Raw genomic sequence first — 144,179 nt, forward strand, 5'->3', positions numbered from 1 at the left:
TTAACAAACCAGGTACGTTTGAAATAGTTTTCTGGCATGTTTTTTGTATTTTACAAAGTTCTCGTATTTAACAAAGTTCAATACACAATTTCAAAAAAGTACTCCTATTATAAATCCGGGATATTAGAAATTATACTGATTTCCGTCCGTAACTATTTTCTTTCTGCACAAAACTCGTTCTTTTCACAATGACTGCCAACTGTCGTTTTTTACTTATTATTATTATTTTTTTCATCTGACGTTTCTCGTCACTTACTCTGTTCTTCACTCTTGTAGCGAGATCTGAACTGAGTGGAGCGCCGGTGACGTCATCTGCCCGCTGGTATTCGTGACATTCGAAATAAATTTCGAGTGCCGCGAATCCTGCCGCGCCACATCACTCCGCCCCCAGATGAAACCGAGGGGTTTCAGCGACCGAATCCGGAACTGTGTTCTCCATCAGTCCTTCAAGCGAACGCGCCGTTGTTTAGGGTTGTACACGGGCTTCAGCCTGGACAGGGAGATCGCCTTTTTGTGTCGACCGATCTCGAGCTGGAAGGAATGTTCTCCCCGCGGTACGGGCCTTCGTAAGGAGGCTGCAGCGGCTTCCGGACGGCATCCGTCCTGACCAGGACGTGCGTACACGTGTCCAGTTCCTTAGGCGCACAGACAGGTGCGGACGAGTGTTGGGAGGAACGAATGGCCTTGATGCGTCGGAGATTGTCCCTCAGCAGACGCACCAACCCCGATTCTGTGAGACCCGATCTTTTGTCGAAGACCGGATCACTTGGAAGTCTCGGGTTCTCCCCGTATACCAGCTCCGCGGGGCTGGCAGCAAATTCCTCTCGGCGGGTTGTACGTAGGCCGAGTAGGACGAGAGGCAAGACTTGGGTCCAGGAAGGATCATCGCGTGCCATAATGGCGGCTTTCAGCGTCCGGTGCCAACGTTCTAGCATCCCATTGGATTGCGGGTGGTATGCAGTAGTCCGCTGGCGTTTAAACCCTAGGAGTTTGCCTAACTCCGAGAAAAGGGTGGACTCAAATTGCATTCCCTGGTCAGTGATGACCACTGCAGGGAGGCCAAAGTGAGGTATCCACTCTCGACAGAGGGCTTCGGCACATGATTGCGTCGTAATGTCTCTCAGAGGTATTGCCTCAGGCCACCGCGTAAACCTGTCGACGATTGTGAGACAATACCTATAATCGTGGGAGTCTCGCAAAGGCCCTACTATGTCGGGGTGTATTGTGTGAAACCGCTGGGTAGTGCGGGGGAATGAGCCCACTTCTTTCGTTACATGCCTGGAGACTTTATACTTCTGGCATGCGATGCACTCGCTGGCCCAGGAATTGACATCCTTGCTCATGGAGGGCCAGAAGTATTTCTCGGTGACTAACTGATTTGTTGTCCTGATGCCTGGATGCGCCAAGTCGTGAACTACGTGGAACATTTCGTTGCGAAATGTGGCCGGAATGTATGGCCGAGGTCCCTTTTCCGAGTCTTCGCAGCAGAGAGAGAGGTTTGAGCCGAAGATGGGCAACTCCCGAAATTTGTATTTGGGTTGGATTTGAGGCTCTGAAGTGCTGCGTCATCCTCCTGCGCCTTGGCAATAGCCGAGAAATCGAGTGAGGCGGGGATGTTAACCTCGGAGACATTAGACAAAGCGTCAGCGACTATGTTGTCCTTGCCGGACACGTGCTGGATGTCTGACGTAAACTGGCTTATAAAAATCAGGTGTCGAAGCTGACGAGGGGACGCTTTGTCGGGCGTCTGTTTCAAAGCATACGTGAGAGGCTTATGGTCCGTGAACACTGTGAACGGCCTGCTTTCTAGGGAGAAACGGAAGTATTTGATGCTCAAGTACGCGGCGAGCAGATCGCGATCGTAAGTACCGTAGTTCCGTTGAGCGGAATTCAACTGCTTCGAGAAGAAGCTCAACGGCTGCCAAACTTGATCCACCTTTTGGTGAAGGGCAGCACCTGCTGCGATGCCAGAGGCATCAACAAAAACGGCTAGGGGTGCATCTTGCAGAGGGAATGACAAGAGTATAGCGTCGGCCAGTTGTTGACGGGGTTTGTCAAACGCGCGGATAGTCTCTTCAGACAACACGATCTCTCGTGTGTCCTTAGTTTTGGGGCCAGACATGTGCGCGTGCAAAATGGACTGGTGATGGGCGGCCTTGGGCAGGAAACGACGGTAGAAGTTTAACATACCCAAGAACCTCCTCAACTCCTTCACTGTCTTTGGACGCGGGAAGCTTGTTATCGCTTGCACCCTTGTCTGGGTCGGGGTGTATTCCTTCAGGGGAAATGAAATGGCCGAGAAATCTCATCTGTTTTTGAAGGAACTTGCATTTCTCAACGTTTAGGACTAAACCGGCCTCAAGGAGACGTTGAAAAATGCACTCGAGATGGGCTAAGTGCTCAGACTCAGTGGAAGAAGCGACCAAAACATCATCCAAATACACGAAACTGAAATCGAGGTTTCGTTGGACTGAGTGAATGAACCTTTAAAAGGTTTGCGCCGCATTGCACAATCCGAAAGTCATTCGGGTGAACTCGAAGAGTCCAAAGGGTGTGCATATTGCCGTCTTTGGAATGTCTTCAGGAGCTACTGGGATTTGGTGATAAGCCTTGGTTAAGTCCAAGGTCGAAAAGATGCGACAATTCGCGAGGTGATGCGCAAAGTCGTGGATGAGTGGAATTGGATATCGGTCAGGAACAGTCTGTGCATTTAGCCTTCTGTAGTCCCTACACGGGCGCCATTCGCCATTTGGCTTAGGGACAATATGCAGTGGAGAAGACCAACAGCTGTTTGAGGGCCTGCAGATACCCTGTTGAACGAGTTGTTCAAACTCTTTCCGTGCAATTGCCAGTTTCTGAGATGGTAGAGGACGCACCTTCGAGAAGATCGGGGAACCAGTAGTGATAATGTGGTGCTGCACATTGTGCTTCACTGGTTTGGAGAGACTACACTCGGTAGTAATCTGGCTGAATTTTTGGTAAGGTCTTTTAGTAATAGTCTTTTTCCGCACTTGTAGGAGACTGACCGATGGAGCCCTGAAACTCTTCAAACTTTTATCAAACAGAATTTTTCACACTTCACGAGGCGGAATCGAAAATTGTCCGTTCGCACGACAAGCTCGCTCTTGTGAGATGCCCGGGGAATTTTCATTGTAACTTTCGGGTGTCGAGGACAGTAAATAGAAAAGTCGAGATCGGAGCGAAAGCAAAGGAAAGGTTGGACTTGTAATGATTTGACTTGATTTATTTTCACTATTTAACTCTTACTTTTGGTTATAATATTTTTTAATGATCGCGCTGAAGTGTTCCGTGTCGCGGTTGGGAACAGAAGAGACCGACTTATTTCCATGCGGTCCTTACTGTCCCAACCAACGGCACTTTTTTACCGCTGGCTCTCCACTTCCCCGGTGCGTTCTGAAAACGCGTGAGTGGAGAGTTTCCACGTTCAGCGCCATCTACCCGTCCGCATCCGCAACATCCGAAATAAATTTCGAATGCTGCAGATCCTGCCGCGCCACATCACTCCGCCCCCAGACGAAACCTAGGGGGTTTCGGCGACGGATCCCCGAACTTCGTTCGCCGTTAATCCACAAAGCGGACACGACGTTGCTTCGGGGCGCACACGGGTTTCACCCTGGCCAAAGAGACCGCCTTTTTGTGACCACCGATCTCGAGCTGGAAGAAATGTTCTCCCCTCTCGAGGACGCGGTACGGGCCCTCATATGGAGGCTGCAGCGGCTTCCGGACGGCATCCGTCCTGATCAGCACGTGCGTGCACGTGTCCAGTTCCTTGGGCGAACAAGCAGGTATGGACGAGTGTCGAGTGGGCGGTGGCGCTTTGATGCGTCGGAGATTGTCCCTCAGCAGACGCACCAACCCCGACTCCGTGAGACCCGATCTCTTGTCGAAGACCGGATCGCTTGGGAATCTTGGGTTCTCCCCGTAAACCAGCTCCGCGGGGCTGGCAGCAAATTCCTCTCGGCGGGTTGTTCGAAGGCCGAGTAGGACGAGAGGCAAGACTTGAGTCCAGGACGGGTCGTCGCGTGCCATAATGGCGGCTTTCAGCGTCCGGTGCCAACGTTCTAGCATCCCATTGGACTGCGGGTGGTATGCAGTAGTCCGCTGGCGTTTAAAACCCAGGAGTTTGCCTAACTCGGAGAAAAGGGTGGACTCAAATTGCATTCCCTGGTCAGTGATGATCACTGCAGGGACGCCAAAGCGAGGTATCCACTCTCGGCAGAGGGCTTCGGCACAAGATTGCGCCGTAATGTCTTTCAGAGGTATTGCCTCAGGCCACCGCGTGAACCTGTCGATGATTGTGAGGCAATACTTGTAACCGTGCGAGTCTCGCAAAGGCCCTATTATGTCGAGGTGTATTGTGTGGAAACGCTTGGTAGTGCGGGGGAATGAGCCCACTTCTTTCCTTACATGCCTGGAGACTTTACGCTTCTGGCATGCGATGCACTCTCTGGCCCAGGAATTGATATCCTTGTTCATGGAGGGCCAGAAGTATTTTCCGGTGACTAACCGGTTTGTTGTCCTGATGCCGGGATGCGCCAAGTCGTGAACTGCGTGGAACACTTCCTTGCGAAATGTGGCCGGAATGTATGGCCGAGGTCCCTTTTCCGAGTCTTCGCAGCAGAGCGAGAGGTTTGAGCCGAAGATGGGCAACTCCCGAAATTTGTATTTGGGGTTGGACTTGAGGCTCTGAAGTGCTGCGTCATCCACTTGCGCCTTGGCAATAGCCGAGAAATCGAGTGAGGCGGGGATGTTAACTTCGGAGACACGAGACAAAGCGTCAGCAACAATGTTGTCCTTCCCGGACACGTGCTGGATGTCTGACGTGAACTGGCTTATGAAGCTCAGGTGTCGAAGCTGACGAGGGGACGCTTTGTCGGGCTTCTGTTTCAAAGCGAACGTGAGAGGCTTATGGTCCGTGAACACTGTGAACGGCCTGCCTTCTAGGGAGAAACGGAAGTATTTAATGGACAGGTATGCGGCGAGCAGTTCGCGATCGTAGGTGCTGTAGTTCCGTTGAGCGGAATTCAACTGCTTCGAGAAGAAGCTCAACGGCTGCCAAACTTGGTCCACCTTTTGGTGAAGGGCAGCACCTACTGCGATGTCAGAGGCATCAACAAAAACGGCTAGGGGTGCATCTTGATGAGGAAATGCCAAAAGTGTAGCATCAGCCAGTTGCTGTCTGGATTTATTGAACGCGCAGACAGCCTCTTCAGACCACACAATCTCTCGTGTGTCTTTTGTTTTGGGGCCAGACAAGTACGCGTTCAAAACGGACTGGTGATGGGCGGCCTTGGGCAGGAAACGACGGTAAAAGTTTAGCATGCCCAAGAACCTCCTCAACTCCCGCACTGTTTTTGGACGCGGGAAGCTTGTTATTGCTTGCACCTTGTCTGAGTCGGGCTGTATTCCTTCAGAGGAAATGGAGTGGCCGAGGAATCTCACCTGTTTTTGAAGGAATTTGCACTTCTCAACGTTTAAGACTAAACCGGCCTCAAGGAGACGTTGAAAAATGCACTCGAGATGGGCTAAGTGCTCAGACTCAGTAGAAGAAGCGACCAAAACATCATCCAAATAGACGAAACAGAAATCGAGGTTTCGCAGGACTGAGTGAATGAACCTTTGAAAGGTTTGCGCCGCATTGCACAATCCGAAAGTCATTCGGGTGAACTCGAAGAGTCCAAAGGGTGTGCATATTGCCGTCTTTGGAATGTCTTCAGGAGCTACTGGGATTTGGTGGTATGCCTTGGCTAAGTCCAAGGTCGAAAAGATGCGGCAATTCGCGAGGTAATGCGCAAAGTCGTGGATGAGTGGAATCGGATATCGGTCAGGAACAGTCTGTGCGTTTAGCCTTCTGTAATCCCCACAGGGACGCCATTCGCCATTTGGCTTAGGGACCATATGTAAAGGGGAAGACCAACAGCTGTTTGAGGGCCTGCAGATACCCTGTTGAACAAGTTGTTCAAATTCTTTCCGCGCGATAGCGAGTTTCTGGGGTGGTAGAGGACGCACCTTTGAGAAAATCGGGGAACCAGTAGTATTTATGTGGTGCTGCACATTGTGCTTTACTGGTTTCGAGAGACTACATTCGGTAGTTATCTGGCTGAACTTTTGGAGGAGTGTCCGAACACGAGAGTCGGAGATGTCTTCCAAAAGAACGGAAAGGTTATTGTCAGCGTGAGATACCATTTGGCCCGACGAATTTAGTTTGGTTGTGGGGTCTATAAGGGACTTATGTTGCAAGTCCACCAGCAACCCATAGTGACACAAGAAGTCTGCGCCTAATATGGGGAAGCTGACATCCGCCAGGATGAAACGCCACGGAAACGTCCTACGCAAGCCAAGACTCACGTCCACTTGCCTGTACCCGTATGTATTGATGCGGGATGAATTTGCTGCCGCCAGTTTGAGGGGTTGTGGATATAGTCGATGATGCTGGGGTACGGGAAGAACCGAAACCTCCGCACCCGTGTCGACGAGGTAGTTGCGCCTGCTGAGGGGGTCGAAAATAGTTAGGCGACGTGGCGCTGCGCTCTGGGTGGCCGTCGCCAAGACCCCCCGCGGACCTAGTTTTTTGTGGTAGGCGCGAATTTGCAAAGTAGCGTACATCTTGTCGCTTTATCTCCGAAGTTACGATGATACCAGCAAATACCCTGGTCCGCAGGCTGTCTTGACGACCTGCTACCCGAACGCCCTTTTCGTGTGGCAGACCGTGAGCGAGCTCGCGGCCTGGCACTCGAACGCTGAGCGTCCAACGTCGCCCGCATCTCGGCCACGCTGGCAGTTAAGGCCGCGATCTCGCGCCGTAAGTCGCCGACCTCATCCGACGGTGATTGAACGGCCGCTATGGTTGGGCGAACGTACACCTCCTGTACTTGATCGGCCGTTGCTGCTAGTTCCTCCAAGGAACCGGAGACGCAGGCTAGGATCGCCTGGGTGCCCTCCGGGAGCCGACGCAGCCAGAGCGACTTGATCAGGTCGTCGCCGATCTTGCTCCCACCCAATTGCCTCATTTCACGAAGCAATTGGCTGGGAGTTCGATCACCCAACGTTAAACCCGCCAGCAAGTGGTCTAATTTTGCCGACTCGCTTGCCGACAGGCGCCTGATCAACTCGCTCTTGAGCTGAGCGTACGATGCCGACTTCACCACGTCGGACACCAGAAGTATGGACTCTTCGTCCAAGCCGACCACCGCGTAGTTGAAACGGGTCGCGTCCGATGTGATACCGGACATTTGGAACTGTGCTTCCAAATGCACGAACCACAGCTCGGGGTTCCGACGCCAAAACGGAGGAACGCGTACGGCGAGGGCGGTCACTTGTGGGTCCGATGGGCCTGCCGCGTCTTTATTGTCAAACGACATTTTCCTACCGAGAAGTACGAGATTGTGATGCAGACGCGGTGAGTTTATACTGAAACGCGGTGAAATTTACACCGACACGGCAGGCCGTACCCACAAATGCACGCACGAAACGAGAAAAAAGAAAACGACGACCGAAGCGGACGCTCTCCAGCGCAGACCAAAAACACCGGGAAAACAGAGAACTTGCGACTTGAAACACCTCAACGCCGTCTCTTGCAGCGGCTTTAATTTTATTGATTTCCGTTTTTTTTTTTTTATTTACAATATTTAAATTAATTTGTTGTAACAATGTATGCACGAAATCACTTAATTTTGCAAATAGTAGTAAATGTAGTATAGTAGTAAATAGTAATTTAGTAAATGACCTAATTGTCCGCTGTGGTAGCGGTGGCTACGGCGTCTGCAGCGGCTACGACGTCTGCGGTGGCAACGATGGTGGCTATGTCTGAAGAGACGAGGACGACGATGATGATGATGATGAAAGTGTTGGCGGTCAGGTTGTTAGAGATGTCGATGCTGATGATGTAGAACTCTGCTGCTCTAGATACTTCGGCGGCTTCCAACAGTGTAGTTCCTGGGGACGTCCGTTTGCTGCACAATGACGACGGCAATGACGCGGCCACTGACGGCGAGGAGACCGGGCGGTTGTTCAACTTATCCTTTCCGAACGCTGCAGCGCCCAATTGCTCTGAACCTGATCGCGGGCTGGGCACAGACTCGGAACAGCTGCGAGCGACACAGCCACAATTCAAAGCGATAAGCAAAAATGTCTGGCGTTTACAGGAATTCAATGTGGAGATCTCGTCGACACTTTCTTTTTGTTGACGAACGTCGTCAGATTTTTACGCCCTTAATCCGCACACACACATTGGGAACACTTCTGAAGCGCGGATAGTATTTCCTGCAAAGATTGTCGGAATCTCGTGGCAATGATGGCTGGTCCGGTGTGTGAAAGGCGTTTGAAAGTTCTATTTCTGCCGTGTTGCTCGGACGAATTTTGTCGTCAATAGAACTTCACCAATGGCGGCGATGGCGGATAATTTGTTACTTGTTCTTTATCGGGGTCACCACTTTAGTAATAGTCTTTTTCCGCACTTGTAGGAGACTGACCGATGGAGCCCTGAAACTCTTCAAACTTTTATCAAACAGAATTTTTCACACTTCACGAGGCGGAATCGAAAATTGTCCGTTCGCACGACAAGCTCGCTCTTGTGAGATGCCCGGGGAATTTTCATTGTAACTTTCGGGTGTCGAGGACAGTAAATAGAAAAGTCGAGATCGGAGCGAAAGCAAAGGAAAGGTTGGACTTGTAATGATTTGACTTGATTTATTTTCACTATTTAACTCTTACTTTTGGTTATAATATTTTTTAATGATCGCGCTGAAGTGTTCCGTGTCGCGGTTGGGAACAGAAGAGACCGACTTATTTCCATGCGGTCCTTACTGTCCCAACCAACGGCACTTTTTTACCGCTGGCTCTCCACTTCCCCGGTGCGTTCTGAAAACGCGTGAGTGGAGAGTTTCCACGTTCAGCGCCATCTACCCGTCCGCATCCGCAACATCCGAAATAAATTTCGAATGCTGCAGATCCTGCCGCGCCACAGTCTTCTAAAAGAACGGAAAGATTATTGCCTGGGTGCGATACCATTTGTCCCGACGAATTAAGGTTGGTCGTGGTATCTATTAGAGACTTGTTTTGCAAGTCTACCAGCAATCCATCGTGACACAGGAAGTCTGCGCCTAGTGTGGGGAAGCTAACATCCGCCAGGATGAAACGAAACGAAAACGTCCTACGCAAGCCAAGACTCATGTCCACTTGCCTATACCCGTATGTGTTTATGCGGGAGGAATTTGCTGCCGCGGTACGGGAAAAACCGAAACCTCCGCACCAGTATCGATGAGGTAGTTTCGCCTGCTCAGAGAGTCGTAAATTGTTAGTCGACGCGGCGCTGCGTTCTGGGGACGGCCACCCAGGACCCCCGCGGACCTAGTTTTTTGTGGTAGGCGTGAATTTACAAGGGATTGTACACTTGGTGGCTTTATCGCCGAATCTGTAGTGGTACCAGCAAATCCCTCGGTCAGTGGACTGTCCTGACGACTTGCTACCTGATCGTCCTTTTCGGGTGGCAGACCGCGAGTGAGCTCGTGATCTGGCGCCCGAACGCTGAGCGTCCCGCATCTCAGCCACACTGGCTGTTAAGGCGGCTATTTCGCGCCTTAAGTCGTCCACCTCGTCCACCTCGTCCGATGGCTGTTGAACGGCTGCTATGGTCGGGCGTACGTGCACCTCGTGCACTTTGTCGGCCGCAGCTGCCAGTGCCTCCAAGGAACCTGAGACACACGCGAGGACCGCCTGGGTGCCTTCCGGGAGCCGACGCAGCCAAAGGGACTTCATCAACTCGTCGTCGATCTGATTCCCACCCAATTGCTTCATTTCGCGCAGCAATTGGCTGGGAGTCCGATCTACCAACGTTAGGTCTGCGAGCAAGTGATCCAGTTTTGCTGACTCACTTACTGACAGGCGCCTGACTAATTCAGTCTTGAGCAGTGAATATGAAGCCGATTTCACTACGTCAGACACGAGGACGATGGACTCCTCGTCCAGGCCGACCACCGCGTGATTAAAACGGGTCGCGCCCGCTGTGATCCCGGACATCTAGAACTGTGCTTCCAAATGCGCGAACCACAGTTCGGGGTTCCGCCGTCAAAATGGAGGGACGCGCACGGCGAGGGCGATCACTTGCGGGTCCGATGGGCCTGCCGCGTCTTTGTTGTCGATCGACATCTTGACTAATAAAAAGAAAACGTCTTTTCGACGCGAGTGTTAAAGCGAAGACGCGGTGAAACTGATCTAGTCGACACGGCAGACCGAACCCACAAATGCACGCAGGAACGAAAAAAAATAAAGCGACACCAACGACGCACCCAAAAGCAAAAACTCGCTAAAAGAGCGGAGAGCAAGCGAAAACATGCCGATGCAAATGCCTCGACGCCGTCTCTTGCGGCGATTTTGTTTTATTCTTACCACTTTTTTTAAAACAACAAAATTTTAATAAAATTATAAATAATAATAACGCGGCGGTGTCTGCCTTGTTGATGGTTGTGGCGGCGGCTACGGCGTTGACGCTGGTCTTGACGGCGGGGGCTGCAGTGACGGCGGCGGCTTCGAACCCTGCGGCGATGGTACTGGTCTTGAGGGCGGGGGCTGCAGTGACGGCGGCGGCTTCGAATCCTGCAGCGAAGACGCTGGTCTTGACGGCGGGGGCTGCAGTGACGGCGGCGAAAGTGGCTGCGGCAATGATGGTGTCTAGTGCTTCGGTGATGGCGTCTGGGGCTGCGGTGTCTGTGACGACAGCGGTGGCAGCTGCTGCGTCCGTAACAACAGATGTGGTGGCGACGGCGACAGCGGGGCTGCCGTGACGACGGCGACGAATCTATTTTAAAACGGCAGCGATAAAATGCACATCACACACTCAGGATTTGCATCACGGAATCTTGCTGGCAGCACGAAAGGCTTCTCAAGATCTCCTCAATTTTCCCGATTATTCTGTGGTACAGTGGCTGAGCTGGTGCTTTGACTCCTGGGGCGATGTTCGCTCCGGGGTCACCAATTTAGGAGCTTGTATTCTTTTCCAAGTTGAACCGATGTTTATCCCTTCACTTTAATGAAAGCTTAATAATATCTAGACAATTCGTCCGGAATTCCAGGTAAAATTAGTAAACCAGGTACGTTTGAAATAGTTTTCTGGCATGTTTTTTGTATTTTACAAAGTTCTCGTATTTAACAAAGTTCAATACACAATTTCAAAAAAGTACTCCTATTATAAATCCGGGATATTAGAAATTATACTGATTTCCGTCCGTAACTATTTTCTTTCTGCACAAAACTCGTTCTTTTCACAATGACTGCCAACTGTCTTTTTTTACTTATTATTATTATTTTTTTCATTTGACGTTTCTCGTCACCTACTCTGTTCTTCAGTCTTGTAGCGAGGTCTGAACTGAGTGGAGCGCGGGTGACGTCATCTGTCCGCTGGTATTCGCGACATTCGAAATAAATTTCGAGTGCCGCGAATCCTGCCGCGCCACAGGCCAGTAGTTGGGTGGACTGGAAGAGGATCGTACCTCTTGCATTTACCTCATCATCACAGATCACTTTCTCGAGGGCCAGGTTAAAAAGGACGCATGATAGTGCATCCCCTTGTGGTAGACCGTTGTTGATGTCGAATGGTCTTGAGAGTGATCCTGCTGCTTTTATCTGGCCTCGCACATTGGTCAGGGTCAGCCTAGTCATTCTTATTAATTTTGTCGGGATACCAAATTCTCTCATGGCCGTGTACAGTTTTACCCTGGCTATGCTATCATAGGCGGCTTTAAATTCGATGAACAGATGGTGCAACTGTTGTCCATATTCCAACAGTTTTTTTATCGCTTGCCGCAGAGAGAAAATCTGATCTGTTGCTGATTTGCCTGGAGTGAAGCCTCTTTGGTATGGGCCAATGATGTTCTGGGCATATGGGGTTATCCGGCCTAGCAAGATAGTGAAGAATATCTTATAGATGGTACTCAGCAACGTGATACCTCTATAATTACTGCACTGTATGATATCTCCCTTTTACATCAAAATACCAATGATAGCAAACTGCGGATTATTGAAAAGATATTCTGGAGATGAAGCATCAACAAAGATCTTCACAACCACCTGAAGAACGTTATCATTGATACGGCCACAAATATACTTGGCCCCAGTCTGAAGGAAAGTCGGAACGGCTGGTTTGACGATGAATGTACGCTAGCAATGCAATGGAAGAATGCTGCATACCGAGTAATGTTGCATTCTCAAAGAAAGTGGGCACCGCAATGACCTACCAAGAACTCTGTCGAGCGGAGAAGGTACTTCGCAGATGGAAAAAGGAAACCTGGGAGAAGCAACAGGTCTGTGAACTCGAAAAGCTCAGGGAGCAACCGCACCAGCCGCAGAAGTTTTACTAGCAAGTCAGCAGATGAAGCCTTACACACATTGATATTTGGTATGGGTGTGCGAAATAAATGCTCAATATTCTACAATGGATTAAATTACACTTAACTGTAACGTAGGCCCAACGGCATGCAACTGGCCTCCAACGCCTATTTTGTTAAAACTAGCCGGTCTTATGAGCAAATTGACGCTGCCAGTATCCACTAATCCACTATCGCACTAATTAAAAACGTTTTCTTTTTAATTAGTTTAGATATGAAACAATGTATTTAATTTAGATAAGGCACCGACTGTGTGCCTTCTCACCGACGGCTGGAGCAGAAGAGACCGGTTGGTTTTCCAGGTAAGACAGAGGGACCCTTTGTCTCCAACCTACGGAACTTTTTCACGGAGCCACGGAGAGCGCTGGTGGCGTCCTCTATCCGCTCGCATTAACAGCATTCGAAATAAATGTTGTTAATCCTGCTGCACCACACCACTCCATCCCCAAATGAAACCTAGAGGTTTCAGCGAGAGAACCCGGAACTGCGTTCTCCATCATTACGCGAAGTGAACGCGATGTTGTTTTGGAGCGCACACGGGCTTCAGCCTAGGTAGGGAGATCGCCTTTTTGTGTCCTCCGATCTCGAGCTGGAAGAAATGCTCTCCCCGCTCGAGAACACGGTACAGGCCTTCATATGGAGGCTGCAGCGACTTTTGGCCGGCATCCGTCCTGACCAGGACGTGCGTACACGTGTGCAGCTTCTTGGGCACACAGACAGGTGGGGACGAGTGCCGGGTGGGAGGTGTGGCTTTGATGCGTCGAAGATTGTCCCTCAGCAGACGCAGCAATCCCGACTCTGTGAGACCCGATTGCTTGTCGGAGACCGGATCACCTGAGAGCCCTGGGTCGTCCCCGTATACCAGTTCCCTGTATACCTCTCGGCGGGTAGGAATTTGCTGCCAGCGGTGAAAAAGTTCCGCTGGTTGAAGGCAGAAAAGACCGGTTGGTTTTCCACGCGGTCCCTCTGTCTCCAGCCAACGGAACTTTCTGAGCTCTGGCTCTCCAATCTCGTCGCGAGTTTTAAAAAGCCACGGAGAGCGCCGGCGGCGTCCTCTATCCAGTCGAATTAACAATTGTTAATCCTGCTACGCCACAGATACTCATCCTGCCGAGACAAAGAGAGAAATCCGATTTCCGACAGAATGGACTGGACTGGACTGGATTAGAGCGATGGGTTGATTATTGCAATCCACCGTCTTAAAAGCCATAAGTCGCCAAGACCCGATGAAAATACAATCGAATTGGTTAAATATGGAGGCGAATAATTACACCAAGTGGTTTATCAACTTTTACTCAAGGTGTGGGACAGCGAATCAATGCCTGACGACTGGCAACGAGGCGTTATCTGCCTCATACATAAAAAGGAGATATTATGCCGTGCATCAATTAAAGAGGTATTACATTGCTAAGTACCATCCATAAGATATTCCCCGCTATCTTGCTAGGTCGGATATCTCCATATGCACAGAACGCCATTGGCTCATACCAAAGAGGCTTCACTCCAGGCAAATCAGCAACAGATCAGATTTTTTTCTGCGGCAAGCGATGGAAAAACTGTTGGAATATGGACATCAGTTCGACCATCTCTCTCTTCAATCAGGAGTTTCCTGAGTATATGCTGGCTAGTGGTGTAATTACTATAAGGATAAGTGAGCAAACACCTTATTTGTCAGCCTTAAAACTAACTTAGAACTAGATAAAAACCGACGAAGAAAAGATTAAGATTAAGCTACTTAGGGAACACGTTTACTAGGAAAGAAGGCTATATGCTATAGGATCGTTGAACCTATTGCTTTACTGGTGAGAGTAGATGAAAGTTTGGCTATTGTCTCTTGAATTATTGCAATATTGGCAATTTAATGAAGGTGGCTTGTGGAGTGACGCCAGGGTTTGCTTAGAATTAATTTTGGGCAATTTGAAGCTTTGCAAGATGGTAATTAGTGCAATGATGACGCACTGGGGCAGCATAGGTAATTATTGTGTAATGACAAGATGCGATTGCGATGGTCGATCGACCTAAGTAGCCGGAGATAACCAGGAGAGGAGAGTTATTTCATCAACCTAAACAGATGACGAACTTGATGGTAAATGTCCGACACGTGCTTGCACGCCTCTGTGCGGATGTTTTTGTTAAGTAGAGTTTTGCGGGGTTAATAAGGAATAGAAAAAGAGGAAGTTTTGAAATTAAGAAAAATTTAGCTCGAATTCATTTCTTTATAATTAATTCTTAAACTGCAAAGCAGTAGTACAACAGAATCCAAAACAGAATAATAATTCCCAAACAAAAATAAATAATGAAATATTAAATTATAAATAAAATAAAGAAAGAAACTTATATAAAAGAAAAACGTAAGAATGAGTTTAGCCAAACCAAGATATGAACAAACCGGGAAACCGGAAGCTTTACGGTCCTGAGTCTTGGCCGACTATAAAAGACAATGAACGACGTCTTGCCATAATTGAGACGAAGGTGTTACGTTGGACTAGTGCCGTGGCACGTTTTGATCACATCCGAAATGAGGATATCTGCGATCGATATGGGGTTGAACTGATCGTGGAAAAACTGCGAGAGAGGCGTCTTCGATGGTATGGTCACTAATTCGTGCAGATTGGTCTGAAAATCGAAGTCGATGGTGAGCGACCAAAAGGCCGACCGAAACAACGGTGGCTTGATACGCTAGTTGGGAATTGAAAAGCCTCGCGAATACATCAAAATCAGGCATTTGATAAAATAAAATGACGAAACCGATCATGTCGAGCCGACTCCGCTTATGAACCGGACAAAGGCTGAAGGAAAAAAAGAAGATGTGAGGAGCGATGAGTGCCTGACAATTCCGTGTTACACACACTATCGGCCTCTATTTCTAGAAAGCGATTTAAATAAATCATTTAATGGAAAGCATTGTATTGATAATAGTCAACCTCATACGTTTCATACTCGGAATTTAATATTATTAGCAAATGTGAAGAGCTTAACCTACATCAGATACAAACAAGTCGAGAAATCGGAAGCTGGACACTTCAGCTACAAAAGGTTTTGTGTATTTCTTAGTACGTAGCACGTAATAAATGCAGATACAATATTATGTAAGAGTATCCACTTTCGGGCGATATTGACATTCATAGTATTGAATTTGCAACGAAGCAACAAAGAAGCAAAAACCTAGTATGAACTTAAAGGGGGTTTTGATGTCAATTTCTAAAAATTATAGTAATATACTGTTATTGACTTTATTTGAGCAGGTATCGTTGTAGAAGGTATTTCGGTGCCCAGGCACCATATAGCGGCAGCCTCTTGACTTTTTTCAGATTTTTCGGTTAGGTAGTTTCTGAGAATGGCCCCCCTAAAAAATGATCACTTTCAACCCCCCGCATTCCGCACCTTTCCAACAAATGTCAAAACTAAGAGCATAGTTTAATTTGATACCCCACATGACTATATTTGATGAAAAAAAATGTACACCCCCCTTTTGCATGTATGTTCCGCTTTAATTTCGTCCGGATTGGTTCAGCCGTTTTGGAGAAAACTGCATGTAACAGACAGACAAGGAATCGATTTTAGTAAGGTTTTGTTTTACACAAAATCTTTGTTTTACACAAAACCTTAAAAACACATAAAAATAATAAAATAAGAAGAGTTGCAGCAAAATAGACACAAGTCGGAAACCGGAAGCTCGGCGCTTAAGGTATCAAAGGTTTTGTCTGTTTCCTATGTGAGTATGCTTCAGTGTAAAACTATCCCATTTGTTGCATACAAATATATATGCGCTTAGCATGTCAAACTGCTTATTTTCGGGTTGCGATAAATTTACACGGAAAAGACAACTATGAGCTACTGTAACTCTATCAGTAATGGTATGACTTTGATCAAACTTGGGAATGTCATGCTATATACTATCATTTATATTACTGCAATTTTCATAATTCTAGGATAAACCTAAGGAGGATTTCTATTCAGTTTCCTTAAAATATATTATGATAATATGCTATTATTAACTTCATCTGAGTAGATATCGATAATTTAAGGTCTGGACATCGTATAGAGACAGCCTGAAGATTTTTTCAAATTTTTGGGTTGAGTAGTTTCTGAGCAAGGATCTGTTAAAGAAGTAATCAATTTCGACTCCTCGTTCTACCCGCCTTGTTAACAAATGTTAAAACTAAGATTGACATCCAAAACACACATCGGGGCCTTTCATGACTATATTTGGTGGACAAAACTTTTACTCCCTCTTTTTGCATGTATGAGGACCCCCCCTCCCGCTCCTTCAAGTAGGGTTTAGATTCCCACCTTTTCACAGAATTTCGTGTCAATCGCCTTAGCCATTTCTGAGAAAAGTGCATGTAGCGGATAGACAGGGAGGCAGACAAACATTGAATTGATTTTAATAAGCTTTGATTCTACAAACAATATCTAAAAAAATATAAATGTTGGAAAATATTCTTAATGGTCGCCAAGAATTTATTGATAGAAAACAGTCCCCCTTGTAAGTTTTTGCTGAAGGTAAAATAGGTGACAGCGCCCTCTGCGTGCACTTCAATGAGCACATGAGTAACGTAGACCACATAAACCAAGAACGAATTTTAAACTAGGTGGGTGTGCCGATGTCCTTCCTTGGTATTGATTTTTGCACGAACTTTTCATTAACTTTTCCCAAGAAACAAATCTGGAGCATCCTCTTCAATGGAAAAGTGATTCGAATCCCTAAGAGCGTACAGCCAAACATAATACATCCATAATAAAATGGAAAGCGACATATCTCATTCTGGGAAATTCATCAGGCTCAGATCGCATCAGGTCGCATAATACGTTACGTACACATATTCCGCTCCTTCGACTCTGTCCAAGCAATTTCTGAAATTAATTTCGAGCACTTGTAACTGCCATCATTCCTTCTCCAAGCATCCATAAATTAAATTCCCTTTGTTCGAGTTACACCTGATATTAATGCTCTCCCCGCGTTAGGTAGAAAGCATGTGTCATAGGAATGTTTTGTGTACATATTACAATACACAGGGCTTAGAACGGCTTGCTTGCTGCCACTGCTGCAAAAACAACCCTGGAAGGCATACTTAGGATTTTTCTTTGCCATCTTCCTGCGCTCTTTACTGTTTACATTTGAATTATGAGCTTTGGCCTTGGCGGTATCGGGCGGGATGGAAGCGGCTGCATGGAATTCAGCCCCTCAAATTGGTCTAAACAATGGGAAAACAAGCAAAGCTACTGTACGGTGTGTAGCGTACCCTCTTGGCGTCAAGGTGGAAGGAAGCCAAGATTAGTCGTGATTTTATTTATTTATTTCTTCCTGTTTAGTTTATCTTTTTCGTTGAGAGACGGGACGAGGTGAAGGTGTAGGTGAATGAATTTCCGAGTATTTTATTAGCTTTGAATGGAGAATTCGTATCTCTCCAAAAATATTTTCGGATATTTTCCGGTAGATTTAAAGGATGATTTATGGTTGACATCATGTTTAAAGTATTTCATTTTAGGGAATTTGATTATGTTTCCGTTTAAAGTTGGTATTTGATGGAAGGGTTTTAGGCCAGGAAGTTGCGGAAGTACGGGAGGAAAAAATAAGCGTTGTAATGTAGTTTATCACCAATAACGGAAAGTCGTTAGTTCCGCCAAAAAGCCCAGTCTGAAAATGGGAGGAAAAGTACTACCTTTAGAACAGGCAGATGCTAATCGTAATCGACGTAATCGACAATGAATCAAATCTAGGAACGACTTTAGGATCTTCGGAAGTTCTCCTGTAACTGTTGAATTTTTGTTCTTTAAGGGGGTCATCACGTGTGGAGGCTTCTATTTTTTTGCCTTTTTTAGAATTTTTTTTGTGACGAACTGAATAAAGACACAAATATGAATTTTTCAGCATAGATTTAGTAATATCTTGAGCGTGCATAGTAATTTTTTCAGCCCGATCGCATAGTTCATTATTGAAATACAGAGCAATTTATGTACTCATCTCCAAAAAAGGTGTTTTTCTGCTGCCACGCTAGAGGGCGCTGCGATCATCTTAAAAACAAAAGTAAATTTGGGTGAATTTGGGTGTTTTTTCCTGGCTTCTTCAATGAATAAAAAAAACTATTGAATGAATTGCAATTATCCTAGTTTGTGGACCGTAGAAATATGTTCTGAATAAGTCTTGAAAACTTCAAAGAATTTCGTTGGATAGATTTTGGGCTACAGTGGCAGCCGATTTTCAACATGCAGTTTCGAGAAAAACACATTTAAAAAGTAGAATGCGATTTTTAGCCATAAAACCTTAATTGACCATTAATCTGCTATACCTAGTCCATAAACCTTAGGTGTCTTCTAGAAACCCATGTACCCATGTGCCTTGGCTTCAATTCTTGTCCTTTTAGTGAACTCACTCGAATGTCATTCATTCATATATGAGCTTTATTACTGCGATCGACATAAATCTGGCATGTGACTCACCACGTGTTTAATACTATAATTTCCGAACCGCTCCGAATATCAAAAAATCACTTTGCCCATATATTCTACACTATATCTAGATACAATTGATGTCAAAAAAAAATTCGATTCTGCGAATCCGACACACGGGATGAGCCCCTTAATGCTGACAGATGTGGTCAGGGTTCTTTCCCTGCAACGCAGGAGTAACTGCAACACGTATCGCATAAATGAGGAAAAAAGATACTTAATCAAATACTGCGGTTAGACTTTCACCAATACAACAAAGTGGAAAAACAACAGCCCGACTCAGATATGGAAGATTTTTGTATTCCTTATGTTAGAATATTTGACCGTACATTTGCGCCTGGGTCGTAACTTCGATGTATTTAGTATATCAAATTATTTAGTCCTAGATTGCAGTAAATTTGCCCAAAACCGACAATTTTGACCTATTATAACTTTGTTAGTAATAGCGCGATTCTAAAATAAATTTAGCAGGGGAGGGGGTTGCAGCCAATTTCTAAGTAAATATAATGTGCTATTATTAACTTTATTTAAACCGATATCGGCATAGAGGGTATTTCGTGGCTTCGACACCATATAGTGACAGCTTCCTGTTTTTTTCTGATTTTTCGGTTTAGTATTATGGTTCCTGAAAACCGGTCCCTGAGAGAAATTATCAGACCCAAGTCCATGCCCTACCCTTCTTGCATCAAATTTCAAACTTTGGAAAGTGCTAATCGAGACCTGTCATTCGATACTCCAAATTACTACATTTGATGAAAAAAAAATGTAATATTCTTTTGCATTAATGGGACCCTCCTTAAACTCAACCTTGAACGATTTGCTCACTACATACAAGGGGATCCAATGATCTACCTTCCCGCTAAATTTCATATCAATAGAAATAACCATTTCTGAAAAAAATGGGTGAGACAGATAAACAGGCACTAAATGGATTGTAATAAGGTTTTCTTTCACAAAAAACCATAAAACCGTTCATGAGTGGGTTGCACCATGCTGATCAGAGGGATAATGCATCCAGCGCTATGGCAGGTGAAGGTGGCCAGTTTTCTTACGGCCGGATGTAAGATTTTCAAGGAAGGTTTCTCATCTAGCAATACGGCTAATTTAGAAAGTAGGGTGCACATAAACGCCTGATCATAACATCCTTCCATCCTAACCTTCTGGCTTTCGGCTGGATCAGACTAGAAACAGGACACTGTTCTTGTTTCAAAGAAGGCTTGCCTGAGTCTAACTGGAACAATGAGGACATGCCAGATGGTACCCTTGGAACCCTTTCCGGAATTTACCCCTCTTTATCTGTACTTATAGATGCTGACAAAGAATATTGGGGAATATGAGCGAAGAGGAGGAAGATTCGTATTCTATTTAGGCGGATTAGCATGCCAGGAAATAACCATATGAGGAAGATGAACACAAGCGCCCACAAGATTGTCTAAATCTCGCCAAGATGAACCTTTGCATCATAGCAGGAATAGTCACTCATCCCTTCAAGCTAAATTGCCACCTGGGCCAGCTAGAGGCTGCTGCGGACGCTGCCTACAGATTCAGTGAGAAGAGTGGTGAAACCAACATACAAATTTTGGGACAAAGTTCAGAACTGGTATAGTGGGTTACCTCACCTGGGAGAATACTTAGCATCTTTCCTCGAGCAGGGTTCGGAAACCGAGCTACCCTGCAGTATCCGTGGGTTCAGCACGATATGATGGGAAGGTTAATTTGCATATTTTTATTTTTCCTTTTTCTTTTATCTATCATCTTTTAGCACCCCCATTAATTTTCTTCCTCCTCATATCGACATTATATCATTTTCAATATTTATTTACAACTGATTACCTATCACCTACATATAATAATAAAGAATTTTTCGAATATTCGAAAACTATTACATTATCAATGCTTTCCTTCTGTTGTTTTCTCCATGCATTGCATGGTTTTTTCATGTACATGCCATGCCGTGCATTAGAAAATGCATTTTTAAGGTTTTGTGTGAAACAAAACCTTATTAGAATCGATTCGATGTCTATCTGTCCGTCTGTCTGTCTATCTGGTTGTCTGTCCGTCTGTCCGTCTGTCCGTCTGTTCGTCTGTCTGTCTGTCTGTCTGTCACACCCAATTTATTCGGAAACGGCTGGACCGATTGTCACGAAAATTAGTAAGAGTATGTGATCTACCGTTCCCTTTACATGCAGTAACTGGAGCCATTTTGCCTTAAGTTTAAGGGGGGCTCCCCATACAGGTGAAAGGAGGCTGCAAAATTTTTTTTCACAAAATGTGGCCATGTGGGGTATCAAATGAAAGGTCTCAATTAGTACTTTTCGAAACTGATTCAATATTTGATATTGGGTGAAATATAGGGGAGTGAGGGACCAAAATATGACCATCAAAAAGTGTAACAGGTCTCGTTCTCAGAACCTGTCCAACCGAAAAATCCGAAAAAAATCACAGTGATGCATCTCTACGAAATCTAGGCCTCAAAATATATCCGGTTCTGATATCTGCACAAATAAAGTTAATAATAGTATATTTCTACATTTTAGAAATTTACCCGGCACCCCCCTTATGTTGTACAAAAGTATGAAGTACAAAATTTAGCATAGGTGTAATGAAGAATATGGTGCATAATTCAATCAAGTTTGAAGAAAATCCAACTATTATTAACAAAGTTATAGGGGGTGAAATTTTACAATTTTTTGTGAATTTCGTGCACTCTACAACCTGCTTGACGTCATCATCACATATCAATTCGTCAATACCACAACGAAGTTAGTTCGCATGAATTGGGTGGAAAAGGATTATTTTGTTTTAGTTTTTTATTCATTTGTATGTGAATATCAATTATTCCAACGGGACATGTGTGTATGTAGGTATATAGTATATGCGTGCTAATGGACTTTGCGGGTAGTGCCTAATTCAGATAGATATAAGAAGTAAATCGGAAATATGGGTACGATCAATCTATATACGTGCCTATATGTGTACAGTATTCGAATATAGGCAGTTTGTTTGTTTAAGGTGAACGTAACATCTACGGCTGAAATATGTACGTATGTCTCGTAGTTTTGTAGCTGTATACGGATAGAAAAATGTGAGTTGAAATTTCTTAGATAAGATGAACACAAAACCTTTAGACCCGAAGCGCGAGCTTCCGGTATTCCGACTTGTTAGCGTTTGGCTTGAGCGAATGTGAATTGTTTATGTATATGTAACTATTGCTACCAAAACAGCCGATATTGCTGGGATTTTCATTATGGGTATGTTGAGGCTCGTGTTCAGAAAATATGGTTGGGCCTATTTCTTGGTTCTTGTGCAGGAATGCGGTATTGGATGAAATGGGAAACAGTTTCGAGATGGGGATTGCACTGTCAAATATTGAGAAGTGAGGAACCTGCAGTTGGAGATGGACTTGTCATATATGTTTTTCTGTTTAAATTTAAAAAAAAACACAAATTTTAGGAAATTTGCTAATTTGAATTTGATCCAAAGTTAAAAACCACGATTATACAAACCCAATTTGGAAATCATTTGCCTGATATAATGGCGAGGAGCAAGATTCACAAACCGTGCTAAACATCAATAGGGAAAACTTGAATGACTCTTCCTCTTCTTCTGTCGTTCTATCTTGTTTGACCTAAATTATTACCGGAAGTTATTGCATACTCACCGGTAGTTTTTCACTCATTTGGTAAGGATGATACTCCACCGAAAAAAGAGCCGACTGAGCAAATCAGACATCCCTCTGCTCGCAGACAAGTCACTGTCAATCTCTCGTGTATATAATGTTTTAGATGAAGAAACCGAAATTTCATTCTGCGGTCTCAGGTAAGAATTAGTTGTCGTTTCAGGTGTTTATAAAGCCTTTAGGTCTGTTTAAGTTTTATCATGCAAGAAGTTACATCAAATTACCGTGCCTGCCTCAACGTCGATGAAACGCTAAGTTTAAGCATTCCAACTCGTTGTCAGACTCATTGAACTATGTCCTACGAACTGGAAACCCCGTGATTAGTCCATCGTTGAGGATATCAGCAAATAGAAGACTATTTTAGATCTGTTAAGTAAAGAATAATGAATATTTATATTATATTTCTCTTCGCTGTCAGTTTTTGATGAATTTTCAAATAATAATAATCGAACAGAATAGAACTTCCGAAAACACGTTTATAGTATTATTTCCTAGACAAGATATTTGTGCGGGCAGTGAATAGATCCTTGGGCAGTGTTATCGGATTTAATTCGTTTCTTTCTTAAGATTTTTTAATATTTACCATTTCTTCATTTACAATTCTTTATTTTATTTCGTACCCATTTTTCAAATTTTCTTTGTCGAATTTTCTTTGTTTTTCTTCTCTATCTTTCCTTCTTTTCAAGACAACCGGAAATTGTCTAGATTTATTACTAAATTTTCGTTACATATAGCAATGAAGCGGAGTCGAAGTCTCCGATTTGAGGACGCTATCTTTCCTTTTCCAGCGAACTCACACCAAAACCTTCGGGCATGCAAAATTTGTATGAACCGAGGATGTCAAGGAATGTACGGAATTCCAAATAGCGCGCCTCTTGAGGATTTGATGCTAGGAAAACATCGTAGATTTTTTTCTCTCGATCGCGGCACATGGGTAATGAATTTTTTGGCTACACGTGCGGTCGAGCCCGTATTTGTTTAAATTTTACTTTCAAATTTAGTTGTGCTCGTTTTTAAGGTTTTGTGCAACAAAAGGTTTTGTGGCAAAACTGTCTGTTTGTCATACGTATTTTTCTCGGAAACGGTTATAGTGATTGACACTAAATCTGGTGGAAAGGTGGAAACTGTGACCACCCACGAAAACAGTGAGTTACATCATTCTATGTCGAATTTAACGGGGGTCCCCATGCATGCAAATAGAGGGTGTACATTTATTTTTCATCAAATATCGTTTATTTCACGGACTCATTCTCAGAAACAGAAAAAAAAAGACAGGTTGCCACAATATGGTGCCTAGACTCCGAAATATCTTCCATACTAATATCTTTTCAAATAAAGTTAATAATATTAGACTACTAAAATTGTTAATAATTTTCTGTAAAATTCCCCTTAAGTTCATCTTAGAATCATACAATTTTGCAGTGATGTAGGTTATAATATAGAGCATCGACCGAGTTGGTGGAAATCACAGTGACAGGCCCCGCGACAGGTCGACCAAGAAAATGCATAGAATGTCGTTACAAACATGATGATCGGATTAAGTCACAGGCCTCGGAGAAATGCTAGGACGTCCACCTCAGTCGACGCGGCAGGACGGGCCCCGGTCCTGTCGAGAAATGGGCAAGGGTTCTTGACGCATGGACGGCGTCAGGACGTAAGCAAGTTAGTCCGCACACAACGAACAAAACAAATACGTGTCTGCACGCTAAATGTTGGTACCCTAACTGGCAAGACCGAGGAACTCGCAAGAGCCGTTCGGAAAAGGTGCATTGACACCTGCGCTCTGCAAGAAACCCGATGGTCTGGTTCCAAAAGCTGCGACATTGAACGCGAACGCGGTAAAAATGGCTACAAACTTCTCTATTTTGGTAACCCACACACTCAATATGGTGTTGGCATTGCCATCTCAAAGGGTTTCCGTGATGCCATTAAAGAAGTCGTACGATTTGATGATCGGCTGATGAAGCTCACCATTATATCAGCTGATCGCACTATTCACTTCTTCACCGCGTATGCACCACAGACAGGCCGACCTGATGCCGAGAAAGATGCCTTCTGGCAACTTCTCGATGAAAAGACTTGTCACGTGCCTGCTGACGATTACATAATCATTGCCGGCGACCTTAATGGTCATGTGGGTAAAAAGGCAGACGGTAACAGGTGCCATGGGGGAAAAGGGTTCGGAGCGCGCAATGAAGGTGGCGAGCGTATAATCGATTTTGCGGACACCTATGACCTTGTACTTATGAATACATGGTTCGTCAAACGATTGTCTCATCTTCCCACATTTTATAGTGGGAACAATAAAACGCAAATCGACTATATTCTCATAAGACGTCAACATTTTACCACTGTCACTGATTGCAAAGTCGTTCCCTATGAGACCATCGCACCTCAACATCGGCCGTCTCACTCATACGATTGCCAACCAATACGAATGTGGAAGAATCATGGAACCAAATGAAAGACACGATCCACAAAGCGGCCTCTGCAACCCTCGGGGTCACCAAGCCGGGTAAGCGGTACATCAACCGAGATACTTGGCTTTGGAATGATGATGTTGAAATGAAGGTCCGTGAAAAGAAACGCCTCTACCACAAATTTCTCGACGATAAAACGCCTGCTAATTGGCAAATTTATAAGAATGCCAACCGGGAAGCAAAGAAAGCGGTCGCTGTCACCCGAGCGAACCATTTCAAAAATCTTTACGATAAACTGGACACTCGGGATGGCGAGAGAGATTTGTATCGACTTGCTAAAAGCCGTGATGAACGCCCACAGGATATCGAACATTTCTGTTGTGTTAATGACAAGAACGGTTCTTTGCTTACCAACCGTCGAGCCGCAACGGATAGATGGCGAGAATACTTCGAGCATCCTCCACTTCCACAATCATTCCCGACATTTGGAGCAGTTCCACCAGTCAGCGCAACTGAAATCGAGGAGGCAATAAAACAAATGAAATCGGGGAAAGCAACAGGACCTGACGACATCGTATCTGAGCTCTGGAAAGCGAAGAGCTGGGACCCAACACTGTGGCTCAGTGAATTCTTTAACCGGGTTATTCAGGAAGGAAGAACACTTCTGACTGGCAAGAAAGTACCACTGTCCCAATATGGAAAAAGAAAGGTAGCCCAGCAGAATGTTCAAATTACCGTCCGATCCGGTTACTTTCCCATACCATGAAGATTTTTGAACGCATTACTGACAACCGTATTCGCGAAATCGATGAAATAACCGTGAATCAAGCCGGATATGTCAAAAACCGCCGAACTACTGACGCAATACACGCTGCGCGGTTACTCATGGAGAAAAACCGTGAGAAGTATCGCCCTTTTCATATTTCATTTCTGGATCTGGATAAAGCATTTGACCGTGTGCCACACAAACTCATCTGGTATGCTTTACGACAACACTTCGTGCCAGAAGAACTCGTGCGCTGGGTTCAATTGCCTTACCATGATCCGAAAAGTAAAGTTCGAAGTATGGCGGGTGTATCAAAACCGCTTCGTGTCTCTGTTGGAGTTCATCAAGGAAGTGCCCTCTCACCACTCCTCTTTGTCCTTGTTATGGACACCGTCACACGGGATATCCAACGTCCAGCGCCCTACACACTGCTTTATGCAGATTATGTTTTCCTAGCATCTGATAGCAAAAATGATGTCGAGCAACTTGTTCAAAAATGGAATGAGCGCCTCATGCAACATGGTCTCAGATTGAATTTAAACAAAACTGAATTTTTGACGACGGATCCGATCCCCATGAAACAGGCACAATCACTGTCAGCGGCAGTGATCTGCCCAGAACTGAGCGATTTAAATACCTCGGGTCAACGCTATCAGCCAATGGAGAACTGCGTTATGAAATTGCTTCACGCATTAACGCAACCTGGATGAAGTGGCGTTCCACAACTGGTGTCCTTTGTGATCGACGTATCAACGAACGTCTCAAATCTAAAATTTACCGCAATGTCGTCCGTCCAGTCGCTCTCTATGGTTCTGAGTGTTGGCCGACCATAAAAGACAATGAACGTCGTCTTGCGGTAATGGAGACGAAGATGCTACGTTGGACTAGTGGCGTCACACGTTTAGATCACATCCGAAATGAGGATATCCGCGATCGTTATGGGGTTGCACCGATCGTGGAAAAGTTGCGAGAGAGGCGTCTTCGATGGTATGGTCACGCAATTCGTGCAAACGAGAATTCACTTGCCAAGATTGGTCTGAACATTGAAGTCGATGGTAAACGACCAAAAGACAGACCTAAGCAACGGTGGCTTGATACGCTGGATGGGGCTTTGAAAGCCTCGAGATTGCACCCAGATCAGGCATTCGATAGAGCCAAATGGCGAAGCCGATCACGACGAGCCGACCCCGCCTGTGAACGGGACAAAGGCTGAAGAAAAAGAAGATTAACAAAGTTATAATAGGTCAAAGTTGATCTCTCGATGATAACAGAGCTCTTTTTTTCTGGCCTCGCATAGTGGTTAGAGTCAACCAATCAGTCTTATTAATTTGGTGGAAGCGGCGAATTCTTTCATGGTCGCGTTTGGTTTTAGTCTCGCTATCCTTAGTGCTATGCAGCTTTGAAATCGATGCAGAGATGGCAACTGATCGCCATACTCAAAGAGTTGTTCCATCGCTTACTGTCGAGAGGAAATCCGATCTGTTGCTTATTTGGTATTAGCTGAAGAGCCTATCCGGTCTAGGAGGATAAAGGAATATCTTACCGATGGCATCATTATGCTTCTATAACCACTACACCATATGATATTCTCTTTTTCGCATGGGATGGGCATTACCACCTTGTCAGTCATCATGACAAAATTTACTGGCTTAAATCTCGAGCATAAAGTGATAAACGATTCGATTCGCCTCCCTATTTGACCAATACTGCTGTAATTCTATCGTTTGATAGCGACTTTGGATTTTTAAACAGGTGAATTGCTTGAATGATTTTTTAATTTTTTTTTGAATAATTGGTGGTTCTACCAGGCTTGCTTTTTCTGTCTGTAAAGACAGAGAGTTTTTAGTGTACCTACGATATGCAGCATTCTTCCATCTCGTTGCTTACAATCATCATTATTGTGAACCAGCCGGTCCGACTTTTTTGCGACTGGGGCCAAGTGTGTTTTTGGCAGTACCAATGATAACGTGCTTCAGATGGCTGTGAAAATCATTTGGAGAACAATCTCTAGAATGTCTAATAACTGCAGTGATTTCGGCACCTATAAGGTGTTACCTAGGACTATGTTATATATGACTTCAGTATTTACTCTCGTCTGATTGTCAGAAGAGGCACGAGCTGGTGTTTGTTATTCGAGCTCGGAGCGCCATATCAACAAAACAATCATTCGGGTCTATATTGGTCCCCTATATGTTCTTATATTTATCAAGACTGAGAGGTTGCAACGTTTCTTTAGAACGTGGTCAACCTGGTTGAAGGTATTCCCGCCTTTTTGTAAAAATTAGGCAATTCTAGCGATATTATTAGTCGGATAATCCGCATTCCGTTGTCGCTGGTAATTTTGCTCAAGTTATGTGAGATGGCAGCTTCAATACTTGACTCTTGAAATCTGCAAGTGTGATTTCTTTAGAGGCGCCTTGGGAAGTATAGAGTAATTCTCCTATATTGTCAAAACCTTTAATAGCAGAGTTCAATGTTTTCTGACTAGGAGGGGTCCGAGTCCATCCTTTCGTCCTTTTCCATCAGCATATTTTTATTAAGAAAGAGTTTATAACAATCAACTCGTGTTGGTGAAAATAAATTTGGTTGCAGAACAGTTGATGTTGTCTCACCAGGTGTTTCCCAAGGTTTTGTTCTCCATCATAGGTCTTTCTTCTGAAGAAATCCTATTTGTTCCTGCCTGATTATCGTGATATAAACCACATATTTTGAGTGACAGCGTGGAATTTTGATCCTATGGGTTGGGACTTAACAATATACTCAAAATCTTCCATGCTTGTCATAAAAGCGGACTAAATAGGATAGGAATTCGGGAGTTTGCAAACTGCAAATTTGGAAATTTTACTTCTACTGAGCTCACGCTATCGAAAGCGCCTTCTGCTTCGTTTTTGGAATATACGCTCGAGTGGGAATTCCAACGATACAATCTGGAAGCAAAGTAACATGGTGGGATTCTGGCGAGTACTCCTCCTCCGCTTGCTACAATAACAGCAATGTGCTTTTATTTTCTGGAAGCTGAGTGGTAGCACATGTAAATTCGGAGTCAGGTTATTTGTGACCGCCGCCGCAAGGCTCGCTGTGTTGACCTGGAAGCCGGTTTCTGAGAATATTATGACTGCGAGATTTTGGTCCAGGTTAAGGAGCATTACGATTGTATAGTGTTATATACCAAAGGAGACTTCCAATATTGTGGAGAGAGATGTTTTCTACGAACAATTGCACGCAGTCCAGGACAGGTTTCTTCAAAGTGACATTGTGATCGTGTTAAGTGATTTGAAAGCCAAGGTAGATTCTGACTCTAGGGAAACATGGTTTAGATGACCGTAACAAATATGGTTGAAGAAAGGGTTTCAACTGGCCAACACCATACGAGCAATCAGATTAATCATTTTGCAATCAGCAGTAAATTAAGGGGTTGTATTCTAGATGTGCCTAACAAGAGGGTACTGGTATGGTACTGTAAAGGACTTAAACGATTGACTCGTCATCCACGATGACGAGCAGCTGAGGAGGTGAAAGGAGCACTACACCAAGGACTTTATCTATATCACATCTGGTGACCTCCCGCCTTTTTTGGACGAAATGGCTAGCCACAACATGATGTGGATACAAACTATTAATTCAAACAGAAGGGAAATCATCTCAACTATCAATGCATTCAAACGGAGTAAAGCCGCTGGGCCCTCACAGTCTCGCCCTCAGAGTTGTTTAACGTTGCAACTGTTCTTTTTGTAGATCTGCTAATTGTACTTAATGGAAATCCTGGAATCCGTGAAATTTCCTAGGGAGTGAAGAAGAGGGTGGTCGTTAATATTCTAAATAAAAGCACCCCTTTTGAATATGACAATTTGAGGGGTATGTGCGTGCGAATCATTTTGGAGCAGCGTGCGGAGTCCGATTTCTAGAAGGCTTTCAACAGCGTGTTTCTGCTTCTCTGCGCAGGAGGGGTATTCCGAAAAATCAATAGCCCATATGGTGACGCAAAATACCATGTGATGCACCGATATAAAATCTCAGAGGATTTCCAGGTCCAAAGCGGAGTCCACCAGGGTTGCTTCTTGTCACTGAGTAAAAATTGGACTACAGATAAACGCCAGCAAACCCAAGGTTCCCAGTTTAGACGGATATCGCACTCCCCGAATTCGCGTTAATGGGCAAAGCACTAAAGATTTGTATATCTGGGAAGCGTGGTTTCTGCCAACAGTGGCATCGAACTGAATGTAACTCGATGTATTAGGAGATTATATCCGCTTCCTCTGCCTTCTCTAAAATGTGGAAACGGAAAGACCAAGTGAAGTCTGTTCTGTGTTAATATTCTTTCTCTGTGCTATACGCCATTCCGCTTTCAAAGTACAGATAGAACTGTACATGTGCATAATTAAACGTTGGCCAATCAATTAAATTGCAACTGTTTTATCTCCTGGAATGCAGAATTGGGGATATTGTTCCCCAGTGACACTGAAACGATCATCTGACGAGTAGGAAAAGGAGCCTTGAATATGCGAGCCCGAAAAATTAGCAACGCCGGCTCAAGGATTGCAGAAACAAGCATCATCTCTTAACCGACGTATAGTTAAATGTTACTACGCCATATTATTGTATTGTAATCTGGAGAGAATCCCACTTCCAAGTCTTTGACTAGATTCATTCCACTCATCGGGAAAAATGTCCAGGTGCCCTCGGATATTACTATACATATTTAATAAAAGTATCTTATGAAATAGGGTTTGAATGGGTTCAGCTACACAGCGTTGGTGCTACGGATTCTGGGGAGGAACTTTTATTGCATTGGATAGGCCCTTTTTGTGGGAGTTCGAAGGCTACAAGATCACCACCATCTATCAAAAACGTATCCCAAATAACAAAATAAGTTCACGAACACCAAAGGAGGGAAAACCGAAAACTACAAAACCAATTAGTAATGTACCGAAAACACCTCAGCAAATGACAAATATGTAAATTGACCGATATCGCTTATATAATAAGACAACTGAAAAGGGTAAACCCAAACAACTTCCTAACACAGAGGATACCTAAAGGTACAAGCCACTGAGAATAGTCAGTTCCTCAGCGAAGCCAGCCAAACTGCTCGGCTGGGCCACAGGGTTCTCTCCCAATTAAAACGAAACTTTGGATATTTAGCAAAGTAAGGGAAAGTTAATTTTAGTGGGAAAAAAGCCCATACTCTCAAGGATAGTGAACCCTCAGGTAACTTTTTGAAAATTTCCACCTCTTAAAAAAACCTCGAATCACGATTTCCAAACAGCTAGTCGATACCCTGTCCCAATATAGAGCCGATGTAACAGCGTTGCAGGAAATGCGTTGGACAGGGACCGGTTTTCTGGAGAAGAGCCACTATACCATATATTATAGCGGACATCAAGTAAACCATGTGCTCGGAGTAGATTTCTTAGTCAGCCAAAACACGAAACCAGCTGTTATCGAGTTTGAAAACATTAGCGAATGGCTATACACTCTGCGCTTGCGAGGTAAATTTACAAACATAAGCCTTATTAACGTTCACGCCCCTACAGAGGAGACCGCAGAGTCGGACAAGGATACCTTGTATGAGGAGGTAGAACAAACCTTCGAAGCCTGTCCCAGATATGATATCAAAATCACACTTGGGGATTTTAAGAGACAAGTAGGGGCGAAGCCCACATTCAGGAGATACGTCGGCTCCCATAGCTTACATAGGGATACCAATGATAACAGACTGCGGATTATTCAGTTAGCAGTATCGGACAAAATGACTGTTGGAAGTATATGGCTTACGCGGAAATCGGTTCGCAAACATACGTGAGCCTCTCCAGATGGGAGCACTTTCAACCAAATTGACCACGTGTTGATCGAACCCCATACCTCTTAGCCCTCATGTATGTCAGAACGTTGGTGTGGTGCTCGGAACTCAAAAACCAATACCACCCAAAATCCCCTTTGACAATCAGGTGAGAGTTAACACTGAAGCCATTCACAACACAACCCTCCGTAACACCTATAAGGGGGAAATGGATGCCACAATAACCGTAGCTAACAAATGTCCTGGAGATGAAGCATCAACAAATGATCTTCACAACCACGTTCTTATCATTGATACGGCCAGAAAGATACTTGGCTCCAGCCGCGAAAAGAGTCAGAACGGCTGGTTTGATGATGAATGTAAGCTAGCAACGGAACGGAAGGATGTTGCATTTCGAGCAATATTGCATTCCCAAGGAACGCGGGCATGCTCAGAGGCCTACCAGGGACTCTGTGAAACGGAGAAGCGACTTTGCAGACTGAAGAAGGAAGCCCGGGAGAACCAACAGGTCTATGAGCTTAAAAAGTACAGGGAGCACCAGGCGCGAGTTTTGCCATTAAGTCAGCAGGATCAAGCCTAATACATCTCGATATTCATCCTGACGGGACAAAGAGGGAGATATGATTTCCGACAAATTGGGCGCTTTGGAGCGATGGCTTGAGCACTTTGATGAACTACTGAACAACCAGAACATCGGCCAGTTGAATGTTCCGCCAACTGAAGACGACGGACAAATACTGCGACCACAGAGTATAGAAGAAACAGTCCGTTTGAAGCTTAAAAATCATAAGTTACCAGGAACCGATGGGATTACAGCCGAATTGGTTAAATATGGAGGCGACCGACTACACCAAGTAGTTCATCAACTAATACTGAAGGCGTGTGACAGCGAATCAATGCCTGACGACTGGCAACGAGGCATATGTTCCATACATAAAAAGGGGGATATCATGCAGTGCAACAATTATAGAGGTATCACGTTGCTGAGCACCATCTATTAGATATTCTCCGCTATTTTGCTAGGTCGGATAGCCCTGGAGGCTTCACTCCAGGCAAATCAACAACCGATTACATTTTCTCTGTACGGCAAACGATCCAAAAACTGCTGGAATATGGACATCAGTTACACCATCTTTTCATCGACATTAAAGCCGCGTATGATAGCATAGCCAGGACAAAACTGTACACGGCCATGAGAGAATTCGGTATCCCGGCGAAATTGATAAGACTGACTACAAGGTCAGATTAAAGTAACAGGATTACTCTCAAGACCATTCGATATCAACAACGGAGGGGGATGCCCTATAATGAATCCTCTTTAACCTGGTCTACGAGAAAATGATCCGTGATGCTGAGGTCAACGCGGGGGGTACGATCCTCTTCAAGTTCACCCAGCTACTGGTCTATATTGACCATGTCGACACCATAGGAAGAAGGACCCGAGACGTATATACTGCCTTCACTCAGATCGAGCAGGCGGCGCGAAATATTAGGCTGCATATCAATGAAGACAAGACAAAATATATGGTGGCAACGCCTTCACCTAAAACCAACCAACCAACAACATCAAACCACACTGGTCAAACGGGAAGAATAAAGATAGGAGATTACAACTTTTGAAGCCGTTGAAAATTTCACCTATATAAGGTCGGATACCACAACCGATAACAGCTATGACGATGAAATCAACGCACTTTTGTTGGCTGTTCAGCTTACAAAAACTGTTTCGCTTGAAACGTCTCACCATAGACTCAAAGCTCTTACTGCACAAAACCTTCTTACCAGTGCTTATGTGTACCTCGGAAACCTGGGTACTTAGTAAAAAAAATTATGACAACTAGTCGCGTTCGAGAGAAGAATCCTCCGGGGAATTTTTGGTTCCTTACATGAGGATGGACGATTCCGTAGCCTACATAACGACGAAATTTATGAGCGATGGCATGACCGTCAGGTTGTGGATAAAATCCGGCTCAATAAGTTACGGTGGGCGGGTAATTTAATCCGTATGGATGAGGATGATCCAGCCCGGAAAGTCTATAAGGGCAATATCTATGGTAGAATAAGAAGACGAGACAGACTCTGCCTGTGATGGCGTAGGTCAGGACGTCAGACAGCTTTTAGGGATATCGAATTGGTGGACCTCGGCGCAAAACTGGGGTGTCTAGAGTTCCTTATTAACAGGCAGGCTTACCGGTTGTTACGCCGGATACCGGTTGTTACGCCGTTTATGATGATGAAAAAACACCTTGAAATTCTCATAAATAGTAAATTTCTTGCAAAGGACATATCTAGAGAATTTCAATTAATTCGAGAATCAGAGTTACTCAACTTGGACGTGAAATTGTGCACTTTAGCACTACGCGCCTATGAAACAGCAAATATCTAAGAGTAAAATAGTCGAGAATGCCAAGAACATCACTTCCGCATCTCATCATGTAAACGTGACCGATCCTATCAATTCAATATTATGAATTTTCGACAAATCGTGTCAACTGCGCTAATGAAGTGTACATGCGGGTCAGACAAAAACTTGAATGTGTGGTGCCTAAGCATGATGACGTACTTTACATCGCCCAGGGGCATGCAGCAATATAAGTCGCAGATACACCTCCAATATTCATTGTTTGTGATTCCTTTCACATGTAAGCAAAAATTTGCTGATGACTGGAATAACTATTATATTTGTGAATTAACTTTCATTGTAATCCTGACGCCCTGCAATTCTAACCATGCACTTGGTGAGGGTGAAACCACATTTTTTATAAGCATTTTATACATTCCTGAACATTACCCATGACAACATAATTCCGACATTCATTTTTCTGTTCTCTCCTAAGTGAGGAGTCATTTAGTGAAAGTAAGGGATGAGATTAACAGTGAAAGGATATCTTTACCACGTTTTCACCAAAATTAACACTGCTTCCAACTATGTATATATAAAGCCGAATGAACACAATGACTCTTCCGTCATATATTTTCGCGCAAATACGTTACCTCTAGTTATTTGGATGCTAGAAGGGGGGCTGGGGAGGAATATGTATGTTCACGGGGTATATAAACATAACGTCCTGTACTACCTATGTACATATATGTATTCATACAAGCATATATCATAACGACAGAGCACTGAAGTACCTATTTTATAAGAGCGCTAATAATGAAGCGATGCCAGGTCTATGCAGAATAAAATTAAATCTAGGAAGGAATACTTTGTGTTCTGTGTATTTGGAGTTTTGCAGAATGTGCACATAGTAGGACGCTTTCTCCGATCCAGGTATCAGAGAAAGAGGAGAATATTTTTTTGACTCCTTTGAATATTTAGGTACAATAAATTTATATTGTCTACTGTTTTATCCTATGAGTATGCTCGTACTGTGACTTCCGTAGTTTTCACTCTCATCTTCAGGCAAGTAGGCCAACGAGAAATTCAACAAAAGAAAACTATTCAGATTGCTGTGTAGCCAGTAATACAGAACAGAACAATCAAAAAGTACCGGTCAGTTTAGCATATAGAAGCGGCCGGTGATTGACTGAAAAACGATTCTGTCATCCGCCTGACTTGAAAAGAGGGAGGCCGTCTACGTAGTAAGCGTTCGTTCATCAAATTAATTTTATGTCCACTTTATGTTCAACTGCTAGTACTGTCCGGGTTACCGATACATGTATGCAGTTTTGAGTTAAATGCCTGATATACTATTTGGGAGTAACTGACAGGGTCTCGCGGAACGTGAGGGCTGCCGTTATTTTCCGCGAAGCGGCAATGCTGCAGATATGATGTCATGTTAGTAATTTTAATCAATATCACTCGCTATGGTTGGTACGCTAGACAGCTTACAACGATACCATTGCAAACACGATTGGTCGACTAACTTCTTTTAAACTTTCGCTTTTCGACTGGGGCATCCAGAGTCCCCAGAATGCTTGCTTTGCCAAACTTGAATGAAAGTTCCATTAGATGGTAGATTTCAATATCATTGTACCGCACACCAATGGAGATTTTCAATTCAGAAGAAAAGGACATTTTTTGTTAGCAATTGAATGTAATCTTGGAGAGGTTTCCTTAAATGTGACATTGTGATGTTGATGGACGATTTGAATCATAAGGTGAGCTCTGACAAAACATTACTCGGGCAATCCGATGTGGAAACAAGAGGTTGGTCATGGGAATGATAATGGAGAAGGGGAGTTGTACATTGCCGTACATTGTTCGGACACTGTGTTTTCCATAAGATCGGTTAGCTTTCAACTAACCGAAAACATACCACCAATCAGAATGAATTCAAAAGAGGCGCTGACATCGGCCTCGAAAGGGATCATGTAATCGATACTTGGCTTCGATTGCTCAACAGTGAGAGTACTATCCTGCAGATCGTAGGACGTAGGCATTGCATAATCCCTCTGAAAAATATTGATTATGAGAAGTCGAAGAGGTGGATCGAACACTTCACTGGGGAGCTGCTACTTCTACTTATAGAGAAATCCTGTGAATCCGAGGTCGATCTTAGAGAGTGGAGAAAAGGGATGACCATTTCAATTTCGTAAAGGGCAACCATCTTTAGTGGGACAATCTGTATACTCCCTTGTAGAAGCTGGCAGAACCCCGGAACCCGTCCACGAAACATCTGAAAACTTGTTGGAGACAGAGCACAGGCAGAACCGCTCTGGTTCCTCTCTGAACACCGCACCAATATCTTATGGATCTGTGCTGAACCTGTGTGCGTTCGTTGTTTTTAAGGTAGTCCGCCCTTCGCCCACTCTGGAACTTGGGTTCGTTTGCCATTTCAATTTATCAGAGTGCACCGATGAGACTTTCGATCTGTTACTACCCTATAACAGCCAAGCGAGGACATTAACGTGAAATAACTTCAAATTGTCGTTGGTGTTAAGGTATCTGTATTCTCAAAGTTGTGACAAAACAGCGAAGATAAATCTAGTACCATTAATAAATCTGGAGACACCAAGCTCAATATTCTGCCCGTTAATAGAGACAAGAAGAGTACGATGATCCGTCAGAATCTTGCTTTGTGTTTATCTCCAGCCCGATTTGACTTTCTTTTCTTTCCAAACCATTTGACTTGAAGAGGGAACAGGCAGATGTTAGCAGGATAGTCGAGGCATTTGGGAGAAGATGTCATAGTGTATCGAAGGAATAGTATCGGCGACAAGATGCAATCTTTCTGGACAATACCTTTTAAATCATCAGCGTGGATGGGGAGTCTACCACCAATGCCCCCCATAGGACCGTGATGAAATTGTAATTATTTCCGGCAGTTTCTCCTTCCTTAATAACACAATATCAAATTCCCTTTTCCCGTGGAGTACGCTACTTTTCATTTCCCGTGCTGTAATAATTTACTATTGCACTAAAAGTGTCCAAAAATACACGAAGATAAAAACAATGGATTGTAACTCTTCACGTGGTAAGGGGTCACAGACTTCCAATGCACCTGCGATTTTAAGAAATTAGGTCATGGCGGACATATGGATTTTGCAGGCTCCACTAGAATCAACCTCTCCTACCAAAAAGATCTTTAGAAGACAGGTTTCCCACTTTAGTCAGTGACACCGTTGCCTAACTCTTTCAGAAAACGAACGAGGAAGGCTCGGCGAAATGAAACTTCAGCCGTAAAGAGAAGGGACTACAGGCTTGTGGGTCAGAACCGTTTCCTCCACCTCTACTAGGAAAAGCGGAAGAAAGGCAAGTTGGTGATATGGTTGCAACTGGTCTTATTCCAGTATGTGGAAACAGATCCATGCAGTCCGGACACGGTGAACCTTGGGCGGCTTCCAGCCAACGACAACGGGACGCACTGCGAAAGAAGACAAAGTTTCTTTGGAAGGAGAGCGTGGGCGTTGCTACACCACCAAGTGTAGTGACATCGAGAGAAATCGGACGCAAGAAAGTTGGACTTTCGGAGGAAGGTGAGGACAGCCTAGTAACCCCGACTAAACCCACACTGGATACAGCAGAATCTTCCACTAGTTTTCACGTTAGACTACACTTACGTATACAAACATTGAGGCTAGACGAATTAACCTGCAGGATGCCAAAATCGCTGGGGGGACTAGGATTTTTTTCGATGGGACATCTTCGAAAACAAGAGTTTGCGTTTGTATGTCAAAATTGTTAGAGGCAAACATACTGAGACAATTCTGATCCCAGCACCTAGTTGCGGTAAACTTACAATATCAGGTTAATGGCAAGAGAATAAAAGTCAACGTTACATCTGCTTACTTAATAATAATAATAATCGTTGGCGCAACAATCCATATTGGATCAGGGCCTTGAAGTGTGTTAGAGCACTTCATTCAAGACTTACTTACCCTATGATTTGTGTTCCCTTTGATACAAGAACTAAGGGATCTGGTTGCATCTGCGGAATCAAGTGGCCTTAAGCTATTAATAGGTTGTGATGCGAAAGTTCACAATATTTGTTCCGAAGGTAGCATGTGCAGGAGTAGGGGAGTAGGAAGTATGCAATCCTAGAGAGGAGCTTGATTTGATAATTTTAGCTGGTCTGATAAAAGCAAACATAGCATATGTTCCTACGTTCACGTGGCCAAAAAGAAGTGAAGCAATTGCGTTAGCAATCTACACTACAAAATTGTTAGAGTTAATTAGAGACTGGCGAGTAGTAGATGAAGTCTCACTCTCAAATCACGATTACTTAAAATTTAATTTGGCTATTTGCGGCGAACAGTTTATAATCCTAGGAAAAGGGAATCGACGGAGTTCAATAAACTTCTTGGTTACAAAGGGGAGCATTCTCTGAGGAACTGGAAGGAGAAAGGGAAACCAAGTTGGATTGTCTTGGAAAAACAATAGCACTTTCGCGAGCTCCAGAGTTGAGTCTATATAGGCTTGAAAGTACTCCATGCGAGAGGAAAGGTGTCAGAGGTTGGAGTGGGAGAATTTGTGGTTTCTGCAAACCTTACAACATATAGGCGTTGCGAGAAAAATTGAACACTTCAACCATATGGAATAGATGCGTATAATATAGAGCACTTAGAGAAACTTCTAAGAAATATTTTTCGAGGATGTCTTGTTCTGGGCTATGTACTTACCTTGGCAGAAGCTTAAGGTAGTTTTCATAACTAAGCCTGGGAGGATGACTATTAAAATCTAAAATATCAAAGAACAAACGGCTTAGCATCATTTCTGCGATTCACATTCGTGAGAAGGCACTAAGGTCCCACCAACTAAATGAAAACCAACACTCTTGCCAGCGTGGGAAATGCTGTGAGTCTGATCTTTATTTTTTTCAAAAATAGAGGATGTAACTCTGAAAGCCAGGTACGCGATGGGGTGCACGTTGAAGGGGCGTTTGGCTACCTTTCCAAAAGTTCTATAATGCCGCTAGCGAGTGTGCTCTAGATGTTCGTCGAAATATCGGAAAGTTTTGTAGGAATATATAACAGGCCGTTGATTTGATTGACAATTGGTGATTCAGGCATGGACTTTCAGTACATCTAAATAAAACCAAAGTGGTATTATTTACAAAATGGACGAAACTGAATGGGCTTTGCCTTCCTGAGATGAGAGGTACAACCCTTCAACTCTCCCAAGAAGTGAAATATTTGGGAGTTATTCTAGACAAGAAGTTGCTTTGGAATAAACAGGTAGAGGTTAAGATGAAACGAGCTTTCACAACTTATAGGTTGTGTAGGCGGAGCTTTACTTCAACATTGTTTGTTTGGTAGAAGATATGAAGTTATCTTGAAATGGAAAGAAAATTGGGATGAACCAGAAAAAGACATCTCAGGATATACTATATCTTCTACACCAATGGCTCAAAAGCAAAGCAGGGTTCCGGAGGAGGAGTCTAACTCTCGAATAAAAACGAGAAGTGGGCTTTTCCCTTGGGAGAATATGTAACGGCATGATTGACAAGCAATTGAAGGACAAGCGCATCGCAATCTGTTGCGATAGTTAAGCTGCATTGAAGGCGTTATGCAGTCCTTCGATTTCTCCAAAAATCGTTGTCCTCTTCCATAATTGTTAAGAGAAGTACCGGTTACCTTTAGTGAGTTTTTAATTTTCGACTCATAGAGGATTTTTCATCTAAGGGTAGAATAAGCTGTGTGTAATTACATTATAGTGAGCACTGTCGGCGGCAAGCGAAGTTCGCTTCGCAGGGAGCCACGGGGTAAGTCAGGTTGCCGTGGCTCCTCTTTTCTCCTTTTGCTGAGAACTGTTTTTAGCCTACATACATACATACATGGCATTTACAAGAACTTTTTTTTTAACATAAGAAAAAAATTTACCGAAATAAAATAAATTGCAGACGACGAGCAGAAACTCCTAAGAAGTGAATTTTCTAAATATCCTCAGAGCGTATTCCATTTTCGCCTACACATATCTATCTCCATAAAATGCGCCAATGTTAATACGTATAACTGGCAGGAGAGGAATAGAACCTTCAACGACTTTCCATATATACACACGTTTACTCTCCAGTTTTTCCATTCGGGAATAATTTCTCCGGCAACACAGGATATTTTTTAAGTAGAATGAATTTCACCGGATAATGTATAATTAGACATTGTCGTAATTTTTTATGTAACGGCCTAGGTGCTTTCTCTTGACGTGGCAAACTTTTTGTGCACTAATGCTAATACCTTGTGCTGGTACTCTCAACAAAGAATTAACATTATCCATGTATGGTTGCTATTTTTTGGAGGCATTACTCCTAAAATTCATGATTTTTATTATGCTCTCCATTCAGTTGTTCGTCGGTTCGCTTAATTCGGGGTGGAGCGCCTCCCTGCTACGGAGGGTGGGAACAGAGATACATGAAAGTACACTCGAATTTTAATTCGGCATAATGTATTTGGCTGCAGAATTAGTGCCGCCATTATATCCTTAATAAGGTATTGCTTGACATAGACCTGTGAAGCACATAGGGGATGTAAGTTGTTGTATTACAATTGATGGTGAGGGAATAAAGACCAAGCTAAAATCCACAGGTTGGTTAAAATAAGGAAAAAGAGCCCCCTCCACTAGAGTAGTTGGAAAATATTAAAATGCTTTAATGCCTAGATAACTGCTTTTAATGCAAAAGTCAACTTATCCGTATATCCCTGTAAGTTGGGGGTAAAAATTCGCTTATAACATAGCGTCATTTCTCTTGCCTCCGTGTACCTAGACTATCCTTTGGCGACGCTAGGACTAAAGGATCTGGTAGCGTATGTGGAGTCAAATACTCGTGAACTCTTAGGCCGGGCGTCGTTATGTCACTCTTTGGGACATTTTGGCAACCAGTGGATGTTCGCACGCAAAGTGCCGTTATGAAGTTTAAGAGCGCCCATAAGCTACGAAGGTTTGTATTCATAATGCACGTCCACGCCTTGAGTAAGGACTAGGAGTTATTAACTAGAGGAATCCATGTTATTCAAAAATTATTCCGAGTTTGCTTAATGATAGTTTTTATATTTTCCATTAGAAAATTTATCCTTAACAATAAAGTCACAATTCTAGAGGGTACTGTTGTTTTTTCCTTGGTATTCATAATAGAAACAGATTTTCAAGTTAAAAACTAATCACAATAAATATATAAGCAGGAAACCCGTACATTATTTGACACAAGGACAATTGAACTGGGCCTCAACTTTCGCTCTCCCAGCTCGCAGACGATTTCAACTCCTACCAGCCTTAATAGGTTGTGATGTGAACATGTTTGTTGAGGCACTAGCAAATGCAACCGAGAAAAGAGAAGCCATTTAATTTCCTCACTTCAGCTGATCTCATTAGTACGGGGTGTTCCACTACGTTCCTCGGGTTAAGAAGAGATGAAGTAACTAACCTAACAGTCTGCACTTTAAAAATGTAATTAATTAAATACTAGTGGGCACTAGGCGAAGTCCGTCTGCCAGACCACCTTTATTTAGGACTTAGACGCGATCCTAGAAAGTAGACTGTCGTCGCCCCCTTTGTCGACAGAAATGAATACTCTGAATCGTACACTTTTAGAGGATTCTGAAGAGGTTAGCCCTATTAGCTGACGTAAATATGGAAACCTGGCGGAACCGAGAACCGCAAAATCTCGGGAAGCCAAATGACTTCTGAAAAGCAATGAGAATGGAGACTGATTAAACTTCCAAAAATCCCAGCGTAAATACAAGGGAAATGTAGAAAGTTCAAAACGAGACTCTAAAACATTCTGCCAGGAGCTCGAAGGCGAAAACGAAGCTGTGCAGAGTCCTTAAAAGCAATGACTCGGCATTTAGTTAGAGTTTCGAAGAAATCCAGATGGAATTAGCGGTGTCTGGAAGATGGAAGCGTTGCAAGAACTCATATAATATGCCTTGAGAATTTCGAAGTACCAAGCATAGATAACACCTAAACAGCGACGCCAAAGGAAAGCATATAGAGAGGCTCCTAGGGAATATATTTCTAGCTTGCTTTGCTCTGGTTTATGTGTCCTCCTCTTCGCACAACTTTAAGGTAATCTTCATACTTAAGCCTATGAAAGTTAACTGTTCAAACTGAAAATATTTCCGATAATCAACTTACCACCACTTCAGCATAATCTCCGGAGTGAGAAGGTGCTAAGTTCGTTTCCGCTTACTGAACACGTATACTAGCGTTGAAAATCTACACCATGGATTCCAAGATTAAAGCGCAACTCCGCAAGGCCCGGGCGCTATAGGCGTGTTTGCCTCTTCGCCTTTCCAAATTATTTGTTATATTGAGAGCTTGGCATTAATGATACGAAAGAGTAAAAGTAAGGGTGGAAGGGTGCTAAGGAAGTATTTTACCACCACATCTCAGAAATATGTTGGTCGACATGTGAACAAAATCTGTCAGTGAACGGTGTCGATTGAAACCTCGGAACGGTGTATAGAAATGCTGTTGATTTGATTGACAATGGGTGAAGGAGTGAAATATTTTGGACTCATTTGAAATCAGAAGCTTCTTTGGCAGAAACATATCGATATGGGGACTTCGACTCAATGTGAATATTCGCTGCTATGACTTTCAGGATAAGGTAAACAAAGGCCAGGGTGCACAGAACTGGGGTTCCACAAATTCTCTCGGAGGAAACATGCGTTGCTGAGTAATACGGTCCGGAATACGATGCTTTGGTACCATTTCCAATCGAGAATAAAAATAATCAGACGGAAAAGATAGTAGGGGAAAAGAAAAAGTTGGCTGTATCTGAACGCTGAAGCAAAGTATATCGCTCACCACAGCAACCAACTGCTGAAAAATGAGTCGTGACATCGATCAATCACAGAGGAATATGCAGTTGTCGTTGCGAAGACGACAACCCTATAGCTTTTTAATATTTCAATTTCTGAAAGGCTGAAAAAACGGGCTGATGGAAGTGGACTCCTGGGCCGGATTTCCTTATACAGGCGGACATGGACGACAGCAGAATACGCGAAAAAATATTGTAGAAGCAACCGCATCTTTTACTGAAAATACTATAAGTGCGAAACAGCCGCAAATAGACTTAGAAGAAACCGAAAAGAGAAATATAGCTCTAAAGGAGGCTTCTCCCAAGTAATTCCCAGTTCCCAACTATCTATCTGCGGGATCCGCTATAAGATCAAGCCAGATAGATAGTGGAGCATAAGTAGAGCAGAAGTAGACGGAATGCAGAAAGTAACGAGGTCCCCGCGCAGGTCAGAAGGCAATAAAATGGAACCACTAAGGGAGAAAACTCTGGTTTCCAGTCTAAAGCCAAGGTACTCCACAGGAATTAGGGACGTTGACTGTGACCAACATAGAAGAGGTCATTAAGCGTGAATAGCTTAAGATAATTATTTCCCAGGTAGGTATTAGCCCTGCGAATTTTCGAGACTAAAAACTGAGCGAGAACTGAGCAACTTCTTGACGGCAGGAAAATCAGAATTGGTTAGATAGTATGTAGGGTCCGAATGCGAATAGACTCCATCAAGTGTTACCGATGTTTAAACTATGGGCGCACGTTTACAACCTTTTGGGGATCGAATAGCAGGGCAAAATGTTGCAGATGCTGACAGGTAGGAGACAAAGATAAAACTTACAACCAAAGGGAGAGTTGTGTCTCTGTGGAGATTGTGGCGCATCTGCTGAGAGCATTACACAGATTGAGGGCCGGGGCGGTGTCTGGTCTTTAGGGCGAAATTGGAAAAGGCTATGATATGGCTGACATCATACAGACCTACAGATGAACATTTACCGAAGTGTAACCGTTCATTAGTTGCCGGCGCAATTGGCTGCGGCAGTAAAAGCTGTTCTAATCAACTAGCAGAACTGGAACAAGAGCCCATCTTAATGGCGTCTCGACACATTCGGCTTTAGGTTCTTACCTAAGGCTAAGGATGACTTTTTATGGATTCAGCTTTTTTGGATAACGTTTTTCGACGGCTATCTAACACTGAATGTGAACATTCAGGATTTCCGTAACTAGTGTGATGCCCTGGTTAGGGCGTAGCTTTAGGTAGCGAGCTGAAAACCCTGGTATCCGTTGCCAGGCTTGTCGAGCTGGGCATTCCTCAAACAGACTCCAAAGGGAAACCAATCCTACACATGGCGATAAGAAAGAGGCCCGTAGTTCTAAACAGCGAATCGACGTCAACTTTTCGGCGCCCGGATTGCTAAAGAAGCAGTCCCTACGTAGCATTCAAATCGAAATCACAGGTGTTCTTGGTGGACAGCTGGCGAATTCTGGAAGATTTCTAGGCATGTAACCATCAATATTTTGCCGTGGAATGGTTGACACAACCTCTTTGTGTGCAACTCCCTGCGCCTGAATTTTCGCGAAGATGAACACCTTAGAACAGCCCTGCCGGAAGAAACATACAGGGATGGTGGTGATACAGCTGATACTTTTATTGATTCAGTTACGAGGCTGATAACTATAACCTTCGGGGCTTTCATTCAATGAAGGGTATCCTGTCGAGGCTAACCTTCTCCTGGACATGCATTTCAGTGACAGATTACAGATCAACTAAACGAGGACTCCGCTCAGTAATAACGACGCGGTGAATATGGATCCATGGGGACTCGGTTATAAACTTGTCGTGAGGAAAATTAAGGTTGTTTGGAAACACTGCTCCATTAGTGCCATGCAGATTAATCGCAGAGTACGGATATTATCGCCTACATTACCAGTGCGTGTAGATGGTAACATCGTGGAAGGCACCGAGGATTGCCCACTTTCCTCCATTAAAAAGCTAAAAGAGATCGGCCTCTCTATAAGGCGCCAAAACGAACTGGTATTTTGGCAGAAGTGGTGGTATTATATCCTCAATTAGACGTACAGCTTGGCGCAGGCAACGTTTGCCCGAAGGGGGCATTTTTCCTTTCCGCTGAAAAATAATGAAGTTTGTGGTGATTAGCAATGCGAAAGGAAACGCTGAGCTGCCATCTACATACCTACTACTCTGTATGCCCACACGGTCCGTTGACTGTGTATTCTGCAATGGGTCTGGACCACGGTGATCACATCTTCCTATGAAAGAAGAGAAAAATAGAGCAGGATTCAGGAGCAGGAGTCTGTCTTCAGGATAAAAAGGAGAGGTCGATTATTTCACGAGAGGATATACGACAACCTTTCAGGTTAAAATGTATGCCATGCTGAGGACTGCACTATTGGCGATTGGCAGGTGATTGGAAGATATGCGTATCGTAATCTGCAGCAAGAGCCAAGCTGCCCTCAGAACATTGACCAGGTACTATGCCTTTCTCCCACCCGAAGAGATAACGAAGGAAAAAAGAAAACACGTCCATATATTGCAAGTTCAGAAAGGGGGAAGGGGTTAAACCACTGATTAAATAACAATACGGAAGTCCAATGTCAGCTGGGTTAGCGTTTAAGATACGTATTGCAGATTCTCCAGTAAGAACAAGAGGGCAAGCTGGGACAATCAAGTATTTATCGCGGGAAATCAATCAATCGATTGCCACCACTTAACAGGCAGCACCAGGTGTCCAGCCAGAGTCATCCAGCTGAATCTAAATCACTGCCAACCTGCCCAGAACCTGTTAGCACCTAAAGTATTTGAATAGGAAATCATGTTACTATTGTCTGCGAACAATACAAAAGCCTCCTTCAAAGCGTTTGGGAACTAGACGTAAGTAGAAAGGCTGCGGTGTGCGCTTGCGGTAATCGAGCCTTGCAGCAATCAATGAAGCATTGCGAACACGATTTTGTGAGGGTTAAGATCGATGAGCTCTACATTTTCAGCTGTTATGCCGCCCCAAGTATGACAATACTAGAGCGTTCCCAACATGCTCGATAGACTAGCGAGAGACGCCAAAGGTCGCAACCCCAAAATTATTGCTGGGAACTTAAACCCTTGGACTGTGGAGTGAGGAAGCCGGGAAACAAATAAAAGAGGAAGAATCCTACTCGAGGTTTTCTCCTGCCTAAGCGTCATTCTGACCAATGTGCGTGAACACTTTCGGGCGTGGTGAGCTAGGCTCCATCATGGACCTTACCTTCGTAAGTGATTCGCTGGTCATGCGTCTACACTGGCATGTTAGCAACCATCACCAAAAGCAAAAATTATTGCTTCGAAGGGAAATACTGGTGCGAAGGGAAATACTGTGCACTGGTGACTCTCGACATCGAAAACGTGTGCAATTTTGTTAGACGGAACCATATCATCGAAACGCCCCAAAATATATAATAAATATAATCTTCGAATACTTCCGACAGCGGAAGCTACTATAGGATTCGGATGAAGGGCTGAAAATGTTTATAATAACGGTAGGAGTCTGTTTTGGGTCCTCTGCTATGGAACTTAATGTATGACGGCATTTTACTGTTCCCAGAAGCTAAGCAAGCCGTTGTCGTCGGATTCGCAAATGACGTTGGAGTGGTCATAACATTTAATCACGCCGATGAAGTAGAGATAAATGCGAACAAGACTACCAGGATGATCAAGTCCTTGTTTAAAGATCACAGGCTGGAGCCTGGCAACACAAGGCGGAGTTTTATAAAGCGGCGGCAACAAAAAACTATTGAAATTTGTATCGGAGCGCATATTGATAGCTCTCAGCCATCGATGAAATACTTGGGAGTAACATTCGACTCCAAGATGAACTTTAAACCCCACTTGAAGCTTACTGGGCAGAAAGCGGCGACTATCAGCTCAACACTGGCAAGGATGTTTCCGAATAAAAGCTTCCCGACACACAGCCGACGATTATTTTCATCGTAAATCGTCAGCTCTGTCCTTTTATACGTGGCACCAGTGCGGGCTTGGCAATAAAACTCGGACAAAATCGCATACAGCTTCAAGCTGCATATCGGCTGAGTGCTCTCTAACATGTTGTGCATACCGAGCAACATCTTATGAGGCAGTATGCATGATTACGGGGATGATCCCAGTGGATATTTTAATCGAATAGGCAAGTCGTCTGTACGAAAATCAGGAAGCGAGCAAACAAAGTCAGCGTATGAGGTTATTGGCTGAATGGCAAACAGCATGGGACCAGGTGGAGAATGGCCGGTGGACACACAGGCTTATCACCGACATAAGTATGTGGATAATGCGGAACCACGGAGGGACGAGTTACGATCTGACTCAGTTCTTAACCGGGCACGGTGGGAAGAGGAAGTACCTCTACAGGTTCGGTTTCGATGAGTCGCCCGGTAGTACTGAAGATGCAACCGAAAATTGCAATATTTAAAAGCTGAACGAGAAAACTTAAAACAAAGGTGGAAAATCTGATAAGATATATAATAATAATCGTTGGCACAACAATCCATATTGGATCAGGGCCTTGAAGTGTGTTAGAGCACTTCATTCAAGACCGTAACGGTACACTACAGTAGACTGTAGGAGGCAATGTGGTCAGCATTGCGCTCGCCCGAGATTATTACCCTGATTTGACTCAGGTACTCATTCACAGCTGAGTCGACTGGTATCCGACATCAAATCACGATACAAATCCCACTGCCGCCAGCGAGATTTGAACCGCGACCTTCCGTACGACAGCCTTGTGCTCTAACCACTCATCTATCCGGACTACTATATATATATAAGATATATGGATATGGTATATGGTATATATGGTATATATGGTGCAATCAAATACAGCATGTGACGCGGTAATTGCAATGGTGAAACGGATCCACTAGCAACAGAAAGAAGCAGAAGCGCAGCGGAAGCGCAGAAGGGAAGCTACTGCAATTAACGCCACGCAAAGGAGCAGCAGCTCATTTGGAGTGAACGACTAAGACGACAGACAGACACACCGACAGACGGACAGACAGACGTCAATTCTAATAAGGTGTAATTTCACACAAAACCTTAAAAATGCATATTATTCTTCCTTCTATCAAAATAACGAAAAATTTTGTGTTTTTGTAATTGAGCCGCAGTTTTCAGAAAAAAACGTTAACTGAATGTGGACACCGTAGTACAGTGAAAACTCTCTTAGCGGACAGTACTAATAGGCGAACGCCTCTCTTGGGCGGACAATTTTCTTCTGCTGATGATTTTTTTGTATTTGTCAGACCAATTTGCCTTTCTTGGGCGGACAGCCCTTTTGATCCGAAGCAGACAGTAGATTTTATAATTTTTATTTTGGAAGAAAAACCTCTTATAACCGGACACGAACCTCTTAAAAGCGTACACGACGCACAAAATGGTACGTAGGATTTGAAACGTAAAAGTTCGCAAACTAGTTGGAGGACTCGCCTGATAAGCAATGTGTGTGCTAAGTTCGTTTATGAGCGCAACATATTCTTATTCAATCGCAACAACTTGAAGTGAAAGGTCTAAAAGGTAAAATAATCAATAATGTCAGGGAGGAAAGTGCTTTCTCTAAAAGAGAAAATACATATTCTCAATCCATATGTATATGCGTATGCTAGCCACAAGGTAAAATTATAAGCAAATCATCTAAAACAGTTTCAATATTGATAACTTAAATTGACTTGTCTCAAGCAGATTTGACATAAGAAAGACGCAGGCTTCCTTTATTGTGCCTAGAGGCATTAAAAGCCGAATGGATTGCTGGTGAAAATATCGACAGTAAAAAAAACTTTATTAGTTCAAAAGAGAAAAATATTGATATCATATTGTTGGGATTATTCCGTTGAAGAAGGCACCATGAGCTGCCGAAATACGTATTCAGCAAAATAAACTAAATTAAATTCATTGACTAAAAGGAAAGTAGAATTAGTTTGTTTGTTCCGACGTTGATGCTATGGTTTATGAGTAATTTTTCAAGGTCCGGAATCAAAACGCTCCATTATCGTGGCCAATTGTTCAAGAAAAGCTCAGGAAATAGCTTTAAGCCTTGGATGATTTCACTGCACCTAACGGTTGAGTGCAAAGATTTCGCAGTAAACACAACAAAGCATTTCGATGTGTCTCTGGCCCCTGCTGTTAACCCAGAAGACGTTGAACCATTTTTAAAAACACTTTCAGCACTTCTAAGTGGTTATAGTCCCCAGGACATTTATAATGGCGACGAAACAGGTCTTTTCTTTACAGAATTACCTAACAAAACACTTGCTCTCAAATTGGATAAGTGTAACGGTGGAAAATTGTCCAAAGAATGATTAACAATTTTACTGTGCGCGAATTTAGCAGAAGAAAAAGAAAAGCCACTCATGATTGGGGAAGTTGGGCGTCACAGAGCATTTCCCTTCATGGACATCAAACGGTTGCCAATAATTTGGCATTTTAATAAAAAGGCGTGGATGACACGTGAGCTAATCGCTCAGTGGCCAACGGAATTCGGACGAAAAATTAAGCAGCAAAAAGGGAAAATTTTGCTTTTCCTAGACATGCATACAAATTATAAATTATTTTTCTTACAAGTAACACGACATCTCATTAGCCGTTAGATTAGGGCGTTATTAAAAATTTCAAAGTTCACTACCGGAGCATGCATCTGAAATACATCTTAGCAAGCATTGACACTTCTTCAGCGAAGAAACCAATTAACGTTTTGTAGGCTGTCCATTTCATAAACCAGTAACAATTATAAACTGCTTTAGAAAAGCTGAATTTGACCAAATTGATTCTGAATCGGAAATATTCAACCCTGAGGATGACTCGCCCTTAGTAATGTTGTCTGCTATTTTTCATTTGGCAGAAACACTTGAGGAGGGCTATTCCGGCGCAACAGAATTGCTCGAAAGCGATGAAGAATTACTCACTGAGTCCCCATCAACACTCCCAGAGCGTGAGGTGGACTGTTCCTGTAACGAAACCTGCTTACATGAAGAAGATTCCGACCATGAACAGCTTGAGGAAGCATCATTGGTGCTGTCAAATCAGGCTGCTTTAAAACTAATTTCAACCTTGAAGTTTTTTATAAAAACCACTATATTGCTTTCGAACACTTAAAAAATTTAGAAGGACGTATTCAAACATTTTTCTTGGAAGAAAAACAGAAAATGTTACGTTTGTCTACAATCTCCGAGTTTTTTGAAAAACGAAATGTAAATAAAAATTGAATAACCCGTGGCCTGGTATTTCATAAAAATTTTGTCATATCTTTAGATAGTGTCATCATTTGCTAACAAAGGTACGTCTCTCGACCGAATTGAATATTTTATTATTCCTCCTTACGGACGGATACCCCTTTTGAACGGACAAAAATTTCTGGACAGTTGGTGTCCGCTCATAAGGTGTATATTCAAAAATCGAAAAATTAAATAAAGGCGTATGTAGAAGCTGGATAAAGCAAGCCGAAGTAATCGAAGACGCAACACTTACCTGGAAAATGTATGATTCCTATTTGATAATGATCTTATGTAAAACTTTTTAATGACAAGACGTGACAACCCTGGAAAGGACCGGATGTGCTAGATCGCAGTAGTATATAGGACCTCCTCACCACACGAACCTGCTAAAGAGCAACCTTGGCGAGAAAATCAGCACTTCAAGCTCTTCGTATTTTCTTTGCGTACACTAACTTTCTTTCGGTTTCTAAATTGTCCGGATAATATCGCCATTTGCCATCAGGATATCATAACTCACCGCGGCGGCTTGCCATTGAATCACCTATTTATTGCAAGTTATCCTCCTATTATCGTAAGCTATCACGCCTTATTTATACATACTGCTTTTTCTGAGGTTACGCTGAAAACGCTGGACCTCCTTAACGTTAATAAGCAGTAAAACTTATCATTTTTTTCTTTAATTGCTCCCAGAATACTTTCTCGCAGATCGACAGCTTTAAAAAGGGTTCAGCAAACTACTCGGATTACGAGTAGTTTGCGAACCCAGCGCTACATATGTGCCACTTTCTCTCCTGCGTAATCTAGATGTCCCTTAAAATTTAGATTCGCACCATTCATCAAACACAGGTGCTTGATAACAAATTTGTTTGTAGGGATGGTCATCATCATCATCAATCCTAATGCTGAGGACATTTCATTTCCTGCAGTTGGCAATCAAGGCCGTCTAGGCTTTCTATTTCAGTAGGTGGCGCAAATGGTCTCCTTTGGATACACTTCAGTTCGGCTCGGTTCAGAATACAGAATTCAACCGCAACAAATTAGATTCGGCATAACTGCTTTCTCTTAGCACAAACATCCAAATATTTTTCTGATGAGTGACTCCCCTCTTAACTCACTCATATTACCGCCATGTCAACAAAGTAATCATTTATGTCACTTTATTAAATATACCTAAGAGAGCATGAAAGAACTGAGGAGCATCCCGAAGCGATCAATACAAAATGTCACAACACCCGAAAATTTCTTGGCCCGTGTAAGATTAGAAGATTGATACAGGCATCAATCAATGTTGATATTTTCACTGGGCGATTCCATGACGTTTCCTTTACAACGAGGACACGACCAAACGCTTAATGTCCTCAAGTGGCACAAAGTATCTTCGATGTGTCAATCAATCTTCGATGAAGCGTCTCTTGTTGGCAAGGTACGAATTTCAGAATTTTATTTTATCATTCCCGTATCCGAGCTGGCAATTTTTAAAGAAGCGCACGGAGATAATGATAAGCTTGGAGCGAACAATTTTCTTTTGTTGGATGCACACTTGCCTCCTCTTCTGGGAGCAAAATTTAGAAGACGAGGAAAAAAATAAAGAAATAAATTACTCTAAGAATGGGAGGAATTGTTTTGTTATCTGGGGGTGATATGCAGCCGTTTGTTCAGTTCGAAATATACTGGAAAGCAGGAAGGATGAGCAAAGCCATAGAACTGGGTATTTATTTCCGTTTGCCAGTAAATATATTTGATTTCCTTCATTAACCATGGAATCAGATAAATTTATATACTTTGCGAAATAACAGGAGTATAATTGTTATGAGGTAATTAATGAGAGGAATATCAAAATCCTAAAAGATTTTATTCTATAGTAGTTTTCAAATAAAAACGGGAAAACACCATGAATTAGTGGGGTATGTTTTGCTTCACAACATCAATTCAGTAATTTCCTAATCTACTTTGGTTATATATATTTTTATGAATCCTTGCGTTTAACATGTTGCTGTAGGTTCATCCTCAGCTCCATATACCATAATTGATAATGATTAGAAACAATAAACAAATTAGTTGATAATGGGGAAAGGATTGCTGGGGGTGTTCAAATTAAATTCGTCGACGAGGTGGATTTTCATTATTCATGGTCGAAATTAAAAACTGGAGACGGCGAGTAGTTTAGGACATTTAGGAAAAGAGCTTCACTTTGAATTAAAAGTGGTTTTTATTTTTGAAAATTGAATTGAATGAAAGAAAGAACCAAAAGTTGTTAAGTCACTGATTACCTGAGGCAAATCAAGTGGCATCTCAATACTGCATTTTGGAGCAACAACGGGGACTACTGATGGAGGGAGAGATTTTCCATGGGCAATTATTGCAATCCAAATTGGCTCTGATAACACCTTTATCGGACCTGGAATAAGGAAACCCGATTTTGGGGACCGAAATAACCATATGGTCTCCACCGGCTAATCATTTTTTTAGGACGGAAGCTGCCAACAGGCCAGATGGTCTTCAAATTACTGGCAAAATACTTCTAATCAGATCGACTACATCGTTATTATCACTAGATTTACGAGTTGTCTTCTGAAATGCTGACAAGCGAGATCATCACTTGCCTTCTTTTGGATATTGTATCCGCATCTTCGGTGTTGAGAGTTTTGACTTCGGAAACTAGGCTGGCAAACGTCTTGAACAGTTCGCCAGAGAATATTAGCGAGTACTGAGCCGCTATCACTATGAAATCAGGCTGGCTGGTGGGACATGGTGTCGGATCGGATAATAGCGCCTGGAAGAATGGTCAGAATGGCTACGTTACGGTTAGGGTTCGGATCATATCACAGCAATCGACAGGCTGCTAGTATCGCCTGTAATACACTGGTAAATTTTAGGGGGCCGAGATACTTCGATTAGGATGTTACTATGGTCAGAAAGCTTCGCTGTCCTATATCTGGACTCACTTAGTCTGACAGCATTGTACGCTATGGCGTATTTAATATTGAGGTTCAGGAAGGTCCGGATAGCTGAGTGGTTAGAGCGCAAGGCTGTCGTACGGAAGGTTGCGGTTCAAATCTCACTGGTGGCAGTGGAATTTGTATCGTGATTTGACGTCGGATACCAGTCGACTCAGCTGTGAATGAGTACCTGAGTCAAATCAGGGTAATAATCTCGGGCGAGCGCAATGCTGACCACATTGCCTCTTAGTGTACCGTAACGGTCTTGAATGAAGTGCTCTAACACACTTCAAGGCCCTGATCCAACATGGATTGTAGCGCCAACGATTATTATTATTATTCAGGAAGGAGGTGAATCCTATTAAACATCGTTATGTTTATTGTACTTTTTGCTCAGCGTCTTCCACCACAGAATAGAATCGTACGTTCAGACGAAACCTACCACGGCTATGTACTTTGAGAGGACCGCCCTTGACCGAAGAACCCTTTTTTTATAAAGGTCCTCTTGCAGGCGTAGAAGGCTATATGGGCCTTCTTAATCCTCAATTCTGTGTTGAGCCTCCAATTTGAATTAGGATTATCTTGGGATCACAACCGGATATTTTACTTTGGCGGAAAGAACCAATTTTTGTTCCTTTAAACCCGAAATTGGATTTCGGGTACCCTGGTCTTGGTGGTGAATAGCATCAGCTCCGTCTTAATTGGATTTATGCAGATCCCGTATGTAGCCTACACGCACACGCTTCTTCTATGATTTCACTTATAACTCAGGAAAACATCCCAAACACCAATATCACTAAGTCGTCTGCATACGTCACCACTTTCGTTCCGCTCCTGCCAAATATAGCAGAATTTCACCCGTCACTATCATCATAGCACCGGAAAGATGGTAACATCCTGGTGCGTTCCTAGGCTCAGAGTTTTGGTCAAGTGGCACCTTCTAGGCCAAACTGGATTAACCTAGCTCATAGCATGGATATTATCCAATGTGCAAGATGCCTCTCTAATCCCAAACTGATTAAAGATTCCTAGATGACGTTGGTACCACTCTATATACAGAAAGGCGGCAAAACTACATTCCTTGTATTGTAACGAAAACTCAGCTCTGCTAATTACCCCACGAGGTAGACCTGTTTCTATGGATTTGCCTTTGAGGTAGGCGTACTAAGGCTTATAAAGATCTCCTTTCGATGATCATTCTTAAATAGAAGTCCAGGCCGCGGTATAAGGTCTTCAGTGAGAAAAAAGTCAGGCTGATTGACCGGAAATCCTTGGCGAACTTGTGACCGCGCTTGCCCGCTTTCGCTATGAAAATCACGTGCACATCTTCAACAGTGTGGTACGTACCCAAAGAAACACAGCTTCGGTTAAGCTCTACTAGCCATGGCCCAATTATTTCGACTGACCTTGCATTCCCTTCAAGCAAGGTTCTGACTCACAGTTAGGGAATCGCGTCTAGCAGGTCCAGGGTTTCACTAGAAGATTGCGTCCAATTTTTAATAAAGAACGCGGTACTATTTTCATTGTCTAGAATCTTACTGAGTCTCTCAAGTTCGCTGGTACTTTCGAAGTTCTGAAAATAGTTGAACCAGGGCAGCTTCTTGAGTATCTTCGTAGCCGACTTATACCACTTCAGGCAGTCTTTGTATGGCTGCCAGTACTCGCGAATGTGTCCCTAATATATGTAGCTTCCTGAAGCAGGACAAATCTTCATTCCACCACGGTGGCGTTGTGTTCTTCCCGTATTTAAAAGGCTATGACTCTTCGCGGTTTCCAATTCCTTTTCCAGAGCTCTGGCTTTCGATTTCAGTTTGCCCCTTATGCCAATGTTGCCTAATAATGCACCGCAGGGTTTGTTCTTGATACCTTGCTTAGAGTTCCACCAGTGGATCCTCCTACCTACATGAACCCGCTGCAGACCCCCCCAGCGACCTTTAAACTGAAAAATATCGAACTGTAATCTGAGAAGTATCTCAAGTCAGACACTTTCCAGTTCTTCGCCTTAAAAGTCCCATTGTTGGTTAGTAAGACAATATCAAAGGCCTTCTCCTAACCGTTACAATACTCTAAAATATAAAATAATACTACTATTACTACCCTAGCTACACACCGATCGGTTTTTGTAATAACAAAATCAAAGAAAGACTTATCTATTTCGTTCATTTCTGATCGTATGATTCGCATTGGTGTCGCAGCAACAAGTTGGCCTTCTTTGCTGCAATGGTGAACGTCTAATGTTGTAGTATCTTTAATTGAATTGATCAGTCGTGAGCCATGTAAGTCGACTCGAGTCGAGTCCAGTTTGCCCATGGTTAGATGAGGACACAGATAAGTCTGCAGGCTGATGCTGGCCATAATACATGTTCTAGGTCTATCCCGATTGTTCCATATTGTGTCGTGGAACAAATTGTAATATTTGTCTTCCTCTTGGAGAAAGGCCAGGAATTGCAGATTTATCTGCGCTAACCTCAGCGTGATCTGTTTACGTAAGTGGTTCATCAGTCTCCGTTGGACAGCCGATCTTTATCTCGTGTAAGACCTCGTTGGCGGCGTTGACTAGATTCAGGACGTAGTCCGGCTTTTTGCAAATGAACACTTTTACCTTGGCGGTCCTGAAGTCTCCTTCATAACTATCCAGTTGTCTATGGGAATTCTGGAGTTATGAAACCGAATCCTCAGCAACCAAGGGCAAACGACCGGTCCCCTGCGAATTTCGTCGTATGGGATGATCTCGACCTTTACGGTTTCTCAGGTGCCACTGATCTTAGCTACGGACGAACTGAGAAATTCTCTGAAGAAGTGGTTCTTATATGCTATGACATTGAACCCGCGTACCATCTGGGAGAAATAAAATACGGAGATACGTTCCTCTTGCTTTCCTTTACTGTTCGAAAAATGCTCGATGGATATCTGGGACAGGCTGGTCTCAACAATAGTTCTCACCTCACACGCCAGTATGTCGCTAGGGGATTTACTGTCTGCCCCAACCACCCAGAAGTGATTGTTGGCTACATCTTTGAATGGTTTCGCAGTTCTTGCCACGACGGCCGCTCTTGCTACTTCCCTGTTTGCAGATCCTTCTGTCGCCTCGTTCCCAGAGGCCCGTGTTGTTAGTTTCAGCACCACTGTGCACCAGCAGTATTACCCTCGACGGCGGATGGCTATTTCTCTGATGATGCCCCAGATATTACCATCTCTACTTTTTTAAGGTTTTGTGTAAAACAAAACCTTACTAAAATCGGCTTGCGGTCAGTCTGGCTATGGGTCACACGCATTTTTCTCGGAAACGGTAGTAGCGATTGACATCAAATTTGATGGAAAGTGAGAACCCTGTACGCTCACCCATACAATGAGTTACATAGTTCTACGTGGAATTTAAGAGGGGTCCCCATACATGCAAAAGGGATTGCACATTCATGAAATATAGTCATATAGGGTATCAAATGAAAGGTCGGCTAGTACGTTTCGGAATCGGTCTTAGTCTTGACATTTGTTGGGAGGAGTGGGGTTGAAAATGATCATTTCTTTAACGGACCCATTCTCAGAAACTACCCAACCGAAAAATCTGAAAAAAATCAGAAGGCTGAGACTATATGTTGCCTAGGCTCTGAGATACCCTACATACCAATATCTTTTCAAATAAGGCTAATAATATTACTATAATTTTTAGTAATTGGCTTCAACTCCTCTTAAATTCATTCTAGTACCATGAAATTTTGCAGGCTATAATATACCAAGTTTAGTCGAAATGGCATTATTATTAACAAAGTTATAATAAGTCGAATTTGTCGCTTCTTTGCAAATTCAAGACTTTGAATGTAAATAATACTAGATAGTGGATATTTTCACATAATATATGTGTATATTACATGCTATATACTAACGGGACAAATGCACACTCAAATTTCCTTATATTTCCTTCATACTTGGATCGTTTAGCTTCCGGTTTCCCGACTTATTTATTTTTCTTTTTGTTGATTGCATGTCTTAGTCCCAGGAGTAATTCGTGTCCACCGCGGGGAATTCTATCACCAGAATAAGGGTCTCATTTGAAATTTAAAGTGGATAAGCACTCCGTTGGGGTCCTGTGAGCTCCTTTCCCAGTGCAGGGAGGGAAATCCTTGGACTGTTTAAAAAAAAAGTCAAGCGACGACGGCTTTACGGTTTCTTACCAGGGCAGAGGCAAATCGTCGGACGCTGCCTCACCTCAACCCTGGGAGCAGCGTGACCGTAGCGGCTCGCAGATGTTGAATGCTCATTTATATAATTCGTAAAACACGACATGCCTACGAATTATATTGAGCGCAAATCCGCCTTGTTGACGAGAGCTTGGCCAGAGCTGAAATATTCGTTTTGATTCCGCATCAACTTAATGCAGGACCGGACCAATTTTTAAAAACTTTGGGTGCAAGCCCTAAGCGAGGGGTCCGTGGACCAGAAAAGAAGGAGTAAGTTGCTCCTCAATTGGTCCGGTCCTGCATTAAGTTGATGCGGACTTAGGACCCCCTTCATTCTCAAAACGAACCTTGGACTGTTGTTTCGGTTCATCCCTCCACCAGATCCGCTTGCCCCTAACACATAGGCAGGTGCCAAACAGATCCTCATTAGTTGGATGAAACAATTCCTGCCCCGCCAAATACGTCCTTAGACTGTCCGAAAGTAGTTTCCAGTTGCCGCCGCGGAGAAGTCCTGTAAGGGCTTCCATCAATTCAACCTGAAGCATAACCATAATAGACCGCTGTTTACCACACAAGGTAGCATGAATTTTTCTAGAGAACGAGGCCATCAAAACGCTTGGCAGCCAGAATTACGACAAATTCAACTGAACTATATTGGCAATGTGAGTGTGTTATTCCAAATGACGCTATAACTCGGCCCAGTTTTTTGTCCTTACTGACAGTCTTTTCTTTTTTTGGCGGGGGAAATCCATCGTAGATACGCATCTGGAATCTTAGACACGCATGCCGGACTCTTACCGACTAAAACCTCCCATATTTTCTCCACACTCTCCCCGCGGGACCACCGTTTCGGTATTGCTTCGCGGGGCTGTTCACTCTAAACGAGCTGCTACCGCTTTGCGTGGTGTTAATTGCAGTAGCTTCCCTTTTATATCTCCGCTGTACTTTTGCTGATTTTCGTTGCTGATGGATACGCTCCACAATTGCAACTACCGCGTCCCATCAGATTTTCCACCCTTAAACGGGTATTTAGCTTTGTTTCAAGCTTTTTCCTTGAGCTTTTAAATCTTGGGTAGGCAACCAAAACGTGTTCGGAATTTTCGGCTGTACCTTCACACGTAGGACAATCGGGCGATTCATCTAGACCAAACCTATAGAGGTAACTCCTGTATCCACCGTGTCCGATTAAGAACTGAGTCAGATCGTAACTCGTCTCACCGTGGTTCTGCATAGTCCACATGCTTATGCCTCGGATAAGCCTGTATGTCCATCGGCCATTCTTCGCCTGGTCCCATGCTGTTTGCCATACAGTCAGTGAACGCAAACGCTCATTTTGCTGGTTTAGGCTAGCTTCCTGATTTTCGTACAGACGGCTTACCTCATCTGTTAGAATATCGACCGAGATCATCCCCGCAATCACGCATGCCGCCTCATAAGATGTTGTTCAGTAGGCGCAACATGTTCGGAGAGCGCTTAATCGATATGCAGTTTGAAGTTGTCTGCGATTTTCTCCAATTTTTATTGCCAACAACCACACTGGTGCCACGAAAAAAGGACAGAGCTTACGACTTACGATAGAAGTAATCGTCGGCTGTGTTTCGGGGGGCCTATAGTTGGAAACATCCTCGCCAGTGTTGAGCTGATAATCGCCGCTTTATGCCCAGTAAATTTCAAGTGGGGTTTAAGGCTCATTTTGGAGTCGAATGTTACTCCCAGGTTTTTCATCGATGACTGAGAGCTAACAAAATGCGCGTCCTTTCCCGCCGCTTTGTAAAGAGCACCAACTCCATCTTGTGTTCGGCAAGCTCCAGCCTGTGGTCTTTAAGCCAGGACTTGATCGTCCGTATAGTCTAGTTCGCATATATCTGTAGTTCGTCGGGGTGATTGGATGTTATGACCACTCCAACGTCATCTGCGAATCCAAAGGCAATGGCTTGCTGAGCTACTGGAAGCCGTAAAACGCCAATGTACATTAAGTTCTATAGCGGAGGGCCCAGAACAGACCCCTGCGGAACTCCTGCCGTTATTACATACATCTTGGGTCCTTTGCCCCTATCATAAAGTAGTTTCCGCTGTCGGAAGTAATCGAAGATTATATTTAATATGTATTTTGGTGTTTGTGCCGCGATAAGCGCTTCGATGATATGGTTCCATCTGGCAGAATTGAACTCGTCTTTGATGTCAAGAGTCACCAGTGCACAGTATTTTCCTTTATCGTAAGCTTTTCTGGCTAGTTCAAGAAACAGTGTGGTAGCGTCAATCGCGGACCGAGCCTTCCGGAAGCCAAACTCCCTATTCGATAAATAACCTTCACTATCAGTTAATGGATATAACCGGTTATAGATTACTCGCTCGAGGACCTTGTCTATTTTATTCAGAAGAGAGATAGGCCTATAGGATGTTGGTTCACCTATCGGCTTACCTGTCTTCGGGGTCAATACAAGCTTTTGTATTTTCCGCTTTGCGGGGAAGGACCCTTCTTTTAGGCAGTCTGTAAATACCCGTGCAAACATGCCTGGTGTCATTTTCATTGCCAACTTTAGCGCCTTATTGGGGATTCACTGCTTCCAAAACTTCGTCTGCGGTTATTGGAGGTATGCCTTCGGCGCTCATTGGTATCATTGGGAAGATTGTTTACGATGTTAGGGTAACAATGTCGAAACTATCTCCCACAATAATCTAGGGCACATAATAGGAGAGGACCTTTTGCCTTTTATTGCTGACATAACGGACTTGTACGCTCCTCCCCATGGATCTGAGTCTGTCTCATCATAGAGTCGCTTGAAGCATTCCGTATGACACTTCGCTATTTCAGCGTTCCACCAGTAGTTAGGGTTACGCTTCCGAGAGTGTGCGCGTCTTGGCATGGAAGCGTCGCATGCTTGGTATATCTTACTGACCGTCTCTCTTTACTTGTACTGTATTGACAAAGAAGACGTCAGGTACCCCAGCCACTTACCTTTAAAGGTTTTCTCACTCGATGGATTGGACGCTATGTGGATAGAAAAGTTTTTTGAATGGATCACAATTCACAATGCATAAAGTTGAAGCAGCGGTAGGATGACGAGGATTGAGGTTAACATCTCCTAACAAAGTCGCTGATATGATGGCAATGAAACGGAGAAACCTGCTTTCCTGTGAATGGGAAATGCACACAAAAATATTAACCGGGAGGTCGCCTCAGATTCTCCTTGAGTTTGGGGTGGCCAGAATACTCCAACACAACATGGTGGAGTTGAATCTGACTCCTGTTTATATCTAATTGAGAATATCAACAAAAACATGCTTGAGTTATTTTCAAGCACGAATTGATTTTCTGAGGTTCTTTTAGATTACGTAAACCAATGGTCTGTTAGAGAAGGCGGGGATAGTGTTGGGAAATTCTTAATCCATGTTTCACAAAGGAATCCCCACAACTACTGAGCACTTTCTGTACTGAAATTATTGGTGCACAAATCTTATTTTACTCGAACTTTCTCTTAGAAGCTCATCCTCTCAAAAGTTAATTTCTTAGTTACATTTCCCTTATGTATTTTCAAGTGCACTTCCTACGGCCTTCGATGCAGTTATCAACTGCTTACATTATGAGTTTCAAATATTGTGTTCTTTTACTTTGTCTTTAATCAGATTTGGCTTCAGTTCCATTATGACTACCAGTTTTTGAACTTGTGAGACAAGGAGTGGATGAGATATATTCTTAGAATGAATCTAAATACATTTTTGGAACTACTCCCCTCATGTCATATATTTGTGCATTCAAAGGTTGTGTTCCGAACCACTGAATGCCACGTTCAACACATTTTTTTTTCCTTCGTGACCTTCCAGTGCAAGTAACTGAAATGAAACCTTTGTAGATGTCTACTAAGAAGTCGAAACTTTTGAATAGTAAGCCACATGCAAAATTTATGTAATGCCTGCAAAAGCCTCCAATCCAGTGCAAGACTACGGCATAAATGCCAATACAATTTCGCTACTTCTGCCCAAACTTTACAAACGAAAACGCACTAACTTTACGCATAACCAACTTTGCATTAATTAAATTACAAAAACTTTCATTTTGAAGTAAAGAAAACAGCGTGTAATTAAAACATTTCATTTTGTGCAAAATGTCTCTTCCTTGCTTGCCGGGTGGCTGGAGTGGAGTCGTCGTTGGCAGTAAAAACCTTCTCGCCAAGCTGAATTTGCAGATCAGGAGCAGATTCGGAGTTTCTTGTTCTGGCAAAGCTGTTCTTAAGTATAGGGAAGTTTTACGATTTCCTCAAAATTAAGTGCACTCTCCGCCACATCTTCAGTTCACTCACAAAGAACGGAGCGAAACGGAAGTGCCGAGATTTATTCTCATAGATATCTCGAGGAATGAGAAAAAGACAGGGACCAAACTCCGAGATGATGGTTTGTGTACAACTGTAACTCTTCTCTGATCCTAAGATTAGCTCCATAATGCTAAGAAATACACAGAGCCAGATAAAAAGAGGACCGAACGGGCGAACATTCAACACACTATCTATCGTTTGTCGTCGCATTTGCTTTTATCTTATCTTTAATGCATTAAAGGAAGTTTCCGTGTACTGGTACCCACTACCTCTCCTCCGGCATCGCATGTTCGAGTAATATGGAAAAAGTACAAGCGAATATCCTTTTTGCAATATGTCGGCGATACTCGCGAGCATGTTCGTCCGCTTTCAGTTTGTGCAATGTAGCACTATTGCAGTTAAGAGCTTGTGCTTTTCATTTTATTTTTATGGCGAAAATTCTATACAGAATGCACAACCACCCGAAGATTTATTATCTCGAGATGGGAACGTGCAGCTGAGTATCGTCAGGCATTGTTATTGTAGGGAAAATGTGAAACGTTACGAAAAATATATTCATGTCAGTAATGGAAAATGATATTTATTTAATATGACACATATAAACTCGGATCTGTTTATTCTGTCTGGATCGTACAATCCACAGGAGAGAAGAATACTCGTGACGCAACGGATAGATGGAACAACTATGGTGCCACGTGCCTGTCTGGCATTGAAAGTCGAATTATCCAAAGTTCGGCCGATGGGACATTCTCCGAAATGGTTTCATAAATGTTGCAATACACATTTATCCCCATGCCGGCATGTTTCCTTCAATAGTCCGAACATTTCGCTAATGGGAACCAAAGAGAGAAAGCTCAGCAATGTACGAGCACAGCTTCCAGCCGGAAGAAGTCTATGAAAGGATGTTCGTAGATTTACTAATAATGGTCTGCCAAGTGCCAATATCAATAGAAAATCACTTACTTGAGTACACAATTCTACGGTGTAGCCACATATCGGTGTGTCTATTTGTGGTCGGAGTCGATGATGCTATGATCCTAATAACGTTTAATCCAAAAATTAGGTGAAAACAAAACTGATTCTATCAAAGAATATCATAAATGGCTGGCTATGTTACCACAATGCGTAACGCAATTATGACAAGAACCGGTCTCTGAAAGACTTCCTTGGAGTTTCGACTTGCATAGTTGTAATTTGAACTACTCTAGCAATTGATTCCGATATTAATCACAATTATCAATGCAATATTGGTATAATAGGGATACATCGTAACTCCAGAGCACGCAATCATAAAAGCGAACTGTTTTTCGGTGAGTAGGGAAGGCAGATAACTCTACTACGTACATCTACAGTGGTTCAAACGTACAACCGAAGAAATATTGATACATGGTCATGTTTTTTGTACAAATTTATCAATTTTTCAGGTTTTGTTTGCATTTTCTTACTTTCTCTTTCTTCCTTCCCGAACCGCCGCCAAGCATTCCGTCGAGGCGTGGGCTGCGCTTTAAACGTTGAAGCCTTCCATTCTTCAAGTTCCTCCTGTATTCTTTTGATTGCCGAGTTCACCGTACACCAGCTTCCGTCCGACTTTAACATTTCTACCAAGGATGTTCTGCAGGCATAGGTTGGTTTTCAGGGAGTCTTTCAGACTTCTTCTCTCTGAGAAAAATCGTGGAGAGTGGAATATAATATGCCCCGGGTCCTCAGGTGTGCAACTACATTCAAGACAAAAGGGAGAATCATCCAGCCTGAATTAGTGTAGATACTTCCTGTAACCACCATCTCCTAACAGGAATTGCATCAGATGGTAGTTAATCTCGCCGTGCCACCACTGGATTCACTCCTCAATACGGAAAATTGAATTGCGTTGCTGACACTTCTCCAACAACTCTCGTATTTCGGTATTCTGTACCCATTTCAGGAGGATTATTTTTCCCTTTCTCGTACAGGCAGCGTATCTCACTTGCCAGAATGTCTATCTGGATCATTCCCGCAATAACACATGCTGCGTCGCCAGATTTTGTTCTGAAGGCGCTCCAATTACTCTTACACGCTAGTGCTTCTTCCCAAACTGGCGCCGTGTATAATAGTGTGGAAAGAACCACTCCGGCCACAAGTAATCTGCGACTGTATCTTGGACCTCCAATGTTAGGCATCATCTGCATAGTCCAGATATCCTTTGAAATTGATTTTAGCGCCAATCATCAACCCTAGGTATTTGATCACCGGTTTCGAAGCGATGATGTGACCACCAACACGAATATTAACCGTATTCCTCTTCCTACGGTTGGTAATCAAGACGACCTCAGCGTTTTGCTCCGGAAGGTCAACCTGAACCATCTCCAGCCACACTTCTCTCTCCACAGGAGAGGACCCAATACTGAGCCTTATGGTACTCCTGAGATGACGGTGTAGTGTCCTCTCCGAAACGTAAGTGTCGTGGGGCTTTGTCAAATAACTAGGGATACCTGATTTAGCCCGTGAGCTTTTCATCCACTCCCAATTGAACGCCTTCACGATATCAAGCAGAAGATGCGTGCAGGTCAGTTATGGTGTTCTCCTTCTCAGCTTCTTCATAGCCGTCCTGTACACTGTCTTCCAGGGGCTTTGGTTTATCTTTTCTCTAGCCGCACCACCGGGATTTTTACCTCCCAATAGCATCTCTGTGAATGCATCCTCTTCAAACTTTTCCACGGAGCAGCCCTGGTGGTTGCTGTTAGTATAATGCTCACCGACAGACCATGCCATTCTCCTCACTAATGTGGTACTCATGTATGTCAGATTCACTATTGAACCCGACCCTGTCCCACGAAAAGTGGAAACGTTTTCCGTATCCACAAGCACCAAGTCTAGCTCCGCGAAAGCCTCGAGCAGGATACGGCCCCTGACGTTCGTAGTGCGACTGCCCTAATCCACGGCTCACGCGTTGAAATCGCACGGTATGACCTTGGGGTTTCGACTTCTTGCATCCGAAACTAGCATACCTAGCATTCCTTCTAATTCTGCTGTCGTCGCGCTTGGTGAAACATAATAATTACATATATAGATATCAGCTACTTTTGCTCTGACTAATCCAAATTCTGGAAACGTCACTACTTGAATGGCTTGATTTCCATGCGCGTGTGTGCCGCCTTGCCAGTTATATCTGCAGTGAAGGCATCGCTCTTATTATTGCGATAAGGCTCGCTGATTATGACAGCTGCGATTCCCTTCTCATAGATGGTCTTCGAGAGAAGGTCTTGCACTCACCTCATTTTTATTGCATTCAAGGCTCTCCTAAGCACTGGGCATCTGCAGCTACCTGCAACATGCCGACAGTCGACACTCTTTTTCTCCTTGCAAAGCATACATTCAGGCTCAGCCTTATGATTTTCAGATTATCAAATAGCTGCTGGTTCTCTCCACTAGACTTGTACTTAACCTTGAAAAATGGAAATTCCTTCAATAACAGGTAAAGTTTTTTGGGAACACAATTTTTCCTGCGGGAATCCACCTGCATACAGACTAGGTTTGGACCATAGCAGACTTCCCACAACCTAAAATAGTCAAGATCTGTGAAGGTTTTTGGGCATGTTAAACTTCAATCGTCGTTTCATGTCCAAAATTGCACCTCATTGAGCGATCGTCAACATCTACTTGTTTGGACCCAAGACCAAAGACTCAAGTGTGATTGCATGGTCTACATAGGCCGTACAGGTATTTAAGGTAGCTAAACGACAGCTGGCGGACGCTGCACTCCTCCCGCATACCCTCAACCAGATGCACCCGTAACCATATTCGTCAATGTCTCGGACATCACAGAAGGTGCTGCCCTTCACCAAAAGGATGACGCGGTGCTTCAGAGCCTCAGGGACAAATACAAATTTCGACAGTTTCCTCTATTCAACCCAACCTCCGAAATACTCTGCGAGACCTCTAAAAAGGGACCTAGGCTATAAAACTACTAAAATGTATTCATAAATACAAGGTCAAATACTGGCCTATGCTGACGATATCGACATCATGAAAAGAACGACCTGAGACGTATAATCTGCCTTCATCCAGATCGAGCAGGCGGCGCGAGATTTTGGGCTGCACAGCAATGAAGGCAAGTATATTCTGGCAACGTCAGAACCAAAACCTAACCAACCAACAACATCAAAGCGCACTGATGAAACGGGAAAAATGAAGATAGGAGACTACAACTTTGGGATCGTTGATATTTTCTCCTATCTAGGGTCGAAAATCACAACCAATAACAGCTACGATGATGAAATCCGCGCCCGGTTGTTGGTAGTCAATAGAGCCTATTTGAGTTTCCAAAACTGTTCCGCGCGAAACGTCTCACCATAGGGTCAAAGCTCTTACTGTAAAAGACAATGATCTCACCAGTCCTTATGTATTCCTCGGAAACTTGGGTTCTTGGCGAGAAAAATTTGCGAATTTTTGGCCGCGTTCGAGAGAAGAATCCTCCGAACAATTTTTGGCCCCCCACATGAGGATGGACAACTTCGTAGCCTGCATAACGACGAAATCTATGAGTGATACCATGACCGTCAGGTTGTGGATAAAATCCGGCTGAATAAGTTAAGGTGGGCGGAAAGTCTATAAGGGTAATATCTATGATAGAAAAAGAAGACGAGGCAGACCCTGGTCAGGATACCAGACAGCTTTTAGGGATATCGAATTGATGGTTCCTTTTTAAGGCAGGCCCAGACCAGGTACCGGTTGTTGCGCTATTGATGATGATGAGGGTCATGCTTCTCCGCAAAATTGACCCTCCCACGCCACCCTCATTGCGCACTCCAAACAGTTTCCTCCCATGGCACTTACTGCCGTCTGGTTTTTTCACACATATGACCATTAAGATCGCCGGCAATGATGATATAGTCGTCAGCAGGCACGTTGCATATTTTTGTATTCAAAAGTTGCCAGGAGGCATCCTCTCGGCATCAGGTCGACCTGCCTGTGGTGCGTATGCGATGAAGAATTCAATATTGCAATCAGCTGGTATAATAGTGAGCCTCTTCAGGCGGTCATCAAATTGTTCACCTTCTTTAATGGCATCACGGAAACCCTCTGAGATGGCAACGCCAACACCGTATTGAGTGCGTGAGGGCTAACAAAATAGGGAAGTTTATAGGCACTTTTTATCGCGCTCGATTTCTAAGTCGTAGCTATTGGTCGTGCCAAAAACGTTTCTTGTAGTCCACAGATATTAATGTGCTTTTTCCGACGGGCTTTTGCGAGTTCCTCGGTCTTTCCATTGAGATTCGCTCATTCGCAATTTAGCGAGCAGGCACAGGTTTGATTTGCTCGGACTAATTTACTTACGTGCTGACGCCGTCCATGCGCCAAAACCATTGCACATTTCTCGACAGTACCAGGGCCCATCCTGCCGCGTCGACTGAAGTGAACGCCCTAAAATTTTTCGTAGGCTTATGACGACCATTTTATTTTTAATGACATTTTATCCATTTGCTTGATCGACCTGTCATGGGACCTGTCAGTAAAAGAGATCAGGTAGCATTTAGTATGGTAGAATAACTCCAAATATACACTATTTATCGTTTTCGCTGATCTCATCATTTCATTTGTTTTGTTGGCTTTTTTCTTTTTCTTCTTACGAAATATTTTTAATTATTATATTTTTGAATATAAACTTAATATACGTAACAAGTAATATTATTTTCTCCACTTAAAACCAAAGAGCACCGTGATCATTATACCCGCCGTTTTAATTATTGTCTGTCTCCATGACAAACTTATCTTCTTCTTTATCACTATCTGATATTGCCAAATCATCATGAATGACATGCCTGCCAATTTGATCACCTCATCGTATATCCCGGTTGTGAATAATCGATATTAGTTGACTTCATTTCTAGATCAAGTATATGGTTGGTGGAGCTGGCTGAAACTCATACTGCGGTTTCGACATGCCAAGGAAATCTGATGGAGCGTAATTTGGGTCAACATAATTCAATCCATCTGCTTGGGATGGTCTCGCTACTGTAAAAGTTGCGCATTTCCTTTCGTTTTGATTCTGAACCGTTTTTGTGTCCGGTACATAGCGCCGACATTAAGATACCATCATAACCACCCTACATTGCACCGTAGGATCTAGCAGTTTTCATTTCTTTTCTAATTATTTGACGCTTAAAATTCAAGTTCAAACGCTGAGGATAGTACAAAGTACATTGCATCAAAGCCTCCTCCTTTACTTGGCCTTATGACCAGAATGCTATGTAAATAACATGGCAGAGTTAGTGCCATCAGCGTTCATAGGGCTATAATTCACAATGCTCAACTACAATCGTTGCATCCAATTTTGATAATACCGCCTGATGACTTGTCAGTTAATCTTCTATGCAACTCATTCGCCGGTCATCTTGGGAGAGTGAGCTCCAGTGCATAGAGTAACCAGCAATATATGATAATTGTTGCCCACCCTTGATGTATGAACTATCCAGTGCCATTTCCCCTTCGAATACATCGATAACAGGTGACAGGCCTATGCTTGACGCAAAGCTTTCCGTTTAAAATAGCTTTTGGCCAGGGTACTCCCATGATAAGTCGCAGGCAGATGTTCACAAAGGCCCGAAGGTTTTCAGGGATAGTGGTGGTCGCGTTCTATGTGAGACTCCCATATAGAAAAACGAAAAGAGCACCAATCCAGAACAATCCCAACTTTATCCTTGTGTCAGCAAATTGATCGACGCTTTCAATGTTCCGCCCGTTAGTGCACTTGCCGGACTGAAAACATTGGTTTTGTCAGTGCTTACCTTCAATCCAACATGCTTCTCTTTCCAAATCCAGAGCCAGTTGGCGAAGGTCCATGACCCGGTGAGAGTGCAAACAGATCATGAGCGTAGTCGAGGTATTCAAGAAACATGTCATGTTTCATTGAACACCTTCCGAGATTCGTACAAGGCAGCATGAATAAGGTCGCCGATAGCAGCCAGAAATAATATCGGTGAAAAGATGCAACCCTTTCAAACTCTGATTTGGACCCCGAATTCACTAAGGTCTATTGGTGTGCTTTGGTTACGACAATACGACGAAGATACGACAGAGCAAATGGGGAAATCCTTCAAATTCCCTACCAAAACGGGGCAATTTGTAACAACCCGGAACGCCGGCATTACACAAACGAGGGTTATATAAAAGTACTTGCTCCTGCGGAACAATCTACATAGGAAAGACTGGTAAGAGGATACAATAACGGATTAAGGAGCACCAAAGCGATGTGAAACATAACCGTTTAACAAGGTTTGCCCTTGCGTAACATAGATAGGCATTGGGTCATCATAATCATAAACGAAGCCGAATACAGTTAACCTTGACCAAGTAGAATTCTAATCTGAAACAACAAGATTAAGAGTGATCTCCATTCGGTACACCCAAGATGAATCAATATTGAATATCACTGAGCTAGGCCTGTTCACTCAGACCAATAAGTTTCGCTATCAACTTTATTGGGGAAGCAAATTCAGCTAATCCAAATAACCGAATATTTAGAAATGCATGTTGACTCCTAACTAATACGTCTAGGTTAATTATTATTTCCGTAGAATGCTCTGCTATTGTATCATAGTTATAAGGATTTCACTTGACGTACATATTTACAATAAAGCTAATTTGGATATTGCCGTGCATCTTTACTAAACATTGTCCGGTTGCCAATACTGACTCACTGACTGACTGACCATTACTTCTAGAACATAACGCCTCCACCACGCCCACTCGTGACGGTTGGCGTTTCGCCGAAATGTGCTTCAGCTCTCTTAAGATCGCTGTCTCATTAATGTATCTACTTGGTCCGAATCTACAACTCCTAAATCTACTGTTAAATACGATGTAGTTGACGTGTTGTCTGAGCAAGATATCAGACCGTTCAGATTATCTGTCACCATCGTAATGACACCTTTAGAAATTCTCACCTGGGCTGAAATGAGGTGGAATTCCCGTAGGTATGTACATTGTAATATTTAGATATTCCTCAGTCAGGATCGGAACAATGACACAAAAGGAAGAGAAGTACTCTCCAGAATCCCACGATTTAACCCCATAATGTACAGCCTGTATATCTGAAATTTTCGCTGAAATTGAGCAAGTAAGAATTTCAGGGAGTGTAAATACCGTCATTGAGACACGTTCCCACACTCCAATATCCAATCATAAACCATTGACGAAAGTGAAAGGTCGTAACGGAAACATCAGCGACTTTCTAAGGATGTTAACGATTTACGAAGCATAAGAACATTTGAGAATTGGAAGCTGCTAATCCTCAAATCTCTATCATGTATAGTCGCCCTTTATGACAAGTAAGAAAAACTTTGAGGGAATTCTAAACCTTCCAGCTCACACTCCCGTTTTAATAGTAAAGACTGCTCTTCAGAGTGAAATTAGACACACTTGCTCCCTGAGAAGTCCAGTTTTTAACTGGCATTCAGAATATAGCGATCCTTTTCTCCTTCTCTCTCTCTAACTGGTTTGACATTCCCTTTGGTGGACGACAACAAAATATTGGTTATGAATAAATTTTGAATATTAATTTTGATAAAAGATTCTGAGAAAGGAAGGCTATGCATTCGACTAGAAAAGTTAAAATAGAGGACTACCTTTAGAATAACTGCCTTACCATCTTCCAGATAGCTATAATAAACCAACGGAATAAATTGGAAAACTAATATAATTTAGGTTAGGAAACAAGCACTCTTCGAATATCTATTTCAATGGAATTTTTCAGATATGTATGTTACCAAATGGGCCTAATTAGTGCGAGACTCACTGATGCATCCACCACTTTATCATCGGGGATTCAATATTACAGAGTTCAGAAGAACTTCTATATTTACCTTTATACCATTACATATTTAACTTTCACAACCCGGAGTAGAGGAAAGTCTTCTGGAGTACCAATGCTCGCCGTAGGGTTGTGATACATATGCACATATGCAACCGGAGTTTTCTCGCGAACCGCCGTTTTCCTTACATTCATTTGCATTTAAAGTAAAATTAATTTCGCTCATTAATTTCGGTTAAGTTTATTTTATTGCCTTCGATGCAAACCAAATGAGTACTATCAGCTCCCGCAACATATGTGTAACTAGCTATGTATGCTTTAGATTTGGGTATAGAAATGCCACATGCCTAAGTTGGCAGAAACATTGGCATAGCATTTCCACAAACTAAATTTGCATTCAATAGCAGAAGGGCCTGTGAATGTTCTAGTGATAGTGTAATGGTACTTTAACCCTGCCAGTTTTACCTGAACTTTAAAGAATCCTTAATAAGGATAATTAGATAAAGTGTTCCAATATCATTCATCATCATCATCAATGACTCAATAGCCGTTATCTGGTCGGAGTCTATCAATCTAGGAACTCCAGACATCCAGATTTTGAGCCGAGGCTCACCAACTTGACCTCCCTCATATTTCTCCGGCGTCCTGGCCTACGTGTCTACCACAGATATTGTCCCTATAGCCTTTCCGATCTGGATCACCTTCACTTTCTTGCCGTTAAAAGCAGGGTCGGCTCGTCTTGATCGGTTGCACCATTTTATTCTGTCAAAAGGCTGATATGGATGCAGCCGATTGGCTTCCAAATCACCACCCAGCGTATCAAGCCACCGATGCTTTGGCCGACCTTTTCGCCGTTTCCCATCGACTTTAAAAATTACACCAATTTTGGCAAGATCATTGTTGCATACAGTAATAATTTTATACTTACGATCAAAATGTTCAATCGGAACAGTTTCTGTAAGTCGAAATAGCCTCTGTTGGCTGCCATGTTAGCTGTCACCGGTTGTGATTTTGTGATATATATTGATCTCAATTGGCCAGTGCTATTTGATGTTGTTTCTTTCATTTTTGATGTTGACGTTGCGATTTTGCCTTGCACTTATTAATGACCTCGCCCCGGATGAAGGTAGTTTTCATATCTCCGGTGTTCTTACAAGATAACGTCAGCATAAACCAGAAACTAGTATTTGAGTGGAATTGAAGAGAATGGTTCCTGTCTCATTTATATCAGCATAACGGATCACTTTTTCCAAGTTTGGGTTATGTGGTGGTGATGGTCACAATTCAACAGCTTTACCATTGACTACCCCAGGGGAAAAACAGATCTGCTGTTGTTTTGCCTGGAGTTAAGTCATTCTTGGTATGAAGCGATTACGCTCCGAGGTATGGGGATATGCCCCCAAGATAGTCGAGAATTCTTATAGTTGGTACTCAACAACGTGCTACCCCCATAATTGCTGCAGTGGCTGCAGACACGAGACAAATAATGTATCGTTGGCAGTCATCAGGCATTCTTCATCCCATTCCTGGCGCTTCCATATTTAACTCGCTTCACTGTAATTCGATGGGTTCCTAACGAGGTATGATTTTTCAACTGATAAATTACATGGTGGTAGTTTCATTCGTCTTCAATTGGCAAGACCTTCAAATCGTGAAAAACCTGGTTGTTGAGCGTTTCTTCAAATACTCAACTCAGTACCCAATTAACCTATATGATTGAAAATCATATTTCCCTCGTTATCATAGCAAAATATCCACCGAAGTGTATACAACTGGCCTATGCTGACGATATTGACATCACGGGAAGAACAACCCGAAATGTACGGTCTACCTTCATCCCGATCGAACAAGCGGCGCGAGATCTTGGGCTCCACATTAATTAAGGCAAGATGAAGTACATAGTGGCCACGCCACCACCAAAACCAAAACCGAAAGAACGAACAACATCGAATCGCACTGATCCAACGAAAGCAACGAAGATAGCAGTCTACAACTTTGAGACCGTTGAAAATTTCTCCTATCTAGGGTCAAAAATCACAACGGATAACAGCTACGATGTTGAAATCTATACATGGTTGTTGGCTGCCAGAGAGAGAGCCTATTTCAGTTTACAAACTAGTCGGAATACCGGAAGCTCGCGCTTCGGGTATAAAGGTTTTGTGTTCATCTTATGTAAGAAATTTCAACGCATATTTTTCTATTCGTATATAGCTACAAACCCAACATATTGCTTCATATTTTTCCAAACTACGGGACATACGTACATATTACAGCCATAGATATTACGCTCACCCTAAACAAACAAACTGCCTATTTCCGAATACTGTACACATATATGCACGTATATAAAGTTATCGTACCCATATTTCCGATTTACGTCTTATATCTAGCTGAATTAGGCACTACCCGCAAAGTTCATTAGCACGCATATATTATATACCTACATACACACATCTCTGGTTGACAAATAACTAAAAAACTAAAACAAAATAATTGTCTGCGACCCAATTCATAAGAATTCATTTCGTTGTGGTATTGACGAATAGATATGTGATGATGACGTCATGCAGGTTGTAGAGTGCAGGAAATTCACAAAAAATTGTAAAGTTTCATCCCCTATAACTTTGTTAATAATAGTTGGATTTTCTTCAAACTTGACCAAACTGTGCATTATATTCTTCGTTACAGGCATGCCAAATTTTGTACTTCTGGGATGAACATAAGGGGGGTGCTGGGTAAATTTCTAAAATGTGGAAATATTCTATTATTAGCTTTATTTGTGCAGATATCGGAACCAGATATATTTTGAGGCCTAGATTTCATAGAGATGCACTACTGTCATTTTTTTCACATTTTTCTGTTGGATAGGTTCTGAGAACGAGACCTGTTACACTTTTTGGGGGTCATATTTTGAGCCCTCACTCGCTTATGTTTCACGCAATATCAAATATTGAAGTTTCGAAAAGCACTAATTGAGACCTTTCGTTCGATACCCCACATGGCTACATTCTGTGAAAAAAAATTGGACCCCCTTTCACTTGTATGTGGAGCCCCCCTTAAATTTAACACAAGATGGTGCCACTTACTGCATGTAAAGGGAACACCAGATTACATACTCTCACCAATTTTCGTGACAATCAGTCTACCCGTTTCCGAATAAATCGGGTGTGACAGACAGACAGACAGACAAACAGACAGATAGACAGACAGACGGACAGACAGAGACCGTCTCGATTCTAATAAGGTTTTGTTTCACACAAAACCTTAAAAACTGTTTCCCTCGAAACGTCTCACCATAGAGTCAAAGCTCTTACTTAATTTCGTGTCAATCGGTATAACTGTTTCTGAGAAAAGTGCGTGTTACAGACAGACGAATATTCAGTAAACCGATTTTAATAAGATTTTATTCTACACCTTACAAATAACCAATGGGTGACAAGGGACCTGAACTGCTTATAATTGGAAAGGGTAGATGGTGGTGCAAAAGTATTCCCTAGACTTTAACGTTTGGATTTGGCGGACATACTAATCTTATCCTCTTAATTCTAACCTAGATCCATCATTCTTGTTAATTTTTAAGCTTTTGCGTGAAGGAAAACCTGTCTGTCTGTCACACCCGGTTTACTCGTAAACGGTTGAACTAATTATCACGAAATGTTATGAGAAGATGTAGTTTGTAAATCCGTTCACATGTGGCCAGCGGCGTCATTTTGGAGTGTAAATTTTTTTTTACCGAATATAGTCTCGTGTGGTATCAAAAGAAATGACTGGATTTGAACTTTTCGAAACCTATTTCTGATATTGCGAAACATACGCCATGAGGCTCAAAATGTGTGCACCGAGAAGTGAAACTGGTCAGCAGAGCAGTACAAATTTCTCCTTCCTATGTTACTTCATTGGGTAACATATACATCCTTTATTTAATTCGATGTGGTATTGATATTTTATCTCTTGGGGAGCAGTAATTTGATGTGAAGTGGAAAACTTTGACCTACTATACCTTTCTTAAAAATAGTAGGATTTCCACCAAACTTTCCAAAGTGATGCTCCCTATCAAAGTCTATCTACCTGTAAAATTACGTGAAACTAGGGTGAACTTGATGGGGTTCACATTAAGTTTTCAAAATATAATAATATACTTAAATAGTATAGTATAATAGCAGATATCGTAACGGAAAGTATTTTGGAGACTAGATACCAAGTCCCTGGACCACCATGATTCTTTTCAGATTTTTGGGTAATATTGTTTTTGAGAATGGCTCCATTTCGAGTCCAGATACCCCTTCCTTTGTAACCAATGTTAAAATTAATATGTGCTTTGAAAAGTAATGGAGACCTTTCATTTGATACCCCACAGGGCCATATTCGGTAAAAAAATGTGTCTCATTTTTTAGGTATATGGGGATCCCCCTTTGAGTTAAACATGCAACAAAGTAACTCACATGTGCGGGGGATCCGCAGTTTCCATTTTCTGCCCAAATTTTGTTTCAGTCGGTACAATGCATGTGACAGACAGACAGACGGACAGACAGACAGTGAATCGATTTTAATCAGGTTTTTTTTTCAACAAAAAACTAATCAAAAACTTTTCTTCCTTCAGGGTATACAAGTAAGTTAAAAAGTAATTAAAGACCTCTTCTTCTTTCAGCATATTCAAACAAGTTCAAAAAATGATAGAGTAATGTAATTAGCTTTAATTGGAATAGTGGTATAGATTTAGAATAGTATATAAGTTATTAATAAACCCAGTTAGGAGCATACTTGAAGCACTGATGAAGGAAATAAAGGGCTCCTGAAACATCGGTATATGCAAGTATAATACTGAACAACACTAGCAAAAAGCAAAAACAAGTCTTAATTATTTCAAATAGTCCCAAAATTGCTGGTATTTATAATTGCACAGCTTTGTACTTGAAACTACCAGGTACATTCAGCTGTTCAAGCGGAAGGCTGTTGTCAACAGTACGACTGTGCGTCGCTAGCACTTCTCATGTTTAGGGCCAAAGCACGAAATGAATTTGGATGATGCCTAGAGATTTCGTTGAAACTTCGACTCTTTGACTGATTCAAATAAACATTTCCGTCAGCTCTGTCTTAACAAAGACCATTTGATTCTTCTTATCAAAGAGTTGTCCTTTTCCGCGTTTACAATTATTACCCTCATCAAAGATCATCTTGGAAGTTTGATCGATAGAGAGCAGCCTAGTCTCTGCTCCCAATCCTCCTGTATTGACCGCATCAACACCCTGCGGATCATTTTGGAATAGTGCGCGGAGTTTAGGTCTTCGTTTCGCTTGCTCTTCATCGATTGCAATAAAGCTTTCGATAATGTGAACAGCGAGTATATCTGGCTTTACATAGGTGGAACATACCGCTAAAATTAATAGCCAACAAATCATGCTGAAAAACGTCATGTGCTGCCCCGAAATAAAATTTTAGAGAGAAACCCCAAAACCCCACCCAGACGTAGGCATTATGATCACCCTTTTTAAGGTTTTGTTTGTAAAACAAAACCTTATTAATATCGGTTCAATGTCTGTCTGTCTGTTCGTCTATCTGTCTGTCTGTCGGTTTGTTACAGGCACTTTTCTCAAAAACGGCTATACCGATTGACACGAAATTTTGTGAGAAGGTGGGACCTGTGGACACCCAGACATGTGATTAATATCCTTCTACGTTGAGATTTAGGGGGGTCCCAACACATGTAAAAGGGGGGTGTAAAATTCTTTTTCACCGAATATAATCATGTGAAAAATGAAAGGTCTTAATTAGTATTCGTTTTGAGCTCTGGCCAGCTTTGGTCAATAAGGCGGATTTGCGCTCAATATAATTCGTAGGCATGTCGTGTTTTACGAATTATATAAAGGAGCATTCAACATCTGCGAGCCGCTACGGTCACGCTGCTCCCAGGGCAGAGGTGAGGCAGCGTCTGATGATTTGCCTCTGCCCTGGTAAGAAACCGTAAAGCCGTCGTCGCTTGACTTTTCTTAATTAGTACTTTTCAAAGCCGGTCTTAGTTTTGAGATTTCTTAAAAAGGCGGGGAGTGGGAGGGGTGGAAAGTGATGATTTTTTTAACGGACCCATTCTGAAAAACTACCCAACCGAAAAATCTGAAAAAAATCATGAAGCTGACTCTATATGGTGCCCACGGCTCAAAATACTCTCCATATCGATGTCTGTTCAAATTAAGTTAATAATAGTGTGTTACCATATTTTTGGGAAAATTGAGTAAAACCCCCCTTAAGTCTATCTCAGAGTTATAAAATTTGGTAGTAGTATAAAATATAATGTGAAGCATATTATCTCCAAGTTTGATCAAAATCATACTATTAGTAACAAAGTTACAGTAGCTCAAAGTTGTCTTTACCGTGTAAATTTACAACTCGAAGTACTAAATCTGACATGCTAAATGCATGTTCTTAACGGGCTCCGTACAAATGGGATAGTTCTACACTCAAATATACTCACAGAAGAAGCAAACAAAACCTTTCATGCCTGAAGCGCCCAGCTCCCGGTTTCCCGATTTGTTTCTGGGTGGAGGTAGAAATCTCAAAAAGACGCTGCTAAGCCAAGTTGCAGCAATGTGCGCGATTCTCAACGACTAAAACCACTCCACTTCTCCACCTATATTCACGCGGAACACAAGTATTACTCCACGAAGAGGGCTCTGGTTTGCACCAGCGCAACTGAGTCACGCGTCCGTTGCGCTTGCCCACCAGTTCCTGAAGCTTTTCCTGTATCGCAGTTACTGTTGCGTTTATCGCACTCCAATTTACTACGGACGTCAGCATCTCCTCCACGAAATTATGGGGTCCGATAACTGCGTTGAGGGCGTGGTTCAACCTCCCTCTTTCATACGCGAATTTTGGACACTGAAACATAACAGTTTCCGGGTCCTCGGGTGTAGCGACGTATTGGGGACAGTCTGACGTCTCGTCCAATCTAAAGCGATGCATGTACTTCCTGTATCCACCGTACTCCGTAACTGCGTTAGGTGGTAATTTAATTATCCATATTTGCGCTCGATGCATCTCTCAATACACGGAATCAATGTATAGGTCCAGCGGCCTTTTTCGGGATTATCCCACCTTTGCTGTCATCTCCTGTACAGCACCTACCAAGTGGCCTTTCAGAAGCCCGTAATCCCTCCAGACGGATTTACCCTCTTTCTCTGGTAGAGACATTCGCTAAAAGATCCAAAGGAATCATCCCCGGGATGACACACACTGCATCACCTGATACCATCCTATATGTACTGCAAACCCGCATCGCGATTGGCCGGTATGTCGAACTTACTCTTCTCTGGTTCACTGTGTTATCCAGCTGAGACAACAGCCGCATATAGCAGGATAGATTTCACCACTCCTGCGATAAGTAGCCGGCGACTAGATTTTGGCCCTCCAATTTTACGCATCGTCCTTGCAAGAAACATGCTAACTTTTGCTGCCTTTTCGCGCGTATTGTTTTGGTGTACCTTCATGCTGAACTTGGCATTTTGAAGCAACCTCGTGATTACCAACCCGGATGTTGACAGTGTTGTTTTTCCTTCGATTGATAATAAGAGTCGCATTCGCTTTATCTATGATGGTGAATGGTTTCACTTGCATGCAGTTCCACGTCTTGGTCTTCACTTCTACTTTCAGGTTGTCTGAAAAACCAATCAATCTTGCCTTCCTTTGGCACGCGAAGGCCAAGCACCCCGTCATGCATTATGTTCCATAGCGGGGGCCGCAGTACGGGGCGTTAGGGAACCCTACAAAATATTCCTTCAGTCCCGTCCTCTGTATCGTACCAAAAAAATGCATCCAAGGGGTGACTCTCCATTATCCGAGCTAGGTAACAAGGAACACACAGTTGGCGGAGTTAAAGAGCATTCCTGGCATACAGTGTCACTACTGCGTAGACTTATCGGTGGCTGATGCCTTCCGGGCCAGGTCTAAGATCGGTGCAATGCATCGAACGTTAACCGCCCTTTAAGAAATCCATACTGCCGTTCCGAGAGCTCACTCGCTAGCTCGACGAATGAAGGCAGCCTGTTTTATACCACCTTCTCCAACATCCATCTGGATGCAAGATAATAGAACGATTTTTGAGTGCTTCAGTAGCAGAACCAACCTCTGCCTTTTCTAATAAGCGGGAAGCACTCCTTCGACCAAGCCCGATTCAAATATACTTATGAATCATTCGAGCCTGATTTTAGCAGCCTACTTTACCGATCCCGGAGCATTATTTTCCACAATTCTTCCACAGACCTCTCGTAGTTCCTCCTCGGTCACCCCGGGGATTGAGAAGACGTCATGTTGAACTATTGGATGAGGTGGACTTTCTTCCTGTTGTGAGAAAAGATTTGCGATTATTTTGAACAAGAGTCCCGGGCACGTCACTTGGGGTGATTTATGTTCACGAATCTTGTTCATTACAACCTTGTGAGCAGCGCCCCACGGGTTGGTATTTGCCTCAAGACATAACTGCTTCAAGCAATATCGCTTACTTTCCCGTATAACCTTCTTAAGGCTACTTCGAAGATCGCGAGAAGAAATACCTTCTCCCTATGATCTCATCAACGAGATTTCTTGATTCCACCAGTAGGTTGGTTTCCTACTGTGATGGAACTTGCGTCGCGGTATTCTAGAGTCCCATGCCTCATTTACTCGTTGGCATAACTGGCTCAATTTTCCCAGCGCCGTTCCCTACGGGTAGAAAGCCGCCAGAAATATCTCTTCCTCGAAAGCTCTAGTGGACAACCCAGCTATCCTGATTTTTCTTGCTTCTGCCGCTTGCTGGACTGTCTATTGTTCACTCGCTCGTCAGACCATCTTTAGCACCAACGAGGTACTGAGGTAAGTGAGATCGGCGATTGAGCCTAGCCGTTTGTCTCGGAAGGTGGGAACGCATCCAGTGTTGGCTAGTACGATTTTCAGCTCCGTGAAGGATTTGGCCCTTGGTGTTCGTCACTCGTCTTTCTTAAATCTGAGGCTCACGTGTTGAAATCATCGGCAATGATTTTGGGGCTGTGGTCTCCAGTGTCCAACACCAAGCCGTCTAGTATCTCCTCGTATTGCGCTAATGTTGCACTAGAAGGACTCTAACAGCTATAGATATGGACCCCGTTGACTTTCGCCCGTACAAAGCCGGCTCCTAGGAAGACCATTGTTTTCCAAATGGCTTACCGTCCACACGCTTATATCGCCGCGTTTCCCCATCAGTCTTTTACTCACATAACAATAACATAATTTCAGTAAGGTTCACATATTGCCGCCACGTCCACATTCGACTGTCAAATGGTTTGCAAAAGGAAGTCTTGAGCTGTTTCGCAATATTTGAGGTTGATTTCTATCAACCCCATTTAGCCCTACGACTCAGCTCCCTCCTATATGCCGGGCGTCTTCCACCACCTACAACGTGCCGGTCGTCCAGTCCGGTTTTCCCTTTGTACAACATACATCGTGGATCTCCCGTGTAGTCTTTAATAAGGTGGCCCTTGCTGCAAACTACCCGAAATCGAGCCATTTGAAGCATGTTTTGGGAGACACTTGCTCTCTAAGTCGGAAACACGACCGTTCCAATTCTTACCTTGCCCGCAATAATCAGTTGAATCCCTAATTTCACGAGCAAGCTAATAATAGGGGTCTGTGTACCTCCATACGCCTTCTTCATTGTGAATCGGAATGGGATTGAATTGTTCCCTTAACGCAGCACAGATATCCTCTTGGGATGTGATCTCGTCTCTAGCATCTTTCCTACCTGACCCCGAAAACTATCCATTGTCTTCTCGCTAGATTTGTTTAACTCCACCACTAGATCTCCCTTTTGAGTACTTCTGATACGACTCACATTGCCGCCCGAGTCTGTCAATTCTGGATCAGTTTTGAGTGTCCGAAGGATATTGGCATGGAGACATCTCCTTTCTTGGAAATAATGATTATTTCCGGACAATTTTTTTATCTCTCTCTGCCGCTTTTTGCCGCCCACTTTTGTCTATTCTTCAGATTTACGAGCTTTAGACACTTCCCCTTTTGTCAAAGTTGAAGCCGTAATCGAAGAACCACCCGGAACTTCCGTCGGCTCAGCCTTCTTCGGCGAAGATTTTTTGTAGCATTAGATGCCAAAGTAGCCAAGGTTCTCACTACTGAGATACTGTGGTTATGCTCACCCACTCCCAAAAGCAGCCGGTGCTAGGTTTCCGAAGCCCTGCACCGTAGGGTTTTGTTTGACACAAAACCTTAAAAACAATCACCGCCAGGAATATTAGAATAGAACATTTGGGGAATTATGATTTTTGAGAACATCTTTTGGGTAAAGGGTTAATAGTCGAGTCTCCAACGAATAAATTATTGATGAACTACGATTCAGTTGGGTTGTAATATCCCATTCGAATTCGCCATTCACCTCCACCATTGAAATTCATACGTACAGAAGTAACAGAACTGCTTTTATTAGGGAAGTTAAACATTTTCAGATCCTCCATATTGATGCGCCTACGAGGATATCACCGATAGAATGGAGCTAAACCTGCAAGCATATGTACTGTGCAATAACGAACTACTGAATTCCTCCCTTTTTAATGGGTTGATAACCATAAATTGGCATACCCACTACATGGATGAATGTAAAAAAAGCATCAATTAGGCACTGGGTTAGAAGTTTATTCAAAATGAAATGCCTAAAACGTATTTTGGAAATTCGCTTCAAATTAATAATAGAAGTTGGGTTTAGCGTAATTTCGTACTCATTAATTCGAAATTTCCTGATCCATGCATTCGTTATACTTGTTTTTGCTAATGGAGGCTATTTTTCGGGATTTAGAATTTAATCAGCTTCTAATTGGGTTCCCGCAATAATGGGAGTATTTGCATTATTTTAATGAAATACTCTATCAATAGAGTATCCAAAATTTGTTTTTAGTTATTTGCAATATTTCCTGGTGAAAGTAAGGCACAATTAACTAAAAATAAATTTAATTACTCTTGACAGAGGCGCAAAACTGCAGTGTGCAGACATACTGTATATGGATTCTACAAACTCCAACTACAAATTCAAATAAGATTTTCGACTAGTCGTTATCGGTAATTTAGTTTAAGTTTTATTGCTTCCGAATAATCAAAAAATTCTATGTAAACTCCGTTATACTGGCAAATCATCCACTTAGATAGGTCGCTCCTACGGATTCTCGGGAGCAATCTTATGTTACTTTGGATCGATCCTTTAAGTAGCAGTCCAAGAGTTGCAAATTCACAATCAGCACAAGCACGACACTTGAGAAATGCAGCTTTACTGCTGCTGCTATCTCCACCTCCTCGTGGTGTTGGCTGGGACTACTTTAATGATAAGCTGCAAATGGAGTAGGATGAAGGGGAGTCCCACAATTAAAACGGGGCAAACTATACCAACTTGTCCTCCAGGTTGGGGTAGGGCATACAACTTTAGAAGGAAAACAAGCTATAACGAGGTCCCAGAAGGAGCGGCGGATTAGATTTACCGGGCCTGTCAAAAGAAAAAGACAAACAATTTGCGGATTTTCTTAAAGAATGTATCTTCCCGTATAGATCGGAGGCTACCCATCAGCCAGCCAAGACTTTATCACAATATAGGGCTGAATTCAACAACTAGGAAAAAATGCACTGAACAGGGATTGGTTTCCTAGTAAAGGGCCACTAAACTAAATGTTATGTCGTCATTCAGTAAGCCATATGCTCGGAGTAACTTTTCAACTCAGATAGAATCGGCATGAAAACTTTAGCGAACATTAATGCACTTTCCGATAGCGAGGCAAATATGGAGACATAAGACTGATTAACGTCCACGACCCCACAGAAGACAAGTAAGCACTGCGTACGTATTTAGGGGGTATACGGTGTCCTACAGCTTGCTTAAAACTACCAATAATTACGGACTGTGTAAAAATATCATATGAAATGGTCGTTGTAAGTGCTTGGATTGTGAGAAAAGAGATATACAAAACAAGCTACCACTTTGAACTAAATTTGAACTGTGGTCATCGAACACCCCCACCTCTCAATTTTGATGAATGTCAGAACATACAAAGGGCCCATGTACACTCGACTCGCCCTGAGCATTAGCTCGAATAACAGCACCAAGTCGAGTCCCTTTTAAAAATTAGGTGAAAATGAACACTGGAGCCATCCACTTGAACAGCGTTACGATTGGTAAGGCCAACTTAAGAATGTTACATTCCGAGCAAAGCAATCGAAAATATCGCGGGTTCGTCGAGCGGAGAAGCTTCTCCACAGACAGAAAAAGGAAGCCTGATAGAACCAACAAAGCTGGAAATTTGAGAATCACAAGGAGCAACCGCACCAGGTGTGGCAAGTTCACCAACAAATCTGCAGGATGAAGATATACAACTCCGCAAACAGCGAACAAAGCGGGAAACCGGAAGCTGAACGCTGCAGGTATGAAAGGTTTTGTGTATTTCTTTTATAAAGACGTTTGAGTGTGCATTTGTCTCATTAGTACGTAGCAAGTACTATATGCATATATTATCGTAATATATGTATATATTGTGAGAGAATATCCACATTCAGTCTTGGATTTGCAAAGAAGGGACAACTTTGACCTAATAAAACTTTGTTAGTAGTAGTGCGATTTCCACTAACCTAGGTAGAATCATGCTCTATATTATACCCTACATTGTTGCAATTCCGTGGTGGTAGAATGAAATTAAGGGGGTTTCGCAGCCAATTACTAAAAATTATAGTAATATACTATTATTAACTTTATTTGAACAGATATCGGTATGGGAGGATATTTCGGAACCTAGGCACCATACAGTGGCAGCCTCTTGATTTTCTTTTAACATTTTTCGGCTTAGTAGTTTCTGAGAATGGGTCCGTTAAAGAAATGATCAATTTTGATCCCCATCACCTTTCCAATAAATGTCAAAACTAAAACTGACTTCAGAAAGTACTAACTGAGACCTTTCATTTGATATCCTACATGACTACATTTCAGAGGCAGTACACTAACCTTCCAGTTCCCAAACTGTGACCACTTAGGGGAGGCCCTGATATCACCGAACTAACCGACAAAGCGGACAACAAATCCTTCTCAGATCACAGTTGTATACTTTTCAATACAAATCTGGCTGTAGAGATTTCCTATCCTTTTGGAGACCTCAGCAAGGCACAAAAAGAGTAAAATGGAAGAAGTTGGCTCACGATATGAAGAACGAATTCTCCCGGTCTTACCGGTAACATGGGCATGATAGACGACCTAAAGTAAAAGATCGTGGAAACGTATTTGAAACCGAACTGTGGTTAAATAATGATCTGTCCAACCATAGGAAGCTGACCAGGGGCGTCTTCAACATTTACACCGGGCAGAGATACCGGCATTCGTATCTAGACTCAAGAAGTGCAAATCGGCCATTAAGACCAACTTGGAGCTGCTAGTCAATACCGACTTGCCCACTAGCAAAGAGGGCTGTGAGCGACAACCTTCCTTGGAGGGTTTGCAGCTTTATGAGATTATCAAATGAGTAATTACCAAAGATAAAATCGGCTGGGCTATAAACGGCTTCTACGTAGATGGCATATTGCCAATCATGCTACCAAAGGAGCAAGAAAGGGTCCGCGAGGGACTTTCGGCTAATCAGCCTTACATTCTTACCTGTTGAAAACCCTAAACGACATCCCCTTAAGGACCCGTATGGAAAGAATGATATGTTTCAAGTCCCAGGGCGCCTACCGCAAATGCAAATGAACAGAAACTATCCACGAGGTAATCAGCACGGCTGAGCGGTCACTGCAGTGCACTTTAGTTGCATTCCTGGACATTTATTATTACTGAAACCACCAAAGAATTTCTAACCGAAAGTGAGTTTGAGGTGCGTCTTACGCAATAGATTGTACAGATGCTAGGAGTCAAGATAATGCATCCTGATGTGGAGGTGGTCACTCGGCAAAAATTCTTAGCAAGGGAGCAACGCCCAGTGGCGGCCGAAATTTCTTTTTGTCGAAAAAGCGACTTTTTTCTAAATCTGGCCATTTTGGGAAAAAAATTATAAAATTATAATTGTATGTACTTCGCTAGCTACACTTATTATGTTTCTAGGTGGTGATCCAAAAGAGTTCTACTGCACGCCACGCGTAAAAATCGTGTTTTCTTTGTACAGCCCAACAGCCACCATTTTGTAAAAAATGGTAATAATAAATTTTTCTTTCACTCCTATCAAGTTTTTTACTTGATTGGTATCTTACTTGTGGACTACAATTTAACATGTCGGGAAACCGGAAGCTGGATATTTCAGGCATGAAAGGTTTTATGTATTTCTTATATAAAGATATTTGAGTGTGTATTTGCTCTATTAGTACGTAGAACGTAATATATACATATATTACGCGAGAGTATCCACTTTTGGGTAATATTGACATTCACAATCTTGAATATGAAAAAAACAACAACTTTGACCTATTATAACTTTGTTAGTAATAGTGCGATTTCTACCAAACTTGGTAGGATCATGCTCTGTATTCTAGTATATATTACTGCGTTTCGTTATAAAAGGCTATTTAACCCTAGATCTTTGTTACAAGAGGAAGAAAATGAAGAATGTAATAATTACACAAATATAAATACCTGGGGTCGTTTTTATAAACGCCTTGAAAACTTGAATCGTTTAATTGGATGCTATTTTGCTTGTATATGATGTAGTTATCATTATGTTCATATGCATTTTGTGTTTATAGTTAATTTTAGTGTTGATTTAGAAAATATTCATACTTCACAAGATCACCACATTTCGTTTTATGCTTACTATTTCTGCAATATTTTTACTCTCAGTTAATTGTTCTTAGATTACTTATATTTCGTTTTTTTTTCATTGTGCACTTAAGTGTGGTACCTATTAGTAGTAATTAAATTACACGCGTAGTAATTAAATTACTAGAAAGCGATTCAATGCCTAGGGAATACTTTATCAGCTCAATTTCACGATGACGTACCACGGAAAAGAAATGTGATCCATCAGGCATTGACTTTGCATATTTGAAAACAGAGCACCGGCTGCCCCAGACATTGAATTACTTTTGCACGCGTCTGCACTCATTTTTGCTTGCTCTCATGCTACCAACAACAACACAAACCAACATATCAAGCGACCAAAAAATCGAATTTGACCCAGAAATGCTTCTGCAGTTCCTGGATCTGAAGCCATTTTTTGGTTGCTGGGAGACTTTCATTTAGACCTTCCCCAGCCGGAGGCGACAATAGGCTTCTTTGAATGATGAAATATGCAGGAGTTAGTACCTGTAGGTCATGACTATTATCAGCCAGCGGATACAATGGTCGGCTGTTTAATATTGCTTCCCATGTGCAGACGGCAGTTTGAAAATTTTCATATGTCAGGTTGGAAATTGAAGGCATCCGCTTTATCTAGCGTTTTAGACTCCCACTGCTGCCTCAAACAGCCCTCCGTAGTGGCTGGCTCTTGGGGGGTTGTGATGCCATACGATCTGACGCTGAGCCAACCTCTCCTCGCATTCACTGGTCAACTTTCCCCAGGCTTCCCTGAGCACTTTGGAAGCCCCTACTAAGTTTGTGCCGTTGTCGGAGTGAATCATTTTCGGCTTGCCTCGCCGGCTTACGAACCTTTGAAACGCAGCCAAAAATGCATTTGTGGTAAGATCCGTACAGAGCTCTAAATGCATCGCTTTAGTAGACATACAGACGAAAACCACTATGTAGACCTTCATAGATTTTGTGGTCCGTAAATTTGATGCTTTTATTTGAAATGGTCCGCACAGATCGGTTCCCACATTTTCAAAAACAGCGGATGACCTGATTCGTTCGGGACGGAGGTCTGCCATTTTCGGGATTATAGTGGCTCCTCGCATTCGCACGCACCTAACGTATCCCCTAATCCACTTCTTCACCCTCTGTTGCAACGCTGGAATGTAATATCTTACTCGGATGACAGCCATTGTGAGTCCTGTCCCACAATGTTGGTGAAATTTATGAACATGTTGAATTATGAAGTCAGCTAGGTGACACTTCCCGAGAATTATAGAGTGTTTCTGCTCAAACAGGATGAGCGCCTGCTCTAACCTTCCTCCCACTCGGAGAACCCCAGATTCCTGATCGACAAAAGGGTTTAGCGTGGACAGCCAATGGTTTTTCTCGATATTCAATCCCTTCTGAATTCTGAAAATTTGCCTCCCGAAGAGTAGTTTTTGTTGATACCTGACGACTGTCCACTCCGCTTGCTTCAACTCCTGAGCTGAGAACGTACCGGAAGTTCCCGATCTCCATCGATGGCATCTCGCGATTGTGTTTATCAATCGAGGTAAACTTGAGAATCGCTGAATGAAATCCGGTTCAAGCGCAGGCTCGGAAGCAACTTCTGCTAGATGAGTCACTGTCTCAGCACCAGAACTGACGACCTCCGTGCGAGGGAACACATTTTCTAGTTGCCTTCGGGACGGTTCCTGAATGTCATCCCAGTCGTATCGTTAGGATCGAAAATAGAAGCGGCTATGCTAAGCACTCTTCGTTTGGTATACCCAACATTTAAAATTGGCTTGATACTGTACAGGAAACAGTCATCCCTGGGACTATAGTGTAGGCCAAGGATCTTAAGGTCCTTATCTGCCTTATCTACCTCAACATATGAACTAATTCGGTGATTTTCGTCAATATATTTTAGGACTTCAGGGCAATTCGTCGCCCACTTCGTTAGCGGAAGTTTGCCTTTTCCTAGAGTTTTTGTGATTTTTCGGATGACCTTTTGAGCTTCTTTTATACTGGACGCCCCGTACAACAGATCATCCATATAGAACGCGTTCTTGATGATCCAGTTGATCTCCTCATCAGGAGCATTGTCGTCTGCCACCTGGTGAAGCGTTCGAATTGCTTTCCGGGGTGCACAGACTAACCCGTAGGTCACCGTTTTCAAGTAAAACTCTCTTATCGGTTCTTCAGGCTTTGTTCGCCAGAGAATCCTAAGCCTGATCTGATAATCCGGTCTCAAAAGTATCTGCCGATACATCTTAGTAATGTCACTAGAGTATACATACGCAAACCTGCGTATTCTAGTGAGAATGTCGAAAATATGGTTTTGCAGCTTTGGATCGGGATGGATCATCTCGTTAAGGCTCACACCATTTGATGTTGGACGGAAGCATTGAAGACATTCCGCAATTTTGTCGAAGTGGCCTCTTGGCGAACCACGCTTAAATACAGGATATAATATACCTCGTCCCTAGTGTCAGATTGATGACCCTTTGGAACTTCAGCCATGTGGCCCAAATTAAAATATTCTTCCATAAACTCATCCGATTTGAGCTTGTGGTCAACCACCTTTTCTCCTGACCGAGATAGTGCTGCACAACCTTGTGGTAGGAGTTTCCTTGTTTAATATTACCTTGTCACCAAGGGGTCGGTACCACGTATCGGCCATCATTCTTTCGGTAATGACCCTTTACGAATAGGTCCTCACAAATTTCGTCATCTATGCGACTAGATTCATCTCTACTTAGGGGCATATCCCAAAAAGCCCTTAAGTCCTGTCCCCATTCCTTGATAGTGACATGTGTTGAGGTGAACTTCGATACCGAAGATTCCGCCGGACCAGACACAATCCATCCCAATTTCGTGTTCTGGAGCAGGAAACTATCTACGGTTTCTACTCCATTCACGAAAAGTTGTGGAAGGATACTAGACCCCAATAAAACTGGAACATGAGATGCATGTTCCGTTACGCGGTCCGCCAACTTCTTCCGTTGAAACAACGCCTTTACTTGCGGCGGTACCTGTGGAGGGAACCTTTAGTTACCCGTCTGACTACTAGCGCTTTAGTGCTGACCTCGGAACCATCGTCCAATTTAAGCGTGAGACACACAACCGCTGACACTTTCCCTGCTGACATACCACCTACCCCTGAAATTTCGATGTTGGTCTTTTTCTTTTTTAACCGAAGTTTCTGTACTAGATTTTCGGTTATATAGCTGCTCTGACTGCCTTGATCGATCAAACACCGAACTGGAACGGCATGTCCTTCTCTTGCCTCTAGCTTAACGACAGCTGTTGGAAGAACGGTTCCGGACCATGACAATGCTATCGAATTTTTGGCATGATGAACAGCAGAAGACGGATTATCCCCTTTGCACGGATGCATGGCAGTAAGATGTTGCCCTTTGCATATTTCGCATTGGAGATTCTTGCGTTTATTGCACGCTTCCCCCCTGATATATTTGTGGAAGAGACAGTAAATGCAAACATGATAACGGCGGAGCAGTTTCTCCTTATCAGCACTTTTAATGAATTGAGGACACTGGGCTGTGAAGTGCTTCCCCATACATAAGAAGCATTTAATCCAGTTTCTCTTTTCACCATCCGACTTGGAGAGCAAGGCTATCTCCTTCTGGGTTTTTCTCTTATTCCCAAGATCCTCCGCCTTGGATATCCCACTTAGACCATCCCAACCGGGGGACATGAACACATATCTATTTTCTAGGAATTGGTCGATGTCTTTTATCGTAACGGGCATTTTTGGATCTCGTAACGTTAAGTCGAACTCCCTCCGAGTTGTCATATCCATTTTCCTCGTCATGACGAACGGAATGAATGGAATACCTTCATCTGCATTGAATCCTGCTTTCCGTAGGTTCTGAACTGCGGAACGCATGGTATCCAATGCTCTTCCCAGCGATCTAGCCTCCCTTTGGTTTATCTGAGGTGAATCAACTAACGCCTGAATTTCGATTAAGGCCCGACGATTACTGTATCTTCGGTCAAGAAGAACCCATGCTTGTTGGTAATTCTCTCCGTATATCCCTAAATGGTCGATTACACGTTTTGCATCGCCTCTTAACTTGCTCTGAAGCATCATTAAGCGCTCCGCAAAACCGATTTCAGAACCATCGTATACAGAGTTAAACAGGCTTTTGAATGGTTCGTATTGACTGATATCCCCACTGAATATTGGAATATCTGGGATTGGTGGGGCGGGTCTAAAACGATATCCTGAGTTCCAAGGGGAAAAATGGCTCGAAGGACCAAAATGGTTTGGCCGGGTCTGTTAGCGGTTAACGGGTCGACCTCTGTTTGTCTCTCCTCAGGAATAAGAGAGGGATGAACTCTCTCAACGAACTCCTTTGCTTTCAAATAAACTGATTGCATGAGTCCCAGCTTATTCTCTCGAAAATATATTAAATCTGCCGAGGGATTCAATAATAGAAGCCGTTTATGTTCTGCAATGAACTCTAAATAGATCTGCCGGACCTCACTCCACGCGGTTTCTTTGAAACCGTTCCTTAGTTCGCTTCTCCTGCCGCAGTTTGCACAGCGTCTCCCGAACCTCTTCAATTTTCAAAACCCGCTTTTGCTGAGCTTCAATGATCTCCTGGATCTCCATTTTTTGGTTCTATTTCAACTAGTGTTCAATTAATTGATTTAAATATTTCCGTTTGGCACGGACGATATATTATGAATGACACACAGAATACGTGGGAGGCGCAACATTATAAGGATCTTTCCTTTGGTCTGAACGCGCCCACGTAACAACAACAATAATAAAAATGCACACCAACGATGTTAGAGGGTCGTTTGAGAAACGTGGGAGGCGCAACACTATAAGGACTTTGCCTTGGGTCTGAACGCGCCCACGGATCAACAACACCACAAAAATTCACACCAACGATGATAGAGTGTCGTTAGAGAAACGTGGGAGGCGCAACACTATAAGGACTTTGCCTTGGGTCTGAATGCGCCCACGGATCAACAACACCACAAAAATTCACACCAACGATGTTAGAGTGTCGTCAGAGAAACGTGGGAGACGCAACGCTATAAGGACTTTGCCCTGGGTTTGAACGCGCCCACGGATCAATAACACCACAAAAATGCACACCAACGATGTTAGAGGGTCGTTTGAGAAACGTGGGAGGCGCAACACTATAAGGACTTTGCCTTGGGTCTGAATGCGCCCACGGATCAATAACACCACAAAAATTCACACCAACGATGTTAGAGTGTCGTTAGAGAAACGTGGGAGGCGCAACACTATAAGGACTTTGCCTCGGGTTTGAACGCGCCCACGTATCAACAACACCACAAAAAATCACACCAACGTTGTTAGAGTGTCGCTAGAGAAACGTGGGAGGCGCAACACTTTAAGGACTTTGCCTTGGGTCTGAACGCGCTCCCGGATGTTTCGGCGATATCCTAAACGGCCTCTTCCAATGGGCTACCCTGCTTGGGCGTTGGCCAAGCTCGCGCACTAGCTCCTGGATTTTTAATTAGAGGACCGTGGTTGCTCTCGTTCCGGGCTGCCGAAACTTAACTTCGGAACGATGGGGTAATCAAAAACTACTAGAACAGAAAAGGCTAAAATGTTAGGAATTATACTTACGTAGATTGACTTGGATTTAGTTAAAAAAAACACGATGTCGATGTCCAAACACGCCATTTGCATAGCATGTGATGTAACGACGGAAAAGGTTAAATGCGCAGGCAGACTGGGTTTCATGGGGCTAGCTCCAAAGATGCGACTGCTGGAGAAAATCCGGCGAAATCGCTTAAACAATAAACATGCAAGATTTTATCCGGTAGGAATGCGGCATTCGCATTCTTGATTTAAGATGCGTATCCGTATCCTTCCTAAAAGGAGGAAGATTGACAGACAGACAAGAAGACTGTACAGTTTTGTTTCACACAAAATCCTCAAAACTATAAATTCTTCGTCCCTTTGTGAGAAGAATTCTCCCAAAAATATTTTTGGTCATCTGGAAGTGGGGTGACCATTCTGTAGATAGGCTATGAAGAAATTCAGGAGCGTTATAACAACGGTTTGGACATTGATCAAATCCTGCTCAGGAGGCTATGGTGAGCACATCATCCAACCCGTAAGTGTGTAGTTGATTCAGTGCGAAAAGTATACGAGGGCAATATCTCTTGAAGAAAAGAAGACGTGGCGGGTCCTCTACAAATGGATGGATGATGTAGGCCGGGAATCCGTGCACTCCCTATGGATATCGAATTGGAGGATTTCGCCGCTAGCCGTTATGTTCACAGTTCCCTGTTAAGGGTGACCTTGACCACAAGCTGTTGATGATGGTGATGAATAATATATTCGAATGGTAACGCTCCTTGCGACTGATTCTCAAAAGTTTAATATATTTCAGGTAGCGCATTTGGATCGAAAATCATTTTTTACATAATGGTAAGTTGGCTAACATGGAACCATTGTAAGCTTAAATTTCACTAAATAGCCTTAGCAGTTGTACAACATACCATACCCCGAAGGTGAAGATCAGATACCAACGATTTACAACTATGTTGGATAGAATGAAATAAGGATTGAATACTTGATTATTTAATAACAACATGCAGTGGGGCTGCAAAGTCATTAATTCCTGGGGATTCCAATTTTCCATACGATTTCAATTTCTGATTTCATGTTCTTCTCAGATTAATTAAGAAGTAAATCAGAAATCATTATTCTCAGCATGAATCCAAGCCAGGGTCTCCCCAACAGATAGGACATATGCATGTACACTCAGTTGTTCTCTTTGCATCTATTGTCTTTCCATTCAATGAAATTACCATATTCTAAACTACCAAGTCAGCTCCTTAAGAATCCTTACAAACACAACCAAAGATTCAACTGAGAGTCAAAATTCCAAGCTTCCTACTCAATTCCTCTCATGGACTTGACTAATGACAAATTTAAATAAAGACCCATGAAGTATGTTGTTTGGCTAAAATTCCGAATGAGATAAGCCCTGGATAATTAAGTTGAACGTAAAATATGCAAATATTGTTTGAGATAAATCCTTCCATTATACGCAATGACAAAACAAAATACCAAGAACTGAAAATCCAACTGTGGGGGAAGTGGGATGTATGGCATTTAGAAGCACAAGTAACTTCAACAACTTTAATTCGTATGGAAAAAAGTGTCTTATTTGGAGTAAACCTTAAGGTTTTATACTTTTAAGATTGGTGGAGTCCAACAGCATTCCTATTGATAGATCCTTTGTACTGGGTGAATAGAATTACCTCAAGAACCAGTGGAAAAGTCAGACATGCAGGTCAACGTTCAATAATAAGGACGATGGATGGTCCGAAGTGTTTCGGTAGGATTAGATTAAGTTACTCCACAAAGTATCCTGTTGGCTTAGAACGTATCCTACCAGAGCTAATTTATGTGAAAAGTACTATCCTAGTCGCGATCAGTAGGAAAGAATGCTGCTAGGTGCACCTTATGAATCCTTCTTTAAGATTTGGTGCTTGCCAGGTGATGTTTTGCCACCGTGAGAACGCAAAGTCTTAATATTGGAAAAAAATATTAATTCGGCAGGAAAGCGATTTCATCAGATGCAGTCTCAGTCCCCCTACCTTGCGGAGCAGCGTGACAGAAAACGATTACAGGAGGCTTTCATCTGGTGAGCCTCAGGGCCCCTCATTCCTAAAATTTTCTTACTACTGCACCTTTATTAAAGATCCTCGTTGTCGTCAGATGTTTTTGTAGAGGACAGTGACCGACTGTTAAACCTGATACCGGTTGTTGCGCCGTTGATGATGGTGATACATGATTACAGCCACTTTCCAAAAAGAATGCGGTTTTCAGTTCATTCAGTAGATGCCAGATGCTATTAGCATATCTTTAGTATCATGTTAGGCTCTATTTAATTAGGCACCAGTTGGTCTACTACAACTTTCGAAAATGCAAGTGAAACTATTAAAAGGAAAAGCTTCCAGTTGAACTATAGATTTTATTTAAGGATTGCAGACATGTGTTTCGGACACTGCTAACTCTATAGCCTTATATACCCTAGCCTATTAAACCAATTAACCTGATAACTAGTATTTAATTAATTTTTCTGAAATTATAATACCCCCTTAATTACTTACTCTAATTACATGGAATAAGCTAGATGAACAGTTGCCCATATCGGTGTTCAACAACGCGCGGCATCTAGCTTGTGGCTGTTGTGTCTTTTTTGTATAATATCCACGTTGTCCCAGGAATTGTTATGGCCGCTATCAACTATGTGTATTGCGACTGCAGACTTGACATGTCGGAGTTGGTTTTTTGCCACTAGTTCCACTTCTTTAGGGTGTTCCTCGAATCGTATTTTTACTAATCGCTTAGTCTGCCCTATATATATACTGGTGCATTCCGGGCATGTGATCTTGTAGATCCTGTTGTCTTCCTTCTCGATTTCGAGTCCTTTACGTTCCTAAGTCGAGTTTTAAGTTGCACATGTCTGCTTGTTTTGACAGCCTCTATCTGTCTATGAAAATTATAGCGGCCTGAGGGGAAAATTTTGCGGACCACCTCATTATTACTTTTTTCATTAAAATTTCTATTCAAGTTCCGGAGGAAACTCCAGACCGGGGGTATCCCTCTCTACCATCCAACTCTCGTCAGGTTTGACTGTACTTTGATAAAGACAAGCTGAAGCACAAGGTGGCAACGTCAACACTGAAAGCGAAGACAACGACAGCATCCAATGACATGGTCGTCAGTGGAGCCTGTTCCCAGTTTTTGAAGGCAGCCTTAGCCAATGCTACTGATACTCAAATTGCTGGTCTTTGTGCTGGCATGGGGGAGACTGAACCCCCTTTTACTAAAACATCCAAGATTTCATTTTCCTCTGCGCCACAGTGACCCAGAGTAGTTCCACTGTATTGAATTTTGAAATAGAATTCAAATGCTTTCTGCATTCCTGAACGATTTTCGAGGTGATCAAAAGACTACTCAATGCAGCCTAGCTATCACTGCAAATTGCAATGGGTCTGCTTTCAGTCGCTTGTCAATCACCCAATTTGCCTCAAGAGCTCTGTTCTGTTTCTGACCTAACGGTGTAAAAGACTGCCATATATCCCGCTACTCCTCTGGAACTTCTCAGTCCCCTCAAACGTCCCTTCATATCTTCAACCAAACAGATGTCTGGGATCCCGAGAATCAGAGGGCATTGTAAGAACTGGATTCGGTACTCCCTAAAGCTCTGTGCCCCTGACGTCCATTGTTTTCCCATAGATATAATCGAATTAGCCCATGAGCTGCTCTCAATGAAGTGAATAAATATATCCAAGTGCTGTAAATTGAGTTGTGCATTTGAAGCAGCGCCGGATGTCGTGTTCATGGCACCGGGAATACCCAGACACATAGTTCTTTGCAATGCGGCTAATTTACGATGAAAACTTTTGTCTTACCTTAACCCACCACACTACGTATGCCAAGGGGGACATCGGCTTAATGATAGCAACATATATCTACATTACCACAGGCCTGAATCACCATATCGAGGCAAAGGTCCCTCTGCGCAGCTGATAAGCTCTGAGAGCTCGTTGAAGCGTTTTGCCCTTTATCTCGGGGAGGCAATGTTTATTCAGTTTTCTGCTGTTTGTAAATAATACCAGTGTCCTCTTGCCTCATTTAAATTAATTAAAACTCCATGTCTGAAGCACCAACTGTCTGCCAAATCAACGGCACCTTGTATATTTCTGCATGCCATTCCAAGATCCCAATCAACCGCAAGCACAGCCACGTCATACCATAAGCTTGAGTGTATATTGGCAAATTTTGCAGGTCACATAGTAGTGAATCGATCAGCATACTGCACAGAAGTGGCAATAATACATCGCCTTGGAGGCAGCCTTCCGTTGCTTTTGCTGTTAGATAGCGATCAACACCCAGCTCAATCTCTGCGTTGGCATAGGATAGATCCACTTACTTAAAGTATCATCAACTCCGTGCGCCCTAACGGGGTCATAAAGTTTTTGTAAAGACGCACAGCAAAACGCCCCTTCAATTTCCCAGAACCGCCCGATCGCGTACTCACCCTTCAGAGTTGCATCCTGTATCTTTGAAACCAAAGAAGAGCAGGCTCTCAGGAATTTCTTTTCACGAAGTCAATGCAACCTAAGCTCCTTTCCACGAATGTGGGAAGCTCAATCAGTCTTTTCAAACTTTTTTTTCAAACAACAAGCACGAATACAAGCTGGTCTCTCTAAAGTTCTTTGGATTAGAATAGTCACCTTTCCTATGAATAAAGACTATGAAAACTACCTTAACTTTCTGCCAAGAGGGAAGCACATAGCTTACAGCAAAACATGCTAGAAAAATATTTCTTAGCGCTCGCTCTAAGTGCCTCATATTTTCCTTTGGTATTGCTGGATAGATGCCATCCATGCCAAGTGCTTTGAAGTGTTCAAAGGACAATATGGTAGCGCTCACATTTCTAAGAGAGTTCAACTTGGCCCACTCATCCCTTTTAAGGACTCTACACAGTCTTGAAGTCTTTGTTTCGCCTACCAGTTCCTCACAGTTTACTCTAAAGGAGCCTCGTTTCGAACACCTAACGAGCCTCTTATATTGTAAGTTCCCGAAGTTTAACCAGCTTTCGATCTTATTGCCTTTACAAGCACGGTTAGGAAGTCACCTGGTTGATTTCCTGAGTTTTTGCAGTTCCATTAAAAAACCGTTCACCGCGTTGTCCTCGGGAAATAGACCAAGCTCCTTCATATCACTCTAAAAGAGTGCAATTCAGAGTTTCCAATTCATCTTCTATCACCAACGAAGTCCTTAGTAGCCCAGGGAGCTAAACTTTATTGTCAAGAAGTTCATTAAACTTTGTTCAACCCGGGTTCCATCTTTGTATTAGAGACTGCTCGCCCGCAATAGTCAGATTGAATTCTAGTTATCGGTTATTTGACAGTGAAACTTCGTCTAGCACTCATCAGTGTGTAATCAACTCTAACGCTTTTGAAGTATAACTTGTTAGGTCAATTACTTCACTTTTTCTGGGTTCCATGAACGTTGAGCCGCACCCTACGTTTGCAGTCATAGGACCAGTAGAAATAACGAAATCAAATAGCTTGTCTTCTCTTGGATTGCATTTGCTATTGGCCCAATAAATATGTTGAGCATTCGCATCGCAACCTATTAAGAGTTCGAGACCACTTGATTCTTCTGGTAGCGTAACCAGATCCCTTGGTTCTTGCGTTGGTGGGGAACACAAAGAATCATAGGTAAATAAGCAGACGCAACTATTATGGTTTTCCTCTCCCCAATAATCTGGTACTGTACGAGTTCTGGGAATAAAACTATCTCAACATGGTTGCCTGTAACCGTTTTGAAATCAGGACACAAGGTATCGGATCCTAGCCCCCTTTATCGATTGAATGCCACAGATTCTATTAAATCGAACACGTGGCTCTTGCAGCAGAAAAATGTAGAGGTAGTCCTGCAGCCTTGTCAGCCTCGCTGCCAGCAGATAGGAGAAGGCTTTGGCATGCTGCAGGTTAATTTGACCAATCTTTACGTTTTTCGATATAAAGTTAGTCTAATGTGTAATGGAAAACAGTTAGAAGCGCATACTGCCGTCAGCATGTGACGAGGTTTCCCCCCACACTCGAATTCCTCGTGTTTGATTTCTCTGAGAATAACCGCACTTGGGCAGTTCCCGTGTCCTCATCCATTAAAGGTCTCATCTCATCACACAGAGCAGTCGACTGTTTTCCACTTAACACTTTCACTGGTTTGCGGTGTGCGGTTTTCATAGATTCGATCACTCGAACTGGTATCAAGTCAGTTTCTTTCACGTCTCTGGCTTCCTTTTCTCTCGACTGTTCCGTTAATGGCGTAGGAGAAGTTACTAGCAGGCAGAATTCACTTTGTAATCCCTTCACCAGCGCAAACCGCCACACGGGGTTCAAACACTATATGCCCTATCCTCCGCACGCAGCTCCATTGTGTGAAAGTGCACCAAAGATGCTGCAATTTGCTCTATATTGTCTGAGTCGAAGGCTATCATTGTTCTTCGCTCTTAAAATGGAGATGATCAATCTTGAAAAAAGTAGAGCGTCATATAATGACTTTCTCTGAACACTTTCAGATCGTTTTGCTCCAGCTTATACTCTCCACGTTTGTAGAGTTTTCCTTCATGGCATTCACAAACTTTACTCTCCATTGTCCGAAGTCCGAATGATGTCCGCTGCCCTCCTTCGAGGGCCCGGTAACCAACATCCGATAGGTTCTAACTAAGTAACTTGGGCCGACAGCCATAACTCAAGCCGAGAAAACCTGCTGGAGCCGCTTTAAGGCAACCTCATCAGTGTAATGCAAATGGAGAAGTCCGTCGAGAAAACCTTGATTGTTAAATTTTAGCTTCGCTCCAAGCTCCAGTTCCTACTCTTAGGGTAGCAGTCCGAAATGAGGCTGCAGCTAGCACATACTTCCCCTTCCTTCGTACCTTCGAGTCCGTATTCCTATGGGAGGGACCAGCTTTGTTGAGACCCTGGAGCACAGCAAAACGTTACCCACCACCGATGTGGTGCTCTTACGATTCTTGCGCTCATTGCTGGCAGAATAGTCTGGTGCCTCCAGTGTAGGTCTCACCGGGATTACCAGTTTATCCTCACCTTCTGTAGAAGATTCCGCTTCCTTGCGTTCTATTTCTCTGGATATTACCACAGATATTAGTACAACCACGTCCATGTCCTCATTCCCAAGATGCTTCATGTTCCTTCGCAGTGTCCTGGCCGCTTGGGTCCATTTCCGCATACCGGGATTAAACCAGTAGCATCTAAGTCACCAGCTTTCCATTCTTCAGCTCCTCCCGGTAAGGGCGAAGGAGAAAGTTCTAACAGGCAGGACTTACCCTGTAGTCCGCCCTCTTTAGTGACTGAAGTTTCCTTCTTTTACAGATAGAATTTCATACATATCTTGCTTTAGAAGCCCTTATTTGTGAGTCTTATTTGAAGTTTCGCGCTACCGGCAGAAACTCACTCACTTTACTCCATCAGCTCAACTGTTAATTGAGCTTTCATTAAAGCAGATGTTTAATCGTTGTACTTACTACCGCTCACAAAAAGCTGTGCGACTTGAGCATGCACCGGCAACCAATTAGTAGACGACAGAGCAAGAGCGTAACCTTCCAGCGGCATTTAATTACTCAAACGAGTTCAATCGAATTTCCCGAAAAGCCAGAAAGCCTACCAACGAAGTGAAAGGAAGAAAATGTGACAAATATTAATTATCTGACGCTAAACGTTAATGGATTTCAACCGAGAGTAACTTGAGAAAATACAAGAAAATGTAATTTTAATGCTTTTGGATCCAGGTGGGGGTTAGGAGAACTAACCATTTGATATTGAAGGAGTAAGTCAACTGTAGAGCCTTACACAGATAAAAGGTTGAGACTGCCTTGATATTGGTTTCCCTTCACTCTGAAGGCCGATGAAAGAACGAAGGCCCTCTATCTCATGAAAGCGCCCGAGACTAAAACTCCCATACCATTCCCTGGAGTTTACGAAAGCTCACCATAGCGTCAAAACTTCTACTGTACAAAACAATGATCCTACCAGTTCTCATATATTCTTGGAAGTCTTGCGTTCTTGGCAAGAGAAATTTACAATTTTTAGCCGCGTTCCAGAGGAAAATGCTTCAAAGAATTTTTGGCCCCTCCAGGAAGATGGCCGATTCTGGAGCAACTGTTTAGAGTCGGTTTTCTAATCCGTAGAGTGAAGGTAATTCAGTTGGCAATGTCTGTAAGTACACTGCCGTTGGTAGAAAAAGAAGCCATGCCTACGATGGGGCAATGGGGTAGGTGTCAGAAAGCGTTTAGGGGTATTAATCTGGCGGACCTTGGGATGTTTGGAACTCTTTCTTAAAGTAATCCTAGACTGGACACCGCGTTTTGCACCCTTACTGATGATGACTAAAATGTGGAAGGTTGGGCATTCAAACCTTTTTCTCTGAAGCACCCAAAGTATACTTCTCTTCCACCGTGTCCTGAATGCACCAGATCTATAATAAAGTGGAATCAGATCCATTAAATCTTAAAGGCTATCTTATTAGAAGCCTATACTTTTACCATTTATTAAATTAAATTTGGTTTTGATATTAGGAGGATATCTGAAAGAAATGATGTATAAATCCCCATAATATTAGAAGATGTTTTCATTTATGTATCACATTCAAAAGCTCCAACAAATTAGACCAAATAATCATCTCATTATCTCTTCACTCCTTAAAACGTTCCCACCTAGCTGACTGGCTGTTCTGGCTCCATTTCTCTAGCTTCTTGGGCACAGTATTTACGCAATGCTAATTGTATCGCTGGGGGCTATTATACCTAGCTAAGTATTTTGATTAAAGGGCAGATATGGAGATTTGATTATCCTGCTTACAACAATCCACGGATCGTTCTGAACCCCAGGAGAATTTCAACGAGACAAGAAGTAATGTTATAAATTTCTAGTAATCTTTTTTATAGTTCTACATTAAACAGGCTAAATGCCGATGTTATATGGTGAAGTACGAAATGAATTAAGTCATAACTCATATAATTAGCGATAATTTAAAGTAACGATGAGAATGCGTAGATCAAAGTTAACTTGGAAAGAGTGGAGAATTGATTGGGTTGTTTGAGAGCTCCGGGGTAGTTGTGTAATATTATTAAAGAAGAGTGGCTGTCAGAATTTGCCAGAATATATAGCAAACCAAAATTTTATTTAGTTATTAGATTATTAGTACGTAATTTACCCAAAGTGACAATATCGATGAAATGTTATTCGCACCTACAGTAAAGATAATCTTTTTGTTGCTGGCTCCGTGCTGCTATATAGATAATCGTAGGCGCAAGAATCCAAATTGGATCAGGGATTTGAAGTGTGTTAGAGCACTATATTCAAGACCATAACGGTATAATATAGTACACTGTATGAGGCAATGGGATCGGCATCATTGCGCTCGCCTGAGATTATTACCTTGATTTGACTCAGGTACTCATTCACAGTTGAGTCAATTGGTATCCGACGTCCAATCACGATACAAATACTACTGCCATCAGTGAAATTTGAACCGCGAGCTTCCGTACGACAGCCTTGTACTCTAACTACTATGCGGATACCACGGATATGGATTCGCTGATAATAATAGCAAAAAGTGAGCTGACATATGCGGGAATTTTAAGGCAAGTGAAAACAGATAGTTCCTTCCTGGACTTGGATGAACACGTTAACTGGATAAGTTGCACACATAAATGCGCTTTACTGAAGTTACCACAAAAGTGGAGAACTGTGAAGCTTTAACGACTCAGCTTGGGCTGAATTCGATCCATGAGTGAAATATGATAAGACTACGTACGGTATGGTGATATTCAGACAGCCGCAATAGTCTGGCCATTCAAAGTATCGAAAGAAGCTATCACTGTTGGCCAAATTCGCATCGAAAAAGAGGTGTTTCAAATGCTTGGGATTCGGACACATTTCAAGAAACGGTTTAAGCAAGTTTGATTGGTCTAAGTTGGGCCGAAGGTGCAGAAAGAAGGATATATTGTGAAAGAGTGCAAAGGGAATCCTAAATGCCTGCTATGCATCGAAACATTGGCAAGTAACATCGACCATATCACAGACAGTTGTCCGGCGTTAATGAAGGCCATTACGAGCATTCACCCAAAAAACGGATTCACACGTGTTACCGTAGGCAGCATTCCCACATTCAATTGCTACGCTACACCAATCCACAACCACAACCCCGTCATAATAGTTGGAGATCTTAATGCTTGGGTCGAAGATTGGGGTAGTCGCTGAACAAATGCGAGAGGCTGCATATTGTTCGAAGTGTTTTTGCATGTGAATGTCGTTCTGGCAAATAAAGGCGGCATCAATACGTCTCGGAGTCGGGATATGCGGTCGGAAATGGACCTTACGTTTGTTAGCGCTATATTATCTAAAACTCTCCAACGACAGATGACCGAGGAACATACGCATAGCTAACATCAGACTATCGTCTTCGAGATGGAGCGTAGCACAGGAGTAAATCATATGAAGAAAGCTGCACTAGCGGGCTGGATACTCAAGGAACTTGATAAGCAAATGTTTGCGGAAATTCTTCTGCAAGAAGCGATGCCGACTGGAAACGCAGAAGTAAGGTGATGGTACAGAAAGCATGCAAACCACGGCACTGTACCCAAGAAACGGATGCCTCACATGTGGTGGAATGCCTAAATTCAATAACTTCGCAAAGTTTGCCTGAAAGTCAGGAGACACAGTCAACGTTGGAGCCAACCTGAGTCTGAAGGGTCGCACAAAATGGAGGAAAGAAATGAACCCTCCAGGAATAAAAACGCAACGTTCAGGAGGTTATGCAAGAAAGCGGACTTCGACCCTCCAAGGCAGTCATGGCATCGAGGGTAAACGCCCCCCACTAATCACCAACCCTGATTTCCTGCGGAGTATCATTAGTACTCTCTTCCGACAAGTGAACCAAACCTACGCACTGTCCAGATACATCTCGATGAAATTCCCGAGGTAATCACTAAAGAAGTCCTCGAAGCCGCCAAGAAGATTGAAAGTCTCAGATATAGACGGCATTCAGAATAAACCTCTGATGGTAGCCAGTTTTCAGGTGATTACCGGAAACATTTAGAACGTACCTGAATGAAGGAGTTTCCCTGAAAAGTCAAATAAAACTTTTGGTGATCATTCATCTTAATTTTTTGAACGCATCATCTTCAGAATGCTTGTAGGGATAGAAGAATCCCTTTTTTTGGTGGAGGTGATCTCACAGATAAGCAGTTCGGATTCCGAAATTCAAGATCTACTGTCAATGTGATCGGTATGGTGCCAAAAATCTCTGGGTAGGCAATCATCATCAACGGCGCAACAACCGGTATCCGGTCTAGGACTGCCTTAGTGAGGAACTCCCCAGTTTTGCGTCGAGGTCCACCAATTGAGTAAATAATGGACGCCAATATATCCTGCGCGGTAGTTACTCTCGATGTGAAAAATGCATTCAATACGCAAAATGGAGCAAAATAATTGCAGGTTTAGCCGAATTAGGAACCCCCAAATACCTGGTACGCACATTCATTGAATTTCTTCGGGGGGACTATTGTGTTACCATTCGGACGATGGGCTTAAGACGTACAGAATAACCTGTAGCGTACCATGATAATCGGCCATCGGCCCTCTCCTGTGGATAATAATGTATCACGGAACTTTGAAGTTGCGTCTACCCAAAGGATTGACAATCATTGGCTTCGCAGACGACATCAGTGTGACAAGATATTGAGAAAATCAAGGTCAACACAAACGAGGAACTTTTGAAAATTAGACCTTGGCTATAAGACACTGGTCTGATGACCGCAGAGCATAAATCCGGGGTACGCTCGCAACCAATGCTTAAATACCTAGGGGTCATGACTGACGAAAGGTTGATATTCATGCCGCATCTTGAGAATTTAGCAATAAAAGCTTGCGGGATTGCTACATTGTTGGCAAGAATGTTACCGAGTGTGTCTAGGGCTCCTTCCCTAGGCAAAGCTATCAGCCATCTTTCTTGTTCTTGCTCCAATCTGGGCATTTTCATTCAAACTAACATACAACCAAATACGAGAAAAACTGCAGTCCGATAAAGATTACCGTACAACGTCAGGCAAAGCGACATGGTCCCTATCGGCATCCTGGAGAATGAGGGTCGACGCCTCCATGATCCATCATATGCAGTCAACGGGGCCTCTAACTATAGTCGACAATTAGTGCGAGGTGAAACTATTTTGGACTGGCAAAAAGGATGGGATGGAATCTTGTGGCCCGTGGTAGCATTTGCCTGCACTACCAAACATTCACCTGTTGGTCCCAGGGGGGGACATGCATATCGCTTGCAATTCAGCCAGAAAAACATTTGTATAGCATCACATTCAGCCCGAAAAACTTTTGTGACATCATCACTAAGTATCCGCATGGCTCAAGTGGTTAGAGTGCTGGGCTGTCATAGCGGAAGACCATTCGACATCAACAACGGTCTACGAGAAGGGGATGCCCTGTGATGTGTCCTCTTTAACCTAGCCCTCGAGAAAGTTATTCGTGATGCTGAGGTGAATGCAAGAGGTACGATCCTTTTCATGTCCACCGAACTACTGGCCTATGCTGACGATATCGACATCATGGGAAGAACCACCCGAGACGTACAAACTGCCTTCATCCAGATCGAACAGGCGGCAATTGGGGTGAGATCTTGGGCTGCACATCAATGAAGGCAAAACAAAATATATGGTTGCAACGTCAGCACCGAAAATCAACCAACTAACAACATCAAATTGCACTGGTCAAACGGGAAGAATAAGGATAGGAGAATACAACTTTTAGCCCGTTGATAATTTCTCATATCTTGGGTCGAAAATCACAACCGAAAACAGCTACGATGATGAAATCTCCGCACGGTTGTTGGCAACTAACCAAGTCTATTTCAGCTTGCAAAAACTGTTTCCGTGTTCCACTCGAAACGTCTTACCATAGGGTAAAAGCTCTTTCTATACAAGACAATGGTATTGCCTGTCCTCATGTATTCCTCGGAGACCTGGGTTCTTAGCAAGAAAAATTGCGAACTCTTGGCCGAACGGACGGACGATTCCGTAGCCTACATAACGAGGAAACCTGTGAGCCCTTCCATGTCCGTCAGGTTCCGGATAAAATCCAACTCAATAGGTTACGGTGGGCGGGTCACTTAATTCGGATGGATGAGGATGATCCAGCTCGGAAAGTCTATAAGGGCAATATCTACTGTAGAAAAAGAAGACGAGGCAGACCCTGCCTGAGATGGAACGTAGGTCAGGATGCCAGATAACTTTTAGGGGTATCGAATTGGTGGACCGCGGTGCAAAACCGGGATGTCTGGAGTTCCTTATTAAGACAGGCCTAGACCGGATACCGGTTGTTGCGCCATTGATGATGATGATGATATGTGTTTCTAAACTCCAACTCCGGCATTCATATGAGTTCTTCTTATTTGATGACAATGTCGTACACGTCTTAGAATGTGATAAATTCACGTGAAATACACAATTTTGGCCTTCAGCAACTTTTTTAATAACAGTTGGATTTTTGTCAAACATCCAAAACTATGCATTATTTTATTACTTGCCTTACCATACTTCTATGAGGAACTTAAAGGGGTTTTTGGGTTAATTTCTAAAATATAGTAATATGCTATCGCTAACTCTATTTGAGCAGGTGTCTGAATAAGATTGTACTTCGTATGGCTGCATAATTGTAATTTTTTCAGATTTCTCGGCTGAATAGGTTCTGAGACCTGTTACACTTTTTGGGCACACTATCCTATGTTTCACCCGGTATTAAAAATATCATCAATTTCGAAAAGTACTAATTGAGCCCTTTCACAATCATAAGCTCTGAAAAATAAAATTACCCCTCTCTTTCACATGTATGGGGAACCCCCCTTAAGCAAAGTGCTATGTAATGCCACCTATAGCATGCAAAGGGATTCACAGACCACAGTTTCTCACAAAATTTCATGAGAATTCGTTTAGCCGTTTCAGAGTAAATCGCGTGTGGCCGACTGACAGACAGATTGTAATAAGGTTTTGCTTGTCAGAAAACCTTAAAAAGAGAGATATTACTCAATGCAGCAACTACAGAAATGATACGTTCCTGGATAGCACCGATACACAGAACGTAAGATATTCTCCACTGTTTTGCTACGTTGAATAAACTCGGACGCCGAGAGCATCACGCACTGATTTTTCGAAATGCGTACTCTGGCACCAGAATCACTTTAAATTACAGCAAATTTCATTTTTCATCGTGAACATGATAACCCTCCCAAACGTGCCCTGTCTCATAGTTTGATAGTCTTATTCGACATCATCAAGATATTGGAATATCCGCGTGTCTTTTTTTCTTAAGCCTTTGTCCTATTCACAAACGGGGTCGGCTCATCGTGATCTCGTAATTAGCTTTTTTTCGATTCGACTTCAAAATGACAAGTTCATATGATTTCTGTATCACACTTTATCAGGGTCATGATCATATGCTCCATATATTTGCACATAATAAAGCAGCGCCGCCCTGACTTATTCGTCATTTTTGGAGATGTGAGAAGTGACCCAAACTGCTGATGTTGTCCAATTCATGACTTATCTCCGGACTCAAGTGGTGGTTTTGTGTAAAACAAAACATTATTAGGGTCGATTAAATGTCTATCTGTCACACCCGATTTATTCGGAAACAGCTAAAGCCATTGTCGCTAAATTTTGTAGGAATATACGGTTCTTTTACATACAGCAAATGACGCCATTTTGTGTGGAACCTAAGGGGGACTGGACTCTCCGTATAAATGAGAAAGAGCGGTATAAAATTTGAATACGGTGTGGATTTTCAATTGAGAGGGTTATCGATTAGTGCTTTTCGAAATTGATCCTATTTCTCACATTGAATGAAACATTGGGAAATGAGGGCTCAAAATGTATGCCCCAAAGAGTGCAACAGATCTCGTTCTGAGAACCTCTCCAACCGAAAAATTTGAAAAAAGGCCAAATGTTGTAGCTATACAAAATCTAGGCTTCCAAAAACATCTCACCCCCATACCTGCTCAAATGAAATTAATAATAGCATATTACCATATAAGTTGAAACAAGTCGGGCAACCGGAAGCTAGACGCTTCAGGTATGAAAGGTTTTGTGTATTTCTTTAAAAAGAGATTTGAGTGTGCATTTGTCCCATTAGCATTTAGCACGTGAAATATGCATATACTATGTGAAAATTTCCATTTTCAAGTGAAATTGACATTCATAGCCTTGAATTTGCAGAGAAGCGACAGTTTTGAACTAGCGTAACTTTGTTAGTAATAGTGCGTTTTTCACCAAATTTGGCAGGATCATGTTCTATACTGTAACCTACATCGCTGCATGATTCTAGGTGAACATAAGGTGGGTTTTTCTGTCAATTACTAAAAATTGTAGTAATGTACTATTATTAACTTTATTTGAACAGGCATCGATATGGAGGGTATTTCGGAGCCTAGGCACCATATAGTGGCAGCCCCCTGATTTCAGGGGTTTGGATTTTTCAGTTTGGTAGTTTCTGAGAATGGGTTCGTTAAAAAATGATCACTTTCAACCCCCCGCACCACCTTTCCAACAAATGTCAAAACCAAGACCGGCTTCGAAAGGTACTAACCAAGACCTTTAATTTGATACCCCACATGACTATATTTGCATGTATGGGGACCCCCCTTAAATTCGGCAGGACCGAATATGAGAAACCTTATTTTCCATGACTTTCGAGCAAACGTTCGTCTCTATTTCGTCAATTGAACGTTCAAGGTTGTCGCGAAGCTCGTCAAGTGTTGCTGGTTTGTTGGAGTAGACTAAAGAAAGAAGTCTGGCGGTGTTAAATCCTGCAAACGTGGCGGTCAATCAACAGCCTCGTCGGTAAAGATAATTTGCTTGTGAAATTCCGCATCCGCGACCCGTTGGTTCAGGGCCCAATTTGCGAATTCACGCATTTTTACGGGTCAGACGGCGACAATTCTTGGGCGAGGAGAATCTTGAAGGGATGTAGGACAAGATCCTTGCGTAAAATATGCTAAAATGTCATTTGTGAGAACCAACTCTTGAGATCGACGTGGAAAGGACTTATTCTCTTCCTTGGTAACACTGGCTGAAACAGCGGCGATATTTTCTTCGGATCGCTCCTTTCGCATTCTATTTGGTGGCTTTACATCCAAAAGAGTAAATTTAGATTCAAACTTCTCCACCACCAATGGTCTTCTTATCTGGACGATTATGGCGACCGTAAATTCTGCGTAAATCACGTAAATAATCCGTAACGTTACTTTTATAATAATTTTTGATTAATTGCAGACGTTCTTGTTGCGTGTACTTGGACATTATTAAATGGCAGACCTTGGCTGTCAAAATGTGTAAAGAAAATTCTCACACAAGATGAACACAAAACCTTTACACCCGAATAGCCCAGCTTCCGGTATTCCGATTTGTTCTGGTTTGTAGCAAATAGCTTTATTTGTGCTAGAGATAGAAGAGTTTTCAGATGATTCAGTATTTATCATGCGCTGATGCGTTTTATGAAGAGCCCTGCAAAGCGCTCAACAATATCATTCTCTTGCTACTGAACGACTACTGAATTTGAGGGATGACTTTCACCACTTCTGCAGATACATTCGTTGTTAAAGATATGTGATACTGTCCAATGTTTGTTCCCTTCCAAGACTACTAAACACGTACCATACAGAACCTTCTAAATTTCTCCCGATCGGAATATCGATAATTACGGCTAATTATTTTTTGCACCATGTGGTACTCAAACTGCCTCTTGTTGTTCAACGTTAGTTTTCGGAAAATGGCGGGGTAATCAATTTTGTTATCGTTCCTGCTACAATCCTCCGGACTTCATCTGTCTGCCATACGAGTATATCTCAATAACGTCTCATCATATGCCACTTTCACGCTCAAATTGTACATTGCACTTTTAATATTGCCCTAGGAAACTTATTCTGGGATGCGCTTGTTTACACAGATAACATTATCACCTCCTCTGCAGCAAAAGTCTCCGCTCGTGTCCATTATATTGCTGCTCTGATAGGTTGGATTCTTGGCCCCAGAACACAAAAATATTCCTAGGGGGTCTTTTTGGTGATAACAAGAAAATTATTTTGTCCCGGCAGCTAGTAGGGTATAATGGCACTCGGTTACATAAGAGAAAAGAATGTCCTTAAAGTTCTACAATCCTACCTCGCTGTTCAACCTGTATCACTGCAACTCTTGCTCAAACCATCATAAGCATATATCCTAATAATTCTCATTCCCCCATTCCACCACGAAAGCCAATGAATCCCAATTTACCTGTCTTGGGTTCCCATGCAAATGATTATTATGCATGGCACAATTATATTGAACCCCCATTAAGTGCAACATGACAATAGCCATTACAACATCCAATAATGTTCCGCTCATTAGAATTTGTGTAGACCAAATGTTGTTAAAATTTAATAAAATATTTAATTGACAATTTCTATTGCACACGAAGACAGAGTCCCGGCACTGAAGAGATGTTAATGCTTGCACAAGTGGGCGCTTAATGCATATGCTTATTGGCACGTAAACGACTTAGCTAACCTGTAATTGACTAATTCACCAAGTTGTAAGGACCAGAGGGACAACAACGATCCTTAGTGCTTCCAAGCATGAAATTTATACAGGTAATGACTTGACTTCCTGCACATTCTACCACACCTTGTTTTCATGCAGACAGGCACCAATCGATGGTTGAGATGGTATGGGACCAAAAACTAACAGCATCCTATTCTACTTTGTGAATATATATCAGCAGTTTAGATGCAGGCAAGTTTTGATCCTTGATTGGAATGAAATTCAGATAAATTTGGGTTTGTATGCTTGAATTTGTGGATTCCTGGATCGTGAAATATTTGGTTTGGACTAAACAACAAAGTACGAGGACGAGAGAGATTGGGACTTATAACAAGTTTATGTTTATTGCAACTGACGTCCTTGGTTAATACAATATTTAGAAGGAGCGCGTTTGGAAAGTTTATACTGAGCAGAGAGCTAATGGATGGTATGTATTAAGGACGAACATTCGAGTTAAAATTTATATGAAATTTGGAAGGCTCGGATTAGAATACAAGTTCAAAAGTTGAAAGATCCAAATAGCAACGATGCTTCTAATTCACTGTATTGGCTAGTTGCTGAGATGTTGGACTGATACTGAGTTGATATTGATGAGCTTCTTAATTTTCATATTAGTATCCAATTCAAATCTAAATATACCAGTTGCAAACTTACGTATCTTCCTTCGGTTTAGTAAACAAGTTGGGAAATCGAAAAGTGGATGCTTCAGGTATTCAAGGCTTGGTGTTTCCTTATGTGGAGAACTTTCTTTGTGGGAAAATCTTATATATATATATACTATGTACATTTCGAAGGTTTAACTAATACATTCATCCTAAGCATGGAAACATTGTTAACTGGCTGTTACTGGGTAGGTTCTCCGCTAGTATACCCAGGACTGGATATGCTCCCAGAATCTGCGGAAAGTGTCCTCATATATCTTTAGCTTTACCAAGTGGTGATTTCGCATGCAATGACTAGTGAGTATTTCCACTATGATCCTAAGAAACAATCTTGCCAGTGCAAAGTTTCGTTTCCCCTCGACTGCACCATAGGCTGTTCCATTTTTGTGCAGATCGTTTTGCATAGTTCCCTCTTCATTACTAAACGTCGTGGCCATGAACCTCTTCCTGATTCCTGTTCCTGCTCCTTTCATTGCCAGCCCATACCGGTTCAGAGTTCACCTAGTTGGACAAAAATTAGAATCGCAATGTTCTGCCCCTTATAGTTAGCGCTTAGAGACTAAACGAGGCCCACCTATCTGAAGCGTATGTTTCCAACGGTAATATCCTAGGGTGGTTACCCAGTAGTTAAAAGTATCTTTTCAAAAGATTTATAACCTCTCTGCCCGCTCACTCCATTATGAGGGACCTGTCAGTGTATCGGGAGTCTACCAGGTAACCAGTTGCTATTTTAATCTACACGGGCTCCCAGGTTACCCTGTCGTTTCATCGTGTTTCAAACTTTCTGTAAAAGTGGAACCCTCATTACCATGGTCCCTTAATATAAGCGATTTGAAATACCGCCTAAAAAAATGTCAGTCTTCTTTCGCTTAATCTCCGCATTATTGATACCCCGAGCTATGGGTCGCTCTCCTTACCTGAATCTGTTTGTAAAGATAATGAGGAGCCAATCCTTAAAGAACGAGTGCAATGCTGACCACATAGCCTCCTACAGTGTACTGTAGGTTACTGTTACGGTCTTGAATGAAGTGCTCTAACACACTTCAAGGCCCTGATCCAATATGGATTGTTGTGCCAACGATTATTATTAATCTCTAAAGGACCTGCCGTTGGGCATGTTCTGATTGAGTCTCTGATACACACATAAGCCAGGTTTGAACTTTCACTAACTCCCCAACTGTTGCAATAAGTTCGGCTTTATTAGTCCAGATTATCGCAGTCTTTTTGCTATTGCAGTATATATCCAGCATAGTATAGTCGTGTGGAACCAATATCCTCCCTTCTATAATAATAGTTTTTTAGAATTCGGGTGTTTTAATACTGGATAAATTAAGTGATTTTCACAGCTAAACTGATGCTTGGCCTTCTCATCCTCAATTCAGATTGGATTCTATCTCTTAAGATTATTACAATGCCATCAGTGGATCTGGATCTGTATTTTTATATTTTTTAGCTCTCTTGGAAGTTCATCAACTATGAGGAATATAATCCATTTTAGCGACAATAGTACCCCACCCTGTGGAAAATACTTGGGACATTGGTCCAAGGAAAATGTACCTTGAAACAAGGGGTAAACATATTTCAGGTGGAAATCTACGCCGTAGACAGATGTGCCTCCTTCGACCTCAAAAGGGATTATAAGGGGCAAAACATTGTTATTCTAACAACGGTAAATTCTAAACTGTTGTAGAAATGCCTTAACAAACTGAACACGCTTGGCTCGCTCAAAATGGTATGGATATCGTGAGTTCCAGGTTACATTGGTTAGAAGTCAATGAAGCAGCGGACGAGCTGATCAGGAAAGGAGCAGCGACGCTGCTATATGAACCCGAACTATTCTGTTGAATCAGAACTGGGTTCATGGCTACGACATTGAAAGTGGAAGAGGAACGGCTGAGGCAATTTTACTGGACTAACTTACAAGGAATGGAACAGTCTAGAGTGTTCATGGGATGTACAAACCCCGCTCAAAAAATTGTTTAAACTTCACCAAGAAGAACCCCGGATCATAGTAGGAATACTCACCGGTCACTGCAGGCTAACTATAATATGGGAAAATTAAGGATACTTACAGACACTGTCTGTAGAATCTGTGAGGAGCGAAGCCTCCACTTATATTCTGAGACAGTGTCAGGCACTTGTGCAAAGTAAGTTTAAGCGCCTACTTAATAACAAATGCCAGGTTAAAACACATAGGTATAGACGACACACTATAGTTCGTAGTTATAATATACCCAGTAAAGCAACACAATATTATTCTTTTATAACGTAGTGCGATATCCCTTGACGATATTATTATTAAGGTAGAATGAGCGCTTCGAACTATCTTAGAATGACCTTTCTTAATTATCCAATGATTTGATAGTTGGTTGGTGCCACTCGACTAAAAGCAAAGTTAAAGAGAGAGTTTTTTGAATGATTGAAAGGTTAAAGGAAAACTTTTCGGTTTGAGGTCTATTCTTTTGTTTGTCCCACCGCCAAAAACTAGATTCGTTCCTGTCAGCTTTAAGACCCAATCAGCATAAATCCGATTTATGGCGCAAATTCTGCTTCAGCTGAATAATTATGTACACGGATAAATCCCTACATTAGAATTATTTTGTGGTTAGAGCTTGTAAGCTGGCAAAGATTCAGAAATGGTGAGACGTGGTTCAATTCCTTATGTGATTGCATCGTAGACAACATGTTGAGTGTCAATCGCGTCAAGTACAGGAGATAAACTGAGTAAAAAAAGTCACTAAAAGTAAGTTGAATTTTGGAAGACCACGGTTACAAATGAAATCTGCATTCCGGCAGAATTATAAAATTTGTTCACACTATTAAGAAATAGTGTGTCTGGATTTTCGAACCTAGGGAGCAAAGAAATAATAGAAATCTAGCTGGCTGCGTGTATGTACAGACAAATTCAATCAATTAGCGAACTCGGAGTTGTATTCAGAGCTAACATATGTACATCGTTTGCCTCCAAGCACTGATACTGACTTTTGTTCTTTATATGTAGTTTGCGGTGAATATTCATATATCAGGGAATATTCTGCGGTGCCACGTCACAGTTATTATTAACCATATACATTTTCACCCTGAAGTACTTTTATGTAACCGCAATATACACCCAATATACACCTTTCACTTCTTTCCTAGGTTAGCTCCATAAGCAGTCGATTTCACGTTATAAAAATTCCAATTTGTCACCGAGGATATCTCAATTTGACAGTTAAATCTTCCTGGAAATGTCGGTATTCGCTTGAATCAGGGTGAGTTTGCATAATTCGATACGTAGTTACGTTCAGCTACATATCTTGATTTCTAATGGCACGAAAAATATGCAGACATGTTCATCTAGCAAGGCAAGGTGAGATAGTACATGAGGACCACAGATCCACTACCTGTTACATGAGCCTCATGTGCTAATACGGTGCACTTTCATCCTTGTTCAAATGCAAATTTTCGTCGGTCGTTCCCATAGTCCGCACTTGACTGGAGCTTCTCACGTGACTAATATGGCAAAGCTGTGGATGAAAGCACATAGAGAGGCAGTCAGGAGGTAGCACTTGGTTTAGCATTTGGGAAAATTTGATAGTAGACTATGTGGTTGAGGCATCTGGATGGTCTATTATCGACCAAGGTTCTTTACCGTTTGTGCACTAATTGGTATGAGACAGGAATTTCTGGGTGATACTGCTCGAAACTTTTTAGTATGAAGTAACTAATACTCCTGATGAACTATCATAAAATATTTAACATAATATAATATACAATATGCAAGGATATAACTGATATACTCATCTATATACAAGCAGATACTTGCTGCTGACCAAAATCGTTAGGTTTATTGCAAAAATGAAACTTTCATCTGTTTGGTTAGATGAATTAATCAGAATGAGCTGGATTCATAGATCCTGTGACAGGCGCCCGTCAAGAATGGAGAAATTACGATTGGCGTTGCATCCTTGTTTAAAATCATACGACAATATTACTTTGGGCACCAGGTTACAGGGTATTCTCTCTCTTCTATTCGAAGAGCCTTTCTTTGAATGTTCTCTATAAAGGAGTTGATTAGTGTGAGATAAACCTAAGCTTGCTAGTCGATGAATTGTTTTTAAAAACCGTACTGCATCTAGTTTTGCTCGCAACTGGACCCCAGAAGAAGGATAAAGAAGCATGCTTTCAAAATATTCTGAAATGGTGCCCGTTACGGCGCGTCCTGCTACTATTTCTCTGCAGCATTAACAAGAGTGCAGTTTCTTCTATTCCAAAAAAAAAACTATTGTAATCTTTCAGTCACTTCCTAATGCTAGGGGTTGCCTCGAATGCAACACAACATCCTCATGGTGTTTGACAACCATAAATACTGCTGTATCGTCTCGAAAACCAACTATCGTAGCTTACTCAGCAACAAAGTTGAATAATATAAACAGAAAACTGGGTATGTAACGGACAAAGACCCCTTATATGGCTTCAATTGTAGTACATCTATGGTGATCACTACACATTCATTTGCACCTACAATTAGATCTGAAAAGCCTTCATGGTTCCCAGCAGTCAAACAAATTACATTTTCTCCCAGATGGCAGTCATTTGCCTGGATGGGTTCATGACGTAGATAAGATTCCATTCAGGAAGCATACCTCGGACGAGGAATTTGGGGTGTTTGATTTAAGCGCTTCCCCAAGGAGAGGCCGCAGAGTTGTCTTTGCCGTTGCACACCAGACTTTAGGTTTTTGCAAGCTCCTTTACTAATATTATTTTTTACAATATGATCAGTACTCTTGGTTATTCGATTAGCAGGCCGGCAGGCCGATGAAAGTCAATTTTAACTTCCTTCTTGGTGTCATAGGCTTCAGTTCTTGCTTGTTACGGGAGATTTCGGCTACCAGCGCGTCGGCTACTTTCTCAGATCAAGGACGATTGCTTGATGATCGCCATTAGTTTTATGCCTAACGACATTTTAAGAAATATCGCGAGTAACTGCAGGAAAGTTAGATTTATAAGCGAGCCCAAAGATTTTTTCTAGTATGTATTCATTTTTCTTGCACTAGCAAGAATAAAGTTCAATTACACGAACGTTTAAATAAGGCAACAATCTTTTGCAAGGAACTTTCTTATTCTACACCAAGTGCCGGCATTAGGTTTTGATCACCGTTCGTTAGCATCCAAGACTCCTTGTTCTCCACTATATTTTTTTACCTTCGGCAGGTTTGAAAGGGCACAGCAACTATGTTTTTCTACAAAAACAGATATTGACACATATTGTCAAAGAATTGTATTCTTTGGAACGATAGGCAACCAAGACTAAATTTTCCTGAACCTAGAAGACTGTAAGCCCCTTTTGCTGGTAGCCGTATAGCTAACATCTGTGCCACCATACCCTCCTCTGAATTTGAAAGCAAACAGGCTCCTGCAGCGTAGGCAACCATTATTCGTTGGTCTGAGCAAGTACTACGATATACGTTTCAAGTATGTTTAGTTTTTTGGTTGGCAGTGATCCAGATTCATACAGCTTCATACAGATCCTGAAATATTTCTCCATAGGGCTTTTGAGAAATGTTAATTTCATCCGAATGAATTCTCTTTTTTTTATCTTCTTTAGTTTAATCCTATTCTAATATTTATATTCGCTCGGTTGCTGTTCCTTATGCTTGGAACACAAGTTCAGCAAACCTTACACCTTTTCTAGAATGGCTAACATACTTTTTCATTTTGTAGGCACTTGCTTATTGCCTTAGAGGTTTCCTTTGTTTATCCCGTATCCTTTTCTTTGTCAAGAAATCGTATATCCACTGATTTCTAAATCTAGACTTAATGCCACCTATATTGAATGCCCCTTATTGGGGGGTACCCAGACAATTTCTACCACCTTCCTAGTCGCTTTGTATACATTAATCCTGTCTTGAATAAATGCAGACCCTTTTCCAATTTTATCTACAAAGAGAGTTAAGAGTGACTCTTCCATATAAGAATTACTTTTACTTAGAACCGATTTTGTTTGTTGAGGCACGGAAATTTTACCATCAAGTCAGCAGCATAAAGCCTTATACACCTCAATGCTCATCCCGCCGAGACAAACAGGGTATTCCGAACGTAACACCATATTACAGCGATGACTTTAGTACTTTGATGAACTGTTCAACAACCAAAACGTGCACGAGTTGGAGGTCTCGCCAAATGAAGACGACGGACAGATGCTGTCACCGCCAAGCATGTAGGAAATAGTCCATGCAATCCACCGGCTTAAAATGCATAAGTCGCCTGGAAGCAATGGAATTACAGTTATGTTATCGAAGCTACAAAATACATCCGACATTTCGTCTTAATGGCCGATTTCCTGTCTTTAAGGAACTATAGGCAGTTCCCGTTCATCGGAGCTAGCACCTTAACTATCACAGCGGTAGTTCAGCCACCTCAAGCTAGCGTAAAGATGTTTTGGCAAAAGTGAATGTCCGTTGTACCAACTTTGGCTAATCAAAATTCTCCTTTCTAAGATGCTTAACGCATGCAGCGCGGATGCCTGACGGGAGGTGCTTATGAAGTTCCCATATTAACACCAAGATTGAGGGAGATTACGATGAAGTACTTGATTTTTGCGTTATACGGGAAGTGTTGCCCAAAGCGCTACTGATCGCACAGGTATTGAAGACTATCTTGTGGTTTCTTCCTGCGCGAGAGTTGTGGTCAATACTGGTAACCAAATAAAATGGAGAGTGGAATACCGAGCAATTCCGCTGACACTGCGAAACGCACTACACACTTTTCGCTTTATTTTTTCTTTGAAACGTGGAAGGGGGCCATCGGAAGTGGTAGGGAATTTCCCGGACTACAAAAGGAAGCAATGATAAACACGGGATAATTTCGAGACTTATAGAGTGATACCATATAATAGGAAACTGGTCGAGCGAAGGAACGGAATTAACACAGCTTCTTTAGAAATAAGGCGAAATTGGCAAATATTTCTATGAATGATTTATATGCGAATTTTGATGGTCCAAAGGCAATCCTGAGTAGCCGAAGACGACCAGGAGCGGAGGGCTATTTTAAAAGATAAAAGAAACAAAAGAAAGCTGCTGCCGGCAAACACTAAATCTCCATCGAAATGTTGCGTATACACGTGCGTGCTCAGCATATATTATTGATGTCGCTATCCTTCATAATAGAAATTTAGTGTTTCGAAAAAGTTCCCATAATATTGTCAGCTACAGGTATTATACTTAAATCCCTCATGGCCACCCTTGATGTCCTGGAATTCTCACACAGTCTTGTTCAAAACATGCGGAATCACACCATTCTCCAAATGTGTTTGATGTTGCGGGGAGTTCTCAACGGATTCTCCCATTAGGTTACCACCGGCCACTACCACCAGAGCCTCGTTATCTTGTAAGTAAGTAGGATCGTCCGACCTTAAATGCTTTACGCTTAGTGTAGTATTAGATAAGATCCGGCATCTGTGGAGATTGTGATAACTTATTTAAATTAATAAACTAAAATAATAAGATAAAATAATACCATGAACTTTTAGCTTAATTGCTTTTTTCTTGTTATCGAGGAACTATGCAACAAACTGGCGACGGCCATTTGCTCGCCGGAGCTTGTTCTCAACTGGCGCTCCGTAGACTAATCCACTCGAGCCAATTCAACTGCAAATCGAATTGCACTCCACACTAGTGCGCTTTAATTGCACTTTTTCAAAACAACAATTTATGGCAATCCGTCACAATAGCGAATGAATTTAATTTAATTTGGACCTTATTACAATAACCACCTTTTCCAATTTTGGGTTTAATTTTTGTAATTCAATTTACAACTCAGCACTCAAGTCCAAAAATGAAAAACGTGTCTACCCTGGCCAGCGGTTGTGAACTCAGTGAATTTTCACAGTCCGGTTGCTTCGAACAAACAGATCTTTTTACCGTCGGTTTTCCCCTCTCGTGGCGAGTTCAAATACATCACGGAGAGCACCGGTGGTGGCATCTGTCAGTCGCATTAACAACATTCGAAATAAAGGGGTTGACAGCCAACCGTTTTTGTTTTCAACAACCTTAAAAAGTAGAGAAAATATTGAGGATGTTCAATCTTCGTCAGCAAAGTAACTATGCTATCTTTTTCTAACTGAGAATATTTCCTTGACTCGGTGCTTGAAGATAACGCCTCACGTACTTCAGGTCATAGTGGCTAGGAAAAATTTTCGCTGGGAGTGGTTTTTGTTTTGCAAATACATTCACTTACCTAATTCAATTTCGGCTCGGTAAACGTAAGCAATACAAAAATACTTTGATGATTCTACTGCAGGCGATCTTTATTCTTCTGGAGATTTGCATACTATGAAAATAGGTGTTGCGTTTGTAGAGTCATCTTCTTCAAAATTCTTCGGTTGATGCTAGTAATCGTGGAGGCGGTCCAAATTCGATGTGCATTCGTTGCCTGCTTAAATCAATACAAACGCTTGCAAATATTCTTTCTGGTCATGTCTAAATCGAAAGATATTGAGAATATGGAAACAAATTCATATTGTCAAATAGATAGAAACAATCAAAAACCGGTGCCACCTCCCTTGTTAGTTCAAGAGACGGAGAAGAATAGACGCAATGGAATGGGTGGAGTGGGGCATAGTATATCAATCACTTTCTTCCTTCACGATTTTCTCAGAAATTTTTACTCTTTCTCCATTGTTCTGGGCCAGGAATGTGCTGTGTGACTAACTCGCCGCCAATACGAGGATGGTCTATACCACTGGATTATATAACAAGCAATGGAGTTATCACTCCCTTCCCTGACATCATCGGGCCAGTATATGGAGGACCCCTCTAATGTGTATGAGTTTTGCGGGGTCAAGGGGGAGGAGAAAAGAAAAAAGTCCTCAAATCAAAGAGACCTAATTACAATTCATCGCCACAGGTATATTTTAAACCCATGGATCAGACAACGTTATAAAGGAGAATAAATTCACATCCAAAAAATAAAAGAACGAACAAAAATAATAAAATTTAAGCGATAAATTAGATAAGAATTAAAGGAAAAGAATTAAAATACAATTAAAAAAATAAAAAATAAGTGAATAATAAGATTAAAATGATAAATAGGAAATGCGTTAAAAGAATAATAAAGCTAAAATGATGAATAGACGTACGGTTACATCTAGAGCTCTGCGTGATGCGTGACAAAGTTCAGCTCCTAGAAATCCTTTTTTTTAAATTCATTTATACCGTAAAAATTTTCACTATTGCCGTAAATACAACATATAATATAAAACTTTACAAACAAAAAATATATATGAGAATAATTCTTTGGGATATCCCGGAAGTTAATGGGAGATTATCCGTTGTTGAATTTTGTTATTAGGACGACGACTTCTTGATGTTTGCTGTAGGTGAAAGTGTTTTTTTTTCTCAAAAGAACCGCACACTGTAGCCTTTCCCGCGGACAACTTTCCATCCCTTTTCGCTCTCGGCTCCTCGTTCAACGGAATAACAAACAATCCTGCGCCTGGTTGGCGATTTTCTTAATTCTTCTTTTCGAAACAAATACTAATTTAATAACAGAATTCAAACGTCTCGCGCTGTGTTCAAACCTTCAGTTTCCTCACGTACCTCAACTTTCTCGGAATTTGTCAGCTAATGAAACATTGAACGAAGAAAATGTCAATCCCCTCATCTTCTCCTTTTTAGCACTCTTTGTTTATCCATCGCGAGCCCTTAATCCCTTCGCAACTTTCACTCTAATAAATTCACAACGCATCAACTAAAATATAATTATATGCACTTGCGAACAATTGAACCAAAACCAGCACTTCCGCTGCCAAAATACCTCCATTCTCCATTCTCCATCGCTAATCAAGCTGCTATTTGGCCGCGGTTAATCAGCTGCCCCCATGAACCACCCCGGTTGCCGCTTGCATCGTCTTCAACTTCTATAGTTCATGTGTCCAGCAAGATACGCAGTACGTCGGCAGATGCGGCAGATCATTCCCTCTGTCAAGATCAATTTGCCCGAACGTATTCAATAGCGCATAACATGTGGCGGTAAAGGTATCTTCACGGGCGAATAGCTGAGAGATTAAACTTAAGTTGGATATTAATAATGGAAAAGTGCATTTTATATAATTTTTGTTTTTTGCTTTATTTTTTTTGCAACGAAAGCCAGTTAATCGAAATCACTTTCGAATGTCATCTCAGGCAATTCAGACTTGAGGAGGCGAGAGAGGTCGATAGTGGAAGAAGTTGAATCCTCTTCTTATGTCTGATATCTCCATTATAAATTAAGCCATAGTCTGTCCAGCATACTATGAAAATGAACCGGACGTAATCATCATGCTAAGTTCATGGATGCTTGCATCTGCTCTCATTCAACTTGCACACAGTGTAGTCCTAATTCGTCTAGTCTATAGTCACTGTCCATTTTCCACGCCACACTGATTCTGCCATGCATATATCCTTCAGATACGTGCATATGTGCAACGAAATGGCCGACGGTATACGACATTTTAGTGGAGAGATATGGCCGGGAATCGCTCACGCTTCCTCTTCCATAAATGCAGGAAGTTGAAGATTTTTTCATTGCACTTCTGGCGATTGTTGTCATAGCCACTTCTGCCTAGGCGGGCGGTATAATCATAGGGCTGCTGTCACGGCGACAAGATATATTCACTAAGGCAACACTAGATTGGATAATATCCACTCTGAATGATGATGCAACGGACGCCTTTTTCTGCTCATTTAGTGAGCCGTTTTATACATTTTGACGTCAGAATTTCCTCGTCGACGTTATATCACTGGGAAGCCGCCTTTTTTGTTCACTTATTTGTGAAACTTTATGAGGGAAATGACATGTAGACAGGATAAAACTCTAAAATTAGGATGAATGTCGGTAGATAAGGGAGTTTTTCGCAATTGTAAAAGGGCTTATTTACGTGCGAATTCTGCTAGATGAGACAGAGAAATTAAACAAGATGTCAAATAGACTTTCAGTCCTGAACATATTAAGGAAGGGTATTTTATTTGATGTTGGGAAAAATCCACCCCCTTCATTTTTACCAACGTAAACCACGATATTCCTATGCATTCATTTCATGGTTCCAATACTGGAATAATAAGCTATCTCGATCAAATCAAGAAAATAACAATGAGCACTGACAAGCTTGTTTTAAACTGTCAGACTAATCTATATAACAATTCCCGATAGAACAAATTGCTTACACACTTAGTCAGTGAATGTGCCCTGACCTTCAATCGTAGAAAGTTTAGCTCGATCATCACCCTAACATACCTCCGTACCTTGTTCGTGAGAATAATGGCCCGCAACGGCGTGGGCACTTGACGAAAAGCGACCACCATAGCATCTTTGCTGTCGGAAACAGAGGAATGGGTAATTAAATATATTCTTGAAGGGTCCGAATTTGAAATGTCAGCTTAGCATTTGCTATTTCTTGGCGCATTATTCTGTTTTTCAAAAGCGCTGGATTTTACCTCAGAATATGTATGGAGGTCACTCTTCTTACTGAACATATCAATAGCTTCCCTTGGTAGTCATTTAGTCTGCGATGACCAGGAAATTTTCTTGGTGAGGTTTAAACAACCCTACGAAGGCTTATATGTTCCATTACTGATAAGTTCGCCTGGTATTCTCATAACCGTTTCTCTTTGTTCCTTAGTGTGATAACCAAGAAGCCCTTTCTGATTCCCTAGACGGGTTCTGGTCCATATAATGGCGTTTCAGTTCCTTGCCTGATCAGCTCATGCGCTGCATCATTTCCTTCTAACTTCAGTGTATCAACGCATTCCTAAATCAGTTTATAGTTCACCTGATTGAACCTATGTTTCTTAATAGTCCCCTGACTGTTGATTAGATTATTATCCTGTTCCTTATAGCTCCTTTAGAGGTTGAAAGATACACATCTATCTATGGCGTATATTTCGGTCTGGTATATTTATCTTTTGGTTTGGCATACGTTTTCCTTCGACCATTGACCCCTCCGCCCGTGTGAGGGACCCGTCAGGGTACCAGAAGTGTACTTGTTGCAATAAGTCAATAAGGCCACAATTGGCCCTGTTGTTCCATCGTCCTTGTTGCCCAGTGATGCACACACAAGTCAATCTTTGATTTCCGTATAACTACGGATTAAACAACATCGTGAGTGCAGCCCCGGCCCAGTATTCTAATACTTTTTAGCTTCCCCAAAAGTCCGTCGATTACTATACTCCCCATTACAGATGACAGCACTCCGCCCTTTGGACATGGTAATCGAATTATAATCTGTTGATACTTCTACTTGCCAGAAGGCTTCGGGACCAGAGATATTCATGGGTTTCCATGCTATATCCTGTCGAAAGGATCTTCGATATTCAGAAACGCCCACAGGAATGCTTCTTTGGTATTTGTTTTATTGTGCAATATATCTACCAGCTTATATAAGGCAGTTTTGGTTGATTGTCCTGACCGGTAAGCACATCGGCAAAGATGCAAGAAATTAAGCACGGAAAAGGTTATTTTAACACCTTCCCTGCTGTGTTCAGTGATATGAGGTAAACTGGTTTGCAAGATTTGGGGTGGAAAAAGATCCCTTTTGACTGCTTTGGGAATGAAGCCATTTCTTGCCCCATTCCACACCTTTAGAATAAGAGAAGAGATCGTATGATAATTTCCAAGCACCTCTGAAATTGGGTTTGGAATATGCACTCCGGGTTATTACAGTGGTTTGAAAGACCTCATTGCCTATCTTACTATAACTTCTGACGGTACCACTTCTACTATTCTTCAATTTTTTTCCTTTTGTTCCTTCTTTTCTTTTGTTATGGCGGTGTCAGAAAAAAATGTATTCCCTTCCGCAGTGGGACAGGACCCCAAGAGTCGAGTTTTGAAAAGCTAGTATACTCTGTCTTGCTCATTCTTGATGAATGTTCCATTATCTTTTCTCACGCATCCTTGGCAATGCTTTTATGATTTATTCCATACTCCAAAATCGCTTTGTTTCTCAGATCGCGTTGCTGTATGTCAGCGCATTTTTGTACCTTGGTCAGTCCCTCATTTGTTAAACCCGGTTAAACAGTTTTCGATATTCTCCAATTACTTATTAGCCATTTCATAAGCATATTCCTTTGGGATATGTTTAGAGCCACTTGCCTCATGCTGGGAGGATACATCCAAGGAGGTATTGCTTCCTCGGTTATTGCGGCTACTTCCCTTGATTTCATTATTTGTACCGGCCTTCCTCTCATAGTACACCTTCAGTTTAGCGTTTTGTTTCGGTGGCGGTAGCCACGATTTCCTCTCGAGTTTCCTTGTCGCTGTTCAAAAAGACATCTTTATTTAAAAGTCGATCGAATAATAATGTACGCTCTTGGTTTTTCAAAAGAAGATTATCTACTTATATAATTCTTCTTGCATATCATGAGTTGCAGTTTCTGCCCTACTTCAAATGCAGCGCCCTAAAATAGTGAGTGCCGTGTTTCCTAGTTTCTAATTTCGCTCTTCATCTATCCGAGATTTCGAAGCATTCCCGCTTGTGGGTAATCTTCGCCCATTCTTTGGCTACATTCTGAGCCTTCTTCCGGTATTAGCTCTTTTTTATATACCACAGATGACATTTAGCCCTACGTCACTGAGGTCTATCTGCGTTATGATGTCTGATATGGTAACCATAGACGTACTTAGGTTGGACTATGCCTTCTGATTAAGGACCTGATTTTTTTGTGGTCGTCACAGTTAGCCTCAACTCCCAAATTCTGCCTTCTTGGACATATTATGGATATGTACCTGCGCCTCATGGACAACTTTGTCTGCAGTATGGGGTCCTGCTTGTTTGTTGTTATTACCCTGATGGTTCGCTTTGGTTATTTTGTTTACACGAGTATGGAGGTTAGGAGATCTGCCGTGCCATAATCCTCCAGAGCACTGTTGGACGAAGCTTATTGACTGTGGTGATTAAATATCCATTCCAATATTGTCAATTTCCGCCGACTATAAACTGTCCAGTGGGTTCGGTTCACATCAGACTACGGGGGAGGTATTTTTTCAGCAACAATGCATACCGCTAACGTTTTGTTAATAACTGCGTCACTTACACTGGGTAGTAATATATATGGTTGTCATTTACCCTTTGGTGAGGTTTAACGCATCAAACACACCTGCGCATCGCCGTTCTTCGTTTGAGATGGTGCCAGGCTAGTGTACTACCACGGTACGACGTCGGCAGAAACCACGCTTCCTACATATTCAAATTGTCCGAAATGTTGTTCCGATTAATGTAAATGGAGAGATGTAATTACTTGTCGTACTGGGAATCTTCGTTTTGTTGATTTTTATCTACTCTCTTTGCCTCTCTTTCCAAATCTAAAACCATTTGGCTAAGGTCCATGAATCGGTAAGAGAGCAAACAAATGTCATCAGCGTAGTCAAAGTGTTCGCGGAAAGATGTCATAGTCGATCGAATTCCTTCACGTCCGCCGGGCAAAACAGCATAAAGAATGTCACCAATAACGAGAAGAAATAACATTCGTGATAAGATACAATACGGCGGACTCCGCTTTGGATCTCAAAACCTTCTGAGATTTTACCACGGTGCAGTACGAGGCATATTTCACTCTAATAATGGCTATTAGTTTCTCTGGAATGCGCTTCCTACGTAGGGCACTCCAGATACATTCCCTGTTCAAGCTATTGAAAGCTTTCCAGAACTCGAAAGCTTCTAGAATTGGTGCAGCGAAGACCTAAACTCCGTGCAATGCTCCAAAATGATTCGTAAAATGTCGATGTGCTCAATACAGGAGGGACCGGATTGGAAACTAGCCTGCTCCTTGCCGCCCAAGCATTCAAAATGGGAGGGAGGACGCAGATAGCCTTTCAACTGTCTCAAAACGGATGCCCTGCTTTGGAAATGTAACGGTCACATCCCTTCTTCCCTTCTTTGGGAAAGGTCTGGGATTCGGGATATTTCGGTACGGGTGGAAATAGCGGATCTGAAGTAACTGCAGGTGCAGCGATAAATAACTCTATAGGAAGACCAGATTTACTCCATTTAAGTGTATTGATGGCCGAAATAATTTCCCTTCTGCTCTTCATTCTTCATCACGGTCAAGATGGGATAACAAATAAATTGTTCAATATTCGACTCAGCTTTTTACATAGAATTGCAATTTGCTGATTTAGAAATTAAAGTAGGAAATAATTTGTATAATATATGATAATGATAAAGATGATAAAGAAAATGAATAAATTGGACTAGCAATAATTAATCATGGTGTTTTTCATTACTCCTTTTTACTAGCCTCATTACACGTGCCAAGGATCGGTAATCTTTGTTGTGGCTTAGAAGCCTTAAGCAAATATTCCAAGGAATTTTGTTCCACCCAACACCAGGATTTCGCTCGGCATCCTCGTTCGAGCGCTTTTCGCCCACAATTGCTCGCTGCAGCCAATAGAGCTTTCACTTCCTTTCGTCCATCGATGCGGTTCCATGATTCTCCAGTCAGCCAGATCAGGGCAGGCATGCAAAGTAGTATCACTGGGGCGAGTAAAATGGGCATTTAACTCGTTCCATACATACAAGTGTGCAGGTCCGGATGGCATCATTTCTGTGCTATTCGGAATATATATTGTGCATGCCTAGCACACGCTCATATTCCAATTAACTGGCGTGATGTGTTATTCGTTCCCAAACCAAGGAAACCCGTCTACACAGACACAAAAGCATCTGACTGATCAGTCTAACGAATAGAAGACTAACAAATGGGTTCATAAGGGATACACACATTCTTAAGTAGCCACTTCACCATAGGCAATACGCCTACCAGAAAGGCAAATCCACGGGGGCAGCACTCCATGAACTCACGCAAAAATTGAAAAGGCGATGTCCGAAAAAGAATACGCCTTAGACGCATTCATGGATATCGAAGTGGCCTTCAATTATGCCTCATTCGCGGCGAGTTGTGATGCAGCAAGACAGCGTAGAATCGAACCGCTGTAAATCAGTTGGATCCTTTACATGCTAGAGTGGAGAAAAATCCTCATGTCGGTTAGCCAGAGGACTATTGAAACAGGATGTCTTAGGGGTCCCACAGGGTGGATTCGCTCTCCGCTGTTATGGATCTTGGTAGTGGACACCCTGCTGTGGTTCCTGGAGGACAGAAAAGTCTTCGCGCAAGCATTTGCGGACGACCTAACCGTAATAATTACTAGTAAGTTTGCGGACACAGTATGTGATCGCTTGAATGCAACTCTGCATGAAATCCACAGTTGGTGCCTCCGCAATGGACTCACGGTGAATGCTAGCAGCACTGGACTAGTTATGTTCACTAGGAAAGTCAGGTGGGGCAACTATACGCTACCCACCTTAGCAGGGCCGGAAATCGAGCTAGCACAAATAGTCAAGTATTTAGGAGTATATTTCGACTCAAAGTTAACGTGGAAGCACCATATTCAGGAACAGTATCAGAAATCCTGCGATTGCTCTGCTATTGTAGGAATGCGATAGGTAAGACCTAGGGACTTTCAACAAAACGAATACACTGGATATATACATCCATAATTAAAACCCATTTTGAAGTATGCTTTCATCATCTGGTGGCCAAGACTAAACTTTGCTAACAGCAGGAAGCTGCTAACGCAGATTCAGTGGCTTGGTTGCCTAAGTGCCACTGGAGCAATGAGTACCACGCCGACTGCAGCACTTGAAGCTAACCTAAATCTACCTCTCATTCACGTGTAGGTGAAACGGAAAGCAGCCAATGACGCATATAGACTCGATACCATTGGAGCGTGCAAAGGCGGCCAATCACACGGTCATGTGTCTATCTAGAAATTCCTTGGCAAACATCCGGTAGCTCTCTTTGAAAAGACATACACTTTTTGAAATAATAAAAAACTTGTTTTTCTTATTCGTTAGTGTTGATATTTTTATTTTTGCAAATACCGATATTTCCGAAACCACCCTTCATCAGTGCTAACAAGTCTACATACATACATCCATACACTGTCGTAATTCCCAAAAGAGAAGAATGGTCGATAAATAGCCATGAGTCTCTTCAGATTACAGGCTTCCCCGACGGGTCAGTTATGGAGGGTGGATCGGGCGGAGGGGTGTTTTCGGGGAATCCGATTATGGAACTGGCCTGAACGCTGGGAAAAATTAAAAATTCCAGGCAAGCATATATGCCATTTCATTGGTAGCAGAAGAATGTCTGCGACAAAAATGGAGCAACGACATATCAAGCCAGTTGGTGTGGAGTTGTCATCAGGTGCTGCTGAAACTTGGCCGACTGAACGAAACATTCCTGATGTGGGTGCCGGGGCTCTCTAACATCGCTGGTAGCTTTTGGAATCCGGCCATCCACTATCATGTCTACTCTGAAGGGTGAAATTGCAAGGATTCACGCAGCCGAGTGGAAAAATTTGAACTCTTGCCGGCAGGCGAAAACCAGTCACTAGAGCAGGATTTTTGTTGTCCCTTTTAACGGGACACTGCTCCTTAAACTGCCATATGGAAAAGATGGGGGTGGTGGTTTCGGCTAACCAATGTGAGGAGGAGGCAGCCCTACACTTTTTATGCAGCTGCCCAGCCTCCTCAGATCTCAGATGGAGACACCTTGGTAAGGTTTTCTGCAACGAAGAATCTGCGCACCCTCTGCCTCTGGAGAATGTTCTCAGATTCGCTAAAGCCTGCGCACGCCATAGGCGGGAAGCCATTGAATAGGGGATTTAAGGGAATAGTACAATGAATAGTAACGGTCGTCAAAGGCGAGTTTCACCGCTTTTCTTCGCTATGGCCCAGAATGTCTAGCTTATAATGTTGGGATTCCCACTTAAGTTGGAAAAAACGAGCATGCTGAGAACCCAACTTTGTCGAGAAGCGAGCGCGCATTTCAGAAACCAATCAGAATCCTTTTTCGGTAACTAAGGTTCTTCGGCGTGAGGTTAGTCCCTATCCGAGGCGTTGTTGACGTTTAAAAGTTTGCAAGTTACCAACTCACAAATTTGTAGTCTGTTAATCGCGTCTTATCATAAACAAGGATAACTTTGAGTATCTTCATAAATCCTAACTCACAGGGGGTACTAAGGATTTTCGTAAAGGAGCCTTGGATCCTGGCGAACCATATATCAACTGTTCCAAAAAAATATCTTCCCCATCAGTCTACCCTGCAGTCCACTGGTTGAGCTCTACGTGATTGCAACTGATTTTACATGCTTTAAAGAAAATTATCATTGACCCTTTTGTTTTATTATTACAATGCTCAGTTTCCGCAGGGTCCTGAAATAGAAATCTCAATGATAAAAAGTATAAATAGTGTCCCCGCATAATTTCCACTACAGGGGACCCCGTGACCGGATTTCCTCTTTACGGTCCTAGTGGTGATGGACCACTTTGGGATAGCTCTACCTTTGTTGCTAACCATAGTCAACCCGAATGTTCATTTTGTTCATTTGCAACATCTACGAATATATTCCGTATTTTGTATATTACCGAAGCAATCGAGTTATTCTATTAATCACAGGATTTCATATTTTTGCCTATTGATATGCTGTTGTCAACGTTCATGCTCCAGAAAGTCCAAAACAACGGTTTATGCCTACTCAAAAGTGGCAGGAATGGTCCTAGCTTAACGGAAATAGAATGGCTTTAAGATATTTCCTAGTAACTCGTATTGGAAATTGTCATTTTCATTCACTTTAAAGTCCTTATTCTCCACGTTACTTGGACCATTTTAGGTTTAACTCTCTCTTGGTCGTCCTCAGTTCTGCGTACGTTGTACGTCCAGTCCATGGGATTGTCATAAACGATAGGCTTTATTCTGAGTTCTAATCACTTCCATGCATTTCATCTGAATAGGTGTAGTCATACCTAACCTATATGCACATCTGCCTAATAACATGCGGAGCAACTTTGAATTTTGCAGAACAACAAGGACGATATCAGTGAAAGCATATCATGAAAACGAGATATCACAACTGGAGCATAGATAAAATGTTAATATCAAATATGTATAATAGACAATATTATATAGAGCGTTCACGTGCAAATGTCCGCCTCCCCCTCCTCTCCATTCATAAGTTGATGCATTATATGATGCCGATATTCCTCCGAGTCCTAGAAGTTATCTCATGCGAAAATTGCAGAAATAATTAATGCATCATCATCATAATGGGGAAAGCTCGTGCTCGAGTCTAATTATTACATGCCGGTGTCAGTGCATTGTGTTATTTAGACTTGTATCTGCATATGCATGAGATTGTGCACGAGTTACTAGTTCCCTAATATGTGGAGCGCACAAAAGCCAACTGTTCAAATAAGTTCAATGAATATTACAAGTGGGATGAAAAATTAGTGTAATGTGAACTGGGTTACATAAATTTCCCACTTTAATATATGTTAGGGAAATTCAGGAAAAGTAGGAATTGATAATGGAATAAAACATCTATTTTGGTGGTATTTGCCAGCAAGACTTTGACTACCACCATACAATTCAGTAGCCATTGCAGTTGATTCATTTCCTAAAAATAGTTAAAACTTTCACTTCAGTTATTTCTGCATCCAAATTTAAAACGCTCCTTACAAACTCGTTCCTCTGGCGGTGTCCCAAAAATTAGCGTCATTGAAGCAGTGGCCACTTGAAATTACTTTCCCTAATGTGCTTATACTGGAGGAGTGATTCAATCTTGAATTTCGATGGAATGGTGGGCCAGTTGGTTGAGCGTTAACCTCTGCTTTTTCTTGCCGCGGTTTTCTCAGAAACGATGAAATCTATGACCAAGAAATTTAGTTGCAAGGTTAGAACTGTCAAGCCAATTGCGTGCAGGAATTATAAAGTGAGTCGCCAACCATGTAAAGCGGGGGAGTAAAATTTTGTTCAACGAATCATGTGAGGCCATGAAGTCATGTGCGGTGTCAAATGGAAGGGTTTTATGCAACAAAATTTTCTATTTCACGTGAATTTATTGCACTCCAGGATGCCGTATGCACTCATACATAGAATGTCAGTATCGCTCCCCCTTGGACACCACCTTGTTGTGGGGGGAGCTGTAGAAGTTTACTACTACACTAAGGGCGTCCAAAATATGAATATGGAAACGAAGGATATAAACTCTCCAAGTGGTAACAAGTCACAGACTTCGAATCCACCCGCAACAATGAGCAATCATGTCGCGGCCGAAGCGCGGATTTTGGAGGCCTCACCGCATTCATACTCGCCTATAGATAAATCTGTTGAAGGCACGCTTTCCGACTCAGTGGAAAGCTTGCATGTAGTGCCTACGGCGAAGTTAGCCAGAAAGGAAAGTACGGAAACTCTCAACTTAGGAGAAACTGGAAATCTACCCGCAAACGGAATAGGAAGGCCCGGCGGAAGGGAACTTGGGTCACTAAGGAGGGGCGACTACAGGCTGAATCCTGCCTGTCAGAACCTTCTCCTTCATCCTTACCGGGAAGAGCGGAAAGCTGGTGACGTGGACGATACTGGTTTAACACTAGTATGTGGAAATGGATCCAAGCGGCCCGGACACCGTGAATCTAGAAAGGTCACAAGCCGACGGCAGAAGAGAGCACTGCAAAGGAAGATGAAGCACCTTAGGAATGAGAACATGGACGTGGCTATACCACTAGGCGCGGTAACACCCAGAGAAATCGGACGCAAGGAAGCGGAATCTCCGGCGGAAGGTGCGGATAAACTGGAAACCCCGGTAAGATCCACACTGGACGCACCAGACTCTTCTGTCAGCGGTAATGCGCGCAAGAAGCGTAAGACCAACATATCTGCTGTGGCCAACGCTTTATTGTGTTCCGCACCAGGGCTTATATCCACGCGTCTCACGGCGATCAGGACCGGTGTACCGGGAGGTGATCAAATCAGCGAGAGAGATCTCAATGAAGCTGGTTCTTCCCACAGGAATACCAACACAAAGGCGGGAAGGAGTTTCCTCCAAGGATGGCAAAATGTCAGAGGGACAATTTACCATCCTCCTCCATACTGGAGCCTGGAACGAAGCCACAATTTAACAATCAAGGTTTTCGTGATGGGCTTCTCCATTTGGAGTGCACTCACGAGGCTGCCTTAAAGTGGCTCCAGCAGGTAATCCCAGATTTGAATTCCGGCGGTCGGGCCAAGTTCACTATTGTGAACACTTAGCTACGCAGGACAGAACATGTCGGATGTTGGTTATCGGGTCCTCGAAGGAAGGCAGAGGACATCATCCGCATGCTGGGTGAACAGAACCCGGGCATGAACTTTGAACACTGGAGGGTAAAGTTCATGAATGCCAGGAAGGACAAATCTACAAACGTGGAGGGTTTCAACTTGGTATTCGAGCTGGACCAAAAGAGTCTGAATGTGTTCAGGGGAAGTTTCCACTTTTTCCTATATAGACTGAAATTCAGTCATATCAGGAAACTGTAGGGCATCATCTCCATTTTGAAAGCGAAGAACAATACATAAAACATAGAGCAAATTGCAGCATCTTCGGTGCGCTCTCCCACAATGGAGCTGCGTGGAGGATAGTGCATACAGGGGCGGAACCCCCGCATGGGGGCCCGCACTGCTAAGGGACTACAGAGTGAATCCTACCTGCTAGTAACTTCTCAAACACTTTCCAAGGAAGGGAAGCCAGAGACGTGAACGGAACTGACTTCATGCCAGTTCGAGTGATCAAATCTATGCAACCCGGACACCGCAAACCAATTAAGGTGCTAAGTGGAAAACAGACGAATGCTCTGCGTGATGAGTTGAAATCTTTCATGGATGAGAACATGGGAGCTGCGGTGCTTCCAAGTACGGCTTTTCTCAGAGAAATCAATCACGAGGGAATCGAGTGTCTGGCGGTGCGGTGACTGCAGCATACGCTTCTAACTGTTTCCCATAACACAATAGACTAAGTTTATGTTATGGTAAAATCAACCTGCAGCATGCCAAAACTCCCTGCTACCTGTTGGAAGCGAGAATGACAAAGCTGCGGGATTTCCTATATATCTTTCTGGTGCAAGAACCGTAGCTTCGATTTACCAGAATCTTCTACGACGAAAGATCCATAAGACCGGGAGCTTGGTCCTGATGTCAAGATGGTTAGAGGCAACTATGCTGAGACAGTATTGTTCCCAGGAGTAGCTACGGTCATCATACAATACCAGATAAATGGCGAGAGGAAAAATATCGTAGTAGCCTTCGTTTATTTACCCTATGATTCTTTGTATCCTCCACCGACGCAAGAGCTTAGGGATCTGGTGGCGTATGCAGAATCAAGTGGTCTCGCGCTCTTAATAGGTTGCAATCCGAATGCAACATATTTCTTGGGGCAGTAGCAAATGCAATCCAAGAGGAGGGAAGCTATTTGATTTCATCACTTCAGCTGGTTTTATGACTGCAAACGTTGGGTGCGCCCCTACGTTCGTGGGATCGAGAAGAACCGAAGTAATTGACACTCTGTACCTCAAAATTTTTAGAGTTGGTTACACACTGGCCAGTGCTAGACGAGGTCTCACTGTCAGATCACCGATATCTAGAATTTAACCTGACTATTGCGGGCGAACAGTCTGCAGTACAAAGACGGAACCTTAGGAAAACGGATTGGGCAAAGTTCAATGAACTCCTTGGCAATAAAGAACAGTTCCCTAGGCGGCTAAGGACTCCTTTAGCGCTGGAAGATGAATTGAAAACTCTGAACTGCACACTTTTAGAGTGCTATGAAGGGCTTGTCCTGTTTCCCGAGGCCAAAGCAGCAAAACGGTTCCTTGGTGGAACCGAGAACTGCAAAAACTCAGGAAATCAACCAGGCGACCTCTAAATCGTGCTTGCAAAAGTAACAAGAACGAAGACTGGTTAAATTTCAGGAACTCACAACGTGAATATAAGAGGCTCGTGAGGTGCTCAAAACAAGACTCCTTTAGAGCGTACTGTGAGGAACTGGAAGGCGAAAGAGAGACTTCAAGGCTGTGCAAAGTCCTCAAAAGGGATGAGTCGCCCGAGTTGGATTCTCTTAGAAAACCCGACGGTACTTTCACGAGCTCCAGACTGGACTCAGTACACCACCCGGGAGAACGGGTGAGAGAAGTGGTAGGGGGAGAGTTGACGGTTCTTGCAACCCCTTCAATACGCAAGCGTTGCAAGGGGAACTGGAACACTACGAAAGCGGTTGTTACCCATGAAAAGGTGAGAGCTGCCATACTGTCCTTTGAACATCTCAAAGCACCTGGCATGGATGGCATCTATCCGGCAAAGCTAAAGGAGCCTATGGATCATTTAGAGCGACCTCTAAGAAATATTTTTCGAGGATGTCTTGCTCTGGTCTACGTGCCTTCCGCTTGGTAACAGGTTAAGATAGTCTTCATACCGAAACCTGGGAAAAATGACTATTCTAATCCAAAGAACTACAGACAGATTAGTTCGACTTCATTCTTGCTGAAAGGTTTGGAGAGACTGGTGGAGCGTCACATTCGTGGAAACGCACTTAGGTTACCAACGTGGAAAGTCCTGTGAGTCTGCTCTTCGGATCGACCTACTACTATGCGAACTGCAAAATTTGCCAATACACGCTCAAGTTTATGCTGATGACGTGGCTGTACTTGCTGTTGATCGGTACCTTGGAACGGTGTGTCGGAATATACAACGTGCCGTTGATATAATAGACAGTTGGTGCCTCAATCATGGTCTGTCAGTTAATCCAAATAAAACCACAAAAAAAGGGAACTGGATGGACTTTGCCTCCCTGAGATGAGGAGTACTATCCTTCAACTCTCCGAAGAAATAAAATATCTGCGAGTCACTCTAGATAAAAAAATTCTTTGGAGCAAACATGTAGAGGTAAAGATGAAAGGAGCTCTCACAGCTTATTGGCTGTGCAGATGGACCTTTGCCTCGACATGACAACTCAGGCCTCATACGGTAATGTGGATATACGTTGCTATCATTAGGCCGATGTTCGTGTATGCATCCGTAGTGTGGTGGGTTAAGGTGAGAAAAAAAGGTTTTCACCGTAAACTAGTCGCACTGCAAAGAACTGTGTGTCTGGGTATCACTGGTGCCAAGAGCACGATATCCGGCGCAGCTCTAAATGCACTACTCAATTTGCAGCCCCTGGATATATTTATTCAAAGCACAGCAATGAGAGCAGCTCATAAACTAATTTGATTAGATCTATGGGAAAACAACGGATGTGGGGGGCACAGAGCATTGGAAGAGTTACTGGGAAGACTGAATCCAGTTCTTACAATGCCTTCCGATTCTCGTGTCCCCATACATCTGTTTAGTACCAGATATGTTACCCTGAAGCGTAGAGAGGACTTGGAAGACCCAGAGGAATGCGTGGCGGGATATACGGAAGTCTTCTACGTCGATGGAGACAGAAGAGTCTTCTGGAGCCGGAGTCTACCTTTCGAATAAAAACGAGAAGTGGGCTTTTACTTTGGGACAATATGCAACGGTTTTTCAAGCCGAAGTTTATGCGATCCTAAGAGCGGCAAACTGGGTGACCTCAATCGTTCAGGAATGCAGAAACCGTTTGAACTCTATGTCTAGATTCAATACGGTGGAACTACTCTGGCTACCTGGTCACTGTGGCGTAGAGGGAAATGAAATCTCGGACGCTTTAGAGAAAGAGGGGTCAATCTCCCCTATGCCGGGACCGGAGCCAGCAATTGGGGTATCAGTAGCATTGGCTAAGTCTTTTTTCAAAAACTGGGAACAAGCTTCCCATAATGGCAGGTGGCAGAGTCTAAATGCTGCTCGACACACCAAACTTTTCCTGCCAGAACCGAACATACGTACCGCAAAGTTTATCCTGTCGAAAAGCAGGAGGACTTCCAGGCCATAATTCACTAGCTGCGCTTATGTTCAGAATAGGAATTACTCAAGATGATACGTGTCCCTCCTGTAATGAGGAAGCGGAATCCACGGAGCATTTCCTTTGTGAATGCCCCGCCTATGGGCGCATCAGGCATTAGATCTTTGGTGCCAGTGTTCTCCAATTGCGACGGGTAGCATCATATCCACTAACGGAAATCCTACGATACGTTAACGAATCCAGAATATTCCGTTAGACGGAGGTAGCGAGTACAATGGGCCAACACGGCCTGAGTGCTCAGAAGCTGTAGCTTCTCCCCCACCATACACACACACACACACATGCCAGTATTAAGTTAACGCAAATTCTTACTTCACGTGAACTGGCACATAAATGTCGATAAATGAAACATTCGAACAATATTCCCCGAAATTTTAAAATTTAAATTTAAAATTAAACGAGCGATAGTGAATCTCCGAAAGCACATCGGGAAATAGTTACTTTGCGGCGTACACGATACCTCGCAATAGAATCATCTGAAACACAAAAACTAAAATGCATTTGTTAAAGGAGATGCTTCTCGCAGTAATCCTGCAAGGATTTTTTTGGTTGATTTTTTAATTTTTCGTAGTACTTGGAAAACAAAAACCTGATTTTAGGTAAAAAATGGGCGAATTTGAACAAACTTAAAATTAATAAATATTTAAAAAAAATACAGAAAACCTCCCAGGGTTATCTGGAAAACTATGTGAAAAAGAATTGCGCTAAATTTCAAAATGATAGGTACAGTACATTTTGAGTTATGGAGTACACCAACTTCAAAAATAGCAAGTTTCAGAAAAGACATTTAAAGTTTTTCCCACTAAGAAACTCGACCTGAGGTTCGGGACAAATTCCACAGAGCGTGTTTAGCATCTTCGGAAATGGATTTTTTACGTAGACTAGACTCTATCCCTCTCCAGCAACTCCCAGAATTGTATTTCAAATCAATGATGAGATTGTATCTTGGCTGTGTGCTGATATGTCGATGCGACTATAATCACTCACTAAGGCATGGCATTTTAAGGCTGACTCAAATCAGTTCATTCAATGCCAGCAAACGGATTTACCGGTGCGCAGGATTTACCGGAACTATGCCATCGCCAGTGTAGTACCCGTAATTGCTATGCGGGACACAACTTTCTACCGTATGTAGTCAGTTAGTAGGTTACGAAATTTTTTCATATCACTCAACGAATCCCAACAGAGCATCCAGACAGTACAGTTTTTCGTGAAAGAACCCAAAGAATATTAAGGTGGACTTGAGGCTTACCAGCCCAGAATGTTAAGCATGCTGAGTGGATCATCGCCAAGGGAACCCGCACGCCACTACGACTTGCATGAATTTTGCGGATGTTATCGAAGAGGACGTACGACGAGCCATAAATAGCTCGAAGAACTGGAGGGGTCCTCTTCTCGATCGGGTGCAGAATTTCCGTTATAAAAAATTTACCTGTATTCATAGTCGATTCACACATAGCATAAATCAGGTCATTAGTCGACCGGAGGAATTTCCACCTGTCTTCACTGTGGGAGTTATCTACCTTATCCCTAAAAAAGACACGGTACAGGATCTTGCAGATACAAAAACGATTACTCGCTGACCAACCCTCTACAAATATAACAAAAAAATTCTGTTCGAAGAGCAGAAGGGCTGCAAAGTTGCGTCAAGGAGTTGCAAAGAGCAACTAAATAACAACTCGTTAGTAGTAGGACAACCACCTAGACGCCAACGAAATCTATTCAGTTGTTATATTAATTATGCCTTGCGTCCTGCATACCTATCGACAGTCATTGAAGGGTGGCATACCTTTTCAGTGCATTCATCTGAGGTTCTCAACACCTCAGAATCCATCCGTATACGGCGGGGCATCTTCCAGGGGATTCGTTGAGTCCCCTTTGGTTTGGCATGGCACTGAACCCCCTTTTATGCCTACTGAATGATGCAAGAGGGTTTCAAATTAAATATGGCTTACGTTCAAAGTGCGAGTTGACACATTTGATATACTTAGAAAATACCAACCGGTATTCTAGTACCGATGATCACCTTGGAAGTCGGTTACGAATAGTAGATATATTTAGCCGTGAAATGCGGATGGAATTTGGATTAGACAAGTGTCTGTCACGAGCTACATGCCGGACATAGCATCGGTGACCTTCACATCCAAGCTTTGACCAGGACAGGCTTTTATCTAGAAATACTGCAAGCAAATAATGTTTGAGTTAGCGATCTACAGGATGCTCTGCCTTCCAAATTTCTACGACGTGTAAGGCTGGTACTAAATTCGCATCTCTTGGGGAAGAATAAAATAGGCGAACTGAACATATTCACTATCCCTTCTCTGGGATATGCATTCGGAGTATTGCCGTGGACGAAGACCGATCTGAAAACTGTCAAGTGGTGGATACGGGCTACCACCAAGTCGACTCACTGCGCGCTTATTTTAACAGCAAAGAGCAAGAGTTCCTTGCATGGGGCTGTTTGTAGGGCAGTATACGGGCTGATTGTACTTAACTTGAAAGATCGATCTATCAATCCTCTGAGTGTGATGAAGTGATAGTCGCCATCTGAGCTTTTAAAAAGCTCGTAATGAAAAAGCGGGTGGGGAACGGCCAGTGCAGGATGTGTGGTTATGCTGAAGGTAAGGTGATTCATCAAACCATGTAGAAGTACACCATTTTTCATACGTATTCTATATTGCGGGGACTTCTCGACGGATCCTCCCATTAACCTACCGTTGACCACTACCACCGGCACCCCTTTAGTTTTTAAGTTGGTAGGATCGTCCAAGCCTAAATGTTTCGCACTTAAGGGGGTGCTTTATTACGGCGATTGACATAAATTTAGCATGTGACTTATTACGACCGAACGACTTCGAATATCAAAAAAATCACTTTGCCCATATATTCTACACTGTATCTAGATACAATTGATGCACAAAAAAAAATCGATTCGATAATTATAAGCCAAAAATGAAAACAAAAAATTTTTAGATACGCTGCGCCCCCAACTACTAGCCTACTCTAACGATATCGACATCATCGATTGAAAGATGAATTCTAAGAAAATTGTTTGGCCTCTATATTAGCGTGGACCATTCCCCCGCCTATATAATAAAGAAATTTATGAGCAATGCCATGACCGTCTGGTTGTAGATAAAATCCTGTTTAATAGGTTGTGGTAGGCGTATCACTTAATCCATTTGGGTGAAGATGATCCCCCTTGAAAAATCTGTAAGTGGACATGTAGGCTTGGAATAACTCTAGAGTTCACGGTGAGTTCGAGGACGTCATTCGATATTTTGTCCAGACCCGGTGCTTTGTTGTTATCTATTCCGAGGGAGATTGGCAACATGTCCGGTGTATAAATATGAACCGTAGGTAGTACTTGACAATTCTATTGATATAATATATTGGGATCGGCAAGTTCTAACTGATCGCCATACAACACAGAGCAAGCCTGACGTGCAGTTCGTTGACAAGACGGGTCGTTCCGCGTATATTACTGATGTTGCTACCCTCCGGTGAACTATGAGCCACTGGCTCGGAAAATCAAAGAAATTTTGCGTCTTTAGAAAATACATTCATTTTTTAACAGAAAACATTTTTGAAAACTTTGAGCACTTTTTTTTCCTGGCACTGTAAGCCAGGCCTGGCCTCTAAAAATTTTACTAATGCAATGCCACACTTGGCACCGCCCATGCTCCATTTCCAAGAAACTTCGCCTTCCCATGTTCACTGTGTCCGGGTTTCATGGATCCAATATTAGACCGGTTGGGTCTTCCCTTTTTTCTGCTTTTCCTGGTAGAGACGGAAGAGAAAGTTTTGGTAGACAACATCTGTACAGCCTGTAGTCTTCCCTCCTTTACGTTTGAAGCCTTACTCTCTCGTTTTTTGGAAGATTTAGGCAACGGTGGCAATGAGAGACCGACTCCAGTCAGATGTCCAGCTCCTCTCATTATGGGAATCACTGATTCCTCCTTTCTGACTGGCGCCGTCTTAAATACTGCAGGCTTTTCACTTTTCATCTGGTGAGACCTTCAAATTCTGCCCCTCGGATTGCTCAAAGCCGAGGGTGGATTCGAAGTCTGTCATTCGTTACCACTGAGAGAGTTAAAATGCGTTGCTTCCATCTTCAAATGTTTTGAACACCTTTGGTGTGGTAATGAACTACTACAGACTAACCCACCACGGAAAAATGGTGTGCGAGGGAAGTTTGCATTTAAAACTATTGTCGTTAGCACTATCTGGGCAGGTGCCATCGGAAGTTAATGATTCCACTTTCGATTGTCATCCCACTAAGCAAAACAAAAAAAAAAGAAATAAGAAAACAATCGAAACACCGGTTTAGCACTTCTTGTGGTTTATTGTCAAATGCCCTTTGGATTTGCGTATTCGTTATAATTTGCCTATTCCATGCATCCTTCGCGGAAGATACATCCCTCCATTTCCCATGAAAATTACCAACAAAACATTCCAAATCTCGCACAATCAATACATCAACACAACTTACGTTTGGCGTTAAACCTTGGGATTTAAAGATTATGTTGATTTTTACAAATCGACTGCTGGAAATCCTACGTAGGCATTCTGACGTAGCTCCCTCTGAGGGATTTCCATCATATTGTCATCACAAAGGAACGTCGGTCGAGTAATTTGTTTCTTGCCGGTGACAAATGAGGAGACATTTTCCCGTAGCAGTCGATGTGCCGACAAGTTTGGTCATTTATCATACATACTTTTCGCTTGTCTGTAGGGAACCTTCCGGAGCGTTGCTTGATGGCACGAACATGCTATCAATTAGAAGCACCTCCGAAATGCAGAACAATCCGTCATTGATAATTAACTTAGAGGTGACTGCTAGGTTAATATTAGTAGAGGCTAAAGCGGCAGCTTCTCTTAATATGGTATATAGTTCAGTATATCTGTGAAATAAACCTGGATCTACTCATTCTAGCCCTTATTGCTGTAGTTTTATGTAGTTATTCTAAAAGGTAAATGAAATTCTTCATAGAGAACCTACTTAAATACTAATCAGTTTTCAATTAAGGCAAGAGCCTGAAATCATTCTGAGCAAAATTAAAATGTGGCAGGTTTGGAAACTCTTCCTTCATTTCATTATGGAAAACTGAGTCCATATTTCCTTCTACTTTACATCCAAATATGAAAGTTAAAATGAGGGTAGAGAGGGAACTTTGGCTCTATCCTATAAAGTCCCTACCAAATATACTTGGCTCTGTTGATTATCGGGCTCTCATCCGTTATGCTTCACTGGCCCCAAGTAACAGTTCCTTTGCTTTGATTTCCATGCTTGCGCTCTGATTCCTCTTATCTAACGTGGAATCCATCAGTTCTCAAAATCATCGGCATCATCTCTGCTTGAATGCTGCATTGCGGTGCTCTTGACTCGACTACTTACTTGACTTGGTTGACTGGCGAACTATGCACTGTATACTCAGGGATTGAAATCCTGGGTTCGGCTCTCGGTAACTTTGTTGTGTGCAAGGAGCAGTATATCCCTGAGTACTTTCCGAACTGCAGTGTTTCGGTGTTATTGATTTATCCGAAAAGATGAGCAATTTTATTTGGGACTAACGTCCATTAGATAGTCACTGGAGAGTCCAAGAAAAACGTACTAAGGTTTATATAGCCGGCTACGTCATGTTCATTCGGATGCTAACATGCAAAAGGACTTGCTTTTGGTCGGATGTAATCACAACATTGTGCACCGAATTGAGACAGGGCGGACCCTTTGAGTAGATGCATGAGAACGCTTGGAATGGTACTGAGTCCGAATGAAATCTTTATAATTCAATACTACCTTGAAACTCACTGGAGTTTCGGTGAAATTTGATTCCTGCCGAAAGCAAAGGCAATTTTATTGAAAATTGATTCCTTTGCCCAACTGCTGCGGCTACTATCGTAGGACTATGCAAAGTAAAGTTAGATTGGCTGGAAATACTACATCTGATGTGCTATTGGATCCAGTCAACCGGGATACAGCCTTGCAGGGACCGTCTCTGATCAACTTTAGAATAAGATTGAATGGAATGTCACAACATCTAAAATTGAGGCAGCAAATACTAGCCATACCAAATGCAGATATCGCGAAACCTCAAAAATGCATTAGATGTTTGCACTGAGGATCTTCCAAGCCGACGTGCCACCGCGTCAACCATCCTTCACGTTTTCGCAAACCTTTTGTCCTTGTCGTCGTCACCTTTATCTTTGTCGTCTTTGTTCGTAAAACCATTTTCTAGCGATTAATTCGCTCTGAAAAATTCACGGCACGAAATGTTCTGCATTCCAAACAAATAGCTTTGGGCCCATACTGCCAACATGGTGGATGCGAATGGACGCCAAGTCGCAGAGAACAAGAAAGAAGTGTCCTCGTTAAGATTCGGTTTAATTGAAATAGGATTAACATAAATCCACCATTACTGAAAGGGAAGTGTACCAGAGCAGAGACAATCTACGAGTTAGAAAACGCTCCGAGAATAAACAGGATGCCTCGGTCCCAACAAGGGTTGACTGTGTATAGCGTGAATCTTGTGCATGACGCTTAAGTTGTGTTCTCTTGTGTCCTACATAGTGTTTTACAATAGGATGTGTCCTGTGGAATGAAAACCAAATTGAAAATTTCGCCTCGTTCTGTTTTTTTCTATTTTCGATGCGGAATTAGGAGTAAAGCGGAGTTGAACGACATGATTTAGAGAATAGAAGGTTTTCTATTGTTTATCCTCATCTTGGGCCGATTTTGATGCTTTCTCTGTAATCCGCGAAAATGGAAACTTAGTTATGATCAGAAAATGCTAAGAGGAATCACATATTTAAATGAGCCTGGCTAAGTCCAATATTCGACGGAAGCGTTCTTGGCAATCAAATCCACGCTCCCAAATTATTTAAAACATCGCTAAGTGTGGGATTATGAGTGTTACATTTATTTAAGCGAATATTTTATAGCCGGAATAATTGGACTTAAATAGGAAAAGAGGCAATACACAATGAAGGGAAGATGAGAAGAAAAGCCCGTCCTTCTTTTATTCATAGACGCTAGCAATCTCTGAAAAGAGTTCGTAAATGACCGAATTTTATAATTTATTAAAAATCTACGACTAATGAGGCATCCGAGAATGGTTCGAAATTTTGATTTCTTTACCCCTTTTAATGAACGTGAGAATTCATATCCAAATTGATGCAGCTGAGAGGGGCCTCTGAGTTCGATGTCGTAAAGTAAACTACGTGTAGCCGCTTTTCCTTCGTAGTAAACCATAGTTTTTAAGGTTTTGTGTGAAACAAAACCTTATTAGAATCGATTCGATGTCTGTCTGTCCGTCTGTCTGTCTGTCTGTCTGTCTGTCTGTCTGTCGGTCACACCCGATTTATTCGGAAACGGCTGAACCGATTGTCACGAAAATTGGTAGAAGTATGTAATCTGCCGTTCCCTTTACATGCAGCAACTGACGCCATTTTGTGTTAAGTTTAAGGGGGGGCTCCCCATACATGTGAAAGGGGGGTGCAAAATTTTTTTTCATAAAATGTGGCCATGTGGGGTATCAAATGAAAGGTCTCAATTAGTACTTTCCGAAACTGGTTCAATATTTGATATTGGGTGAAACATAGGGGAGTAAGGGCTCAAAATATGAACCTATCCAACCGAAAAATCTGAAAAAAATCTCAATAGTGCATCTCTACGAAATCTAGGCCCCAAAATATATCCGGTTCCGATATCTGCACAAATAAAGTTAATAATAGTATATTTCCACATTTTAGAAATTTACCCGGCAACCCCCCTTATATTCATCCCAGAAGTACAAAATTTGGCATGCGTATAATAAAGAACATAGTGCACAAGCTAGTCAAGTTTGAAGAAAATCCAACCATTATCGACAAAGTTATAGGGGGTAAAACTTTTTTTTTGTGAATTTCGGGCACTCTTCATGCATGACTGCATGACGTCATCATCACATATCAATTCGTCAATACCACAACCAAATGAGTTCTTATGAATGGGGTCCCAAAGAATTATTTTGTTTTAGTTTTTTAGTCATTTGTATATGAATATCAACTGTGTATGTAGGTATATAGTATATGCGTGCTAATGAACTTTGTGGGTAGTGCCTATTCAGATAGATATAAGAAGTAAATCGGAAATATGGGTACGATCAATTTATATACGTGCATATATGTGTACATTATTCGGATATAGGCAGTTTGTTTGTTTAGGGTGAGCGTAATATCTATGGCTGTAATATGTACGTATGTCTCGTAGTTTGGAAAAATATGAAGCAATATGTTGGATTTGTAGCTATATACGGATAGAAAAATGTGCGTTGAAATTTCTTACATAAGATGAACACAAAACCTTTATACCCGAAGCGCGAGCTTCCGGTATTCCGACTTGTGTAATTTTTGTGGCTGTATTTATTGTTATCGGGAACGCTGGTGTCGCAGACTTACCTTTACCATTAGTGGTGTTGTATTTTGAGGCCAGCATATTATGCCAAAAATGCTCGCGGTCATGGTGTAGTCAGTGGTAACTGACTTTAATCGAACAGAGCCTGGCTAATACTTAATCTCGTCGGCGAGTAAACGTGATATTACCATGCTGTTGGTGGCTAAGGATACGATAGAATTTCAAACCCGCATTCCCCCCTGTGAGTTATGACTTAAGAATTCACTCAAAGTCTTCCCTACTTGTCGTAGGAGGCGATTAAAAGAGATAGAAATTTGTGGACTAGAAATCTGCATATTTTGAAAATTGATTGCTACCGAAATTTCAACGAGGCCTCACGGCTACGACCTTTGGCTATCGAAAACGGACTTCAATGTCCGCTTTCTCCAAATCGACCGAGAATTCAGCGATATAAGCGGGATATTATGGGTCCAAGTGAAGTCAAATGGTGGGACTTTGGAGAGTACTCCTCTCTCTCTGGCGGCAAAGTGCTCTTGTTCTCTGGAAAGTCGAGTGATAGCCGACGCGAATAAGGTGTTGAGTTGTTTCTGATGAGTGCCGCAGATGCACTTTTTAACTTGGAAACTCGTTTCTAAGAGGATTACCGGAAGATCCCGAAGCTGATTGAGGAGCATCACAATTGTACAATGCTATGCACCAACGGAAATTTCCGATATAGTAAAGAAAAATGCTTTTATACGAACAATTATAGGCAGTTCAGGGGAGGCTTCATAAAAGTGAAATTTTTATCGTGATGAGTGATCTGAATACCAAGTAGGCTCTGGCAACATTTTGCTCGGACACGTGGTGGAAATGTATGGTCTTGACGACCGTAACGAAATTGTTGTGAAGTTTGTGGATTTCTGCAACTTTCATCTCTTCGTCATTGATGGCACATTGTTCGAACACAGACTCTGTTACAATGTCAATTGGGTTTCAACTGATCGTCAACGTGTGAGCAATCAAATTGTCCACTTTATGATCAGCAGTAGATTGGCGGTCAAAGAGTAGTATAGTTCCCAGGGCGAAACGTGGATAGGTGCATACGATGGAGCTACCAATCAGCTAGTCGATACCCGGTCCCAATGTAGGGCTGATGTAACAGCGTTGCAGGAAATGCGTTGGAAAGGACCGGTTTCCTGGAAAAAAGGCACTACACCGCGGCCATCCACTAAACCATGTGATCGGAATAGGTTTCTTAGTCAGCCAAAAAATTAGACCTGCACTTATCGGCTTTGAAAATATAAGCGAAAGGTTATGGCAAATTTAGAAATATAAGCCTTCACGTCCCTACAGAGGAGACTGCAGAGTCGAAGAAGAATTCCTTCTACGAGGCAGTTGAGCGGACCCTCAAAGCCTGTCTCAAGTACGATATCAAAATTATACTTGCAGATTTCAACACTCAAGTAAGGAAGGAGCCCGTATTCAGGCATTACGCCCACAGCTTACATAGGGTTTCCAGTGATAACGTACTGAGGATTATTTAATTAGCAGTGTCACACGAAATGGTTTTTGAAAGTACCTGGTTTGCGCAGAAAGCGGTCCATAAACATTCGTGGGCCTGTCCAGACGAGGCCACATTCTACCAAATTGACCACATGCTAATCGAGTGCCGCCACCTCTCAGCCTTGATGAATGTAAGACTCGGACCACTACAATCCTCTCTGACAATCAGATGAGAGTGAATACTGAAGCCATTTACAACATAGCCTTCCGTTACAAATATGTAGGGGGAAATGGATGCCGCAATAATCGCGGTTAACAGATGTCCTAGAGATGAAGCATCAACAAATGATTTTGAAGAACGTTACTATTGATACGGTCACAAACATAGTTGGGACCAACCGCAAGTAAAGTCGGCCCGGCAGGTTTGACGATGAGTGCAAGCTAGCAACGGAACGGAAGAATGCCGCATACCGAGTAATATTAAATTCTGAAATAACGCGGGCAGGCGCAGAGAACGAACTCCCTCGAGCGGAGAAGAGACTTCATAGACCGAAAAAAGAAGTCTGGAAGAATCAACAGGTCTGTGAATTCAAAAAGTGCAGGGAGCAACCTTACCAGGCGCGGCAGCTTCCCCAGCAAGACGGTAGGATGAAGCCTTATATACCTCGATGCTTATCCTTGTCGCGATAAAGAGGGAAATCTGATTTCCGACAGAATGGGCATATTG

Source organism: Hermetia illucens, chromosome 3 (assembly GCF_905115235.1).
Source record: "Hermetia illucens chromosome 3, iHerIll2.2.curated.20191125, whole genome shotgun sequence".
NCBI lineage: Eukaryota > Metazoa > Arthropoda > Insecta > Diptera > Stratiomyidae > Hermetia > Hermetia illucens.